The 143,831-nt window shown below is 43.8% G+C and overlaps 1 protein-coding gene across 3 annotated transcripts; it reads left to right on the forward strand.

Annotated features, from left to right (window-relative positions):
* Positions 1-15,724: 15,724 nt before the first annotated feature.
* JAG2 (jagged canonical Notch ligand 2) lies at positions 15,725-83,905 on the forward strand. Of its 3 annotated transcripts, none has more exons than XM_064714725.1 (26): positions 15,725-15,781; positions 16,413-16,736; positions 41,594-41,648; positions 48,237-48,491; positions 49,451-49,511; positions 59,847-59,977; positions 60,353-60,472; positions 62,400-62,513; positions 63,357-63,470; positions 64,030-64,143; positions 64,668-64,714; positions 64,990-65,163; positions 67,522-67,672; positions 67,934-68,098; positions 68,677-68,790; positions 69,804-69,917; positions 70,293-70,406; positions 71,277-71,393; positions 72,052-72,079; positions 72,931-73,016; positions 75,186-75,299; positions 75,495-75,610; positions 76,811-77,056; positions 77,491-77,622; positions 78,641-78,797; positions 81,638-83,905. In XM_064714725.1, the coding sequence occupies exons 2-26, from the start codon at positions 16,503-16,505 to the stop codon at positions 82,108-82,110; spliced, it is 3,546 nt and encodes a 1,181-aa protein (XP_064570795.1). In that variant the 5' UTR covers positions 15,725-15,781; positions 16,413-16,502; the 3' UTR covers positions 82,111-83,905. The 3 variants fall into 3 exon arrangements, with proteins under 3 accessions (XP_064570795.1, XP_064570793.1, XP_064570794.1); XM_064714723.1 differs by having other exon boundaries at positions 15,778-16,125; XM_064714724.1 differs by lacking the exons at positions 15,725-15,781; positions 64,030-64,143 and adding an exon at positions 15,941-16,125.
* The last annotated feature ends 59,926 nt before the right edge of the window (positions 83,906-143,831 follow it).

Here is a 143,831-nt window from a genome sequence, read left to right on the forward strand (position 1 = left end):
CTATGTCTGGCAGCCCAGCACAGGGGCAGGGAGGAAGGGTCTAGCAGGATTAATGTGCCCCAGGTTGGGTCGTTCCCTCCCCGTGGAGGAACCCAAAGCAGTCTCTGCTGTGAACAGGGCCCCAGGAAAGCCACTGGTGTTATTCTAATACAATAACCAGAAACAACTGCTGGTGTTTGGGGATGATTTGAGCTCAGCAAGGACTCAGGTTGAGAGACCTCTGTGGATTGAGAAAAACAGTCTTCTGGTTTCCTTCCAGTGTTCAGCTCCACAATGTCCTCAATTGCTCCCCTCAATGTTTGGAAGTGCAGTTGAAGAATTGCTGCTCATCAGAAATCATAGACATTGGAAAGCAGAAATAAATACTCCAGTGGAAAAATATCTTTCCTCTTAGCTAAGTAATGTACAAAATCTAATTGTCCTGGGTTAAATCATGACACATAATTTTTTTTAAGTTTAATTTAATAATTTTGCATATTGCTTATTTGTTGAGCAAAGATATAACTTCCAAGTCTCCTTTGCCCATGGGATGAATTTCTAAGGGACTGCAATTTTCCCCTGTATTGAGGAAGCTCCACACAAGGATGACTAAAAGGTCTCCTGGGAAACTGGGAAATTACCATTTCATCAGAACCTGACACATGCCATCACCCCTCTCCTTGCAGATCTGAATGGCAGGGAACCATCTTTTAACACCTCTGCATCTTCAAGCCCCACCAAATGTCTGACACTGAAGAAATTTTAGCTGTTGAAGGTCTTCCTATGATCACCCTGAAATATTCATGACCACATTTTTGTCGTACTCTTGCTTATATCACAGTCACTAGAAAAATACTTTGAAATGTGCAACGTGCCTGCTCATAATAAGTGGTAGGGCTGGAACAAGAGCAGCACAGAGCAGCCTGCCGTGAGCAGCCTGGACACAGCAGCACCTCTGTGAGGTGAAGAGCCCCATGGCCAGCAGCTGCCCTACAATTCTGCCTGTCCCCACATGCAAGGGCCTGCAGCTCTCCCTCTGATCTGATCACCCATTCACCTGCTCCCCATTAGCATTTGCTTAATCCTCATGCCTTCCCTGCACTCCATCCTTGTCCCTTCAAAGCAGAGCCATAACCTCTCCCCTCTGGGCATGCTGCTGCTGCTCTCCCCATTCGCTGTCCAAACTGGTGATTTTAGTTTGGTGCTTCTGCTGTGGTCTCATTGCAGAGGGAGTGAGGAGAGTCTGGCACCCTGGAAAATGAGATCTATGCCAGCTAAAGTCGAGCATCCAGGGAATACTGAAGCTGTGAGGGGCTGTGATGCCCAAGTGACTCACAGTGGTACCCTCTACATCAAAGTCTGGGTCTGGATGAGATCAGCAGGGCTCAGAGCTGTGTCCTGGGTGGTGGCAGCAAGGCTGTGGTGGTTCAGCCTGCACAATCCTTCCCAATGCCCTGGTAGCTGAACCCATTGCTGCAGTGTCATTTATTCCCCACTGCCTTCTGGGCTCTCTCCTTGCTGCTTTGGACAGGGAGGAGGCAGCTGTGGGAGTCAGACTCTCTGGCTGCCACCCTGGCACACTCAGATGTGGAGCCAAACTCACTGAGGGTCCCCAGGAGACCATCCACAGATGGGGAACACAGTGGTGTTCCCCATCCCTTCTCCCACTGATGCCAAAACAAAAATAACTGTGCCAGGAGGTGGGAAGAGGAAACAACTCCCCAGCCCCATGCTCCAGGCACCCCTAAGGAAAACCCTCTGCATTTGGAATTGAACAGATGTGGAAAGATTTGGGGGAACAGGAACAAAAGCACAGGGCTTTCTTCTGCCTGCCATTAAGGAAGGCCAGGGATGTATGGAAGTATAGTGACCCTCATTAGACAAACTCACATGGTTAGAGGAAACAGGCAAGTTTAGAGCTCTAAAATCCCTTCTTTGGGTTTGGAAAGAAGGAGCAGTGCCAGTCTAGGTATATCTGAGCAAAACTTATGGAGTTTAATTTTGTTAATTACTCAGGGTAAGTGAAAAGAAGGGTTAGCACCTGCAGAGAAGGGAGGACTGTTTACAAGGTGATAAGGTTAGGGGGAAAAAAAGGCAAAAATTACCGCCTAAGGAAGGGAGAAAGGTTAGTTCAAGGTATGACCTGAGGAAAACTGTTAATAACAGCATGCAGAGTCCTCAGCCTTTTGCAGGCAGCAGAGCTGTGGGGGCTGGCTCCCAGGCTCACCTTTGTCTCAAAGGTATTTCTCCCCTTTGCCCTCCCTTCCTACAAGCCCCTGCCTGCACAAAGTTCTGAGCGTGCCAGCTGTGACCGGACACCTCTTGTGCTCCCTAAGGGGCAGAGGGGATGGTGTTGGGACCTGTCCCTCTTCTGACATGCTCTAATTAGGTGACTGCAGAAAGGGACTTCAGTCCACCTCCTGCCCCCTCCCCGCCTGGGGCAGAGACCCAAGCAGCAGTCCTGGCCCCTTTTAGAGGGAATGCCAAATGAGGAATGGCCACTAGGACTTCTCTCTCCTCTCCCAGCATCTTACAGCCATGCACTGCAGCTGCTGCCTGGAGTGGGGTCCTCACTGCCAGTCACATCCCAGACCTCAGTGGTGCTCTGGCAGCAGGCAGGGGCAAGCAGCAATTCTATCCAGACTGGAGCCATGCAGGGGGTGTGGAAGAGTGGCCAATGCATTCATGTTCTGGACAGAAACTTCAGCTGTGTGCCATGGGATGCTGGATGCTTAGTGTGCAATGCTCCCAGTCCATGCTCTGGCCATGCCTGCATGTGCTCCTTTTCTCTGGATTTGGCTGTGCTGAGAACTCATTAGTTGATTTTGCAAGAGTGCCTAGAGGTTTTGTGACAGGGAGACACCACAGTTTGGAGATCTTGTGCTGAGGCTGAGCATCAGCCTGCTCCTGCCTGAGCAGTGGTGGGTGCCCAGCAGCACTCCTGTGAAGGTGCTGAAAGCCATCACCCCAACAGAGACTGCCATGGAGGCTGGGCAGCTTTGTGTTGGGAGAAGAGGTTCAGCTGTGGTGCTTCCTTTTATTTGTATCACCAGTATTCCTTGCTGAAGAGCTGACAGCAGCTCTGCAGCAGGTGATGCCCCACTGGAAGCACAGGGTTGCCCAGAGGCTGGCAGATGCCACACTGCTGGAATTGAAATGGCTGCACAGACAATGGGATTTGTTTTCTGAAAGTCACTTTTGCACTCTTAGGTGGTTCTACATTTTGGGCATTGACAACCAGCTTAAAAACCACTCCCACACATTTGATCCCTGAGAGGCTGGGCACTGAGCCTCTATCTGCAAGCTCCAGGATTTTCTGCTGGTGTACCAATAATTTATCCCCCTGTGCATTTGCTGCTTGGTAACTCCATGTACTGACCCCTGTGAATGATTATTTAGCTCATCTGTCAAGGGGATGTGACTCAGGGCTCACTTTTTGCTGGATCCATGGAGAGCACGTAGCAGTGTCTGACAAGCACGCTTGCTGATCTTCTGATAATAATACCGTGTCACCCTGCATCTTCAACACTCCCATCCCACACAGGCTTGCCATATCTGTTTCACTCACAGAACACAGTAATTATGTGTGCCACACGTGAAGTTACAGCATTGTTCAGCTGGCAGTGTTTCAGCTCTGGTTGTAGTCGACTCTCGCTGCCCAAGAGGTAAACAAACAGCCTATTTAATGAGTACCAAATTCTGTCAATGCTGGTAGTTGCTATGGTGAGAATTCCCAGTGCGACGCTGCAGCCCTTGGTCACTCCAGGCAGAACAACGTGGGCGTTTCGGATCACAACACTCTGTTTACCAAGGTAGGTCTGAAATGCACAGAAGGGCAGGGGCGGAGGCTGCTGGAGCAGGGAGCCTGCTAAGGAAACTGCCAGAAACAAACACTCATGGATGCGAAGATTTAGGAATTATCAGAAAACCAGCTTAGGTCAGCAGCACCGGATTCAGTGCTGGCTCAGAGCTGCTCAGTTGCCGTTGCATTGGTATTTTTCAGGGCAACCCGGAGCATGCAGGGATCCAGAACACAAAATCCCTGGCCACAGCAGTCAGCAAAGGCACCAGCCAGCAGCTGCAGATGGAGAAATATCTGTGCTTTCAGCCCTCAGGGAAGGCTGTGCAGAAGAGATGAGAAGGCTGATAGCACTTTGCTTGATCTGCCTGCTGCATCCTCGCTGCTCCAGGAAGATTGCAGGCTCTGGGGCTGTCAAGCCGTCAACTTTCACTTGGTTTGACAACAAACTCACTTCACATACATGGTTACACTTAAAGAAAATAAGAGGAAGAAAAAAAGAAAGCTGTTGGAGCAAGCAATGCCCACAGATGCTTCCTAGAAGTAGAACGTTATTTTGTGATCTGGCACCAACATTTTAGCAGCCTATAAAAGGTAAAGTTGGTACTACAGCCAGCCATTTGTACTGTACAAATAAGAGCTGTGAATATATTCTGGAAGTAATGTCAAAGAGGACCAGATGGGAAATGAGCAGCATTCATTCTAATTTAACAAAGACAGCTAACCCAGAATATGCATTACCATGTAGCATTTTTCATCTGCCTCCATTCAGAACAGATTCTCAGTAACATTTCCAAGGAATGGAAATTGAAGGAATACTGACTCCTTGGTGAATTACTGCTCTCTCATATTCGGAGAAGTTTGGCATCCAAAGTTAGGTGTAATATGTTTTCCCTGGAAATGTATACAAAGACACAATACACCCACAACCCCCTGCATTCAGGCGTGCAGCCAGCCCTCTGTTTTGGTCCATGCCGGATGGATCCAGGGTTTCAGAGGCCTTGGGCACACTGGTGGCCTGCAGAGAGAGGTGTCACAGGGCAGGGCAGTGAGGGGAGGCTGTGCCAGGTGTGCAGAGGGTCTGGTGCCACAGCTGAAGGGTCTCTCTCCAGCCCCAGGTCATTTTGTACATTTCAGTGACAGCAGGTCTGACTCCTTGTTTCTTTGCATAAGGCCAACATGGTTTGTGGGTGACATATGCTTTAGACACATGCTTTGAGGGTTGAACCCAAATTCGAAGGCTAACGAATCCTAGATGTAGACTTAAAAAGTGCAAGCTCATTTTTGACTCTTCCAGGATGCATTGAGTAGGGTGAGCCTGTTTGAGGGGAGGGATCCCAGGGTACAATATGCTGAAGCATTCCTTCATGTGTTTAGGAGAAACTCTGATCCTATTTTTAAACAAAGCACTATTTCCATTCCCTCTTTTTTTCTTCCTTAAATATTTAGAAGGGATTAACCACAGAAAACAAGCCACATCCTGAACTTCTTTTTTCCAGCATAAATTCAATCTTTTTATTCAAAATTGTTCATTACTGGAACCTCTCTCAAATTCCAAGTTCATTTGTGTAACATTTCTCTTTTTGAAGTCCAGAACTGCCACAGTTTCCTCAAGCCCCCCATCCTGACACATCACAAAGCCAAAGTTTTATGCCCTTCCACTCAGTGGAGCTCTGCATTTAAAACATGCCATTAATTTAGAATGAACAAACAGGTATCAGCTCTGTTCCACAGCACTCTTCCCTTGCCAGGGAGAAATGCATAGACACAACCCATGCTGGCTCCTGGAGCTTTCTGCTGCTCAGCAGTGTTTTCTCAATGTTTCTGGCATCCCTTGGGTCACATTCTGCCCTGTGAGCAGCCTGTTCTGATCTAATCCTGGGGAGCCCTGCTGCAGAGCCTTTCTTTTAATAAAAGCAAACAGAATGAAAGCCTGAAAACCAGTTGAGGTCAGACCAGATCCTGACCACCAAGTTCCTGTCTGACCTTGAAAACCTGATAAAAATGCACAGCTCTGGCTGCAAGTTGACACTGTACACAAAATGCTTTTTGTATGGCTGCAGTGCCTGGTTTAATGCATCCCTTCAGTCCCTCAGCTTTCTTTATGCACAATCCCATTTTCGAGAGCCTACATGTAACTCCTTGCCTGTGATCTGTATCTGCACAAATCCTCTTCCTAGCTCTCTCAGTAATACTCACAGTTTGCCCATTTGGTTTGCAAAGAAGCCCCTTTCAGAAGCAGAATAGGATCTCCAGCTTCCCAGGCCAAGGTTTGGCCCTCAATCCCAGGGACAGTTGTGCTGCTTTGCTTGCTAGCAGACCCTGTGCACCACAGACAGCCCAAAAAACCCAGCAGCAGCAGTGCCTGGCTAAGGTGTGCAGCCAGCACCACATCATCCCCACAGAATCACCCCAATCTCTGCTCCTGCAGCTCTGGGGTGCTGTCCATGCAGCCCCTGGTATGGGGTCACTGCACTGCCACGTGCGTGCTGTGCATTTTGCTGGGAACAACACAGCAGAGGCTGCTGGAAGTGGTGGCAGCCTGTTTCTCTCCCTGCTTCATCACTGTTTGTGTGCTGAGCAGCTGCAAACCTGGTTATGGGTGAGGGAAGCGCGGCACAGGCTTTGAGACTCACTTGTTCATGGCTCTGAGAGTTTTATACAGCAGCTCTGAACAATATGAGACTGCTGCTGTGTGAGTATTCCAGGGATTGTCACCACCAGGAGCAAATATTACTGGAAACAAAATCTTAACCTGTAATTACGTGTAGTTCAGTGCACCAAATCCTCTACAACTCACAACCTTTCTTTCCAATGCTTCCAGCCTCTGCAAAGCTAAGGTGCAGGTTGTCCCCTGTTCATTAGGGCTGGAGTAATGACTTACAAGGGCTCCTGAAATCCCTGGTTAGGCCAAGGGAAGCGGAATGAATTTTACAGGCAAGAAAGACTAATAATCTTTCTCCCTTCCTCTAAAATCCTCCCTCCTCTCCTCCTCTCCCGGAACAAACACACTTTTTAAAAGGCTTTTAAATAATCTCGTGTTCCTTAACAAAATTACAGCAGCAGTTTCCTCCTTTAATAGCACTCTTCTTCTTAGTAATCTTGTTTTAGCTGCAGTTTTTGATGGAGAGTGCTAGTAGATGAATCATCTCTCACCCCTCTTGGTTATTTTGCCTGGCTTCAGGAGGAAGGAATTCTGTTTTGGAGCAAAGTTTCCTGTTCAGAAGAGGAAGCTCCATTTATGTGTGCTTTTAACTAGGAGTGATAAAAAATTTTATTTGAATGGTTAATTGGGGCATAAATAGATGGATTGTGAATGGCAATCTGATCCATCCCAGTGGATGAATTGAGCTGTCTTCTGCAAGCTTGAGGTCTGCTCCTGCACATCACCTTCTTATGGAAAGTGCTGGAAGGCATTGGCTGAAGGGAACAGAGACTGACTGAGATCCCAGTGTGAATGCAGACAGGGGTACAAATATTTTAGTTTAAGAGCTGTGATAAGGACAATTTCTTCTCTGACAAACTCAGCCATAAAGAAGACCTAAAAAGAAAACTTTTATAAAGTTTATTTTGCAAAACATAAATGGCTGGAGGTGTCAGTGAGAGAAACAGAGGATTGCATGAACATGTAATCAAATTAAATTGCGCATTGAAGAGCAATTCAAATAAATTCATGAATAACTGGAAAAATTGATAAGAGTGTTGTTGATAAGAAAGTTATTGTCCTTTTTTTTTTTCTTCTTCTTTAAATCAGTGTCACTGTGTAAGTGCACTAACAGATCTTTGCCCTGGAAGAGCTTTTCTGGTGCCTCTCTGCTGCTGAGGCTGGGCTGGCAGGATGCTCACACTGGGACATCCCCAGGTCATGCTCAGCAGTGCAAATCAGGTACAGATCTGCATTTCCTTAGGTCTGACTGCTCTAGCACAAATTGTCTTACAGCTGTCCCTGCATGACAGAGGATGCTAGCAAAAAGTAATTCCTCCTCCTCCAGTGCTGGGTAGGTTTTCCAGGTCATCAGAAATAATGAACATTATCAGCTGCTGGGAAAGAGCCTAATACCAGTGAGGAGTGCAGGAACCCTGCTCTGCTGACAGTGAGTAGGATGCTCTCAAAGAAGATGGAATCATAATTTCAAATAACTCATACTTTTAATTCCCTCATCTACCATACTCTCCATCTTGCACACACTGAGGTTTAACAAGGTGTGAGCTGGTCAAACCCAGCCACATGGCTAATGTGGAGAAAGGACTACCTCTGTATGAAGAGAAAATTACCATTTTATCTATGCAAATACACCACAATATATTGCACCATAGGAATTTATTGCATAGACAGATGTCTGCTTTTTTCCCTACTCGCTGAATATGTTGTTTCCACAGACACAAACATTTTTTTACATTTTCCTGAATTCTGCCACCTCTTAGCAGAAAAACAGCACCTTCTGGTCAGTGAGAGCTTCTGCTCTGACAAGTGGTCCAGACACAGGAGAGGGATATGAGACCTCCCTGGTCCCACCACAGGTCAAAGATGCCAGTGGCTTAGTCTAAATCTAGATTAGGTTTCAATTAGATAAACTGCTAGCTGCATCTTGGGTAATTTCCTATGATTTTTCCACAGGGATCAGAGATCTGATATGTTGGCTGCTGTCTAGACTCAGCATATCCAGAGTGGTTTTCTTAGCACTGGTCAGGCTAATTCATGGATTAAAGGAGGAAGGGAAAATTCCTTCCATGCATAAAGCACTAGCTATTTTGGTCACGAGTGGCACCAACTACTTATAACGCTATTCCTGGAAATGAATGCATGGCTGTGCAGGTGGTGTTGGCTTGCTTGAACCTGGATGGATGTTCCAAGGAAAAGAGCTGGTGATCAGAGCTAGCATGGAATGCAAGACAGGAAGAGCATCTCTGTGCCCTGACCTGCTGGATTAATGAAACCAGGATCCAAAAGGACTGATTTCAGAAGTGAGCAGGTAAATACAAGCATTGGGCAGAGCCATCATTAGTGAGGGGAAATACCATTACTCATTAGAATATCATTGGAGGGCTGCTGAAGAGGATAAGGGATTATCTGATAGAATCATACAAACAGCATAAGGAATTAATAAAAAGAGATTAAAATCTTGATACATAATCAAAATGAGAAGTAAATTTGACCAAAGAGAGGAACCACTTATATCATGCAAGAGGAATGCAGCTTGGGTGAAAATGACCATGAAATAACATAGTTCACAAGCCATAGGAAAGGAAAAAAGGAAAACAGCAAAATAAATACAATGGACTTCCAGAAACCATATTTCAAAAACCTTACAGTACTGATAATAAGTCTCAGAGAAAAGAGAATTCAGGAAAGTTTGCAGAACCTTAAAGAAACAATGGTAAGGGCATAAATTCAAACAATCCCAGCAGAGCAGGGAAAATAGCTTTTGTAAGGAGCAAACTATTTTCTTAAAACATGACCACTTCATTGACCTGTAAAGAAAGAAATGGTTTATTCAGAAAATGGAAAAGAGATACTGGCATGGGAATGTAAATGTATAGGCTGAAAATGTAGGGACCAAACAAGAAAAATCAAGATGAAAAAAGAAATACAAGCCAACAGGTTTGAGAGCACATCAAGAAAACCTAAAATACATTATCAGGGACGTTAAGGCCTTCTATCATAAGAAATATCCAACAGGAAAGAAAAACACCTGCCTTCCTTCACCACAGCTTTCAGTAAAAAGATCACTTTTACCCAGATTGCACAGATGGTGCCATGGATGACAGCAGAACATTTCAGTCTAGAAGAAAGAAAGAATAAGCAAAGAATCCTTGCCTTGATTACATCTAAAGTGCTTAGACTGCTTGTTAAAGCAATCTCACGGCTGTTAACAGCTCTCTGGGATCCCACAGAGAACCAACAAGGTGTCAGAATACTGCAGAAGTGAGACATAACTCCTTTTTGGAAAAGGGAGGAGCTTAAGAATATGGCCCAAGCCAACACCATGGGAATTTCCAGAGAAAATTGGATTAAAGCAATGTTGTTGAAACATCTGGAAAATAACAAGGAATTGAGTAATGGCTAACACAAATTCGTTAGATCACCTAGATATTTTTCCTAAAGCTCCAAGGCTAAAAGATGCTCAATAGATGGCAAAACCAAACTGAAATCAACAACACTGTGTGTTGCAAGAAAAAATAAAAAAAAGAAGGAAAAAATTACTTAAGCAAGCATTTACAGCCAGGAGTGATTTCTGCCTGGCCTGTGATGTGTTCCTCTCATCTCATCCAGTGCTGCAAAGATCTCACTGGAATTCTGTGTCTGATCTGGGCACTGGATTTTAAGTTAATTGAGGAACTGGGACAGAGAGACTACAATAGGACCACACAAATGATGAAAGTTCTAAAAAATATGCTCAACAATCATGCAAGACCCAAAAATTAATTTTTATTTCAATTGTAGAAAAGAGACATCAGAGAGAGGATACCAATAGTCTTCAAATACATAAAGGGTAGCAGCAGAGAGGAAAGGAATTTGCTGAGCTCCATATCCATTGCAAAAAGGTCAAGAAGTGGGATCAAAAGGTAGTAATGCAGCAGCATGCATTTTCTAATGGTTAACCATTAGAACAGGCTATTACAGCTAAGAAATTTCTATCTGAGGATGTCTTTTAATCACTTATTATGCAAGAAGCAGGCACTGGTTTTCCTTCCTTGTGGAATGAGATAAACTAGACAGTCTCTGGATATCCCTTCTGACCTTGCTCTCTGTGATTCATGCACCAGGAAAGCCATGGGCAGGTGTTTCTTTGAGGATGGCTGCAGTGAACCTGAGGAGCAGAGGCTGGCTGTGGGCAGCAGACACACCATGGTTCAGCCAGTTTGGAAAAGGCTTCTCTGATGGGCTGTTTTCTGAAAACCCACAATGAACCACTAGGATAGCAAGAACTTCACTTTTAATAGAATGAATTATTTCTCAGAAGTGAGCTGAGCTGGTTTTCTATTTTTTTTTTCCCAAGTGACCAGTTAACACCACCACCCTCACCCCAGGTGTTCCCACTTTAAGCAGGGCTCACACACAGGTGGTGATGAGCTGGGAGTAACTCTCAAAGGCTGTGCTCAGTGGTTCTCCACTTTATCAATGTTGGTGGCCTTTAGTACCCAGAGCTGCACAAACTGTGTCCAACTGTCTTCTTGGGCCAGACTCAGCATATGCTTCTCTGGCAGAAGACCAGCCCCAAAAGCAGAAAGTGTACCAGGCTGCAAAGTGAAAACGATAGGAAACCACCTCTTTTCTGCTCTAAAGCCCACAGAGACCAGTGCCAGATCAGAGCTGGGCAACCACTGAAATAGCAAAGGGTCCTGCCAAGATCTCAGCTCCTTTCCTGGCACAACTTCCATCAGGCATAACTTTACTTTCATAGTAGTAGTCATGAAGGAGGACAAATATAAGCACTATCTTATCCCTTCTCCACCTGGTCTGGTCTTGGGCTATACACGCAGCTCAATCCCAACTAAGAGAAACCACTCCCAGGGCTTATACTGGAAAATATTTTAAATCAACATCTTTGCAGTTTAGATCTGGTTTGCTTCCATGAAGAGCAAGCACATGCATGTACACCCTTATTAATGACATTACACAAGACATACAAACCCAACAGGAGTCTTCAAAGTCAAGGGACAAGACATGTCCTTGTCTGCCAAGCCCAGAGCAAAACTCAAAATACCTTGCTCCGGTCAAGTTACACAAAGAAGAGAAAAAGAAAATTCTTCTCTGCTGGTTACCCTCTACCTCAGCAGTTCCTCAGCAGTATTCTCCATCCATATCCTTAACCCTGACACAAGGCTTCACATGGAAAAGGAAGGAGAGAAATTAATTCTTCACAGCTGGTTCTGTCCTGCAATGCCTTGCTCTCAAGGACAGGCAGCTGTAGCCTTTCTGGCCACAAAGAGAAGGTTAACTCCTACCCTGCCAAATTTCAGATGGATAGCATCCAAAGTGATCTTCTTGCCTTAAACTTTCCCAAGTGGAGACATTCTGGCCTGGGTAAGTGAGATCTATGTCCATGTCCCTATGCATACAGATAAATGGCATTCCTGTACCTCTAAGGCATATGGATATACCCCACCACTTCCTAGCTGCTGAGATCCTCCAGGGATATTTTATGCAAATTATTTAATGAGCATACTTCCAAAGGATTTGCATGCAGGCATAACCTTAGCACAAGTGCCGGTCTAGAGCACAAAAGCTAAAATCCTGGCCCAGAGGGCTGGGAAGGAGGAGGTGTGGGTTGCTGGGACTCCACCCTGCCTGGGGCTGGCAGTGAGTGCATCCCTCCCCTGCCAGAGGGACCAATGTTCTCCAGTCCTCTCCCCTGTGCAGGGTGAGTAACTGCTGGCTGCACGCTCAAACTCCTGTTAAAGTCAACCATGAGTTTTCTCAGCCTTACTTCCACCCCTCTGTCATGCACAGCCCCTGTTTCCCCCTTGCTACCACCATCAGGAGTTGCCAGAGAAAGGAACAGGAGCAGCAGCAGGAAGAAGCAAGAGCAATGGGAGGATATTTATGTTGTTTTTTTTTTTTTAATCTGGATCTTGGCAGCCTTTGTTTTGGTGAGGAGGGGGCAAAAGAACAGCATCTCAAAGCTTATGCTCAGCATAGGGAAATTCATATCAACTCCCCCTGAGCAGTAGGCAGGTGCCTGCAGGCATGGGACTGCATGGACAGCCCTGTGACCCAACACAAAGGCACAGGGACCTTCTCTGGGGAAGGTGAGGGGACAATGACCCCGCAGAGGGGAAGGAGAGGCCTTGGCCTCCCCCACTGGAGAAAGGATGGCTGCTGGCACAGGGCAGATGCAGGATGGCCGAGGGAGGCGGCGGGTTGGGTGACAGCAGCCTGGGCTGCAGGTGTGTGTGTAAGAGGAGACACTGGCTTACACTTGGCAGCCCCGGGAGCGTGCAGCTGATTGGGAATGAGTTATGGAGGCAGCCGCCTCCTGCGGGAAAAGCCCGGCGCTGGGAGCTGTCCTGCAGCAGGAGGAGCAGGGCAGCCCAGAGCCCGGGAAATGCTGGGGGAAAAGGGGCAAATCCTGCCACTGCACTCCTGAATGCAGCAGTTTGGTGGCCTGCTGGAAGTGAGCAAGGCACCGAACTTCATTTCTCTCCAAAAGCTGGAAGGAGGCAGCCCCGATGGGAAGGGACAGTTCCAGAGGCTGGACTGCCCTCCGCCAGGGCTTGTCACACACTCACATCTGATGCACATTCTCCAAGCTGCAAGGGATTGCTCAGCATTCACCTCCAGATCTGGCCACTAGGCTTTTCTAAAAGCTCATAGTTCATTTCCTAAGAAATATTCTTGCTGCATTACCTGAAAACATCACTACCTTTACATAACTGCAATAAAACAGCTTTCCATACCCAAAGGAGAATAGAGTAAAATTCCACAGCACTCAAAAAATAATAACCACAGCAAGAGAACTAAGGAGTTCAGGTTGAAAACGGGGCTGCAGCACCAAGAAGAATAAAATGAAAATTTCCCCAAGCAGACAGAATGGCCGGAAATAGTTGCACCTTCCCTCTCTGCTCCTGTGAAGTCAGGTTACAGTGAGAAAAGGCATTTTAAAATGGCACCAGAGTTTCTGAGTAGTGAGGAATATTTACAAAGGCAAAACCAAAGCAAAAAAAAGAGCACACAGTGTGCTCAAAGTAACAAAGAAATTCTGTGATACCGCAGGTAACTGAGCTTGGCTCTGTAGAGACTGAGCATATGCTGTAACTACTGGATCATCTTTCTTCTATATTACATTTGCTTAGCTTGGTGATAAAAGTATATGTCTTCCTCCACAGGCATATTGACCACATAGTGCTGAAGGTAGATTGTGAGGTTTTATGTTTGTTTATCATGATACATGCAAACAAAATACCTGTCTTGCAAAATACTTTGGCTGCCATCCACCAAAAAACAATCTTTAGGCAGAAAGCTCATCTAAGAAACTCCTTCTTTTCAGCCACCAGAAAGAGTAATTAAAAAACTAAAAAGCATTTGCCTGTCCTTTTGGAAGCCAGCAAGCAGCTCAGCTGGACAAAGAACATGGCTTGGTGGAGTTTCTGATTAACAAAATGCAGCAACTTTAATAGGAGACTTCAACCCAGCATAACAACCCTCCCTCAGCTCTTCCCACTTTCCCCCTGCCACCTTCTAAAGATGGTTATCCCAGAGGTTATCTTAACCAAAAAAATGCTTGAATGCAGTTATCTGGGGAGGCACAGTTTCAAAGAGAGGACACATAAAAATAATTAAAAGCAATATTCACCTCTCCACTTCAGAGAGCTCCTGTTTGAGCTCCAGAGGGATGAGAGGGAAAGTAAGGGATGCTTCCTAGAGAGCAAGTAAGGTGAACCAGGACAGCAGAGGGGTAGGCTCAGGACAGTGGGGAAGGCAGGAAACTGGAGCAGATTGTGGCAAGTGGGAGACGTGGTGGGGAAGGAGAAGCAGGTCTGTAGGTGGGGAAGCAGGAAAGCAAGGGGAGCGGGGCGGACAAGAGGGTTTTGGAGAGCGGCTAGCCAGCTGGCACACACATAGCAGCTGCTGCTGTGTCAGCCTAGGAGAGTAGCTGCAGCTGCACGCTGGCCATGAATAGCAGAGGAGCAGCGTGCCGGCTGGCTGCTGGAGGGACGGGGGCAGCGGGGCGCTGAAAAGGCAGGGGGAGGCTCTCTGAAAGCTTTTCTGCACGGGGAAACTTGACAGCCCTTTGATTTCTGAGCTGTTTGTTCTCCAATTGTCCACTCCAGTGGACGATCAGTACGAAAAGAGTTAAACGGGGGGAGGGAGAGAAACAGTAGGAAAACTTGGGTCCTAAATGCAGATCTGGGCTTTGATACTGTATCCATAGCATGCAGTTGTCTGCATGTATAGCTTTCATAGTTGTCAGAGGGGATCAAAATCACAGGGTGCTTAAACTAAAGGAGAAATTTCCACGCAGTTACCCTCATGTTTGCTTGAGCCACCACTGGAGGAGGACATGATCCAGCACTCGGCCATCTGTTCTGTGTGCAGCACATGTCACTCCGCAAGCCCTCCCGTGTGAGCTCCTGCGGGGCTGTGGGTTCACACACGCTTTGTGCCTCCCCACGAGGGTGGGAGCTCACACCCCGTGCCCTGTGCCACAGCCGTGTGTGGTTCTGCACAGCTGTGGGTGCGTGCACCCACTGGGGCCGTGGGTGTCACCAGCCCCAGTGTTCCTCTGGATCCACGGGTGGGAGTGTCCACCCCACACACTCCACAGCTGTGGCTACACACACCGTGCGTGCTCTTTTACTGGCATAGATGATCCCATGCTCTGTTCTCCTCCATGGCTACATCTGCACACACCGTGCACATACATCCCTGGAGGCACAGCCAACCATTGCCATCGTCCGTGACTGAGTGCACAGTACTCCTCCACAGCTGTAGGTGATCCCCCTGAGCACTCCTCACAGCTGTAGGTGATCTCTGCTTGAGCACTTCACACAGCTGAAAGTGATCTCCCCTGAGCACTCCTCACAGCTGAAGGTGATCTCCCCTGAGCACTCCTCACAGCTGAAGGTGATCTCCCCTGAGCACTCTTGCACAGGAGTGCCAATTCCTGCATTATTGGGGTACTCCCACCCCAAGCATTCCCTGGCTGCATGTGCCCTTCCATCCCTGTCTGCACACTCCCTGGGCAGTTCCACACGAGCGTGGGCGCACACATCGCCTGCTCCCTTACACGCAGAGGTGCACCCACCCTACGCCTCCTCTATGCATCCCGTGGCTATTCCTCCAACACGGTGGGCTGGGTGTCCACCCCGCGGGTGTCCCGCATCTCTCATTCCCCTCCAGCACCTGGCGGGCCCCGCTGCGGTCAGCGCAGGGCGGAGCGAGAGCCGCCCGCCGCCCTTTAAGAGCCGCGGCGGGAGCGGCGCTGGCCCCACCCGCCGGCCGCGGGGCCGGGCCGTCCCCCTCATTAATATGAAGGCAGCGGCCGCGGCGGCGAATGGGTAATGAAGCTGTCACTCCGGCACCTACTTGTTGGGTGTCCGCGGAGCCGAGGCGCACAGAGGGCGAGCGGAGCCCGCGGGAGGGGAGCGGCGGCGGAGCGCTCCGGGCGGCCCCGCCGGCAGCCCATGCCCTGCGCCCCCCGGCGCGCTGCGGGCGGCTCCCCCGCCGCCCATGCCGCGAGCGGCCGCCGGTCCGTGGCCGGTGGGCTCGGCGGGCTCCTCTGAGGCGGCGGCGGCGCGGAGCAGCAGCGGGAGCAGGAGGCATGCGGGGCGCCGGCTGGCCGAGCCGGGTCCCCCGCGCCGCCGCGCTCGGCCTGGCGCTGCTCCTCGCCTCCTGCGTGCAGGTAGGGACGGGGCGCGGGGGGCTGCGCTCCGGCCGCGGGGCGCCGCGGCTGCCTTCTGCCTGCTCCCTTTGCACCTTGCTCGATTTTTATTTGTATTTCTGTCTATAGCGCTGTGTGCATGTATGTATGTATATATATGTACGCATATGTACATTGCCCCGGCGGGGTTCAACCCGCAGCCGGCGAAAGTTGTCGTGGGGAGCCGGGGACCCGCAGCACCGCGCTGCTGGTGCTGCCCCCGGCCGCGGTAGTAACGAGGCTGTCTCCCCTTCGGTTTTTATTTTTAGGTGTCCCGGTCCACGGGCTATTTCGAGCTGCAGCTTAACTCGGTGCGGAATGTAAACGGCGAGTTGTTCAATGGGGAATGCTGCGATGGCATGAAAAGCCCCGAGAACCTGGACTGCTCTCGGGACGAGTGCGACACTTACGTGAAAGTCTGCCTCAAGGAATATCAGGCCAAGATCACCCCGGTCGGACCCTGCAACTACGGATTCGGATCTACCCCCGTTCTCGGTGGAAATATTTTCTATTTGAACAGCAACAAATACTCGCACCAAGGCAGAACTCCCGAGACGGGCAGGATTGTTATTCCCTTCCAGTTCGCGTGGCCGGTAGGTCTTTTATCGCGTTCTCGTTATCAGTCTTTTTTTTTGTGTGCCGTTCCCCCGTGTCCGCTCCCGTCGGCGCCGCTCCCGCTCCCCCGTTATTGAGCGGGGCCAGCTGCCGGGGCGCTGCCTTGGGCGCGGCCGCCGCTTCCCGGGGCTGCGGGGCACGGCCGGCGGCGCGGGGAGTGGGGGCTGCTGCGTGGTAGGAGCCACGGTGGGTGCTGCGGGAGCTCCGGGCTGGCTGCGGGAAGAGCCGCGTGCGGTGGTGGCCGGGCCCCAGAGGCTGAAGGCAGGCAAATCACAATACCGGGGAGAGCGTCCCCGCCCGCAGCGGAGCCCGACGGCGCGGCCGCGGCGCGCTGGGCTCGCTGCGGGGCTGCGCCGGCAGGGGGCGCTGGCGGCGGGCTCAGCGCGCTGGCCGGGGCGCGTGCCGGGGCGGGGGCGGGGCGGGGCGCTCGCCGGGGGGTCCCAGCACCTGCGCGGGGCGGGGCCCCCGCACCTGGGCCGGGCCCGCGGCCCCGGCACCGCCCGGGCCGAGCCCGCCTCGAACCCCGACACCGCCGCTGTGCCTGAGGGGCTCGGTGTGCCCTCCCGCCTGTGCGGGACCCCGCGGCCGCCCCCGCGCCGCCCTGCCTTCCGCTCCGCCGCTCGGGGCTTTCAGCGTGTCGCTCCCGCAGCAGCGCGCTGTCCCCTTAGGCCGCGCTGCCTTGTGCGCCGCATGCAGAGCGGTGCGGATCGGAAGGGACCTGAGGGACCGAAGGGTGCGGGTCAGAAGCGACCTTAGGGACCGAACAGTGTAGGCTGGAAGGGACCTTAGGTACTGACCGGTGTGGGTCGGAAGGGACCTCAGGGACCATCCCGTTCCAGACCCGCTGCCGTGCGTAGGGACAGCTTCCGCTAGCCCGCGTTGCTCAAAGCCCCTTCCAGCCTGGCTCTGAACGCGCCTTTAGGGATGGGGGACTGCAGGCAGTGCTGCTCCTTGTCCTTGCAGCCTGCATGCATCCTCCTGCTTTTGGGGAGCTGGGTGCGGACAGCGCCCAGCGCTGGGAGCGGCCGCAGGCAGGCAGGGAGGGAAGGCTGGGCTCCCTGCCCGTTGCAGGCAGGTAGGATCCTGCAGGGAGTTTCACAGCTGTTGCCCTTAGCCCGTCCAAGTGGGCCACGGGGTGGAAGCTGGCAAGTTGCGAGGTGCTGAGGAATGGGGATGGTGCAGTGCCCCGGCGCGGTGCGCAGATGCGTATCGGAAGCCTCGGTACCTGCGGGCTGCGTTTGGCACCTGGTGACTAAGAGATGAAATGGCCCTTGCTGACCTCTCAGACTGTAGCTGGCAGGATCTCGGTTACTTGGAGAATGCCTGCGAGGAATGGTTAGGGACAAAAACGCTTCTTTTGAATTTCAAGCTAAAGGAAGCTAGTCTGCATTAATCCTGTTACTTTCTGTGCTACCAGGGACCCTCCAACCTCTGATGCTCGTGCCTCGCAAAGTTAGGACTGAGTTTGCTGCAGTTAAGCGTTTAAAAATAAAGTATAGATGATACATTTTTCTGTGCAGAGGCACTTAAGTTCTGGTTGCCAGGTTGGGGTGTTTTGATGGCCTTTGTTGGTCCTGTGCCCTCTTGAACTTGGAAATGTTCCTGTTAATGGGTATAGTTGATACCACAAACCCAGGGTATTTAGAACTGTGTTCTTAAGTTATAAGATCAAAGAGAAAATTAAGATTCTTTCTTCTCTTTATTGGCCGTTTAATACAGACTTGATGAAATCGTAAACTCTTCAGCAGGAGATTTCAGTAACGTTAGCACCTCAAACTTTGTATGTTATCTGCATGAGGAAGTAAAGGTAATTTAACTCGTGCTTTTATTTTGCCAGTTTCTAGTATTGCTACTTGAAACACAAGGAGAGTTTGATAATCCTTGCACTGCAGGTCCCTAAGCCCAGCCTTCTTTGAATTTTTCTCTGTTGGAATAAGCACATTCTTACCTTGCAGCTGCCGGATATTGTTCTGTGCTCGCCCAGTCCCAAGTAAGGCTTGTTTGACCTGCCTCTTGCAGGTGAATTAACTCAGTGTCCCCAGCCCACACTGCCCTGTCTGCTCCTGTTTCTTGTACCGTTGGCTCCAGCATTTTGAGGGAATTGAAATACTCAAGGTATTTCTTTTTTCCACCATTTTTTTCCCCTGCAGCTGTTGCAGAGTGGGCTGTAATTTATTTAAACAGTGCCACTGCAGTCTAGTGGGTGGTTAGCTGATTTTTGGACGGTTTACTGAATACTCTCCCAGCCCACCCTGGGTTCTAAAAATAAGATGTGGAGTAGTTTTACTTACAACAGCCTGTGGATACACCTATGGAAAGAGGTCCCTCCTGTATGTTGTAGTTAGATCTTGAGCTCTGAGTTCAGTCTGTTGATGGAGAGCACAGCATCTTTGTCAGAGCTGTGCATAAGCTGTGTAGGCTTTGCAAGGAGAGGCTTAATTGTAGTGCTGGTTTATCATGAGGGGGTTTTGAAGTAGATTGAGTTCCTGGGTTAGGTTTCAACTCCCTGGGGTAATTTCTAAATTACTCTTAAATAATATTCTTTCTTTATTCAAGTTTGCAACTGAGAAACAATAATATGGGCATAGTCTTTTCCTATGACTTTTATTTTTGCTGTACAACTGTAATGCTGTTTCTTTAATATCATGGGAAGGAGCAAGAGTAAAGAGCATTGGAAATTGTGTCCTTCACTTATGAAACAAATTTGCTTTGGTGTTGGCATTGAGACGAGGATTTATTTCAGTAGCTCTAGCTGGAATTTTTAAGCTTCATGGTAAGGAAAACCAACATGAGTATATGCAGAGTTTTTGGTGAACCTCACCTGAGTCGTAACTCCCTCACTTAGACACTAATGCAGTAATGTATAAATTGCTCAGGGTGGGAGGGAGTTTCTTGAAGTCTGTGTGATACCACAGTGTCCCAAGCTAGCAGTAGCTGTAAAGCAAGTAATTTCTTGAAATATGATTTGTTTTACTGTTTTTTTCCTTTTTAATTTTATGAAGTAAATCTTTCAGTTTGGACAACTGTCTCTTCTGTAAAGCTGCAGTACCAGAGTTCAGTGACTTCCAGTGTTTGAAACAGTGTCAGTTATCCAGCTTATTCCTATTTCCTGTCCTTCTTTTTTTTAATATCATTAGTCTGATCTCTGATTTGCAAGAGGGAGCTTGGGATACTGCCAGAAAGTTCTTAAAATTGCTACCTTGGGATACATCATCCACAGAAATCTGGCAGTGGGAGAGGCTGAGGAACAGCTAGAACAATACAGCTGTCTTCTTCACCCACCTACCTCACATTTTTTTCTTTGCCTCCTGCTGTAAAACTTGAAGCTTAATGCTTGTTTGAGATTGTTAACAAACAAATGATGCAATTAAAATTTATGTGCAACTTTAAAACAAAGAAGACAGAAGAATTCAAGTAGCTTTGAAGTTGATTCTGATCAGTTACAGCTTAGGCTTGTTAAGTCTTGAGCTTTTTTTTTCCCCTGGCACGAAGTTGTTTGTTCAGACACTGCAGCTTCACAAATACCTGGCACATTAATATTTATCAGTAGCCATTGGCAGAATTTTAGAACTGGGGTTAATTGAAGGTTGCTTCTGAAGATGGTGTTTTAAAGTTGGTTGTTCTGTGGGATAGGCTATGTGGAACCATTTCTTGTACTCCTATGCAAGATGGCATGAAATGGAGTTGTGTGTGGTTTTTCCCTCCACCCTGTTCTTTCCCTCAGGGAATTCAGAGTTTTTCCTGTACCGTAAATGCTGGTATGGCATCCATGACTTCAGTTAATTAGTCATATAGAGGAATTGTTCTGACTAGTTGAGGATGCTGAAATCATGTATTGCAGTATGCACCATTGGCTCCTCTCAGCCCCTGTGTTTTTGAGATCCTGCTGTGACTGACAGCACACCCATGGGCACTGCATACTCTGAACTTCCCAGGTGAACTTCAGCGTTCAGGGTCCTGGAGATAAGCAGAAACAAGCATTTTCACCTCTCCTTTTCCTTGGTGCTTAGCTAGGACTCTGTAACCAATGTGGAGGAGAGGTAGTAGAGGTTCAGGCAGCCCTTGCAAATTGCTTGGATAAAGGGTGCCTTCCCTGCTACGATTTGGAAACTAATTGATTTTTTATTTTTTTTGGCACTTAGTGTTTTTTCCTATTTAGAGTGTGACTGTAGCACCACTCTGTAGCCTTCTGAAGTAATGTCAACTCTCAGGTAAGTAAAATATGTCAATAATTTTAAAGTCCAGGCTGTGAGTTTCATCTGTGTGCAGTCCATGTGTGGTTCTCATCCAAATACTGGAGGGGTTGAGTCTTGATCTAAAACATACACAGGAGTGTGAACCATCAAATATGTAAAGCTGTTGAGAGGATAGCTTGGCTGCAGCAGTAAATGTTAAATTTCTTAGAAAGCAACCTGCCCCTTCCCCTGCCAAAACCTGAGCAGGAATACTTGACCTTGGAGCTTTTATTGCTTAATGGGTACAGCATTCTGCCTGGCACTTTTCTCATGTTGTCTGGTTAACTGTAGGACTCTGCACCAAGCTCTCCCAGTGCTTTTAATTTGAGAGATGAAGGTGGTTAGGGCCCTGGAAGACATCTAGCCTTCAAGCTCATTATCTGGGATCCTTGGTGCCTCTAGGGAACCAGATAGCCTGGCTGTAGGAAATGCTATTGTCTATTTTTGTTTGGCTGGTAGACCTACAGTTGGTCTACCTCCTGTCTCAACACAGCCATCAGTGCTCTCTGATCAGGATCTTGAGGCTTTGTAATGAAAATATCCTGGATTAGATTACTCTCTGCTCCCTGATAGAGTAAACATGCATCCTGTCATCTTGGATGACAACCCAGCAGGACAGATATGCTTAAATTAGGCAGGTTAAATTAGGCCATTTAGCACTGGAAAAACTTGTGCATGGCTGTACCAGAGGAACAGGAGGTATGTTTTTCTTATGAAAAAGATTACAATCAGGGAGACACACAGCAAGCTTTACCTGTAATTAGTTGTTCTTTGCGCCATTGAAACTCCTCCTTAAGGAAACTGCTTGCAAAAGCACAGTTCCAAGCAAGACCTGAGGGCAGGGAATAAGAAGTGAGAGCAAGACCTTATGCCAAAATGTAAAATTCATCTGGTTGTGATGGGCTGTGATGTACATGCATCACACCTGGTTAGCTCAGGAAATCAGGATGGAAAAAATAATCTAGTTGATAGCTGTATATTGATGATCTACATAAATGTTTAATTTCTTATTTACCAGTAGCCTTTTTTTCCCCAGGTGGAAGGATTTGCTTTGACTTTCCCTCCCCAAACTTGGTGCATGCTTACTACCTCTGTCTGGTGGGCTTGTCAGCAGACTCCTGTGGAACTGCCATGCCAAAATATTTCATATTTTGCCAAAACACCTGAATTCCTTGTGCTCATAAAGCCTTCCCCTGCTTGTTGCAAATCATGAACAAGTACACTGAATCAGAAAACATGGATCCATGTTTCCTCATTTTTGGGGAGGTAGATCATGGAATTTATATGCTTTCACCTGCTCAGTACTGCATTTGCCTTGAAGCCTTTTTGATCAGAAACAAAAGGTTGAGGAAATGGTTTATTATAAAAATGATATCCCTTTGGTATCAAGTGACATAAATGCAAAAGGTAGTTTTCAGGTTTTGTTTTGCTCTTTCTTAAAACGAGATAATGGGATGATGTTTTAGAGAGTGACTTCAGCAATGCTGGGAAGTGACAACTCCAGTTGATTTCAATAGCAGCTGCAGGTGTCACCTCTAAAAAAGAACCAAGGCCTTAATGGTGACCACTTCAGAACCACTCTTTGAAAAAGGGATTTATTATTGGCATGCTGTGTGTGCCAGCAACTATTTGCAGCTTGCCCAGAATAGAAAGTCTAAAGACTTAAGTTTCATGTAACTATAGGAAATCTGTCTTCTAATTTTAAGCAGAAGTGCTCTTTGCACTCTTAATCTTTCATGCATTCATGTCACTAAATCTAGAATTTCTTATGTCTTTGAAATAAATATGCCTCAAAGGACGGTATTCTGCTAACTATTTAAACTTTATACCTTGAAGTTCTGGGGGTTTTTTGAATGTCACAGAGATGGTCAGATAGTAAAGAACACTTCTATTTATACTCCTTGAAAGTTTCCTTAAATAAACATGTGCTTATTTATTGGAAACACTGAGGCTGAAGTCAAAACTTGCAGACGGAGTCCCTCACCTCCCAGCACTGACAGTGCTTGTGCACCTCTTGTCAGCTTTCTAATCTTTATTCCAGAAGGTGCTCCAGGCAGCCTATCTGTGAAATGCTACACTCCCAGCCACACAGCTGGTGTGGGCATTAAATCTTTGACTGAAAATGGAATAGGTATTAAAGCAGTCAGGATTACTCTTACATGAGAGGATGTGAGGTAGAAGCAGAGCATGTTTGATTCACTGCAGTGCAGTACAGGCTTTGTGTCTGGGCTGTTTAAAGATGTTACAAATGCTGTTTTCTCAATTAAAAAAATCTGCTGGAGACATAACCACTTGTGGCTTTAATCTTTGAACAGTCAGGTTTATCTTGAATGTAGTTGGGGTGAAATTGTAATTGGTTTGTGTTATATCAGACTTATGATATTTGGCCTAATTAGACTGTGTTCCCGCTGTATTTTAGGTGGCTTGAGTGATCCTGTGAAGCTCAAATGCGAGTGTAGATGTTGAGAGGCTCTGTGTTTGAGGCTACTGCTTGTATTTCTTTTGCAAATGCAGCTTGCTTTGGGAACTATTGCAGGTTCACTGTTTTTCAGTACAAGAGCTGCAAAAAATTAAGCTTTTGTCAAACAATTAATAATGTAGAACAACTACCTTTGCTGGATTTAGAAAATGCCAGAAATGGTCTCATGAATTTTTAGTATATTTGTTAATATGTATTTTTGTCACAAAGCTTTTCTTGTATGAAAGGAGATTTAAGACAGATGTGTAAGGTAATTCATGATTTTGTTTTTTAACTTTGAAAATTACTTTTGCCCCCTGTGGCCAGCTCTGTTGAGTAATGCCTTTGAGTCACTTCATGTAGGTGAGATGAGTGGCATTAATCTTTTTTTGTGCAGTCTGACTCCTTTGCTTGTTTTTCCTCTAGGTGTTGCTTTGTGTTGGCTCTGAAATACATGCTATGGGTGTACTTTAAAAACTACCCTAAGTGCATAAAGCAGCTATGATCACACTGTATACTTAGTCATCTGCAGGAGCTTTAGGTTACTGCGTGCCAGAAAGCTTCCCTCCCTGCTCTTCTGAAAACAGGCCCAGTGTTTTGTCAACTCTCTGTGGGTCCTGCTTGTTGCCTGCTCTGTTTCAGAGCTGCTCAACCTGAAGAGGAGACATCATCAGAAAGTGACCCTGCCTTTTCTGCCAGCACACCCATTTCCTTTCCCTTGTTCCTCTGCAGTTCTAACTCAGTAATTCTCTAATCTGGAAGGAGTTTGAGAGCATCAGTTGGGAAGGAGAGAGGCTGCTTCAAGAAGTGAGGAGTGAGGGTATACTGGCAGTGCTTCTCTCTCCTTGATGCTTATCCATTTGCTTACCTGAAGGAGAGTTGCTGCTGTTCCTTGGCAGTAATTCCACCATTCCCTCCCTCTCCTGCACTGTGCTAAACCTCTGATGGGCTTTTTGCTAGAAATCTGCTCTGGCTTTGGTCAGTGGGTGTCTAAAACAGGTCAGTCTCCGGTCAGAGGTGACTGCTGGAGGCATGTGCTGTGTCCATTCAGTGCTTTGGAGCTGCTCACAGGAGCAGGAGATGCAGCCTGACCACCTCACCCTGCTCTCAGGGCTGGGGAATGAACCAGTGTGGGTAGGTGAGAGCATCTCTGCCTGTTCATGTTAGACACCACTCACCTCCTGCCTCCCGTGGGGTGGGCAGTCCCCCTGGGAGCTGCTCCTTCCCCTGTGTGCCCCTGAGCAGACCTGTTGGGAGGGACAGAGCTGGGGAGAAGGGTGTGATGGCTCTGGTGTAGATCATCAGTCAGGGAGGGGTGGCCATCCCTGATGTAGCCACTCTTTGGTGCCTTTGCTTACTGTACAGGAAAAAAATACTCTGTATAAATGAGTGCTGTCTTCAGCAGTCTGTCATGTGCCCATTGATACTGCAGACAAGCAGCAGTGCTAGACTAGGACTGAACAGATGAGTTTATTTTTTGATTACTCCAATGCTTTCGCTTTTTTTTATTTTTTTCTGGTCTGATGGCCAGACTCTGCTTGAAGATAGTTGTTTTTAGAAGTCCAGTGTGTGCAACATAGTAGATGCATTTCAGCATCACCAAAGACTTAAATACTATTGGGCTCTGAGAGAAATGCTTGCTGTTTACCTGAAATGTCACTACCACTGCTTTTGCTATTAACCATTTTTCCTGTTATTATATTTGGGGAATGATTTACAGTTATAAAATGTTGTTTAAGAGTTGAGCTATACGTTATGCTCATTTGTTAAACCATTCCCACGGGTTTTCTTCATAGTTGTAGCTAGCTCTTGATTTCTATATAAAGGAGAAAAATGAAATATTTATTTTATTATTACTGTTTCAGATGCTAAGCAAAGTGTAAAAAGCATATTTAACATGAGGATCTTCTGATAACAAGAGCTCTGAATCATGTAGTAAGCCCGGATTTTATCTCTGGTTGCAATGACTGTTTGCTCCTCAGTAGGAAGCTAAATTAGATGGAAGGGACAAGGCATTTCAAGGCTAAATGACAATCTTAGTCTTACTTGATTAGAGCTTGCAGAGGTTGCTAAGAAACAGCCTAATAGTCCTTGAGTAACCAATTATATGCCCCTAGGACAGATGCACAGGTGCTCATTCTCTGAAGTTGGTTGGGTTTTTTTTTTTTCGGTTGGGTTTAAATTTTTAAATCTGAGATAAGGCTGGAGTATTAGTACACAAACTGCAATCTGTTTACATCCTGCTTTGGGCTTGAAATTCCTGATTATATATATCTTGCTCCTAGCAGGATGTGTTCTGGTGGGCTTTGTTTAGTATGTTACAATTTGATTATAATAACATGTAAATTATTGTTACAGTGCTTCTTCTAGTTCCACATAGTCCACTGTGTCTCTAGTCTCTCCAGTACTTTCTAGTACTGTGAACATACCATCTTAAATAACTTTAGGCATATAACGTTCAAACTGGATAAATTTTACATTTTCAGACTCTTAGTTAATCTTAATACTGATGCAGTATCCTATGGTGGGTGGAAAAATATCCTTACCCCTTCATGCAAATTGGAGAGAATTATTGTATGAGCTAACACTTAACTAAAGCATCAAACAGGGTTCTTACTTTTTTTCTTGCTTTTTTTCCCTTTTCCTGAATATGTATGATGCTGTTTATAGCATTGCAAAGTTCAACAGTCTACTTTGCAGAGACAGAATCTACACTTTTAATGTAATAGGTCCTGGATTCCAGCTGGAGAACTTAAGATCTAATTAGGGAACTTGTTCATACTTGGAAGACTTGATTGACATATGCTTTAAGCAGTAAGTTGAGAAATATTTAAATAGCTTAATTATTGATCTTCAGTTAATTTACTGAAGTAGAAGCTTTTTAGAGTGTGCAATTTTTTATACTATTTAGTGTTCTTCCTACTGACTGAGGACAATTTTAACAGCACTTGTCTGGTAACCTGTGCTACTGCTTAATAGTTTGAGCTGCTGTTCCTTTCTTTTTTTTTAATAGTGGTGATTTTGATAGTGACTCTTATGGTGCAATGACATGATTTTCCTTGTATCACAGCATGGGATTTTTACTGTAACTGGGCACATGTAATCAGCAAAGTCTACAAGTCAGACCATGCTTACTTAGACTGTTGAGGGCAGGTATATCCATGTGCTGCCCCTCAGTGTGACTGGTTTTGCACACCACAATGACCTGAGAACATCCCTGTGTTGGCTATAAACTGTTGTTTAAATCATATGTTTATATATAGGCCCAGAATATTTTAGTGTTGTGTTTGGCTGTTGGGCACCTTTGTAGAACAGTATTTTTCCATGATTCATCCACACATATTGGTGCTTTCTCCTATCAGAAAGTGAGGAAGGGAAGGAAGTAGGGAAAATAGTGTTTGGACTTGCACAGACGTGTAAGGTGTTGGCTGTCAGATATTTAGTGCTCCTGCAGTGCCTTCTGATGTTTGCTGTTGAGCTGTGATAACTTCAGGGTTGTGGGGAAACTACCCACCTATAAACCACAAATCTCTTGTTCTAGAAGAGTGAAGGTCAAGTGGTTGCCCATACCCAGCTGGTGGCAATTCTTCAGAGGTTAATTTGCAGAATTCAGATTCCCTTTATCTAACACTGTGTGTCCTGGACTTGGTCTGAGGGCTGTCAGAATGTCAATTGTCACAGGCTCAGGCAGAAGTACAAATGTTGTGTATCACCAGAGCTTCTCAAGCTGCTCATATCTACTCCCAGATCACTGCAGATGTAAGGTAAACAAAATAAGCTTTGGCTGACAGGAAAGATAGTCTTGGCTTGTGGCAGCTTGCTACCAGTGATAATTTGTTTGTCCCTAAGCCATTAGGATGGATTTTAAAGAATTGGGTGCTCTGTGACTCTTCAGCTTGCCAAGGAATGTGGAGAAAGTTGGAACAGCAGGGAGTCAGTGGCAAATGAAGTGCTGAAATTGTAAAGTAGTCATTGGGACATATTTTTGATTTATGGCTCCAGCTTTGGACTTACAAAATTACTCTGGCTTTTTTTAATGTTGGCCTACTTTCCATGGCTTTGTTGTGTTCTCTGTTGATACTCATGCTTATGAGGAAAGCTATAACATTGTTACCCACCAGAGGAGCAACTGGCGGTCAGCAATGAAATAAATTTGAAGACTTGCTGACATAATCTGCCTTTCATAGCTTTTAGATCCATGATAGGGGGAGAAGGGGAAAAAATAGACAAGTGTTCTGGATTTACATGCTTAGAGTAAGTTTGCAGGGCATGTGCTTACTTTCGAAGGCTTTCAAAGTCCAGGGCATGTGTTTGCTTTCATGTACTTTTCTACCATTGTTACAAAATTTTCCTTCCCAAGGTATGCCCATTTGTGGTTTTCGTCTGATTTGTAGTAACGTAAAGCCATATCAGATCCCCTCCAGTTTACAGGAATCTGAAAGAGATGATTAAAGTTCTGATGCTGCTTTGTTGGGATTGATCATGTCTTGGTTGTTGTATATTCAAATAGCTTGGAATTATGAGCTACATAGGCTATTTTATGCTGTGTTTCTTTGCTGCTGTAAGCAATTAATTTTTAATAGTAAGTAAATCCAGTGTAGTGGTTGGTGCTGCAAATGTGATAAAGATTTACTATAGCCATAAAGCATTGCTCAGAAGATTCTGTCCTGCTGCTGGGATATGATAGAAGCATTTGTCTTAGGAATGTGTTTATGAACTTAGTTTTTTCACAGCTAAACTCTGGCTCTACCTTGTGTATTTAACTGTGTGCATAATCCCTGTTTAATCCTTTATTCAAGTTCCTTGTATGTGTTGATCTACATGAAAGAACTTGCATCCACTCTTAGAGTGGTGACTCTTATTTTTCTGCTCAACTTATTCCTGTAAATGTACAGAGAACTAAAATAAGGTGTTTTATTTATGATTGCTTCCCTACCAGCCTCTTTAGCATGTGCAGAAGTTGAAAACTGAGCTGGTGTTTTGCTGGGGGCTGAAATGAAGGACAGCTTAGGTGTGTTGTCCCTTTTTTTGCATTAATGACACTTCTGTTCCTAGCCGTGAGCAGTTCTATGCTGTTTGATAAGTCTCTTGCTGGAAATGTGAAGTTCAAATTAACTGAAGCTGTTGTATGACTCAATGTAGCAATAAAACAGAGACAAACAAACAGAATTTGTGGTTTTATTGTTGAGAGGGCCTGTGGTGATACCTGTGCTGAGAACCAAAGTCATGGGAGGAAAAGAATGGATTTTGTTTAGAGTTGCATGAGGGTTTGAGCCACCAGCTGGTGCCACCACTGTGGCCAGTGGAGTCTTTGTTTGGTGTCCCCTTTCAGCTGTGGCTGCTGCTGCCCAAGGAGCTCTGGAGGTGACTCAGTTGGGTAGGACTGATGAGGGAATTGAGGAGGACTTACAAACAGTGCCACAATCTCTGCTCCCTTGGGAACAGTGGTTGAGCGTGGGCCTCTCCTCTTCCAAAGGCAAGACATCTAGAGCTCATTAGCTGGAATTGGTTTTGTGGGCTTTTTTTTTTTTTTTTTCAAAAATGAAGGCAAAGATTGCAGTGCTATTAGCAGCTAACATTATTTAAAAGGGTTAAGGTTAAAACACTACTGTCTTCCTGGGGTCTTTGCATACATAGAACTTGGAGGCATATCTGGGTTTTTTATATATTTGCTTACCTTCTTAATATGCATATTTCCAATACAAAAGAGAGTGCATGCAGGTGTTCTGTGTTTAGAACAATAATTAAAGTATGTTATTACATAGTTAGTTTAATTCCCTCTTGACTTCAAGTTGAAATTATAATGATGCATGGCTTCAAGTGCCCAGAGGACACTAATATCCATGCCACATGGAGTGCAGAGGGGAGGGGAAGAGCAGTATTAATTACTAGTTCATGTTTGAATTCTAAATATTAGCATAAAACAAGTCTTGCACTAACCGTTAATGGGTCTTCATGGTTGTTACATCCACTTCAAAAGAGACAATCTAGCAATGCTTTCATTAATGCAACAAGAAAGTGTGTGTATAATGGGCTTAATTTATCTTGGACTTCTTCCAAAACTTTAGGAAAAGAGTAGGACGTGGATACTTGGTTAATATCAAGTTTGTCTGAAACAGTTCAAAGGTGGTAGCAAGGCTGAAAGCTTCCTCTTAAATCTAATAGAGTGATGTTCAGATGGTCCCCAAGTGTCTGCCTGGTACTGTTCTTGTACATGTCTCTTCATCTAAAAGTCTTTTTTCTTTGTTCCCTAATTTCATCAATACTTTGTTCTGTTCTTTGCTATTGGATTAACTGGGTGGATTTCTGGAAACTCCCAGTGCCAGCTCCAGCTGTGGTGGAAAGGACTGGAGCTCATGAGCTGTGAAGTCATGAAAGTATCTTAAGATGTAGCTGGATTATTTTCTGTAACATAATGATTGGGCAAAATGTGTGTTGATACTTAATCCTGTGATCCTCTATCTAAACTATCTAAACCAGTGGATTCTGATTTTTTTTTTTTTTTTTGTCCACTAAAACTGGATACTAGCAAACATCTACTGGAATTGCTACTCTGTTCTTGTATATATTTTCTGATTTCATTTCATTTCTAATCTCAAAAATCAACAACTTGTGTTCCCAGTGAATAGGATGGAAGGATGTTATTTAAGGTTCAAATGTGTTTTCAGGATTGATGCATGTGGGGTTAATTTCATTTTCCTTTCTGCTGCTTTTGCTTTTGAACTCTCAAAAAGAGAAATGCAACTGGGGGATGTTAACTTGGCTCTCCTGTTTGAGAGAGGCAGAATACAAACTATGATATTGTTTGACAGTTATCAAGTAGGCTACTAGGATGTTGTCTCTTCTTTTATATGATTATAGTGTTCCATACCAAATCCTATTGCTCTGATTGGTATCTGTTATACTTAAAATAGTGTTGGTAATTAGCTTCTCTACCTAATTTCTTCTAAGGTGTAGAAGAATATCTGGCTAATGCTGTTTTATATTCCAATATACTTTTGAGAAACCACACTGGATCAGGCACAGTAACACCCATATCAAAGGATACCCAAATATTTGTTAACTTTTAATCAGACTACACAAAGGTTTAGTATATATGGATATCTTGGGTAAATTAGCAGAGGGGAGCTGTGCCTTTAGGAAGAATGACTAGTGATTCTTCTATAGCTGTTTTGTATTCTGTGCTCATCATTAGCTCTTATCAACTACTTGAAACAAAACAAAGTGATGAGCAGGGTGGTTTAAGACTGTTTTCAGGTGGATTTTACCTTGAGTACATGTAATTCTTCTCTATGGTGTTGATTTTTCTTTCACAGTGGCCATAAATATACAGGGCATTGCTGTGCTCAGGCTGCTGGGACAAGCTCTCCTTTTTTGAAGCTGTTTTCCACATGCCTAAAGCTTTTTATGGGATGCTAGGCTTCTGCCCAGCAGATCTGAGAAGGTTGGAATAGAATTGGTGAGTTGGGCTTCCTTGATGTGGGAGAAAAGCAGTTTCACAAAGCTTTCAAAGGTTATTGAGTTTCTGCAAGTCTTTTCTCAGGACTTGTTGGAGACCTGCAGGAGAAGGTCTTATGTGCTTACTGACAAAAACTTTAGAGGCGTTTTTTTTCCTTACTGGAGAGTGTGAAAACCATAACCAGTTCAAATGAAAAATATTACCAGAAGTTGGTTTACCTGTATATAGGTTTGACTCCAGAAGACCTGTGATGTCTTAATTCCTGCTTCTCTACTCCTGTTTATTTTGGTCTAAAATGCAGTTCCTGAGGTCACTAAGGATTCTGATCTCTGCTCAAATTCCAAATTTGTGTTGTCTGAGGCCTGGGCTGAGCCTGTAGCAACTGCCAGGCACGCAGACATTGAGGCCCACCCAAATGGCTAAAAGGATGGATCTACTGTGTCCATTTATCAGGAGTGCTACAGGGGTCCATGCAGAGTATCTAGAAGCATCTTTTGGAAATCTAGCTAATTAACCTGGTTTGCTCTGAAGAGATTGGTTTGTCTGGGGTCTTGTGCAATGACAAGGATTCCATGTGTGATTTTAAGTTGTGTTTTATGGAGAGTAGTGTTGTATTTGGGGTGGTTCAATGAAGTAAGGGAAGTCCTGCAGCAAGTCTGTGAGTGTTTTTTACTTTTTATTCTCTTCCATCTTTTAACTCCTAACAATTTTTAGCTCTAATTTCCAGACTGTCTAAGATGCTCTTGCCTTCATAGCTTCTGTGCCAGTCATGCTAAACTAATCTTTGCCTTTCCTATTCTATTCTTCCCCTAATTCTCCCTTTAGAATAAAGATGCTGTTTTGTTCCTTAGGCTGATTCCCGAGTGGCTGAGAGGCCCAGCTTTTAATGGGGGAAGTATTTCTTGCTTACTCTTCAGCTGGTATGGAATAACATGTGTGGCTGGTGTGACACTTGGCTCAGTGACACACGTAGACAGTGCAGAATCACTTTCTCAGTGGAGGAAGGTTAATTAGGAATAGCACTACCCTTCATCTGTGCCATGTGGAAGCCAGTAGGGATTGGTTTTGGCTAGTGTAAATAGAATAGCTAAAGTTTGGAGTGGAACTGTAAATTATTTCAGTTATTTTTCTGTGTAAATCTTGATATACCAGTCTTCTCCAAAGCAAGTAGTGTTTTTTCCTTGCAGTTAAACCAGGATTTTTGTCACAAATGCGTTGATGAATTTTTGTGTGAAAATTGCTATGAAATCATTAAGCTTTATTTTCACTTGACACTTGTCAATCTTCTTCCAGTGCAGTAAGTGCTTGCTGTATTTGAGCATTTCTGTTGTCTTGCCTTGAATGACAGTATGTTCTGCTTTGTGTCACCTGACTTAATCACTATTAAAAGGCTGTCTGGATTACCATTTCCTCAGGGGAAGTTTCAGAAGCCTACAGTCTTCTAAACCTTTATTCTAAATAATAAGATCTCCCAGTTAGTAGATTTAGCTCAGCTTGTCTCTTTTATCTGAATAGCATTTGTTGCATTCACTGCAACAGGTACCTGACTGAATAGCATGCATGGGTTGGTGATTTCTGCATTTATTTCATGTGACATTTCAGTGTTGCAGAAAGGAAAATCATGATTAGATTTTTCCATTATGTCTTCTTCCATCATGGTTTTCAAATAGAAGTTCCAAGATAAAATTATAAATTTGATTTAGAATTGTGCTTTGTTTCTCCTGGCTTCCTTTTCTCCCTCAAACACTGCTTGGTCGCAATTCTGATTATCCTGGGATGGATGGTAATGGCTCAGGCAAGTGTGCAAGGTTCCACAGTGTAATTGTTTTATTAATTTTAACACTGTCTTGTTTTAATGTCAGCCATCAGAAAAAGTGAAATGCTTGCTTCTGAACCACACCTGTACTGGAACTGGAGCTCAGGGAATGTAAAAAAAATGTTCCTAGGATGTCAAGGGCGAGAATATAGAAAACTGCTTGTCATTGTCCCTAGCTTTGTTTTCAACATGAGAGCCTGCAGAAGTAGTTGTGGTTTCTCTGTTCAAAGTATTTGTGCCAGTTTGCCCTTGGACCCACAAAACTCTTAAAACCACTTTTCCCTTGGGCCACCTGTGTGTAGATTTTGCCAAGTTCTGCCTAAAAGTCTTCTCTGAATTCATTGCTTCTGGCCATGACTCTGGTAGCTTCCTTTCTTACCTTTTAGTTCTTGCCAGGACCATGGAAATAGATTATCTACTCCTGACCCATCCCCAGGGCCTATTGAAGCATTTAGGCTTTGGTCACATACTCCTGTTGTGTCTTTTCCAGGCTGAGAAGTTTTGACCAATTCTTTTGTTTCTCTCATGGAAATAACTTGATTCTTTGTTACTTCTTCGTGCATTTCTCTGGACCTTTGATTTCTACAGTCCCCCTCCTGGAAGATTTTTGTTTTTCTCTAACTTCTTTTCCTATCCAGGGTGCTCTTTTCAACAGACCTCTAAGTAGTCAAGACATGGATAAGAGTGGGAGGCAGATCACTTAACTGTGATCAAAGAACTTGTGTTGAGTTTGTGAAGGGAACTCGCTTAGCTGGGAGAAGCTGCATGGCTTTGGTGGATTGAAGGACTAGCTGGTTATGGTTATCAAAAGATCTATTTAGTGAAACCTTGCTTATCAGTACACATTTGCACAGAAGAACAAGGTCACAGGTGTCATTAACCCAGGGTTGTGATGGGCTCTATGAAAATTAGTTTACATTCAACAAGGTTGGAAGTTAAAATGAGATTTGCAATGCTGTACTCCTACTAAAGCAGAATTCAACAAAGAATTGTGCAAGACACCATGGAAAGAGATGAGAATAAGTTTTTGAAAGACCACCTAGAATTTTATTGTTCTAGTAGCTAGAATGAAGTTACTGATCATTCATCTAAGATGAAATTAATTATTTTTTCATAAGCACTAAACTTGCTTATTCATTTGGGGAACAATCATCTTTCCCCCTTGATGTATTGATTAGTTTTATGAGCCAATACTTTTGTTGAGACTTGTGTCACAGAGGAGGTGCCTAGAAATGGCATAGGCAGAAGGCATTTCCAGTAAAATAGAAGTGTTTCAAGAAAACTGACAACTTATAGCATGGATTGGTGTCAAACATTGATATTCTTGTTTCTTGCTGGAAAATATCAAGAAAGGGAAGTTATCATAGGAGTCCTGTGTAGCTGAATGTTTACTGATAGTTTTTTTTTTTTTTTGTTCTGAAAGTACATGGAGAACAGATGATTTCTAAGTCAATCCTATGGTGTTTGCTGAAATTTAAGTGACCACAGTTGGCAGCTCAGACTTCATAGTTGGAACTTAATCTCCCTGAACACAGCAGAGATGTGTACATGCTGGAATCAGGGGAAGGGGGATGGATAGGGTGGGGATGAACAGCAGACAGCTATAAAAAGCAGAGGCAAGCATTACTGCTGTTCCCTGGACTAGCATTACTGCTATGTGTGTAATGGTGAAAGGCACTGCTTTAAAACAGGGAGGGGCTCTTCCAGGAGCTGAGAGCAGTCAGCAGATGAGCTCCTCTTCAGATGAAATCCTCCCATGACTGCGGCCTGGTCACATCTCCTGCAGGTTTTTTCAAATGAGAAGCTGATTTCTTGTTTCTGGTGCTGTGAGAACTGCTCCTGGGGTGCCTGTTTCCTATTTCCTCAGGGATGCTGCTGCCCTGGCTGCAGCAGCTGTCTGACAGGTGCTATCAGAGGTCAGGGCCAGTGCTGAACCAAATGTGCCATCTCTGACTTGCCATTTGTCACAAGGTTGACTTGGCTGAGATGTGCTTTGAGTTTCTGTCTAGGGTGCTAAGTTACAGGAAAGCTGTGCAGTCTTTATTCCCATGGTTTAGTTTCCCATATGCAGATGGATCTCCTGAGGGCGCTCACTTTGCTTTTATGTGGTCTGAGGTGACTGTATTAATGTCCTGCCTTGAGGAGCTCCAGTCTGTCATGGCATTTTGGGCTTTTGTGAAAATGGTTCTGTTTCCTACAGGCAATAGCCAAAGCTAATATTTAACTTGTGATGATTTTAAGAGCTCCACAGCCAAAATGTTTGATGTTCCTTGGTATATAAAGACCCCCTTCACACTGGGAAACTCCTGCTGCATTCTGCCACTGCAGGAAGATCAGAGTATATTCAGACTTCTAAAGATCTTACTACAAATATGTTCTCTGGTAAGATATGTCAGGATCCTGGTGGTTTGATCACCCTGGAGAAGCACAGTGCTCCTGTTTTGTAAAACACTAGGCACTGCCAAATAGGTGTTGTAATACCCCTTTGAGTTCCTCCTTCAAGTTGTTTTATCTTTCAGATGCATGCAGCTGGTTGTTGATAGGATTACCTCCACCTAGTTGCTGGGTAATTTTCTTTACCTGAAGTGAGTCTCTACCTGGGTGTTAAATTTGATATTTTAACTCCAGGACTGACTCTTATTCACCTGTTGTTTTTATTTGTGCTCTTTTTGCAATGAAATTATCTTAATAGTCTAGATTTCCCTCTGCCACCCCCACATGCACACACACATATACACTCCTCCAGCTTAGGTTTTGCTTAGTTTGGTGGAGGAGTGGAATGAGTGTTCAGACTCATGTAGGAGGAGATATCAGCCTGTTGTCTGTTAACCATGGCAAAAAATAGCCCCTCTCAGCCCTCCCTGGTTTTGCAGACTTCCTAAAGATTGTCAGGTGGGGCTAATTCACAAAGAGTTCCTCTCACACAACAGTAGGGCTCCAGAGTTTGTAAACATCATCTTGCTTTTGTGACTGGGCCAAGAGGAGTATAACTGCACTAATTACTCTCAAATAGAAAACTTGAACTTGCTCAACTGCTTTCTGCTATCTGCTGCTGATGTTTGCAGGACTCTAACCCAGCTTTCCACTCCTAATAAAGTGGGGTTGTTTGGCCCTGATTTCCAATGAGAAGGTTTAGGACTCACTATGCTCACTCCTTAAAAGAAAAATGAAGATGTAGAGAATGGTCATCTTTCTGATTTTGGATGGTGGATGGTCTCTGAATTCAGCAAACAAGCTTCTTGCATACAAGTGGCTGAAATTTCTTTCAAGTTTCAGAAAAAGCCCTCTACCCTGTCCCTGCCCCCCAACCCCCATGTTCACCCCAAATGGGGATGACCTTCAGTAAAGGTCCCTATTATGGCTTTATAATGTCTATTTCTAAAAGATAGACCTGCAGCCCTTAGACTTGGATTGACTGTGAGTCCTAGATCATCTCAGAATCTTTCTTCATTTTTTCCTTATTCATTTTCCACCTCTGGGTTATTCATGAGGAAGTTGTATGAACTTGCTGCAGAGTTCCTGGGGAAGGAAATGGAATATGCTTGCCTTGAAGTCAGCTTTTTCCATGGCAAGCGGGCTGCCTGGGGGAGGGGAGAGGTGCTGAAACAAAAAAAAAAAAGAGGGGGCAAGCCCTTAGACCTGTGCTTGTCTCACTTGGCTCAAAGTTTCTTGTGAAAGCAAGTGAGAGAATTGACTGTCCTGATCAAGACTTAATGGACTTGTCTGTGAGAAATATTGATGGTGGCTTGTTCCAGAAGTCACAGAAATTAATGTGCAGTAAGACTATGCTATCCAGTGTTTGGGCAGTTGAAATGTTTGAGTACAAATGTTTCCTGTGCTTGGTTGAGGTTTGAAAAGAAAACCTTTTTTTCTGGAGATTAGATCCTGCATTTACTGTGTGACTGCAGATCAGGAAGATAAGGTGGGCTTGGGATTTGTTTAGGAGCAACACTTTTTTCTGCTTCATAGCTGATTCTTAAAATATTTTTCTGTGTAGACAATTCAATCAGTCCTTTTATTCACGTGAAGTTAATAACTTTTTGTCTGTTAGCATAAAAGTCACAATAGAATGTTATTGATGTGGAGAACTTCATGTATTGATTTCAGCTCATGCTTCACCTTTTGCATTTTTCAGACTCTGGGTTGGAGACTCTAAGTTCTATACCTGACTGAAAATGCTGCCATCAGATTGATCATCTCTCTTGGGATGGAAATTCTGACATGACTGGTTTGCCAGAAAAAAAAACCAGTCAACCTTTTGAATGTTGATTTGCAGATACCAAGGTGATAGTAACAGTTCATGAAAAGACAGTGCCAAACCAATATTACAGGTCTTGTTTCCCCCTCCTCAGAAAGGAGGTCTCTGGGATAGTATGGGGAGTGTTTTGTTTAGTGTAAACAGAGGAATAATGCTTTGAAGTTGCTTGTGTCAACACCAATCCTGAGGAAAAAAAAAACACAACTGAGGCAGCATCACCAGGATCAACAGACTTAATTTGTATCTTTCCAAGCTACTTGGCATATCTGTTTGGTTAACTCCTACGGAGTGGCTCTTGCATAAGCTCTGCTCCTCTGCAGAAGTGCACTGATGCTCTTCTGACTCGTAGCCTTTAACATCTTCTGAGTTTTAATGTGATGAGCACAAATGATGATGTTGTGTGTTTAATTCTTTCAAAAAATAAACTTAATCACCAGAGTCAGTAGAATCAAGTCGGTTTCCAGTGCTGTATGTTCCATATCCCCTCCCCCTCAAATCTGTGCCATGGTCACTTTAACAATATTTTCCAAATATTTTGCTAGTACTGGTTGAAATGAACAACAGATAATGTTTCATGAAGCTTTTTGTAGAGATCAGAGCAGACTGGAATATACATGTCCTGCTGTTCTATTAGCCTACAGCAAGAGTTGTGTGCAAGTTAAAGCAGAAGGTGTGGTGGTGTGTGTGTGTGTATTATGTGTCAGGCTCATGATTTTGGGACATTTTTAGGATACTTGTGTAGTGGTTTTTGTTAGATTTATGCATGAACTTGAGTACACTTACATCTCTGTGGAAAACATGTTCTTAAATAACTTTCAAGCAAGTCTGTTCATATTAAAGATACATCAAAAAGCCAAGACACTGCTGGAGGATGTGAGGGGTTTAATATTTGCTGATAGGTACTCGTTAGGTTCTGGACAAGAGCTAAATTAATGCACGTTCAGTTGGTGATTTCTGTAAGCACAATTTAAGAAAGATGTCAGGTGTCAATGTCTCTGCTATAGAGGAGTTACTTGCAGCTGGTGTCAGTGGCTGTGTTGGTTAGTCTGTGTTAAGACTTGCTGTAGAAGAGTGCAGATGTGACTAATGTCAGCTGATGGTAGAGTTTTCATAAAATGAGTATGGCCAGTGCAAAGCTGAAAATATCCTTTAAAACTTATATCCATTAGTGTTATTAAACTTCAGTGCTTACTCTGGTTAATAGGGTGAGTGTATGGATGTTGAAATTTCCACTAATAAATCATTTTGGTAGTAAAATGTGTTTCTGATAATTGAGCCATAACTGGGAAGCTCTCAGTGCTGCATTTTATGAACATATTTAGTAACACAGATGCTTTTTTTTGTAAGTTTTCAGCTGTTGTTTTACAGTCAAGTGCAAAATTCAAAGACATGTGAGCAGATCTAGTGCAAGACTTGGTACATGTGGTAGTGGGAAGACTGAGTTTTTTGAACAAGTGGGTTAAGGACCAATTTTCTCTTTTGAGGTGCAGTAGTTATGTGATGTTCCATTGCACTACCACAGGGAGGAATTCCTCTTTCAAGCTATTAGCCAGCTGGAGATGAGGAAGGGTGACAGGTTGGGTTGGTAACCTTAACTATCTTCTCTAGAGGTATAATAAAAATCAGTTTTACAGTTGCATTCTTGCTGTGTCTGTTTGGGGCTTTTGAAGGGTGGCTGTGTAACTCAGCAGAGAGCAGAAGTTGCTCAACTGAAAACTGTCCCAGCTGAAGCTGACAGTCCAGTAAATGCAGATTTGTCTATCAATACTGTGTAATGTCATTTGATTAACATCTCTAATCTCCTGCAACTGTGACTGCAAGTCTTCCTGAAAGCTTACACTCCAAATGCTTGCTCATGTGTGAACAGCCAAGTGCCAGCCTGGTCACCCATAAAAGTAGGCACGGGGAAGTGAAAGGATTTAAAAGGCTTTGTCTTCTCTTTGCTGTGTAGGTTCTTTAAACTTATCACACATGGGCTGTGGTTCTTTACCAGAGGGAGGATGGTCAAAGGAAATTCTGGGGACTAGGCCTGTGGGACCTGGGGCTTGCAAAGCCACGAGGAGGCAGCATGAGCTGTGTGGGCTCCTCCACATTTTGGGGGAGCAGCTCTGCACCAGAGCCATAGCTGCTTATAATGTGCTATTAAGTTTTTATTAGATTGTAAAGTAGTATTTTCTGCTCCAGAGACTATGCCAACTTAGACCACGAGGTTTGCCAGCAGAGCTGTGGGATTTCTTGTCTTAAGCATCTTAAAATGCTTATTTATCCTCATTCACACTGTCCAGCACAATCGTGTTGGAACAGTGCATTGCATGAAATTCTTTACCCATCAAAATTCCTTAGCATCCTGAGCACAGGTACAACTCTGCTTTCAAATGTTATGATGGGAAAGCATAGATCACTGGTCTGTTTCCTAAGACACCAAGTCCATCTTAAATTTTTTGCTGCCTTTTGTGGGTAGTCAGATGTAACAGCCAATTTGCAGTAGGAAACACCAGCCCTTATATTAGTAAATGGACATCTGGATGCGCTTGAGTCTGGTCTATACTTCTAATACAAATCAATGGAATGCAGGAAAACGAAGGGATATGTTAGAAGGTAAGTAGTTTAAAGTGGAAGATGTGGATAACTTTGGACTTGGCATTGATTTGCAGAATTCTGGATTAGTAAATTTTTATACAAAATAAGGAGACATGCTGTTGCCAGAAGATGATGTTATAGCATCTTCTTATATAGAACTCATTTTTTCAACTATTCAATGTGTGGGTGTTTTTTTCAGGTAGCAGTTAGGAAGAGGAGTTGCAGGTCATGTTTTCAGAGTACAGTAGAATCCTATCTGCTTCCCTAAGTGCTGAGACTGGGGAGTGCAGGGATTTGGAGGGTGAAACTACTAAAATGTTCTGCTAATGTTTATCTTTAGAAGTTGGATGGAGTTGAGCTGTGCTGTCTTTTGCTTTCTTTTGCCCTTTGCTTTCTCAGCTGATCTCTCTCAGTTGTCCATTTCCAAGGGCAGTACAAGCTCAAGTATGTCTCTGTCCAGTATGGTCACTGCTGAGCTCTCTTTCTCCTTCCTTTCTTTAGTCTAATCTAAATAATCACCACTAAACCTGTTTCTGTTTCAGTGATGTAAAATTATCTTCCCTAGTATATGTCTGAAGCTTAAAACACAGTAGAAAGACTTATTTTCTAAGGCTGAGTGGTGGTTTATATGTTAATGCAACTGAGCAATGGAAAATAAGTGCATTAGTTCTGAGTAGAATGATTCTGCTGTAGTCATGGAGGACCTCAAACAGAGCCCTTCTGCTTGGGGTGCTGCACTGATCCTATTGTTGCTGCTGCTCTAAAATGGGGAGGTTTCAGTGTTATGATCAACCCTCCTTGGTGTGGAGTTGAGGGGTGTGTAAAGCATATAAAGAGCTATCTCAGAATTAAAACACGCATCTCTTGATGTAGCACTAAAATAGTCCTAATGCCCCTGTGAAAGATGGCTGAATTCTTACATAATCCTCTTCCAAAGAGGGTCCTTGCAGTTTCTTGGCTGAATGTCCCCATACCCGTGTGGATTTATAGATCATTAGGCTGTGAACTGTGCACACATCAGGGCTTGGCTCTGCATGAAGATGTGTATAGGAGGATTTTAGGATAGTGCTGCAATGACTCTTTTCTGTTCTTGGTGGTTTTTCCTTGATTTTGAATGTATGTGAGGCTCTCAATGTTACTTGTAGCACTTGGAAACTATCAAAGCTGAACGGTTGGACACCTATTCTTGTTCAACTCAAAGCAGTTAAAATTTACCTGTATGCATAACTTTTTTCTAAATAAGTTTAGTATTTGAATATTAACATCTGTCCTACATTTTTGATCATAAACCAAGGAAAATGCCTGAAGCCTTGGTTTAGTGAAGTAAAGGCTTCTTGTTTTTTCTAAATTATTTAAGAACTGTCTGAAATCATGGGTTTTTTCTTTCCTCAGGGAAAAGTACAGTGCCAGGTGTGCTTACTGTAATAATTGTTTCTGCTGTGTCTTTTGTAGTTCTGTTTTTTATACTACCCTTTCATGAGAAGTCTAAATTTTTGATGGATGCAGGGTGAATTGTGTATTTTTCTTTAGATATGTTTCTCTGTAAAACAGATCTGGTACAGACTTATCCTTCATGTGCTTTCTAAAGGATGGCTCTCATTCCATTTTAGGGGAGGTGGTTCAGTTGTTTAAGTCTTAAATATCCCAGCTGTTTCCCAAGGTTCAGAACCTCATTTCATTTAAACCTTTTAGGGCTCCTTCTGAAGACCATTTCTGTGGCTAAGCAAAGCTGAGAATTAGATGCAGTGGGAGGAGAGTAATAATAATTCTGTCCTCAATGTGTGTGTGTGTGCATGGAATTTTTTTTTTTTTGCTGGTAGCATGGCTTGTCCCACAATGTTTAATGCTGTTATATTTCATGCTTTTGAGAAGATGCTTTCAAGGGCTTTCACATGACAACAGAGAAGTGAAATTTGCAACTGTTTTCAGTTGGCTTTCTTGTAGCAGTAATATCTGTTTATTTCAAATCAGTTTGTCTGGTTATAATAGTTTTTTATTACTGTCTAATTGGTGTCTTGTTTTTTTTCAGAGGTCGTTCACATTAATATTAGAAGCGTGGGATTGGGATAATGATACAAAAGCTGGTGAGTATTTATGTAAAGCTTGGAGTTTGTACTTATTCTGTGCTGTATGTGTGCAGACTGGGAGGGGGGAAATTGTATCCTGCTGCAATCAGCCATCCCTCCAGATCAGCTCTAGGCAAAGCTGATGTCAGAATAAAAGGCATGTACAAATCCGAACAGTGAGTATTGGGTTAGGAACTGTGAAAAATTATTGCTGTATAGGAAAAAGAATGGACAGTTGTAACAAAAGGATGTAATTACAATGACTCTTGATAATTAACGCTAAAAATGTTTACAGATCATGCTAGACCCTTTATTTTTTTAGAAAAAGGAAGATAATCTGTAGAGTTGTACTTCAGATTGTCCTCAGTCTGCTTGTGATCAGGCTATGCAATAATTTCCATGATCATGTGAGCAATTAAACATTCTTGCTCCCCGTAAGAAAAGTACTTCATGTTTTTGTTGAAATTGTTCTAAATAATGGTATGATCCCTTCTCTGTTTCTTCTCAAGTACTGGAGCTTAGCATTTGCAGACTGAAAATGCAAGGTAATACTCATTGTCAAGGCAGGATTATTGATCTGAAGTGAAAGCAAGATTATTTTATAAATATTTCAAAATCATATCAAGATGCTGATTGCCATAATGCTGCTAAAGCAGGACTCCACCTTGAACCTACTCTTTGTAAATGGTTTACAAATATGTCCTAAAATAACCAATGCTTCTGGCTACAAGATAAAGATGAACCTCAGGCTTGCATTGTGGTTATTGATGGACTGTTTCATTTCAGTTGGGATCAATATAGGGGAAGGTAAGTGTTTGAGCATTAAGATAGTGAAGAGGTTATAGATGTCCCAAATCATCATCAGATTCTGTATCAGTAATGATGGATTTTTAGTTTACCTGCTACCTGGACCCTTCTTCTGTTGGAGTTAAACTTGTCTTGTTTAGCAGCTCCTTTAGCCTTTTTCTATTGGCTGTGTTTTCTTTACATCTCTGATTAATGTTGCTGCAGCCCTTCAGTTGAGTTTGTCCACAGCCTTCTTGAATGGCACTTCCTAAAGCTGGGTGTGGTATTCAAAATGAGATCTTGTGTGCTGAGCAGAGTAAGTCCAAATCTTGAATAAATTTAGACATCCTACATAGTAACAGATTGGAGGAATCCTCTTGAATGCTTTGTTTAAAATATACTATGTGGTGTTAATTAATTTAAATGATTTCCAGCTTGGGAATAATTAATCTAGGTACAGCTAGTACAGCAAATATTAGAATATTCATGTCTTGTTACAGAGGGCAAATCAACTCATGAGATGTTGTAGAAAGGACTGAGCATAGAGACACCCTATCCTGTAAATCTGTATGCATTCAAGTGCTGGATTTCATTTTTTATTTAGGTTTGTAATAAATAATAGTATTGTAACTATTCTGTTAATTTCTTAGAATTTGTGGAATCCTCTTGCAAATCTGTAGCTTTAAACCCCAGATTGCTTTTGAATACACTTGATAAGAAGAGAGTCATCTCAGGCTTGTGTTAGGTCTTTGTTATGCTTTTTAGTTTAACAAGCTCTAACAAATCTCTTTACTTGCATTCTTTTTTTTTTTTTCCCCTGAACTTGAGGCCAACAGGATATAGAGTGTTTTCTGGAGGCCCAGTGTGCCATCTCCTTAAATTAACAGTTTCTATGAACTGTGGGAGAGTATATAAGTGTCAGATTACAGTTTAGCTCTATGAGAAACTGCTGATGGAAAGTGAACTTCCCTTTAATTTAGGCTGCCAGAGAGAGGTACTGCAAAGTTGCATTGCAGCTGAAAGCTTGAAGGCTTGTCAGGTGAATTTAGAAAGACTTTCTTGGCCTGTAATTTGGCAGAAGACTAGCGAAGTGCTTGTCTTGGTTTAATGTTTCTGTAGTCAATTTTCTGATTTTGTGATAGAGATGTTTCTTAGCTGTGCTTCAATTTATATTTGCATATAGGATTCCTTGGAAGAATTTCTTAATGCTGAAGGTTTTCTCTTTTTTGAGGGATCTTGGCAGTTGGTTTTGCCTTGTGAATCTGTCGAGACGCAAAGATGCTTCAATTCAAAGAAGTATTTTTGCAAGCACCACTCAACTGCCAAACAGGCACAGATCAGTAAAAATTCACGTGTTAGAGAAGAGGAAAGGGAATACAGCAGCTCCTCCAGAGAAAAGACCATATCTGGTCCTGGGGGGGTGAAGTGAATGTCTGTGGAAAGCTTAACTCCCTGTCAATCCTGAGTGCTGTGCTGATCTGGAGATCAGGTTACATGGATCTTCTGTTGCTACTGTAAGATAGATTAATCAAAGTAATTGCCAGAGTCTGTTTATAAGCTGATTAATTAGTTCTAGAGTCAGGTTTTGCTTTCCTTTAATGGGGATGAGTAAGGCTGAAAGTTAAAAGTAGGGTCTGTGTTCCAGCTTGGATTCTAAAGTGGGTATTAAAAACCAAAGCAACAGCAAAAATAAACAAAACCCAAACAAGAAAACAAGCAAACAAAAAACCGCCCCTAAAACCTAGAGAGGCTTTCACTGAACAACTTGAGGGTTCTAGAGCATTTGTCATTGTTCCCTCTCTGTGTCCAAGCATCCTGCATTCTTCTTGCACTCAGTGAGGGGAGGGGGACTTAGAGCTGACCTGTGAGGTACCATCTCAAGAGCAAGTCTGCCACAGCAAATGTTTCCCCTGTACAAATTCCTAGAGGGTCTTTCACCCCCAATTCCTGAACTGCTGGTGTGTTTTTCTCCTCCTGTGTGCAGCAGGGTTGGCTCGGGGGTAAGCTTGTGTCAGTGTAGTGTTACCACTTGTTTGCTTTGGGAGGGTGGAAGAGGGGGAGAGGAAACTGGCTTAGATACAAAGTCACTGCAAAGGGCCTGCTCACTGTCATCTGTCACAGCAGCTCCACTTTCCAGGTAAGTCACTTGACCTGGCAGACTTCAGCAGAGCTCTGGGCAATGCCCAACCCAGCCCTGCCTTGACAAGGCAAGCTGGCATCTTCACATGGGAAGTAACTTTCCATTTGACTCTGTGTCTGCTGCAGGCATGCAGTGGTTGCTTTGGTCCTTCCCATTGACCTGTAGGAGACTCATCTGTCCATAGTGCTCAAAAGATATTGCTGAAGAGAATGTGCTTCCTGAGAGGGGCACCTCCTGCTCCTTTGGCTGTGAAGTTCATGTGATGTCACTGTGTTCCCTTACAAACAACTGCCAGCATCCCCTTTTGTACAGCCCTGTTGGGAATGTCTGACCTCTGCAAAGGGTTGGTGTGCTGATGGGCAGTGTTCTTATTTGTGTACTGCACAGTTAAATACTCTTCAGAAAAGGCTTTCTGTTCCAAAAATCAGGTTCTCTGGGAGTATTAATTAAAGAAATAGCTTTTAGGCATTATCTCCTTTTATGCAAACATCTGTACCAGTATCTGCTTTTCTAGAGAGGCTTGTAGAAAACCTGTTAATCAAGGAAATTGCTTGTGGGCTGTTTGTGTGTATGTAAATTTGAGTAATGAATGATGCTTTTTTGACCAATAACCAGAGAAATTCAGTTGTGCCTTTACTGAGAGCTAAAATAAGAAGTGTGAACCTCTTAGGTGAACTTCTATGGCAGAGTGAGATGCAGGGAGCAAACTTGTCTCATCAAAACAGTTAGGTGTGAGAGGCTGGATCTCTTCAGACATGCTCTGGTATTGTGGGGGAGGAAGGAGAAACCTTGACAAACACGTTCCTCCCTGTGTTTACAGATCTCTCTGGAAGATGCACCTTCTACTAGGATCAGTGTTAAATTTGAAGTTAAACAGAACTCTCATACTTACTCTGGTACTTAAGAATTTAGTATTAGATATGAAATTACTTGGAGCTGCTTCCCTCATGCCTTTTGTGGCTCAGGATAAATTATCTGGCTTGCTTATTTAGGCTGTTAAACCCTACTTACACTGATAAAAGTTTGAGGAAAAACCCTTAAGGCTCTGAATACATTCCTTTTCAGAGGAGCTTGTGAAGATAAAGTTTGAGTGTTCAAAAAGATAAAAAGAGCACTCTTGGGTTATTTCCCCTGTTCTTGAACCCTGGTATCAAGAGGTCTGTTCTGCATAGGTATATTTGCAGTAGCTGTAATGCTTGTTCCAGTTAACTGGGTCTGATGAATCTCCATTAGCCTGAAGATGCCTGATAAGAATTTTATTATATGAGCCACTCCTTTAATCTCAGGACCTGTTCTTCAGTCCATCTGATGCACTTAGAGGAAACACTTTCACAGCAGTGGCTGCTGCAGCTGTTTATAAGGAGCCTATGTTGCTTTTATAGCAGGAAAGCAGCTCTGCAATGTCTATTTGCTGTTTGTTCAATTTTCCTTTACCATCCAGTTGTTCAGCATGTTTTGCTTTATAGTTTCTCCATAGTCAATGGAAGAAAACAAGATTATTAAAGGATGCTGAGATCTGCCCAGGGAGGTGGTGGGTATTTGAAACACGTGTAGATGTGGCACCTGGGGACATGGTTTAGTGGTGACCTTAGCAGTGCTGGGTTAATGGTTGGGCTTTATTGGCTTTAAAGGTCTTTTCCAACCTAAAAAATTCTGTGATTCTATCTGATAATTCAACTTTTAGTGGTGACTGGTGTGGTAAATATTCTGTTGATCAAAAATAAAATGCAGGCAGCCTTTTCTATCTTGCACATGCTGCTGGATGACAGAGCAGCTTCTGCACAGGTATGAGAGTTAAAGAAGAGGGATAGGCTTCAGTGTGTCTTGGCCAGCCATAAAATGTTTCATGCAGTCTAGTCCAAGCAAGCATGACTTACAACTTATGCATGGCAATACCACTTCTAATAATAAAGCAGAGAGGTACTGTGAGGTCTTAAAAACTGGAGTACCTTTCAATGCTTAGTTAAAAGGGATTCTTTTTAAGTTCAGTGTTTTTTAATTTCAAGAGGAAACATTTTTATAGAAGCAAGCTTGGAAAAGATGCCAAGAGGGGAAGATACTTTGGAGAGCCTGATACTTCTGTAATTATTTTTTTTCTCTTAATATTGGAGCAGCTGAAAACACTTTACTAAGAAATGCACAGGATTCCTCTAAACTGTCAATAATGTTCTGGTTGAGAAACAGTCACTCCTTGGGTTTTGTTTTCTAAACATATGAGGTTAATGAGTTCTAGAAAGCAACTGAGTAGGTAAAATGCCTTTGTTAAAGGTGATAGCTTAGAATTGCTTGCTACCAGCTTGGCTTGTTCTGTATTGTTAATAATTTGAACTTCAGGCTTTATCTCACTATCATCTCAGCCTCTTGCTGTGTGCAGGTTTTTGATTATTCATTTCTTTTAACATGTACTTTACAGAGTCTTTATTTAAAGAAAATGAGTGCTGAAGCTCTAAGCTGGCAATATTACAGCTATTTCATAAATGTGTATGAAATTAATATGTTCAAGTGAAGCTTGTGTACCTTTTTCTCATCCTTGAATAGCGTTTGTAGTTCCAGATGCAATTTGCAGTCACCCAGAAAAGCTGTACGGCATGGTGGTACCAGATTTGAATGGTGAACCCATTAGAAAACTCCTGCCACTGGGGTTGCTCACTGTCTGCCTTTACCTCAATCCCCAAGCTTTGCTTATTCTTAATATTTGCTGAAGCAATTTTGTCATTTCATTGTACTGGCTATAATTGTCTCACCTCCTGGTATTGAAGCTTCTATACAAAGAATTACATGGATAAAGATACAAAATGGATATTTATGTGAATGGCAATACTTAGTGTTGGCAGTTTCTGTAGTGTTACAGCCTAGAATCCTCTTTTCCCCTGGGATGTGTAATTCTTTGTGCAGGTTTGGCCTCAGTGAGTGGAGCCTGGCAGTAGCAGAGCTGCTGCTTTCCATGGGGACAAGGCAGGAGCTCACAGAGTGTTCTGCAACAGGGATCACAGTTATCAGGAGTTCCCCTGGGGGTGAGGATAAGGAGGATGCAGAGCTGAGAATGGCCCTTGACAATCCTGGGTTCACTTGTTTATTTCTTCTCAAAATGTCAGACACTAGCTGTCTAGCTTTCTATGCCATGGTTGTTAAAGACATTTTGCCTTTATTTTAAAGTGAATAATAAAATGGGAACAAGCTAGTTTATGTATATAATGCAAGCCTAAAGGAGTGTTCACTAATGCTCAGTAATTTTGCAGCAAATTTAATATATTGTGTTTTGCTTTATTTTTTAAATTAAACACACAGCAGAGAACTTTATCTCAGCTATGAAATTATGCAGATCTTGCAATTTTATAAGAACAAAAAGGAGGCAAGAAGAGCCTCAGATCAAGATAAAGCTGCTAGTTGTCAGCATGTGGGTGTGGTGTGTTTGGCTGCCTTGAAAAATAAGCTATTTCCTATGGATTATGTTCCAGGGTTTTTTAATATTTCCTTTGGGACACTTTTTTAAATTGGCCTTCCTGTAATGAACTTTGCAAGGCAAAGGAAAATTCAGTTATACAGTAGATCTTTATCATCTTAACATTTTCTTTGCTTGGTTTTCCCTTAACCAGTTGAGTACTTCTGATTGGATTCCATATGTCCTTGTGTGCTGTCAAGCTTAACCCTCTGTTGAATTTACCTTTCTTTCCAAAAAGGTGAAAACTTGTTGATAGAGCGAGTGGCACATGCTGGAATGATCAACCCAGAAGATCGATGGAAGACCCTGCAGATCAATGGTCCTGTTGCTCACTTTGAAGTGCAAATAAGGGTGAAATGTGATGAAAATTACTACAGTGCTCTGTGCAACAAGTTCTGTGGCCCTCGAGATGACTTTGTTGGTCACTACACTTGTGATCAAAATGGAAACAAAGCCTGCATGGAAGGTTGGATGGGAGAAGAATGCAAACAAGGTAAATATGTTTGTTTTGTCTTGGATTAGCCCTGGTGTATGTAGAATAGGTGTAAACTGCAGTAGGTATTTCTGTGGTGTCAGTGCTGTAGCATATTAATTTTAGGACTTACAGGCTTTGTCCTTTCAATACAAATCTTTAATTTAAACATCCTCAGTGAAAAGTGGAGCGCAGGATACAGTGCTTCTGATGTATGCTGTGAATATACCTGAACAAATCTAGTATTCAGGGAAACATCCTTTTACTAATTGACTTTATTCAGTGGTGGTGTTCTTTCAAAGCAAAATGATGCATTACATCTGTTAATGTAAGATTTTATTGAAGTGATATCATCACTTACACAGTAGACTTCAATGCTGTAACAATGCACCCATAACACTGTTTCTGCAAATGAAACCGTTTTAAGTGTAAAGTGTGCAAAGCTGAAAGTTTTTTGATAGCTCTTAATGGGAGCAGAAATTCAAGTGTAGTTGTCTTTTAATGTACCACTCAATCAAATATCTCTGCATTTTACCTTCAGTAATTAGTGCTAAAATTATTTGACATTCTCTTCTTTCTGCTGAGGGCTTTTTGGTTTTGTTTTCTGTTCCTTTTCAGTAAAATGCTTGTTAATGATGGGAAGGACTGTTTTTATGGCTAACTCAAGGTCATGTATCACTTAAAGTTTGAGATTTCCAGCATAATACCAGTCTTACACCAGGTTTTAAAAACAACTGCATTTCAGAAAAGTTTGAGTGCTGACACTCCTGCTGCAAAGCTTTTTGGCTGTAATGCTGCTGTGTTCTGTGAAATAACAGTCTGGGAGGAACAACTATTGGAACATGGCAAAAGCAATCTGCTTTGCACACATAACAGACAGGCTAAATGACAGGAGCCCTGCCTGAGGAGCTTCAGATTGCTGCTGCACTAATGGATACCTGGCTGCCCAGACTGATGCCCAAATCTTTTTGTATCTACAGCTGTGTGTAAACAAGGATGTAATTTGCTCCATGGGGGCTGCAGTGTACCTGGGGAATGCAAGTAAGTCTACATGCTTGAGTATCTTTTTTTTTTTTGGGGGGGGGCACTGATCTCTCAAGTATCCTCATTGTATATTGCTACTTCTCAATAAGTTTACTTTAAAATGCAAAAATTCTGTACAAGAACATGGATAGAAATGGATTTGAAGTAGATGTCTTGTGTCTAAGAACTGCATATACTCTGAACTGTTTTGTGATGCTATGCTATTTTTTGCCTATATAGGACTAAACAGATTTGCTTCATGTAGTTCAAAACTGTGCCTTTACTGAATGAGAAAATCAATATTTGTATTATTATTTTCAAAATCTTTAGGAGTTTTAATCTCTGTGTATTTGTTGCTCTCAAATGGAAAGGGAAAGCTTGCTCTTTGGACTGTTAGAGGAGCAAATGCTCACAGCCTAGAGCACTCAATTACATTTTGATCACCAAAATATAAATGTTGCTGTTCCAAGAACAAAAGGGTTTTGGTAATAATAGAGACACAGTACCAACCCCAGCCTAAACTTTCTCCCCTAGGTAAATTTTTTTGGTCCCTAAATGTGGGAGAACAGAGTGAAATGTTCCCTTAACTTTGTGATGCAGCTGAAGCAGACTGTGATAGCAAGGGCAGTTGATTGTTTTCCTGTAAAGGTTCAGGCATTCAATGTAGTAGGTCAAGGGGAAGTGGGTGTTATTTTTACTCTGGCTGTTGAAGAAATGGGACAGGTCCACTTGCAAGTTTGGGATCCTGTGTAAGTTGTTGAGTTTATTTGTGGTCAGAGTGGTATGCACCATTGTAAGGGTGGATTCACATGGTGATTCCTGATTGAGCTGTGTTGAACCTGCTTGATTGGAACAATGTGAAACTGAGCTGTGGCTGCCAGAACCCCTGAGAGCTGACAAATTCCACTTTGTGACAAGCTGTGACAGTTTAAGGCAATTTGGCTTCATCCCTCTGACTACTGCAGCCTCCACAGAAGTGGCAGAAATGGGATGCAGATAGTCCAGCTTAGCTGGGCTTAGAGTTGAGCTGGGCTTGAGCTGCCAGTTCATGAACTGTGGTAGGTGACATGCAGACAAGTCTCATCCTGCTGCAGAAAACCTCATGTTTTTAACACTGGGGGATGGCAGATAACAAAGCAAACCTTAAATCCTTGCGGCACAGAGTGGTTTCTTACTGCCCTGAAACTTGCATCAGATGCTGCTGACTTCTTGGAAGGTTTGTTGTGTTTGTAGCCCTCTGGTCTGAGTGAGAAGTGCAAATTTCAAGTGCAGGGCTTCAGTTTGTGTGTGGTTTCACTTCTCAAGCTATAAAAATGGCTTAAGTTTTTTTTTTCAAGGAAGATGTTTAAATGATGGCTTCCCTTTTGTGTAGGAATATTTTTTTATAAAGTTAATTGTCATTTTTCCATATCACTAAGTATCTTCCTTGTGATTTCAAGTATTGGGTGCTCCTACTGCTATTGGGCATTTTTTGTTACAAATAGAGATTGTTGTTGAGAGCTGGACCAGTATCATTTCTGCCTGAAGAAGAAACAGTCCTTCCCTCGAGCCTTCTAAGAATGCATTTGTTCCCCTTGAGCCTATTTTAATGAATTTTGATTCATGTAAGGGTTTCTGGTGTCCTGTAGGTGTCAAAGTAGCATCCTAGGAGCCTGTGAATATTTGCTTTTTGAATGCAAGAAGTCTTTGAGTAAATATGTAAAAGAAACAGATTTAAACAAATACAAAGCAGTACCTTTGGTTGAGGTTTGGTTTTTTTTTTTTTGAATGGGGGTTGGTGTTCCTTTTCTCTGTGATACCAGCTGTATGTGAGAAGGCAGAAGCTGGAGAGGAGGAGGGAGGTTTCAAGAAGGGAATATAAAACCTATGTGCTGTTACCTTTTCAAGGGGGCTGTCAATAGGTGATCCCACATGGCAAAGCCTTTTCTTGCAGCCTGGAGCTGATGGGAAGAAGCATCTGGGGTTATAAATCCGGGTGTTCCCTTGCAACCCACCCAGCTAAACTGAGCCACAAAAATAACCTTGACTCTACTGAATAACTCTGTCCAGTTATCTTGCTATTGTGATGGGTGATTCTCTCACCTGAAAGAAAGTACTGAGGGAAGGAATAGTGGATTGTTGTGTGCAGTTTACCTCGTTTCTTGATGCCTGTCTGCTCAAGTCAGACCTGTGATCAGCAAACTGAAGGAAAGCAATGGCATTTCTCTGTGTGGCCACACTTTGTAATATTGCAGAAAGTTCTTAGCTATATCTTTAATGGTGATTTGGTAGCTTGAGTGTGTTCACACACAGGCTTTAAATTGTGTTTTTAAATTGCACTGTCATAGTTATTAGACTATATTGGAAATGTTGCTTTTAACCAAAATGGATAATATTTTCTGTAGAAAAATGATGCTGGCCTAAAAATAAACAAGGCTTACAGACATGACCTTTATCTTCAGCTGTACAAAGGAAGCTGTTATTTAAAAGAAACTGCTATGTTTGGTGCTATTGAATTTTAATCTAGATTCCTTCATCCTGGTTTCTGGACAGCTGCCACTGTAATTTAACAGGTGAAAACAATGTCCTTTTTTAATTCAGAAAGAAAATGAAAATGTGAGAAAAAATATGGGTGTGAGGTAGTTGGGAACCAGCTGGTGCCAAAAGCTACTTCATTGCCAAAACTTGCAGTGCTGTTAGTAAATAGAAAAGCTGGAAAATGGCTTCCATCTTCAACTTGCATAAATGTGGAGTTAACTTAGAGGTTCCAAGGCTTCAACCAAGGTCTCAAGAAAAGATCTGTCCTCTATCTTTTATGTTCCAGTGTAATTTAGAGTAATTCTTGGATTAAAAGTTACACTACAATCAGAAGTAGCTGAATGACCTGAGACTGTTAATAGAGGCTGTGTCACTGGTTCTGGGTGTGCATTATCTGTTGGTCAAATTCATGCACCCATATGCTTTGACAGTTACAGTGTTGAAATGTTTTTCCATTTCTTCTTTGTTTCCGTCAAATGGAAAATAACTAGAGGTGACCAGAAATCTCAAAATGACCTGATGTAGGAAATGATTTTGTGGTGTGGCTGGGTCTAGGTGTTGTATTTTTGTCATTGTAGAGGCAATTCAGCAAAAATAAAAGTTTCCTGAATAAAGATGAAAAAATACATCCTTGAGGAAATCAAAAGCAACTTAGCTGATGTTGCAAGGATGGAAGAATGCCACTATCCTAAAGAGAAAACAAACCATCTTTACCACAGTGCATAAAGAAAGACAATAAACTTTGGTCTGTAGTGGCAGGATAAATAGTCTTTTTTGTTTTTTATTGACTTCACCAGGCCAAAGAAGTAGGAGGGATTATCAAAGACACAACATTGCAGAGCCTTGATGCTGGTACTCTTTGTATGTTTTTGAATCATTTAAAGTACTTTGTTAAATCCCATTAAGCTGTCTAGAGGAGAATGAAGTTTGATCTAATGGCTCATACCTGGCTTGGGTTCAATGACCTCATGAAATTAGCAGAGTTGAATGTAAAGAAACCACCAGTGACAGTCTCTTTCCTTGATTAAAACTGCTGACCTGGGTATGTTTGGTACCACTCATAAGCTGTCACTAGGCTTAACAGCTCAATCTTTCACTTCCTTGTTATCCAGAGTGGTATGGCTTTGGTTGAGGTCCAGATAGGCCTCATATCTGGCTTACATTGTCATAGCCCTGCCAGGATGTGGTATTTTCAGAAGTCTTTCTACTTTTCTTATTGCCTTTGAATGTTGGTTTCTCATCTGAAAACAAAACAAGAGGAGTTGAATCCCTAACACTGCTCAGCCGTGTTTTGTCCTGGGAAATGCCAGTCTTACTTTCCACAACTGATGGAAAAATTTATTTAGAGTGTGCAGACTAACTGAAATCAATTAGAAATGGGATCATTAATAGTACTCTAATGTGAATTCTTGCAAGGTGGACAAAGCAATTGTACTATTTTTAAGAGAACTTTTAATATAAATTAAGGTTTGTGGAGTTTGAGCTGACTTGTTCTAGAACTATCTGTGACAATTTTAGTTGCACAGTTTTGGTGCTTTTATGTTTGTTTGGTTTTGTTTAAACAGGTACTTTATCTTTGCCCCATTGAAAAAGTTTTCTCAAGCTTTCTGTCCAGTGCCATGCCTTTTGTAGTCCTTGTGTTCCCCTTCAGCAGTCCTGCAGTGCCTGTAAGGGCTGTGGGCATCTCCCAAGTGGTTTTGCTCCCTTCATCTGTCACTTTACACACCCTGCTCAGCTGTTATTGAGTACTTTCTTTAGAGATGCAGAAAAGCTGGAGCTGCAAAATGAGTTACAACTACCTGGAGTATTGGTGGTGTAAAAAGTGTTCTAGTTAGTCTTTGTTAAATCTTAGACTTCTCAGAGGCTATCCAATATCACTGATGTCTCACTTGTGGTTTGTGATGGTTGGGTGGATAACATGTTTAACATTGATGCTGGGGAACTCTGTCTAAACTTTTTATTTAAAAAAAACCCAACATCTGGATTCTTGTAAATTCCTTCTTGGGTAAAAAATTATCTGGTGAGGCTTTTCAAAACAGATTGTTATTGAAAGACTGTAGAGGACTAGCAAAAGGTCCTATCGAGCTGAAAGAAAGAAGGAAATAAAATTCCAGCTTCTAAAAATTGGGAGAAAGTAAGAGGTAGGGATATTCCACAGATGTTCCAGAATGGAATTATTAGAAATCTCACAGGCTGCTCTGAGCAGTAAACTAGAAAAAAACTTGGTTGGAGCAGTGTGCTTAGCTGCTTTGGCATCTGACCAGCTCAATTCCAGCAATGCTGCACTGCCCATGATCCCTAAAAAGTGTGAGGCTGCTATTTGGCCCTGCAGGAAAGCACTTGGTACCATGACTGGGACATCTCCTGTCTCCTCTTTAGTCTAAGATACCCTATCACAGCTTCAGGTTTCCAAGATCTTGTAAAAGTCTTACCATTGCTGTGTCTTTCCTCATGCTGAGTTCTCCTGCCTGCTGTTACAACCAGTGTGCTTTTATTATTTTATTTTTTTTATGTCCTGCTGGTGAGCCCTTAGGGAATGTTGGCAAGCCTTTCACAAGAAGACACCTTAAGTTACACAAAGAATCTCATGTTTTGCTTCTTTTTTGGTCAAGGGAACTGAGGCATGCTCTGCATGAGTGGGTTGGAGGGTATAGAACATATCCTAAAGGTGGATCTGCATCCAGGAGAGGTGAGTGGGTGTGCAGGAAGTAAAAACATGTAGTGCTTGAACTTGTGTCTGCAGCAGTGTGGGGAGTGCAGCTGAACTAGAACAGTAGATCAAAGCAGTGCAGAGAACTCAGTATCACACTCCAAACACTTCAGGACTTTAAATTTTAGACTCTCTAGTCTGTTCTTGTGGCCTGAATGCCTGTTTGCAGCTGGAGCACATTGGGTGTGATCCTGGCATACATTGTCTGATGTTACCTTAGTTTAACCTAAGAGGAATCCAATTCCTTTGTTCCAGAACAGCTCTGTGATGTGAACTAACACACCAGCAACAGGAATGATCAGGCAGTTCACGTAAAAAGCATGTTCCCGGTGTGAACTAATGCAAATACAGGCACACCCTTAGAGCCTTAACTAAGCCTTAACTGTAACTTAACTGAGCAATGTTTTGGCTAAAAACTTTTGAACCATCCTCTCTTTTAACTTGTTCTCAAAACTCTACATACTACTGGAGTGAGACTGTTAGCTTTCAATAACTTCCTTTATTAGAGGAGAAAAATGTTTGTAGGGAAAGGTTTGTATCTTTTGGTGTGATAAGAAGGCTGGGGGTGAGAGGAAAAGATAACAAGCTTTCAGGTAATTAAATTATTTGAGCTCATTAATGAGTATGTTTTCCTTTGCTGTTCACAAAATTATCTTGCCTATTTCAAAGGTATGAAAGTGGGCAAAATGTTTCTGTGACAAGTTTTAGTGAATGAGTACTGTACTGCTTATTAACACTGAATCCAGATGCTCAGAATTGTAGGATCTAACAGCTGGGCAATATTGCTGCCTGCTGTGCAACAAGTAATCTCCTAAAAGTTTAAACAGACTTTCTTATGGTTATTTTAAGTAAATAACTAATATAAAGCTATTGTTCTGGCCTATGCAACACCATCCTGTTCACGTCACTAGAAAATTTAGTGGTTTTCTATTTAAGAGGGCTATTTCTCCCCCACCCCTGAATGATGCATTTTGCTTCTGCTCTTAATGTCACTGTTTTTGCTTTGTTTTCCTGTATTGAGTGTTTTGGCCCCAGCTTCCACTTGAAACATGATTGGGAAGAGACTTCTTCCAAAAAGTCTGCTTATCAAAAGGTGTAAGAATACCTCACAATGATGTTGTCTTCACTCTTTGTATGATGAGCAATATATCAGTGAGGTGTATCCTGTGATATTTAATGGTTTGAACCACATTGCCTACATCCTCCCTAAGATTTTTTAAAATTTATTTTTAGGCCCCATATTCTTGCAATGACTTCAGGAATAGACTTCAGTTTGGTGGTTCAGGTGTATTTATGCATGAAGTGCTGACAAAGCTCTGTAAGTAGGTGTAGAACAGAATTTCCAGAAGTTTTTTTTTAAGGTTCACCAGCATAGATTAGTCATTGGATGAGGTGTGCAATACAAAGTTTCTCAGTTGATCTTTCTGCACAGAAGGATCAGGACTCTCAAATAACCAGGAGAATAAACCACGTATGAAGATAATACAGAAGAGGTGAGTTTAAGCTGACCAGTGAGGGCACCCTGACTTTCTGCTGTGGTGGCAGAGGCATCCTCCTTTTGGATAAGGAGCAGTTAATCGTTCAAGGTGCTGAGGGGCCATGGTTCACAGACCATCAGGATCTGAGTACATCTCTTCACCTTTCCATATCACTTCTATAATTGCCACTGTAGGATTTGACATAAATTTATGGAGCCTGGACAACATTTCCAGGGTCATGTAGTCCCCTCTTTCCCCCAAGGAGGTCTAGTTATTCCTGTCTAGTTAGTTCCATCTGATTCGGAAATGTTCAGTTTCAACCTAGCTCTTACTAAATAAGAGTTGTTGTTATAACAGACTTCCTCAAAGCAAAGGCCACTGTCAGCTTTTTCCTTAATTATATCTCTTTCAGAAGAACATAAGGAAAGCATGTTTCTATAGAAAAATTCTCTGTTAGACTTGGTAAGTTTTGGTTTTGAATGACCCCAGGAAAAATAAAAACACCAAATGTTCTGTTTCATGCTTTTTTCCCCGCTTTCCCCTCTCTCTGAGCACACATGTGCCTGTGAACTGTGTTTTCAAAATTCTGACTTTGAACTGTGTGTAGTGATGAGTGCTTTTGTAGTATTCCCTGATGTTAAATTTACTACTTTAAATGCACTGAGATTTACTGTAAAAAGTCCTCTATGCTGAAATGGTAGAACTACCAGATCTGGTAGAACTACCAGATCTCTTCTCCAAATTGTTGGTTTCAAGATAACCAACAATTGTTCTCTCCCAATTACACTCTGTGTTAGTTGTGACCCAAGGAGATGCTTTAGTCTGGGAGCAGATGCCTGTGCTTCAGCCTTCCATCAGGAAGTTACTAAACTGTAACAATCTATTTATGGTAGCTTCTTTGTACTGCTAATAACCCAGCAAGGGCCAAGATTAAGCCAGGTCTGATTTTTGTTTTGCATGTGCTGGACTGTGAAGACAACTTTGAGCTGATGAAGTCAGCAGAGGGGAAGGACAAAGGAAGTAGAATCTTGATTCCAATAAGAATTTTCTTTGTCTGTTGAACAATGAGAATCCTTATAGATTCTCTATATTTGGCTTTCTTATTTTGTCAGATGTGAAAAATTTAGAATTGCTATTTAGTTGATTCTTGACTGGGATGGGAGGGCAGGGAAGAAGTAACTTTAGCCCACTATTAGCTGCACTGACTGTTTCCTTTTGGCTTTTGCACAAGTAGTTGGTACTTGAAAAGGAATTCGGGTTTGAATTTTTTGGTTTTTTTTCCTAAATGATGTTGAATTTGTGTTTGTGCCATTTGGGCTTCTCATAGTAAATCATTAATAATTTTCATCTTTGTTTTTTTTCTTGATATTTTTGTCATAAATGACACAGAACATACCCATTTCTAGGTAGGTTTACCTTCATTGATCCCATCTTGCTCTCGGGGTGGGCTGAGATCCATATCAGCATAATCTTTTCAGAAGGAAGTGGAATTAACGCTGCTCTAGCACCTGTTAATGTAGGATGCGACCAGACTTCCTGTTCAGGAGGAAATCTTAATTTACTCTTCCTTGTAAACTGAAGGCTGATCAGCTTACCACATAGTAACCTTTTGACTTGTAAACACTGTGTTCTTTTGGACTGCTTTTAGCCTCTAGAAATCATTTCCCTCAGGCATGGTGGTAACTCTAACAGTAAACTTTGACTATGTTGAATATCATGAAAAAGCAGCAACTTTTTTTCTGCTGAAGTAATTTTAATGTCACCAAGCATAGCTACAAACTCAAGTAGGTGCTTAAGATGCCTTCAAGTTCTAGAAGGTGGCTGTATTTTTCTTTGCACTCTTAAGCACCACTGCAGTGTCAAACAAAGAAACTTGTTATCCATGGGCTACAGAGAATAAATTGAGTTACTGTGATTATTTGCTTTGTGATGCAGACTTTCAGCTCTTGAAAATGCTTGTTGTATGTGGGTGGGGAGTTGGCTCTGGCTGGGATAGTCATGGTGAATCACTGGCGGTAGTGCCAGGTTTGGCATGGATGAAGATTTGGGTTGGGGCCAGTAAAGTAAGTTGCAATGCTTTTTTTATTATTACCATCCTCTGAAAAGATTTTTCTGTCCTTGAGGAGGAAGGAAGAGATCAAATTTAGCAAGAGCAGTATTTGTTTCCTCTTGCTGCTGCTGCAGCCAAAGAAAGAGGCTTCTATAATGTGAGTGTTCTCCAGGCTTCTGCCAGCCCTGCTCAGAGGAGCATCAAGGCCTCTGGGCTGGGTTCTCAGCTGAGGCTCTCCTTGGAGATCTTGGAGCTTTTCAGGGCAGGAGCAGGTACTGGGACAGGAGCTCAAAGTAGCTCTAGAACTTGTATGAAAAGAATGGTCTTGCAGAGATTCTGCATCTAGAGTCCTTACTTCCAATGTAAACAGTAAGGGTTTAAATACTGTGCTGCCATCACAGCTTGTTCTGATCCTCTGGGGATTGATCCAGAATACTGAAACAGTAGAAGGGGATTGATTCACAAGGAACCAAGGCTCCTCATTTATACTTCTCTTCCTTGTCTTCTCTCACTGTCCCCCCAAAGACTTGATTTAAATAGTATAAAAGAGCATAAAATAAATTATGTGGATTATAAAATAGTGGTGTGAAATCTAAAAAATGTAGTTTCATTTCTAATGCTTTTTTTTCCTCTAGGCAATAGGGCTGCACTCTTGTGCATGTGCCCAAATCTCGCTCAGTCTGAGCTGTTTATTGGTAGTATGTTTTTTGAATTCTGTATAAGAAATACACTCTTAACAGACAGAACATTTCTTTTGTTGGCCCAAAAGAGCAAGCTTACTATTTCTTGGTAATTCAAATATATGTGAAGTATAAATATGTTTTTAAAAATCATTAGCCTATGCCCTTCCCCCCCGTAGCATAAACAGTTGCTTCTTTTAATGGAGTTCTGATACAGATTAACATAAAGATACTGGTCTCAGAAGAAATCTTGTGGGGAAATTTCAACTCTAAACCAAATGAATTATTAATGGCTTCTGTTTCTGTTCTCACTTCTCCTTTCTCCAAAAAGTACTTTTCCCATAGTGCCACTAGAGACCACTGAGTATATAATGGAATAAATCTGTGAAAAAAGGTTTTCTTGAGAAACCGGCATTGAGAAAATTGTCAAGACTGCTGCCTTTCTGGCTGCCCTGCCCTTTTAAGGCTGTAGCACTCTTGAGCAAATTGGCTATTATCTTAAAATCTCTCTTCACAGAAAAACACTCTGGTGCTCAATGCAGTAAGCCAGCAGTCTTCTAAAAATCAATTTCAGCTTTCTTGTATCAATCACAAGTTTTGTCCTAGTGTGAGATGATTATGTGAATATGGGACTTCTTGTGAAAGACCAACTAATTCATGTCCAGTTCTCATAACATGTAGTGCTTGGTGGTGTTTGTTGCCATTGTGTGTAACACATCTGAGCAGGATGAGTTCCCATAAAGGATGTTCAACAGGACTAGTTGTGTCCCTTCTAAACAGGATAAAGTGTTGTTATCTGTTGCACATTGAACAGTTGGCCTTGTTCTTGAGAATGGTAAGTGTAGTGTTGTAAATTCATGTAATGCTGATGATGAAGCATCATGTTGCTAACTTTTAACATGTGAACTTACATCTTAGGTGTCATTATGGCTGGCAAGGACAGTTCTGTGATGAGTGTGTCCGCTACCCAGGCTGTGCTCATGGGAGCTGTAATGAACCATGGCAGTGTAATTGTGAAACCAACTGGGGTGGTCTGCTCTGTAACAAAGGTACTTAACATTAATGTACAGGAAAAATAAGTTAAGTTGCATGATTAACTGATAACTCATTAACCCCATTTCTTTTCTGCTAGTGTGCAACTACCCGAGTGTTTCTGTGCCTTAATTCTTGTGTGGCAGATGGTGCCTAGGCATCAGAAGTATAGGAAGTTCAAGACAAAAGGCTTGAAATTGTCCTGACTCTTCTAACTCCTGCAGTTGTCTCTTGTTCATTCTTCCCTGTTCTGTGGATAGTTACCAGATCACAGGCTAGCCACTGGAATATGGGGATGATGTGGGTGAAGGATGTTCGAGCCAGAAAGGCATCTGTGTGTCTGGAATGGTGTGATGTGTGTTCCCTGCTGACTGAGCCTTTTCTCTGTGCAGATCTGAATTACTGTGGGAATCACCACCCATGCCTGAATGGCGGCACCTGCATGAACACGGAGCCGGACGAATATCGCTGCGCCTGCCCCGACGGCTACTCGGGCAAGAACTGCGAGATCGGTACGTGGGACACCTCTGCGGGACCCCTGCACTGCCCCAGCACTGCTGCATTGCACTGGGATGTGCTCAGCCTCTCCTTTCTGGGACCTGAGCCTGGCTCTTCAGAATATCACCAAACACAACAGAAATGCTGCACCAGTTTGCCTTTAGATAAGACTGAGATTATTTATTCCCTTTGACTTCTCTTCCTTAATCCAAATATGCAGTTGGGCTGCGTCTTATGAAATCGGTCAGACATGTGGCTTACCCTGTTGCCTTACTCTCTGCTGCCCATTTTCTTGTCTTCTGGCTTGCTGACAAGCATGCATCTGTTCCAAACTGGGGACTAAGAAAGGTGGAAGTGATGGACACCTCAATTTCTACTCTAATGTGGGGCTTTGGCCCCATTTTTAGTTGGCTGAATGTGTTGGCTACCCTTTTTAATCAACTGAAACTTAATCTTTTAATGTGAGACTTCTAATATATTTGGATTAATAATGAAATGTTAACTCCTATGGAAATGGGCTGAAACTCTCTTACAGAGTCACCTTGAGCAGTCTGAACAAAAAGTGTCTTCCTTGTGCCTATTGGCAAAACGGAGGAGAGCATTTAAACCACATTTGTGATGAAGTATGGCTTGGCCTTTAACAGATCTGTGTCTTGAAAAACTTGGTTCCTATCTCAACCAGATACAAAGATAGCATGTTGCTTTTTTCTATCTGTGTATGTGTTACTGTGTTACACAAAGACCAAAATGTTCATGTTCTAGGGACAGTTTTGGTCTCTGGAGACTTTTCTTGGTTATTCTCACTTCGGAGGTAAATGGGCAGTGTGCAGTTTCTAGTTCTTTCATATTTTTCTTCATATAGTGGTCAGTTGGGTGCTCTTTTTTGTCATGATGCTTTGTTGAATCCTTTCTTGATATGTGATATTTATACCTTCTCACTATGAATTTTACTGTTCCTTAATAGTTAAAATTTTAGGTGGAAAGAATCGTTTTTTTTTTTTTTTCAACTTCACTGCTTGGCCTTAAGTTCACTAAGCTATTATCAGCAGAAGGTATTTGGAGTTAATCAGGATGCAGATCTTTGTACTTCCTAAAGCTCTATGTGGTATTAAAGATACCATCAAAACTTAAATTTTGCTTCAGCTGGTAGATGATGTAAAGTTTAGGCTAAAATGGAGGAAATCTTGCCATAGCTTGCCCTGAAAGCTGTGGGGGAGTAGCTTGTCTTTTTAGTGAGGAGACAGTGAAAAGGGAGCCATATACTTGTTGAGACAGTGAAAAGGGAGCCGTATACTTGTTGAGATCTACAGTGATTTTTAACAGTAGATTGGTGTCTGAGTTGCTTTAGGTACTGGTACTAAAAGGCTTCTTTAGCTTCTGAGAGGGGAAGTTACAAAAAGCTTGTCCCTCCTCAACCTGATGGTTTTGTGCAGCCTCTGTACTGTTACAGCCCTACATGGAGTGACAAGCAGCATCACTGCCTGTGCGCACCTCTGTTCCCTGCTGTTTGCAAGAGCAGTGCTAGAATGAAGCTAAACAGACCTTAAACTACTACAACTCAGACCTCTGCATACAGCATATCTGGTTTTTCTCACTGAATTTAAAAGAAGTGCTGGAGTGCTCTGGAGGTGGAAGTGCATGGCTGGAAACAAAGTGTCAGTGGGGAGCTTTGCTGGAATTGAAATAGAGAGCTGTCTGTGCTTAGGCTTTCGAGCCATTAGGTGGGAAGGATGATACGTCTTCAGTCAAATCCTGCTTCATTTTCCTGCTGGGAATCTTAACTCTCTGTAGCTAGAAGAAGGCTCCAAACTTCTGTACTGGTATCTCTCCACTGTTATTTCTCTTGGTTACTTTTACCCAATGCAACTTTTAACTGCAAGTTCTCTTTAATTGATACTGGAAGAGTATTTAGCAAGAATTTCTTTCCTTCTTTCTCCCCAGCTGAGCATGCTTGTGTATCTAATCCCTGTGCTAATGGTGGAATTTGTCACGAAATTTCGTCAGGCTTCAAGTGTCACTGCCCATCGGGGTGGAGTGGACCAACATGTGCTATTGGTGGGTATGGCTTTGCTGGTGCCTGACCTGTTGGGTTGGAAGGGTTGATGCTTGGTGATAACACGCTCTGTGGGTGTGGAATTTGGTGGTAGTCTTTCACTTTCCCTGTCTTTTAAGAGCTGAACATTGGCAGAGTGAAAAGAGGAGGGTTCTGTGCAGCCCACAGTATTGACTCAATGCAGTTGAGATCGGTTATCAAAAAGTTACCAGAAGCATAGCTGGACTGTATCCAAAGAAATGCCCTGTTGCCAAAGTTTGTTTGTCAATTCCTGACTCAGCCACTCTGAAGCAAAATACAGAATGGTTTCATTTTGAGAAATATAAATGTGGAGGTTAAAGGTTCTCCCCTTCTTTAATGGAAGAAAAGTAGATTTGCACACTTAAATACTTAAGTGTCTGGTTCAGAGGACAGAGAAGTGGTTGAAATGTATTGTAGGACTGTAATAGGTTTGCATGTTGCCTGTGATTTGGAACACAGGTGGCTTACCTGTTTTCAAACAGCAACTGTTCTCAAAAATAAATAACAAACCCCAAGAGCCAAACCAAAAAACCCTGAAAATTACCAACCACTGAACCAAAACTGGCTAAATATGTGTCAATATAAAGACATGACTTTCAATGATTATGCAATTATAGGTAGGTTATTAGGTTATCTGATTCTTGTTTGCTGATCATCTCTGTCACAAAAATGTGAGAAATCGTAAGTAAAAGTTTGTTTAGCAATGTTAGTCTGCGCCTGGGCTTGTTTGCACATTCTCCCCCTTCATCTCAAGCTAACTTTGAAGCAGAACCTGTGAAGCCAAGCTTTAGGCTGTGTGATGGAGTCCCCCTTTGCCTTTGCAGATATTGATGAGTGTGCCTCGAACCCCTGTGCTCAGGGAGGGACCTGCATTGATGGTGTCAATGCCTTCGAGTGTATTTGTCCACAGCAGTGGATTGGAGCAACTTGCCAGCTTGGTAAGTAATTCTACAGCTTTGGAGACCACTGGAGATTATTCCTAAACAATGAATAACTCTGTGTCTCTTTGGCATGGTTTTTATTGAAGAAAATGTAGAAAATGTGTGTTATTGGTGTCTTAGCTCCTCTTTAGCAGATCTCAAAGCCAGAAGTTTCAAGTGGATCTGTAACTATTTAAGCCCCAACTCAACCTTACTTGTAATAAGTCTTTTGGAATGCCCCATAACTTTTCTGTTGCAAAATGCAGCATTGGTGACGGTAACTCCTTTTCCATGGTGGCAGAACAGTGACTGAGCTTGTGGAGGCCAGAGAGGGATTTTCCCTGACTAACAAATTGTCTTTTTGAGTTTTGGCCAAGGGAAGAGTAAGATAACATGCATGTGCTACTATGGGCAAGTGTGCATTAAAATCCTGTGGTATGTAAATGGTTTTAGTGCCCTACCAATGTTTAATGTGAGCTTCTGATGCTGGGATTGCATGGACACTTTGCTTGGTGCTGTGGTAATCTGTTTCTGGGTTTGTTCTTTATTCTATTCTTTATTTTCTCTTCTTTCACAGATGCTAATGAGTGTGAGGGGAAACCCTGTGTTAATGCTTACTCTTGCAAAAATCTCATTGGTGGATATTACTGTGACTGCATTCCAGGATGGACAGGAGTAAATTGTCATATCAGTTAGTATTTCTTTAGTATGTATGTTGACAGTAGGATGCTTTATTCTTCAGAAAAAAATATTATAAGTGATAGTTTACATACTTTAACAAGAAAAAATACCTGTTGTCAGGATTTTTCTAACTTATAGCAATGTAAATTGAAAATAGTGTTTGAAAATGTATTTTGAAAGGTAATTAGTATTAAAGTGATCTTAGAGATACACTTTAATAAATATTTTGACTCTTACATGTTTCTGAATAATATATACTGATTCAATTTAAAATACTTTAAAGCTGAAATGTTTGATATTATATTGATATCTCATGTTTAGTACAATGCAGTAGAAGTATAGAATGTCATTTTCTATTGGTTATTCTCAAAAAATAAGGATCTTTTTAAGACATCAAGAATCTTTCCTTTCCATTGAAACATCTAGAAAAAAGCCTTTTTGAAAATCACTTGTTCTCCATTTTTATGCTAAACCTATACTTTACAGCTTAGTCTTGCAGTCTAAATTCTAATGCTTTGCATATTTTATCCATAGATATAAATGACTGTCATGGACAGTGCCAGCATGGAGGGACTTGCAAGGTAACTCTTGTTCACTACATTCCCTGTTGAAAATTAATCTTTGTTTGACTGGTTTTGAGTTTTATAATTTGCAATTACAGTTTGGTTAAATGAGTTAAAATGTTAAAAATCTGACACTGTACTTGCAGAGTCTTGCACCCATTTCACAAAATAAAATTCTGTGGTGATACTGCTGTCTGCAAATCCAGAATACAGAAATAACTTGAAGTTTTGTGTGCCAATTTTGTCAATAAACAAAACCTTCTTCATTTGCTTCTTTTCCCTGCTCTGTGAAGGATGAAGTGAACGGATACCACTGCTTGTGCCCTCGTGGTTTCACAGGAAAAAACTGTGAGATAGAAACCAACGAGTGTGAGAGCAATCCCTGCCAGAACGGGGGCCGCTGCAAAGACCTGGTGAATGGATTCACTTGCCTGTGTTCCCAGGGGTTCTCAGGAGTCTTCTGCGAGGTGAGGGCAGTGCAGACATTACTGCAATGCTTGTCATGGACTGAATTCCTGAAAGAAATATATCTCTGGGTTTAAATGGGAGTAACCCAGGGCTGGAGCGTCACTGCCTGCCGTAGCTGTTACCTGATACTCTGAATAAGCAAATTTGTTGTGCAGCGCTGTCATAGCAGCTTGAACACTTGAATTTGCAGCCTGATAAACTGCAAGTTGTTGTATGTAGGTGTTGGCCTTCCTAAGGGTTTTAAGGCTGCAGGTATTCCTTAAGCTTTAAATGTTTTCTTTTGCAATTTGCAGGACCTTTGTCCTTTTGTTTCACTGGAGTGCTTTATGTTCTCATCCTAATAATGCTGAGGCACATAATTGAATTACTCTTCAACTAATCCTACTGCTATTGGTAGGAGTAGAATAATTATATATCAATTATTTGTATTATGTATAATGGTGATGATTAACATAATTACTAAAGGCAGGCAGATGGACAAGTATTAGCTCTTAAAACTCTGAGATCATTATAGGAACATGGAGTTCTAGTGCTTAAGGACTCAGATCTGAAATATTGAAGTCTTAGTGGTAATTCCTGAAGTAATTCATGGTGAAGATATTCCTCTTTTCTAGGGAGGACATTAGGCTTTTCAGGGTAAAATTATTTTGCATTAAGTATTCACTTTCTGGCTTTTGCTGATAGTCAAATTCATCTGAATGTTATGCTTGGTATCAAGCGGAGGCACTAGGCTAGAATTTTTTTGGATTTGCTCCAGAATTTTTTTGTAGAGGATATTGGAGTGATCTCTCTTAAACACTGAACTAATTTTATTCTATGTTATTTGCATTATTAAAGAAGTAGTGCCCTCATTTTATTCAAACTTTGAAAGGACTGTAGATACCAAACAGTTTATTCAAACTGGTGCAGCACCTAATAGCTCATGAGCTGTTTCTGCATAAGGATCATAACTTCAGTGCTCTACTCTGGGCTGATTCATACAATACTGTGTAATTAAAGTTTTAGCAAATGTGCTTGAATAATGGGGGGAGTTGGCTGCTTGCCTTGTGTGCTGCAGGAAATATCTACCATTGATTCCAGATGCTAAAGTACCAGCTACTGAACTTGCATTGGGAAGGGGAAATTTACACTAATGGAAGGAAACAAATGGAGACATCTGATAGAGGAGATCTGAGAATCTTTCTCAGACCATAGCTATTTTTTTATAGCTTGCTTTGAATGTTCTGTGTGAGAGCACGAAATGGTTTGCTAAGAATTTTCTGTTATGACTGGAATTGTATGTGCTTCTCTGAATTAAATACTTAACACCATTTGTGTTCCTTCTCCTGTGGCTAGTTTGGCATTTTTCTCCTATTTAGCTACTGAACTGCTAAAAATAGGGATTGAAACCTCAATTGGACTTAGCTTTTCAACTTTATAGACATGAAGTTATCTTTCTCCCAAGAGAGATGTGAAGAAGGAAAAACTAACTGGAGGGGGAGAAAAGCAGTCCTTAAGAAAAATAATTTGGAGGAAACATATGTGATGTAAAAATGTCCCTTTTGAGGCTGCTTTGTGGATTTTGAGACCAATTTAGGGCATCACAAATCAGTGATCTTTTGTGTCAGTCTAAAGCAGAAAGCAGCAGAATTGTTTTGCCACAGCAATGTTCATGTTGAATATTGTATTATGAAGGCAAAGTTTAAATTTTACTCTCTGGATCAGATGGTCAGATTTCAAAGTGCATTTCATGTAACTATGTGTAAAGTGGTGTAGTGATGGTATTTTTTAAAATAAGGCCTTGAGAAGCTGAGTCTAACTAGACCTACTTAGAGCAGGAGGTGGGGAGTAGCTGACCTCTAGAGGTCCCTTCCAAGCTGTGTGGTTTTATAATAAATTCTGTGTTAATTGAGATGGGAAGAGAATTTGCTCTAGGGGATGGGATTTTATTCAGGTTCTGTGCATTTTAAGTCTCTTGCAGACAGAAAGCTGACAAGTGCACTTGTGTTTAACTTGCCTTGTGGCACTTGGTACGTGGGTGTGAAGGACAGACAAGTGACTTATAATGATCCAGAGGAGTTGCAGTAAGGTGTCTCCTAATGGCTTAAGTAATTATTCACTGAGTTATTGCAAATGTGCTTATTCAGCCTCCTCCAAAGGAGTACTTTTTTAGCAGTGTCAGACATGCTTTGTATTAGGGTAGACTAAAGTAAGCTGAAGTTTCTCTGTCTTGCAGGGTGGAATGCAATATTTATGATTCATAAGCCTTAAAACTTGAGGTTCCTTGTACATTCATCTGTGTCTCTGGCAAAGCAGATAATGCTGCTTACTCCTGGGAAATGAAGCAGCTGCTGCTAACTGTGGTCTCTCTCTTACAGATGGATATTGATCTCTGTGAGCCTAACCCTTGCCAGAATGGGGCTAAATGTTATGATCTGGGAGGAGATTATTACTGTGCCTGCCCTGATGACTATGATGGAAAAAATTGTTCTCATCTCAAGGACCACTGCAAGAACAATTCTTGTAAAGGTAGCTGCTGTTGTCCATAAATCTGTCTTGGTGGTGGTACATTTAAGAAAAAAGGCATTTTGGGGAATAGTAAAGTGCAGAAATGTTTTTATTTCACTCACTTAGACATCATAAAATAGTGAGGAAGTGCTCTTCATTTATGAAGAGCTTGATGGTGACTTATAAAATCATTATTAGTTTTATTCTTGTAAAACTTCTTTTAAAACTAAAATCTGGTTGGTGATAGAGATCATTAGTCTAAAGACCTCACTTCTTTTTCAGTAATAGACAGCTGTACAATAGAAGTCTTCACTAATGCTACCCAAGAAGGAATCCGTTTCATTTCATCCAATGTTTGTGGGCCTCATGGACGGTGCATTAGTCAGCCAGGAGGGAATTTCACTTGTGCCTGTGACAGAGGCTTTACTGGAACATACTGTCATGAAAGTAAGTAGGAGCTCGTAAAAGATTATTCTTTTTGCTATAAATTTATTTGAAAGTTAGTGTTATGAAGCTTTACAACATAAAATAAAACATTTAGATGTCAGTGAAGTTGCAGAAGGTGCTGTTTCAGATGTACTGCTTGAAATTGTTTCTTCTGGTAGCAGTCTTTGTAGAGTAGTGGTTTGCATTTCCTCTGTGATAGAAAACTGGTTTTAGTCCAGCTTCACTGTAAATGTGTTTGTAGCCACTACCTTTATGCACAATCTCACAAGCTACAGATTTCTCCAAAATGAGAACACAAAGAGAGGATCAGAACTTGTATTGCTGGTCTGGGTGTTTTTAAACCCCTGAATATTCTTGCCAGGTAAGTGTAATGCTCTGGTTGGACTTGACTTGTTATATGTGAGACAATACAGCCAGAAACCCTATCAGGCTTGAAAACAGATGTTTGAGCTTTTTTTTTTGGCATGTACAAATGCAGCAATAACTCTGTGCTGCTTTTCCTAGAAACACAAATGTAGATCAAACCTCTGAGTAGGTGAAAACAGCTTTGAGCAATAATTGTTGACTTTTTGTTGCAGATATCAATGACTGTCTTGGGAAACCTTGCAAAAATGGTGGGACATGTATTGATGAAGTTGATTCATTTAGATGTTTCTGCTCAAGTGGCTGGGAAGGAGAGCTGTGTGACACAAGTGAGTACTGCTCAGTGTTGCAGGGCCAAATGATGCAGCCTTGTTGTAACAGAGATGGTTGGCATGTGCTTAATAATGGGGTAGTTTCTCTGTTCCATAATTGTTTTACTTGCAGAAGCATTTTCAGAAATACCTTTAGGTAGCTGCTCTGAAAGCCTCAGCTCCTTTACTAGGAGCAGAATCTGATTCTTTGGTATAGTTCAGCATTTATTTCAGGAGGAGAAAACTTTTTGTCTTGGGGACAGGCAAGAGTGCTGGCCAGGAAGTGAACTGGGCCAGTTCGTGGTTAAGACACCTCAGAGGAAACTGCAGTTGTTTCTTTTTCTGCTCTGAACGAAGCCTGTTCTAAAACATGATGGCAAGGACTTGCTGAGACTTACTACAGGACATGCATCAATTAAGATGTGAAATACATTCTGAGCAGCTTTTGGCAGCTATTGCTGTCAGAAGAGCCTTTTGTGTGGTCTGGATGAAGTTTGTTCTGGAATAGTTATGTTCCCCCTATTAAAATGTTTGTTTCAAGTGAAAGGAGCTTTCTCTAAAATCCATAATTGTGTAAGTATGTCTAATGTGTGCACATATGTATGTATGTGGTTAAGCCACCTCTAATGGCTGTAAATCTGTATTTTAAAACAGAACAAAGGAGCCTTAGCTGGCTCTCTCATCTCCCAGCATGTCCTGTGCTGGGGCTCCTTTTCAGGACTTTGTGGTCCCTACTAGAAAGCGCTTTCTGAAGTTGAGAATACAGCTGTTTGTAAAAACCAAGCTACTTTTGGTGCTTTACTGGGAAGCCATACTGAATGCTCCTAAGCTGTCAGAAAGTCATAATTCATGTTGTTCTGTATTAAATCAAAGTCTTTTCCTTGCTTGTATAAAGATAACCTCATAATAATGAGGATTGCTGTCTCCCTTGGTAGTTCAAAATGTATTTTCTTTATAAAGAAGTGTTTTTTTCTGTTTTCTCATGGCCTTGGCTGAGCTAGATCATCTAATTTGAATAACTTTTTTTTTAGATTTCAATGACTGTTCTCCTAACCCATGTCACAACGGTGGCCGATGCATTGATTTGGTAAATGACTTCTATTGTGAGTGCAAGAATGACTGGAAAGGCAAAACTTGTCACTCACGTAAGTGTTCCTTGCTTTGATCTTTAGAGTACCCAAAGATTTATTTTCTTCTCGTGGGACTGGAGTTCCTGAAATTTAAAATGAAACAATCACAGTGGAAAAAATAGATGCACTTTCCTTACCCCTTCCAGTTTCCCAGTCACAAAATGGAACATTTAAAAAATTTATTCCTTCATGTAGTGAAACAGTTTCGTGAGAGATGTCTTTAGCTTCCATTCTTTGGGTTGTTTATTGTAATACAGCAAGCAGAACAATGTGTTTCTGATACTGGTGCACTTAAATATGAAGTCTCTTTAATTTTGTTATTAAGAAGTACCTGTTTCTAACATTCAGCAAGACCAATGGAAGTTAAAACTGCTTTGTTGTGCTGTGTAGGTGAATACCAGTGTGATGCCAACACTTGCAGTAATGGTGGGACATGCTATGATGATGGGGACACATTCCGCTGCTCGTGTCCTCCAGAGTGGATAGGAAGTACTTGCAACACTGGTAAGCTTTTAAAATTGTCTACAGATGAAGCAGAGAAATGTTTAAATAAACAACTCTTTAGTAAATACACACACTGTTCTGGCTGGCCAGTTCAAAGCTGTTCCAGTTGGGTGGTGACTGAAATTTAAATAATTTCTTCCACTCACCTGACATGATACTGATTTTTAGGAAGCTGTTCTCCTGTGGCTGCTTATATTGTCTTTTCCATAGCTTCTCTCCTCAGCAGTTTTGCAAAACTTGGACTTGTCTTGACTTTTCTATTGATCTTTAGAGGCCCTCTATAAAGATTTTCCTGGGAATTTATTGCAGAGTCCCAAGGTTTGTGACCATTAGGTGTAATCCCTGCTGTAGGCAACTACTTGATTTTTTTATTTTTTTTTTCCTTTGGAGACTGAATGTAGTATCTGTGGTGCATCTTTCTGAGAATGAAACTTCCATTGTGATCAGGAAGTTGAATGAAGATAATTTAATAGAGTTTTTCTACTTTTTTAGATACAATTGCAGCTTTTAACCAAAACTTGAGCTTTAGATACTTGTATTTTATTGCAAAGAAAATCTCACGGCCTGGTTAAAGAAAAACTCACTGCCAAAGTAATAATTTAGCAGTACTTGAAGAATGCTTGCACAAATGGGGCAGAAAGGAGGTAATTCCTCTTTATTAAAATTTCATGGTTCAGTTAAACAATTGAATTGGGACCATGGTGAAAATGGATGAGAGACTGTCATGTGATTGAGTATTTCTGGATTTTATTTTTTTTGTAAGTTTTTAACTGTTGACTTAAATGCTGTTTAGGATTGTGACACTAACATACCCAGATGATAGGTACTCTTTGTTTTCTGGGCTAACAGACACTTTTTCTGTTTTCAAAGCTAAAAACAGCAGCTGTATTCTGAACCCCTGCATGAACGGTGGAACGTGCGTTGGCAGCGGGGATTCCTTCTCGTGCATCTGCAAGGAAGGATGGGAAGGACGCACATGCACACAGAGTAAGGCTTTTCTCCTCCTTCCCCTGCATCCCCCTGGGATATTGGGAGTGTCTGGCAGAGAGCTGTTAACTGAAACAAAGCAAGTTTATGGGGTTCATGTGCCAAAATATCTGAATCATTCAGAGTGGGAGGTAGGTAAAGAAGACGATGCTCGAGTAGTGAATGGAGAGTTTGTCGTGCTGCTTTTTGCATCCAGTCTCTGCCAAAATAACACTCTCGACGTTCTATAAAAATATAATTTTGGAAATGTGTGCAGAGCAGAAAAAATACTCACAGAAATAATAATTTTAATAATGAAGAGTATCTGGAAGGCAGGCAGTAGTGTATAAGCTGTTTTCTCTGAGGATAGCAGTTAAGTACTTTGACATACCAAAACAATGAATTGGCTAGGTGGAGTAAAGCCTGCAACCTTGATTTTTATTTTTTCCCCCAAGGTGTGACTTTGGGAGTGGGAGGGAAACTCTAAATTTGAGTTCTGTTTTTATGCTGCCTACTGTTGATGTATATGATAATTGAACTTTTTTTTCAAGTGTGGAAGAAAACACTCATTTCTGTATATTTCTTTACTTATCAAATGTAGTGGTTTCTGAACTATAGTGTTATATTTTAGAAAATAAGTTGTTTCACTATTTACACTAGACAATATTCTTTTTTCTAGATACCAATGACTGCAACCCTCATCCATGGTAAGTACATGAACTCCAGTCCTGTACCTATTGTGAAAATACAAATGAGCACAATAACATGGATTTACATTACAGATTGGAACTAATTTTACTATAAAATAATTGAAACCAGCCTCTGTAAAATATCTTATAACCATTTTTTTTGCTGTGCCATATTCCTTGACAGCACCAAAGACCACAAAACAAGCTGAGTTGATTCATGTATGAACAAATAAAGTATTTCAGTGTAGTCTCCATGGTGGAACTGACCAGTAAATTACAATGATAGGAAGTGAATCACATACAATAAAATTTGAAGTATTTGTAATTGGGTAGAGTAAAAAATGAGAAATCAAAACCTGTTAGTTTACCATAAATAATTTTAAATAATATAAAAATGTCCTGTTGGACCAATTACTATGTATAAACATTTTTAAAAACAAAACTGAATTTTTGGGAGAGAAAATGGGAATGTTTTAAATACAGAGGCTGCTATTTATGATTGAAGAGGGGAAAAAACTGATGTGGATAAAACAATCTGCCTTATCTTTCTCAGTTATCTGCTCTGATGCCATCTTCTGTGCTTCATGTATTAAAAAAGCAATTAAATTTAGAAAATCTTGGACTTTGAATTCCCTTGAAAGTGCTGTTTTACCTCCCTGAGTTCTGTGGATGTGCTTCCTCATGCATCTGTAGGATGCTGCTGTTTAGCTGCAGACTTGCTAAGCAATATTGTTTACCCAGCTTTATGCTTTTGCTCTTGATAGATATAAATTGTCCCCCTAAAGAGCAGCAGAAGCTTTAATTAACAGAGCTTTAATTGACCAATGAAGCAATGTAGATGGCTTGTTAAGCACCTTTTTTATTCACAGTTACAACGGAGGGATCTGTGTCGATGGAGTGAACTGGTTCCGATGTGAATGCGCCCCTGGCTTTGCTGGTCCTGACTGCAGAATCAGTAAGTACCTGGCTGGTTGTACCACTCTGCACAAATTGGAAAGAACACCTGGTGAGCCTTTTTACATTAGCTCAGCTGAATTCCAAATTATGAAGCAGAAGCCACCTGTTAGCCAGGTATTGATACCTTGTAAATAATAGCAGGTTATGGTCTGTTACTCATTTCATTAAATGGCACTGAAATGAGTTGGCTTAAATCATGCTTAAAGACTTGATTGCTGGATTTTCTTGGATAATTCTGAGGTTTCTGGGGTGCTGGTTCATAGAAGCCTAAATTTTCAATATTTCTCTGTTGATAAATATCTTGTTGGTAAAGATGACATATATCTGAATGTGTTCCACCTAATGTAAGAAACCAGAATGCACTGAGACATTCCAAATGGAAACAAAAACATTGAGTGTAGTGCTGGCACATGAATAACAAAAGTATGATAAAGGTCTTTCAAAGCTAGAAAACAAACCTGTTACACTGCAATTATTCTGAAGGGTGGAGGCCAAAAAGAAGGAGAAAAAAACAGACCCTAAAAGTATTTTGAAGTGTTGTGGAACAGGCTGGTGAGAGGGGGTTTGTTGTTTGGTTGGTTTTGTCTTTTTGAAGGAATTTTACCATTTTAATTTTAATGGATATATACCTTTTTTTTTTTTACTTTCTGCTTTGGAAGCTCAGACTTTGTATATTCTGTAGCCTTAAGGCTTCTGGGCTTGGTCCTTCCACTCCATCAGTATGGTGATGTGCTTTCAAGTTGAGACTTCATCCTCATTCTGGCATAGAGCAAACAAGCCAGCACTTCTGGGTGGAGGGCAGCACTTGTGGAAGCATCAGCTCAGTGGTGTCTCAGTTCAGAACCAGGCATGGCAATCTTTGTATGTCTAGATCCAGATACCCAGAAAGGGATATTGAATTCTCCTTGCCTGCTCCTTTTTCTCTTAAGGCTGGGATGTCACAAATACAAATACTGTGCATTTGTAATGGAACTGCAGGCATTTTTTTACTTGTTTAGACTGGTATAGATGGAAGGAGTAGCTCTGAAAAAAATGTCTTTTGTGGCTGATTCAGAAACAGAGTTAAACCACCTTTTTTCTCCAGCATACAGAGGCTGGAGAATCTTAAACCTATGTAGTGTGAAGACAGGAAAGAGTTGAAGTTTAGATCTTAGTGCACTTTTGAAGGAAGCTAAAATTGAACCCAAACCTCTCCCATATCTGTTGGATTGTTGTACATTGCCTACAAGTGTAGCAATCTCACTATTGCCATTTTTCATGTTCATTTTCAAAGTCCTGTACTTTAAAATAAGGTGGTACTGTGTATTGGACCAGAAGTGGTGTTTAAACAGGTTCTCTCTGGGGTTGGAAAGGGCATTCATACTCAATGGAAGAAAACTTTGAAAAGATGCTTTGGAAGAGAGATGCTTCTGGTTGAAAATTAAGCAGTTGGTGCCTGTAGCTCACAACTTGATGAGCTGGTTTCTGTTGCATAAATCAGTATTGGTCACTTCCCCAGGATAACAAATGACACATTGCTGTCCCTCTGAATGGACCATGCTTCCCTGCCTTTTCCCATTGGTTTCTGTGGCTAAGCCTCTGAATCTTTGAAGGGTTTTCTAAAGAGGCTTTTATGCTAAGTATCTACGTATTAAATTAATATACTCACTATTTCAAGGTTATTAATGTTCATCAAACGTGTGTTACAAACTAAACTGTTACTCTTCTGCCTTTTGGTCAGTTGTATTGCAGCAAGTCACTTCTTTGAGCATTGTTGAGCAAGATCATTGTTCAGCTCTTGCCCTCTGATAACTTCATGAAAACACATGCTTTTTTTGTGTGAAGCCTAAATGTCTGAGATTAGTGCCAGAACAGGATGTGGGACTTGTTCTGTAGCTGAATGTGGACAAGGCATTAACACCTTCAGCTGTCCAACACCTCTGCTCTGTGAGATGAGTCAGCATATGACTGCTGTTTTGATTACCAGAACTTCAATTAGGCTGCAATTATGAGAAATCTGGTGCAGGGTATTGCTGAAATGGCAGAACTATTTAATTACAAGATTAATTCTGTAGCCACGCTGTCCTTTGCTTTTACAGAAAGAAGGTACTGTTAGATTACACCTCAGTAAATTATTAATTACAATGTCCTGTGTCCTTACCACTGAGTTTTACTATTTTCTGTCCAGATATTGATGAATGCCAGTCTTCTCCTTGTGGGTATGGTGCCACCTGTATAGATGAAATAAATGGATACCGATGCACTTGTCCTCCTGGAAGAATTGGTCCTAGATGCCAAGAAGGTATTCTGATAGCTGCTATCAACCTTTACCCAGAACACAACAGGGTACAATGTAGCCAGTATAAAGTTTATACAGTAGTCTGATATCTAAGGAATAGTAGCTAATATTTTTAATTTAAATTTGTATAGTATTTATTATATAACTTGAAGAGGTGAAGTATCTGAATGTGCTTTTTGGGTTGTTTTTTCTCTTTAGTGATTGGAATTGGAAAGCCTTGCTGGCTGAAAGGAATGACCTTTCCCCATGGCAGCCGGTGGGAGCAGGAGTGCAACAGCTGCCACTGTTTGGATGGACGTATTGACTGCACCAAGGTAGGCATTTTGGCCTATTTTCTTAAATTTCTGTGGCTGAGATAAACTCATTGTTCTTCATGCACCAGTTAGTCTTTGTCTCCTCTAAATTTCCTTTGTTTTGTTTTTTTTTGTTTTAAGTGACTTCCTGTAAAAGTAGTTATGGATTGTCTTTAATATCATAAGTTACTGTCCTGCTGTCAACCTGCTAGAACAGACTCTCTAGACTACTTGTTGCAGAAAATAGATATGAGCTGGAATAAAGGATAAATCACATTGCTGAAACTTCGTAAACACAGTTTTAGAACTCCTAATTTACTGAAATATGAGTTCCAAGATAGAGGACATGTAGGAAGAAATTTTTCACTGAGTATTAACTGCCTTTTTGTATTGTTCTTCAGTAGCTTTATGAATTGAGAGCTTTCAACCTTTGTATGTTTAGTGTGAACTAGATCCTAGTGGTTTTGTGACTGAGGAAAAGACCTAAATGCAGTTTGAACATGTGCCTTAAATTCAACTTATCCATGTGTGGTATTTGATTTCTTCCATGTGTAATGGAACACTTGCAGACAACTGTGCTTTAAGAAATCCCTAAGTTCCTAAATAGCTGTGCAGTACTATGTGGGCTCTTAAAGGCTTTGTGGAATTGTAGAATATCTTGAGTTGGAAGGGATCCCCATGGATCATCCAAGTCCAGTTCCTGGAATGGAGCTGTGTTTGGAAATTGCTGCACCCGAGTAATTTGTGGGTACCAGCAAACTGTTACCTTTTGGAAGCATGGTTGGAGTGGTTGTGCTTATCACCAGTGTGCATCAGCTCTTAATATATTCTGCATTCTCTGGCAGGGTCTCAGTTATGAATATTGAAGAAATTATTCTTTATGTTGATATTGCTCTTTCTATATTGTAGAAGCTCAGAGGACTAAATTAAAATAAATGCCTTAATTTCTGTATTACTCAGTTAAGTGGGACAAATCTATAAACTTCAAGGAGATATGCCCATTCAGTGGTTTCTCAGATTATCTTTGCACAGATTTTTACTCTTGTCTGTACTAAATGTCCTCATTTTGTGGAAGAGCAGATCCATCTGCTAATAGGACTACAGCATTATCAAAGACAGATATTTTTCTGTGTGAATTGGATTGGATTTATTTGGAATTATGTGGATTTGATGCATGAGAGCAACTACCTGTAACAGTGCTTCATTCTTTTTATTTCCTAGGTGTGGTGTGGAAAAAAGCCTTGTCTGTTACACAAATACTGGGATAATTCCAATAACCAGTGTCCCATGGGTCAAGAATGCCAGGAGAAATATATGAAATGCTTTCAGCCACCATGCACAGACTGGGGAGAATGCAGTTCCTCTGAACCTCTGCCTATCAATATCAAGTGTCTGCCTAATTCTGGGTACTTGGACAATGACTGTGCTAGAATTACTTTAATTTTTAATGGAGACAAAGTCCCCCAGGTGAGAATGGAATTCTTAATGAAATGTGGCAATATATGTAGGGATCTATTCTATGTCAGAGCATGCAAGATTAAGGTTTCTAGTATGACTCCTTGCTATTATAAGCATGGAAATTTTATTACTGGACTCCTGCTGCTTTTAATTGAGCTTTGTCTAAAGGGTGAGGCAAAATTTGGGTTTGTACTGAATATTCCATCTTCTTGAGTCTTGAAGAACTACTTACATTTCAAGCTCAGACTGTACTAACATAATCATGCAAGCTCAGTTTTTTGCCCTTCAGTCAAAACCCTGTTCTTCACTTTTCTGCCCTCTCTTGCTCCCCTCTTTGCTGTCTTCATCAGTTCTTAGCAACTGCAAGAACTCTGAAGATCTTTGTTTTTACATGCTATTTTATACTTGAACTAAAATCACACAATCTCCCTTGCTTCTAACAGGGCACTACAACAGAAAATATCTGTTCTGAAATCCGCTATTTACCAGCTACTAGGACTGTTTCTAGGGACAGAACTCTGATAATATTGTGTGATCCATCTTACTCCACAGAGAATGCAGTGGAAGTTGCTATTGTAAGTATGAGACCTGTGTATATATATATACACAAATGTTTTCTTATTAGTTTTTACTGGGGAAGAAGTTGTTCAAACTTGTTTCACTTGAATGCAGGTGGACCAATCTGTGGCCTGGTCTTGACTGCAAAGCAATTTTGTGATCTCACAATTTCCTACCCTGCCAGAGAGCTGAAACTGCAAATTTTGTTAATGACAGATGGCTACTACAAGCTGATAATAAATTACTTCAAAGACCAGTTCGGCCCAAATTAGTGAACAGGTGCCTACTTGTTCTGTCAGAAATCTTGGGCTCTTGACCTTCTCAGTAAGGAGATATGGTTACAGGTGGCTGGATTGTTCTTGTGAAGAGGTTTCTGCTGTGCATTTAGTGTATGGCTGCTTCATAAAGCATACTTCGTAATGGCTGCTACCTTTAAACATAAGGTACTAAGTGGAAGAAGGTGCAAGTCAAGTAGATGAAAGTAACTTTTGCCCTAATTAACTAAAGACTTATTTTAGATGCATTTACAGCTCAATCCCTTCCATAGCTTAGTTTTCAAGCAAGAGTTAATCTTCATGGTAAATGTTTATCCAGGCAGAAGCTGGACTGTATGTCTCTGCTAGTACTGTAAAGAACATGCTGAGCCATGATGCAGGGACCAGAGTGTATGGTATAAATAGAGCAGACTGTTATTAGCCCAAGCTTCTATCTAGATAATCCACATGTCTTGAACTGCTCCAAACTATGACTAAGTTTAGCTCATCGGTTTAAGTAACATGGAAGTCACTGCCTATGCTTTGAGGTATGTTAAATTAACAAGTAGGTGTGCTACCCACCAAGTCTGACACTGCATCTGCAGTTTGGGTAGAGCCAGCCATGCTGTTGCTGTGGTAAACTTTTACAGAACTGTTTGTAGCTACTGTCAGGCAAATTCAACTGAGTGAACTCAATTAAAATGTTGCTAGATTTAAAAAGTACACTTCCATGGTTAGGTGACTGCAATAACTTCTTGCTTTCCCCCTTCACTCCCTTTAGTCCTTTGTCCCACACCGAGATGAACAAGATAACAGCCTCATTCAGAATGCTGCTAACACAATAGTCAATGCCATCACCAAGCGACAGAACAGCACGGTCATGCTGGCAGTAACTGAAGTCAAAGTGGAGACCATCGTTGTTGGGAATTCATCATCAGGTAAGGTTGCAGTGCATACCTCCCCTGTGGTGTGTTTTTTGTTCCCCTGCTCTCAGACTTTTCTTATCTTTCTTTACATATTGGAGAAAATTATCCACTGGGTTGTGTTTTTAGTTGCTGTTACTAACTGAAGAGAAAGCACCTTTGAGATCAAGATTCTGTGCCTGTGTGCTCATTTAAACTTAACCTCATCCCTAAGTGACATGCTCAGATACTCTTGCCATGGTTTTGGCTTTGACTTCCAGCCCAAGCACACCTTTCATAAGATCAGCAGTTGTTGTGTGCAATTCCAAGCCTGTCCAATTCTCCTACATTAACCTTGAACCAGCCTCAGCCCTTGATGCTGCTGCACTGAGGCTGTGAGGAAATGAAAATTCGGGGAGAGAGAAGGTGTGGTGTGATACAATCTCTTCTGAAGTGTTCATGTGCTATTTATTTACCTTAACAAGAGTTAAAGATGTCTAGTTTCTTCCAATACTTGGCCATGATGTAAAACTTCGCTCTCTTTTTCGACATGTGTTTCTCACTAGTGCACAGCTGGCTTGAAATGTAGCATTCATTCCTCTTTAAGAGGATATGGTGTGATTGGAGAGCTTTATCTCCAAGAACTGTGCCAAACTGAGTTGTTGGAGGTTTTGCATACTTGTGTTCCTGCCTGGGGGAGGCAGGAGATGGGCTTGTGGAAGACCACTGGTAGGCTCAAGTTCAACCAAGCCCCAGAGTGAAAATCTTACAATGGTAGGAGGCTCTCCCAGCTTTTTCCTAGACCTCCCCAACATAATCTTCTGGAAGATCTTCCATCCATAGCCTAAACAATTGCCTGGTTCCACTTCCCTTGTATTTTCCTTCTAGGAAATGCCTTTCATCTGTTAAAGTCTTGGCAAATGCACTGTTTCCTCAGCTCTCCTGAAGGAGTGTGCTTGCCTTAAACAGCAGTTGGGTAGGAGATAAGAATTTGAGCTGGGATTTTGGCATGCCTCAGCCCTCTGGCTTTTCTGATTGCTTATTAAATTCTAGGGCTAAAGGGCTGCAGATTACTTTGCCTCCCACCTCAATGACATTTAAAGAGTCTCCCAAAATAGTGAATTAATTTGGGTTCTCTTGCAAAATGGTTTCCAGACTCCTCATTTTAACATGGGTGCTCAGTATTGACCACTAGCCCTTAGTTCTTAAGTGGAGTTGTTATGAAGCAAACTGTAACCTGTTTTGGGATTTTATTTATTTACTGCTGCCCCTTAATTGGTTGAGGTGGGTGAAAAGCTATCAGAAAATGTGCTTGAGAGCCCTATGTGTTGAGAATCTCATTTCTGTGGGGTGCTCAAGTGTCTAGGTGGAGCTGATAATTTAGATGCTTCATTGGCTTCTCTAGCTTTAAGAAAAAGTAGTCTGAATTTAGAATCTCTATGCCAAAAATTCTGTATAAAGAACCTGTTATTAAGTGAACTTGGATCCATGGTCATATGATGAAATAATAGATGTGATAGCAGTGAGAATGCAAGCTTTGTGTTCTAATCTTGGAGAAACGGTAATAAAGAGCTTCTTTTTCTTTGAAGTATTTCCCCCATTCATGATTTAATGTTAGGTTGCTTATGAAAAATCAGGAGAGAATAGCAGTTACTCATGTGAGTGCAACCCTTCCCATAACTGTTAAAATACAATTTTGAGATCCCTTGAGGCCAGCCATGTTGGCAGTGTATTCACCTTCCTGTACCAAAAGGAAATGTTTGAGAATGTGTCACATTCCACTAAGAATGTGCTCAGAAGGCACTTGAACATTGGAGGGAAGGACTGTGGTGTTGAAACATTGGTTGTTTTTGTATAGTCATTTCCAGGTTATTCTGCAAGCAGATATTGTAAAACTGCTGAGGGAATTTGTTTGGATCAGGCATTGGAGTGGTGGGTTGACAGCATTTGTCTGCAGAGCTGTTGAACAGCCCTGTTGCTCTCTAGAAAAACAAAGCACCTCATCTGTTGTTGCCCCTTACCATGTGTGAGCTTTTGCTTATCAAGAACAGAAAAGAGCTGTTATTCTCTCCTAGCTGTACAGCTCTTGAGGAAGGGGGGCAGAAGAAATCCAAATATACATAAAATTTTCAGAAATATTTTCCTAGAGAAATAATCTGTGTCTGTGTGGCTGGGAGATCACTATAGTGAGATATGGATTGAGCAATTGCTTTTCTCCACTCTCTCAACAAACAACTTTTGTTTGTTCATTGAGCAGTGAAGACTCTTCTCCCTAGGGCAAATATTCTGGTATTTCATCCTGAGGTAGAACAGGAACTTGCTAAAGAATCCATGATCAATTTGGTTATGTAGCCCTAACCTGGATGTTTTTGGAGATCATTGATACATAAATGTCTGTAGACACTGATGGTAAAGGACTGTTCTTTCTGATGATAAATGCAGGTGCAAGTGCCAGTACTTCCAGAGCAACTTAGGTGCACAGTACTCCATTGTCTGCCTCCTGCTAGGATAGGATTTTTCTTAGAACAAATTAGCAGGATGACTCAGGTTTTCTCGACCAACTTTGCATATGTGCTAGAGAAGGATGCTACTTAACAAAACCAGTTTGTCTGTTGGAGAGGACAAAAGATCTCAAATGGAACTTTCCTCCCTCATCATTAGTCATGTAAAACTAAACTAGTAAAGAGCACTTTCAAATGGACCTGGTGCATTCAGGTAGTTGTTATTGTGCTATAAAAACATCTTAATTCCTTTATCTTAAAAATGGTTCAGGGGATCACCTGTAGTCAAGTATGGATCCTTTTCTTGCAAATGTCCAGTGCTATATATCTTGTTCTGTTAACACAAGACTTTATTTCTTTCCATTTGCCCTCCAGATTATTTGGTTCCAATTCTTTGTGCGGTGTTTAGCATTGTGTGGCTGACTTGTATCATCATCTGCGTGTGGTGGACTCGGAAGAGGAGAAAAGAGAGAGAGAGAAGCCGTCCTCCCAGAGAAGAGGGTGCCAATAACCAGTGGGCACCTTTAAATCCCATAAGAAATCCTATAGACAGATCTTACAGTAACAAAGACATTCGTTATGAATGCAAAAACTTCATATCTCCTCAAAAGAGAACTTGTGATGTGGTGGAGGAGTATGTAGAGTATGAGGAAGAGGAGGATGAAGAGGAGGAAAGAGATGAGGAAATGGACAAATTCCTCTCTCACAAACTCGCAAAGCCTTTGCCGACAAAGGTGTCTGACACATCAGAGAGCAGTCCAGTAAAGAAATCCCACCAAATAGGCAAAATGGACAACAGATCTGTAAAAAATGTGAATGCATCAAACTTTGAAGGCAGTAGAGACTAACCTGTATTTGGGATGTGGGCAGACTGCGCCTGCGCTTGCTGGGGAGGGGAAAAATTGACATCTCCACTTTGCATCAAGGACTAAAAATATCTGGAGTCAAATGTTCATAGTTTCTTTATTTTGCGTAAAAAAAATAAATAAAAATAATAAATAAAATTTATTTTGTTTCTTTAGCCTTGTATAAATTATTCAATGACTGTCAGATGAAAAAAAATGAGTAATCTTTGATAGTTGCTATTTTTGTAAAGTTTACTTATAATACACTCGCTGTGTGGCAGAGGAGAGGTTGTATTTTCAATATGTGTAAAGTTTATTACAAAAGACTGTACACTGTTTACAGAATGTATTTCTTTTTATTACTTGCTCTAATTTAATGGTGGCTTTAAAACCTCCTGGTTGAGGAAATTGTGTGAACTTTAAACTGCTTTCTTGACTTTGAATCTCTATTAATGGCAGCTCACTGCACTTGTTACGTTAGTAGCTTCTGTAAGATTTTTTCCAAATTTGCCTTACACACTTTGTAATAGGAACAAAAAAATTATAGAGATCTTTCAACTGTGGTTTAAAAGTGGCCTTTTTATTTCTGTTGAATTACTTTAGAATTGCAGTATTGAAGCATGTGACAAGTGCCTTGAGATTAAACTTTTTCTATAGCAACTGTCAAAGACTGCCATATCAATATAGTAAAATTGTGAGAACTCTAGGTTCCCCAACTGACACAGTTTATTTTCTAATAGTGAAAGTGCTTTTTTGTAAATATGTACATATTAAATGAATCACTCTGTATATTTGATTTAATAAGTTAAATATTTTGGTCTTTTTTTTTTTTTTACATGTCATTCCTTTTAATTTATGTTGCAGAAAAGGAGGTTCTATGGCAGTTTATAAGACTTTTTTTTGGTATTATGTCCAGATTAGAAAATGATGTTAATACAATCAATGTTAGGAATCTGTTGGTCATTTGTATTTACATAGGAGCATAACCACTTACGTGTAAATAGATCCAGAAATGTTTGTTTATCCCCATGTTCAGCCCATCTCAAGAACACTAACGGGTGCATCTACTGTACAGTACCAACATAGAGAGGCATTGTTTTTTCTTTTGTGAATATGTTAATTACATGTGGTATTACTTTTTTGCGTTTAAATACAGGCCTAATGAAGGGAACAATATTTTCCTCAGTCTTGTTTCTGTTGTGCTTTATTCATCTTTCGCTCTAAAGGAAAAAGGCTGGCAAGCTCAGAGGATGGGAGTACCTCAGTAGAAATGGTTAAATGTTTTGGAAGGCTTATGCTTTTTTTGTTTTTTAAGGCTTTTATTATTTCTGTTAACTGGGCAGACTATAAGTTTATTTTAATTACTGAAGAAGCATAACACTACATACACCTAGTTACCCTACCACTGAGAGGAACGGATGTCTGAGAGTGTAAACTCTGGCCCACGAACAATGTAAACATGAATGTTTTGAAACCAGTTATTTTATACAGGAATGCAGGATTTGCTTTGCAGGATCATCTGTTTTAGTACATTTTTTTTGACATGTTCTTAAAAAAAAAACCTTTCAGAAAAGAAACTATTTATTAAAGCATTTTATAATGATGTTTGTTGTAACTTTTTTACTTGTGCTAAATATTCAAAACTTATTTTGATAACCTGGTTAGGAGTTAGTTTAGAAAAGGGTACTATCCTTCTCATGTTCCCCAGTATAATCCTGAGTATTTAAACCAAAAACACTTTTTTTCTGCTACTCTTGTAACTTTTTGTACTGTAATGCTGCTGTCTTCCATAATCTAATAAAATGATTCCCTCATTGTGTGTAAGATACTTCAGATTGTTGTTTGCTTTCTAAGCTCTTGGAGCTCAGATGTGGCCAGGCTAAAGAGAGTAGGAGTGAAAGTCCAGGTTTAATTCCCGGTACTTCCCATAACCCGAGTGCAGCACTGAACTCCAACACTTGCTGAGCCATGGGCAGCTGTGGAGGAGGTGCTGTCCCCTGGGCCTCGGGGACACCTCCAGCTCTCCCTGCAGAGCACAGGGCTGTGTTTGGCTGCCAGCAGTTGGACTGGATGGTCCCTGTGGGCACCATCCAGCTCGGGATGTTCTGTGTGTTCCATGTGCCTGTTCTGCAGTGATTCTCCTCCTGGCTGCTCAGTGAAGCCTTCTCTGAGCAGGGCTTGGCCTCCTGGGTGAGCAGAGGGCTGGCTGAGCATGCAGGGGCCTGAGGAGGTGTCCTTTCCCAATCGAGTTGGATTTTGAAGTAATTCCTTTCTCTATACTGTGCAGCCATTCTGAGTTTTTACATGTCATGCTCCAATCTCAGCTGAGGTCTATTCCTGTTTCTCTAACAATTCCTTTGTATATGATATTTTACATAGTAAAAGATGAAATCTTGTATGATAATATGGAATATAAAACTGATTTTTTCCTAGTAGCTATCAGCATTTGAGAGAGAATTCTAGATTCTAGCAAAGGTTTTATTTTAGTCGTCATACAGCTACTTTTTATTGCTTTTTCTTGGAGTATTTGCTTGTCTTCATTGTTACAGAAAAAACTCTCAGCTAACTCAGTCCTCAAAATCGAATTCTGTTATCTTTCTCAAAAGAAGAAATAGATTTATATATGTTTGGAATAAGGTCACTGCTATTCTGTCATCTGGTCATGAGCTGTTTGACTGCTCCCAAGGGTGCTAATTCTGCTTCTTCCCAGTGCTGAAGTAGCAAGGGGGCACACCAGTGGTCATCACCCACTGTTGAAACAAAGGGACTGATCCTATGTCCAGAAGTTGTTCCTCTGAGGATTCTCAAAAAAAACACAGGCAAATGTTAAATTTTGTAGTGCTCTTTCCCTGCCAAAACCAAGAATTATTTGATGCCTCCTTGATGTGATGAGTGAGTTATGTGCACTGAGATACGTGAAACGAGATTAATAAGTTTAGGAGGATAAACGAACAAAAAGTAAACTGACTTCCACAAATTAACCTTGATCAATTTTATGCAGATCTTATTTCTATGCTGCTCTTAAATTACTTGTATGTCTCCACATGCCTCATCTCACCTTATTCAGTAGTTTTGTTTCATCTTGATTTATTTTTACAGATGTTGCTCTTGCATCTCAGCTTCTTGCTGATGCACATGTGCTAAGCATTATGGTGCAGCCAGAATCCTCTCTGTTACAAGAACTACATAATGAGGCACACTAATAAATGCACTCTTGTGATTTTTCTAAGCCATGAGTAGTTCTGGGTTAATTTTTCTTCCCTGATACTCTTTCCAAGACCTGATGTTAACCTGAAACACCTGCTGAGCTCAATTTTTCTTTTGGCCATTTGCTGTTGTCTGGTTTGTTCTCCAGCAGGCCACGTAATTATTACCTTTCAGATCAGACTTTGCTTGCATGGCAAGTTAATTTATCCAGCAAAATAACTCACTCTGCCCATACCTTTTCAAGAACAAGCTAAGGGTGGGAAGGCATTTCAGTCACTGCCCTGAAAGCTGCAGAGGAGATCAGTTGTAGTTCTACATGTGGGGAAACTTAAAGGGATGGGGTTAGCGTGTAACAAATTTGCAGAGGAATTTGTGTTAGAGATATGTGTGAGTGAATTAAATTCTCTCATTGTTACTGAGTGCTGGTGGGCTGTCCTAGTGCTTTGGATGCACTGGAGAAAGGATGAACCTGAAGAACAGTCCAAGTAGCTTGTGAGCTGCCCTGGGCAGCCTAGGAGTGACCTTTAGGAGGTTTCTTGTGTCTGAGAGTAGAAGTTGTCTTTGCTCTTCCTCTGTTCTCAGCACCAAGGCTGGTGCTTGTATCAAGCTCAGATTATTGCTCTTGCTGTGAAAAATTTATGTGACTCTCTGACCTGCTCTGTTCAGTGCTGCAAAGCAGTCCCTGACTAGCCCTGTGTTCTCTTTACCTCACAGGTGGTGAGGTAAAGAAAGGGCTTATAAAACAGCAAAGGAACAAAGGTCCCCTTAAGAGATTGCTAAATCCTTCCCAAGTCCATCCTTGTTTTTCTATGAATATGTGGAACTCTTTGCTTTTGCACTGTATATATGATGCTCTGTATACTTTTTCAGTGTGACAGGGGCTTAATCTAAGTGCAAAAGTGTCTCTTCTTCAACCACTCGATTGTAAACACATGCTTGCAATCAAAAGTTTATAAATGAATGCCATAGGTAATATTCCAAAATCGGAAGTTTTGGGTTTTTTATGAGAATCATTAAGTTTCATGGTTCATTGGGTCACCTTTTCCCTTGGAAAAGCTAGATTGCATGCATCTAAGAAATCTGGATAGCTTATGCAAATCTCCTTTTTATATTGTATTTACTATTTCTAGAGCAAGAAGAAACAGACAATGTACGGGGCAGTGTACATTACAAATGAGCTGAACAGAGACCCACCTGTCCTGCTTCAAAGTTAAATATCTGGAGTTTCCTGCAGACATCCAGCATGATTTTGTAGAAATCCTTCTCAAAGGATACCTTGCACTGTCTTTATGAAAGGAGTACATAAATCAACTGCCTTGAGGGACCAATGAGCCAGTCTTTGGAAGCTCAGAAGAAAAGCTCTATTTATTTTTCCCTGGCAACAAAGCTGCTTCAGGTTTTGTTCTAGATGGAGAAAAAACCAGGGAAAACTTATCCAATATTGAGGAGATGTCATGTTTTTGCTCATATTAATGTACTTCATCCGTATTACTCTTTATAAGCACTGAGACACAAGGAATGAATGTGCTTTGCTGAAGTCAAACTAATACTTCTTGGTTTGCAGTGGTGGATAAGGCAGAAGGATCACTTTGGAGGTGTAAATGTGGCATTCTGTAAGGATGCAAGACCATGATTAGGGAGGCACCATGTTTTCTGACCTTTGGGTTCCCAAGACAGGCTGCTGCTTTCACATATTCTGTCAAAAAGAGGAACCAGCCAGCCAAAGGCAAATCCTTCAGCCCTGCTGGGTAGGGAGAGACTTGTTAACCTGTGGGTCTCTCTAAGCTGCTATCCTATCTCTTCTCCCACCCATCTGAAGGAGGCTTGGTTGGAGGGGATTCTCCCTGTGGCAGATGTGCTGTGCTGATAGGCTGTGAAAGGAGGCTGGGCAGGAGCAGTGGAGCAGGTTTGGAAAGTGCTGTGGCAGCGGTCTCAGAAGGCCTTTGAAGGCTTGGCCATCTGCCTGCAGGCATAACTCTGGGCATAACCCACCTGCTCATTAGTGAGCCCCACCTGTGGGTGGAAGGTGCTCAGCCAACAGCTGCACTGGTGCACATCAAAGGTCCATCTGCTGTAGCATCCTCTGTCCTGCAGTGGCCGGTGGACGATGCTTACAGAAAGTGCAAGGCAGCAGCAAATTGCAGCATGAGCCCTTCTCACACCCATCCAGCTCTTTCAGTCAGCAGTTTGGGGTCATACTTGATAGACATCTCTCCTCTGTAGCATCATGTCATCCTTTTTGTGCTTTTTTATCATGTGGCAATGAGTTCCACAACTGCACCGTGAACTGGGTGGAAATGCACTTCATTCTGTTTGTTGCGAACCTGCTCCTCAATAACGTGATGTAAAACCAGAAAGCAGATTTTCCCTCTCCATCTCCACAACATTTGGGGTTTACAGTGCAGACACCACTTTCTCCCTAAGTTTTGGGGTTCAAACTCACAGACTTTTCTCTTTCCAGTTCCAGGTCTCCAGTTGGTTTTCCTATATGACCTCTGTGCCCTTCTAAATTATTCTCTGTCCCTTTAGAGTCAGGCTGACCAAACTGACCATTATCTGATGTGTGGGCACCCCACAAAGGCCAGCACTGTTTTATACTCTGCTCAGATCCTTTCTTGACCATCTCTGGTACACTGGTTTCCTTTTGACCCATGTTGGCCTCAAGGCTGATGAGGAAGAAGAGGTGGTTGTCTCATGCCTTGGCTCTGCGTGCTCCTGGTTCTTGTTAGAGCAAAGCTGTCTGAACCCAGTGTTGTGAGTGCTGGGATCCCTCCAGGAGCTCTCTCTACCATATCTGTCTGCAAGGAGCAGCACTGGGGTGTGGGGGTCCACAGTGAGCCTGGGAATTGTGATCCTGTATATTTGGGGCAGGGCTGGAGTGGGTGGATATGCCAATGACAAGGATTTGTTCATACCAGGCAGTAGAGGAACAAGCCCTGCAGCCTCCCCAGCAGCCAGGAGGCTGAAAAGGATGTGGGCATCAGTGAGTGTGGAAGAAGGCTGTGTTTTGGGAAATGCTACATCAGTAAGATCTGGAGGTGAGAGTTACATGGGTACCACATTGCACTGGTTCATCCCTCTTCAATTTCCCTGCTCCTGAGGAGCTGTGCCACAAGTGACAGCTGGCACAGCCTGTCCCCAAATGGTGAACTCCCAACCCTGCACCCTTCAAGGTGAGGTTGGAAGGGCCACATTAATGCTGCACCACCATCACCATGTGTGGTTTGCTGCTGGGGAGGCAGCAGGGAGGAGGAGGAAGGGGTGGGTGGCTGGTGGCCACTGCCTTGTGCCCAGCCCTGGCAGACATGTGGCTGCCCAAGCTGGAGGAGCACAGCCCAGTAGGCTGCTCCCCACCATTATCTATCAGCTCTGGTTCATCACTGGGCTGCCTCTTGTGGAAAGCTCACCCATGTGTGACAGCTGCTTCAGACAGCTCATTGCTTTAGGAGCAGAAGAAATCCTCTGGCAGGGCTTTTCTAGATCCTGATACCTGCAAGTGCTGCAAAAAGCAGCTCAAAATTAGTTTTGTGTATCTCTTTTCAAATAAACATATAGGTGTAGCATCATTTCAAAATAGTGTATGATAGCTGTTGGGAAAAAGGCGATTGTCCCTCTTTTGTACCTTTTTTAGCTGTGGGCCCAGGGCTTGACCTCTCTGTGGGTTAGAAATTCTGGGACAGTTTGTATCTGTTTCTCCTTTTGCCATGTGGCTTATCTGAGTGCTTCCCTCTTTGGTGGTCCCCTCACTGGTGTGTCTGCATGACTGGGCTCCTCTCCAAGAACCCCCATGAGTTACTTACAAGGAGGTGCAAAGGGCTGGGAGAAAGGGCTGCTCAGTGCTGAGCCCCCAGCCAGCCTGGGCAGGCAATGTGCCAACAGCCCTTTTTCTGGCTGAGCTGGTGTCCCTGTCCTGCTCTGCCTTCTGTGGGGCTGAAACTCCCCCAGGCTGGGCACTGCAGCTCAATGGCTGCTGCATTTTCTCATCCCCACCTCCCAAAAGAAAACAGAAATGGTGAGTGCAGCAGCTTCTCAAAGGGAGGTAAAACTGCTGGAGTTGAACACTTGGGCAACTAAAAAGGTGAGTGTGGTGAGGTGTGCTGAGTCTCTGTCTATCTTCCTTTTTTTTTTTAATTAAATGATGTGGCACTTGGTGCCATGATCTAGTTGAAGTGTTGGAACATGGGTTGGACTCGATGATCTTAAAGGTCTTCTCCAACCTAAAAATTCTGTGATTCTGTGATAACCAAAAACAGAAAGAAGAGAAAAAATTGAACAGTGAAGAGCTCTGCTCTCTCAAGATATTCACTGGGAAGTGCAGGGGTGCTGCCTGGGCTCCCTGCCCACTGGGATGTGCCTGGATGCCACTCTCAGCCTGGTGAGGCTCCTGGCATGGTGACACAGGGACATCCCTCATGCATGACCCCGAGGCGACAGGGCAGGTCCCCAGGGAGGTTCTGACAGTCTGCTGACATCGCTTTCAGTGCAGATAAAGCAGTGAGGTAATCTCAAGTGCAGCAATATCCTCTGCAAAAGTGAGGAAGAGAACCCTCTTTGCACCGTGTCACCCTGGATAAAGCCTGCTAGTGGGCAGGGGTGGTGGGAGCAGGGAGGCAGCACCTTCTAGGGGCATCCTGAGGAGCAGCCTGGCTGTGTGGGACCCCCAGCACAGGGCAGTGCAGGCAGCACATGGCAGACATTTCCCAGCCTGGCTGTTTGGATTTTGCTCTATATTTAGTGCCCCAAAGCAGTGCTTTGATTCGCAGTGCTCCCAAGCACCTGCTGCTCCCAGGGACTCTGGTGGTCTATATGGGTCCCAGCGAGGCTCGGGGTTCAGCTGCTCCCTCTGCATGCCTAAATTTGGGTACTAAGGGTTGGAGCTGCGGGTGCTATATTCTGCTGGGGTTTGTGTTTCTCCTGCTGCGGGGCACGGTGCTAATCTGGGGTTTGTGGGCAATGTGTTTTCAAAACAAGGGTGGCTTTGATTTGCCAGTTTCTGGTTCAGCTCATCTGAGCGATTAATCATTTTTCAGAGCACAGAGAGATTAAAATTTATAGAAATAAAATCTGAATATGGCTAGCTGGTTCTTCCCAGCAGCAGATGCCTGGCACACACAGTGTGTCTGGTGCAGGTCATCCCTCTTGCAGTGGGAGCTCTTTCCAAGGCCTGCTCCCTGCACACCAGTGGAAAGGCTGAGCTCTGATGCTGAGTGTGACCACCCTGCTGTCAAAACCTCCAGCTGGCTGTGACAGCTCAGTGGGACACTGCTAAAAGTGGCCTTTTAAGGAGCCCTGGTCAGGGACTGGGCATAAACACTTTTCCCTTTCATGCTCATTTCCAGGGCAGGTAATTTATGTATCTTGGTAAGAACTGGCAACCATGTCCATGCTTCTGTCCCTTTGTAATATCCTGTTGTTGCTTTCCAGAGAAAAAATACCAGCAGACATTCAAGGTTACTTCCTTGGCATGCTCTGTGTGTTTTCAGCCTGATTGTATCTGCGCTGTGTGGATGTTTCCTGACGTGCTGCATCTCCCCCGCTCTTGCATCACAGGCTGAGCATTAACTGTGCATGCTTTGCTGCAGCACACCTTTCCCTTCTGACCACAGCTGCCTCTCACAGCCTTGCTCCAGGCACATCCCCTCCTTTGTCCAGCTCCCACATTGCTCCTCAGGCTCCTCATGGTGCTGGATGGACCCTGGAGCAGAGCAGGAATGATGAGTGACTGTGGCACAGATCAGATGCCCACACAGCTGCTGGAAAGGGCCCTCACTTCTCTCATTGCAAGACAAATGAGGTCGCTCAGAGGTGGCTTTAAAAGTGGCCCTCATGACAGGCTGACTGCTCCAGATGTTGTTCTGGGTGCCTGCAGCAGCTGGATGAGGAGCAGTGCCGGGATCCTGGTGCACGCCTGGTTCACTGAGCTGCTCCTTTTGCCCATCTAGACCCTGAGAAGTGTGAGCCCAGTTTGCTGCTCCTCATTGCTCCAGGACGCCTTGGCATTCCTTAAGGACATCAGAGCTCATTCCCCTCTCCACTGCCAGGCCTGGGCTGTGGCAGCAGGTCCAGCCCCAGCACAGGGCCTGTGTGTGATGCTGCAGATGAAAGCTGTTGTTTGTTTACAAGCTCTCCTCAATTAGAACTCATTTGCTGCTCACACACTATATTTAAAAGCTCATGTTTAAATCAGCGCTGGTGATTTAGGAGCGCCTGTTTTGTTTTCTTTCCTAGATACATATGATAATTCCTCCACCTGTTAAAAATCTGTTGCTAATATTTGCTGTCAGGTTTCTTTTATTTTTTTATTTTAGTCCCCTGCCAGGATAGCCAGAGGCCTGCAAGTGTTTATTTAACTCTAGCTGTTTACTTCTCATAAATTTCTCTGCCTGAAAATCCATTTGGGATCAGGCAGGAAAAAAGCTTTGCAATCATGCTGGATTAGATTAAAATAGGCAGAAAGTTTCAGTTTGAGCATTTTGGCAGCTCTGGATCTCTTCAGAGGAACTCTCAGTGAGGCTTTCCAACACACAGCCCCGTGTTTTGGAGGGCATGAGTTCGTGTCCTGGTGCCACTTTGTACCCCATTGTCCTGGCCAGTGCAGGTGTTCCAGGAGGTGGGACAGGGCAGGAGCTCTGCCCATGGGATGCTTCCCTGAGCATCTTCCATCCTCAGGGAACTGCTCCAGGCAGAGCCACCATCCCACTGGGGCTTATGTGACCTGTTAGCCTGAATATCTGCAGGTCAGCTAAGTAGGGAAAAATATTATTTTAATTTTTTTCCTCAAGGTTATTTTTTTTTAAACTTTCCTGTAATTTTTTTATTCTGTTCATTCTTCATTAATTTTGTTAATTCATTGCAAACTTATCATATAACTGATGTCTATGTATACCTTTTTTCAGAATATCAAATCAATCCGATCAGATTCACCCATGGGAGGACAACTTTAGTCTTTCAAGGAAAGTTTTGTCCAGATTGCAAAACCCTTGCTATAAAAATTGTACTGGGTGTGTGCACTTGTTTAACTGCACCTTTACATGAATGAAATGTGTGAGAGCTCCTGAGCCAAATTCTGGTGTAACCTTAGGAAACTCAGGGTAAGCCCAGGACGAGAAGACAAACCTTCCTCACCGTGCAGATGAGCTGTTCCAGCAACTTTCCAAGGAACAGGAGCATGCCCAAGGTTTGAAACCTATGGCTTTGGGTTTCATCAGTCAAAACTTTCAACAAAACCCTGTCCTGTCATGGTATTATTTGTACAATTATTCTTTTCTATAACTTTTTGTCCACCTACTGAATTTTTATGAAATGGAATGTTTGCAGGGACCAAGATGAATTTTCCAAAGCATTATGGACTGGGATGCTGAAACAAATGTTCCCATGTATGTATCTGATTGGGACACGCATTTCTTTCCTCCAGACTCCTGGGCCTTCCCTATATTTCATGCTTTAGCCAAGGGCCAAATGTCAACCCCAATTTCCCCAACTTCTACACTTTGGAAATGAGCAGAATTCTGGATTCTCTGCAATGTGCATGAAAAAATTTCTTTTGTTCCTTTCACAATTTTTAGAACAACTCAAATGTCTTCAGGGATTCAGTCAGGAAACATAATCTTGAATAAGATAGAAACAAGAAAGTCAAGTCCTTGTTGTATCTTCCATGCTATTTCCATCTCCAATGTATTTCCTCTCTCAAATTGCTTCTCTCCAGAGTCACACTCTGCCAGAGATAACTAGGTGGCAGTGAGTGAAGAAAGGAACAGCATTGTCTATAGCTTTGAACCATGAATAGCCCTTGGAAAAACAGCAGCAGAGAGAGATACAAGTTCAGGTTGATAAAGCAGGTTGCCAAGTGACTGAAGGCTTGATCCTGTTTGGCTGAAGCTGGCGGTGCACTCCCATGGATGTCATGTTTATCGCTGCTCCCAGCCCATCCTGGGTGCCATCCCCAGCAGCCTGGGCACAGTGGGGCTGTCAGCAGCTCTCTGGGGATGGGGATGGGGCTGGGTTTGCTGGTGGAGCCTCCTCCTGCTGCAGCTGCTGGTCCAGGGTGCCAAGCACACAAGTGAAGCAATGTGGGTCAGCTGAGGTTCAGCATCGTGCTGGTTCTGTGCAGAGCCCTCTGGCTTTGTGCTGTTGGCAGAGTGAGAACAGATGCACACACGTATTTACATCATATTTATGTGTATCAGGGCCTCAGAGTTGTAAGGAAAAGTTCCAGAAACAGCTGCCATTTAGCAGAACCCAGTGATGAAGATTGAGACCCTTGATAATCCTCATCCTCGGCTCTGGCTCCATCAGCCAAAGCCCCCTGGCTGTATGGATCCAAGCCCTGGTGCACTCCTCAGACAGCACCACAGGCTGATCCCATGCAGAGGGATCCCCTCCTCAGCCCTGTGCCAGACCCACAACTGTGCCTTCAGCAGGTGATGGAAGAAAATGCAGCAATTTAAGGCCATTTTGACAGCTGCCCTCTTCCCTGCCACCCTCTTCTGCCTGCTTGGTGCACATGACATGAAACACTGGGCAGCCCAGAGCACAGCCCCTCACTGCTGTCACTGAGACCAGCTCTCAAAACCCTGCCCCAAAGAAAAACCACTTTATTTCAGTGCCTCCGAGGGGGCTGGATGAATAGCTGAGCTGCAGCAGCCTAATGGCCTTTGGAGGGGGGTGGGAAGCAGGATGGGACACGCAGCAATTTGCAGGGAGGCGTGTGGGGAAATGTTGTTGCAGCGATGAGGAGCGGGAGATGGAGTAACAATGGCTCCAGTTTACATTGTGCTGCGCCGGCGCTGTGATCTGCTGCCAAGATCAACCCTGCAGAGAGGAACTTGAAAATAACACGAATAGTGTGGCAAGAGAGATACCCTACAGCATATCCTGCTCCCTCGGACTTTGCCTTTGAGTCAGGAGTGAAATATTGGAGCTATTGTGGTGAAGGGAGACTTAAAAATAGAAGGAAAAATTGCTGCTTTTTCTTTTTTTTTTTTTTTTTCCCTCCACGGGGACATTGTTTTAAAGTTGTGGTACTTCTAGGTTGAGTCAAGGAGGAAAACGCTTGAAGGCATTGAAAGGGTTAGAAATCATGTCACTCATCAGCTGTGGTGTGAGAGCTGCCCCTTATCTCCGTGGCCATAGTGATGCTGCTGCTCTGGTTACTCTCCCCAGTGGGTTTCACACTGCTCCTGCATTACTCTCCACACTCAAGATCCTTTCAGAGGAGGCCTGGTTAATACCAAGAGTCTCACAAAAAACTAGTGCTGAAACTCAGGTGAGTTAGCAGCATTTCTGTCTGCACATGTGTATTACCTGCAGGGAACAGAGAGAGAGCTGGTGCCTGGGATTCCTGCACAGGAGGTGAACCTGAATTCCAGACAAAACCTGGAAATTCTCCTCTGTCTTGCAAGAGCAACAGTCTGGAATCAAAGTGGGTTTAGGGAGTTACAAAGTTTATATTTCTTGCAGGGTTTCACCTCCTTTGGATTCTTTTGCTATTACAGGGATCAGTGGGCTGGTAAAACTTAGGTCTCTCTGGGTTTTCTAAGTACTGCATTTATATCAATGTGAGATGAAGCAGAGCAACATCAGATCTGGTCACAGCCATGTGAATGCTGTTTATCTACTGCCTTCAGAAACAGCACTGCCCTCTGTGTTGGGCTCCTGGCTGGGTGCTCCAGCATCCTCCCTCTCTGCCTCTGAGCTTCCTTGGGAGTGGAGAGGCCAGGCTGGGATGCCAGCACACCACTACAACCAAACAGCTGTGGACAGCTTCCAACCACGCTCCCAGGGATTGTCCCCCCATCTCAGACTTGCTGCTGGCCTTTGATGAGTGACTGCTGCCACATGGGGACAGGGCTGCTCCCCTACAAGGAGAGAGCTGCACTGTTTGTATAAATATAGCACGTGACATGGATGTCTGAGTTTACCAAATTCGGCCCTTTCCCACCGGTAAACTGTGAGAGCCAGCAGGGTGGTGGTGTTTATGGCCAGAAGGGATTGCTAAATCTGGATTTACACAGATCTCTGAGCTCAGTCACTCAAACCCAGCAGCTTGTTTCACTGAAGCTCATGTTGCTCTGAAGACAGTGGGAGATGGAGCACCTCTTTCTCTTTGTCCCACTAACTGGTCATCATCATTGTTCACTCACATGCTTTCTTTCTGGCTCAAAAATCCTTCTCCTTCTCTGCCTTGGCAATGTTGCAGACCCCAGAAGAGCTGAGAATATATTCGCCTCTTCAAAGCATATGTATCAGTGATTCTCTCAATCCTCTTTGCTAAAATTAAGGAGGCCTCTAAGGTCTGCCTTTCTCCCCTGCCTCTCACATCCATTATGGATAGCATATATCCCTGCCAACCAGCATCAGAAACCTCCCACAAATGATTTCCAAAACTCAGGATTGTTCATCCTTTCATCAGACCTGCCACCAAACTTTGGGATAAGACCCTCCTATGGGCAGCAGGTGCTGGGCAGGCATCTCCAGGGTCAGTGGCCACCCTGCACAAGGAGCTGATGGTTTCTGTGGGATGGAGCCTGAGTGCAGGGTTCCTCCAGGAGCTCAGAGGAGCCACCATGACACGGCTCATTTCTGCAGCAGATTAAATCAGCAAAAGGAAATGAATAAAGAACAAGCAATGGGTTTCAAAAGATGGAAAGAAAAGATAGTTTTTTTATCTATGTGGAGCCTGACAAAATACCCGTGTGCTGTTGGGAGATGGCATGAATTGATAAACGTGATGAAAATACAACATGAGGGCAGAGAAACAACTCAGGGCCCAGCACTGCTCTGGATATGGGTGTTGGCATCTCAGACGTTATCCCTGACCAGCCAGGACAGGTTTGAAGGCAGTGCTGTGGGGAGCAGCCTGTGGTGTTTTAAGTCCATGCTGGAAGGACGGGTATTGACTCAACACTGAAGGTGGAGCAGGCTCTAAGCATTACTGCAAGGGCTTTTCTAATGTCATCAAAAAGGAAAAGGATAAAAACACCAACAGCACCTGAATGCTGGTGGAACAATGTCTCTCCATCTAGAATCTGACTATTTGTGCACAGTTATAGCAGTGCTTTTAGGGCCTAAATCTCTGAGAGAAAACTGGGAGAAAGTTCAAGATGTAGGACTTGACAGCCAGCACTGCTTGCTGGAGATAGAGGTCTCCTCTCCATGTGTTTCTTAGCTCAACACCAAAAGGAACCCCCCATGCAGCCTTCTTTTTGTGTTCAATTTGGTGTGCAGAGTGGGCAGACACCTTCCAGCTCCCTTCCACCCTAAGCACAACCCGAGTGCTTCACTCACGTCACTGTGCCTTTGGCTTTGCCTGGGGTGGAGAAGCACCAAGAACGCTGGTGGTTTGCACCAGGGGTGGGGAGAAAAGCCCCCTTGCTCCCTGGCCAGGTACTGGTACCCACTAGGACAGAACAATTAGCACCTCAGTTCATCTCCCATTTCTATTCCCTGGACACAATTATTGACCCTCACTGAATTGTCCTTTCTGCTACAGAAAGTCCTCTGTCAGTGCAGGTCCTTTGTGAAGTTTTATTCAGTTCAAGCTTAGGCCACATGCTGCATTTCTCATCAGAATGCACCTGAAATTCTGACAATAAACAAAAAAACAAGCAAATAAAAAGGGGGAAAAAAATCTCCAGGCCGAAAACTCAAAAGCCCAAACAAATCTCTCCACCCACAACTTGCCAAGAAAAACCCAGAAGAAAAACCCAAGGCCATAGTCAATAACTCCAAGGAATTCTGAGAGACCTTGCTCACATTCACCAAACAAATTCCTTCCTGGGAATTATTAGCTTGGTTGGAAGTGTTTTGTTTCTCTCTGTGCAGTGTTGGGTCTCAATTTGTCAAGGTGACAATTTAAGAATCCTCTGCCCACAGCTGGCAGAGAAGAACATTTCACCATTTGTTCCAGTGAAGAACATTTCACCATTTCATCCACCAATCCACAAAATAATGTCACTGAAAGGAGGCATTGTATGGGGTCTGTTGGGTTATCAAATCATTCATCCTTTAAAATATAAAGCCTTTGCACAGAAATACTCACACTTACCTTACTGTGAATCCTTTGGTTTTCAGAAGAAGAAACATTTAATATTTGTTGCTTTCAATCTGGACAGGAGACCAAGAAACCTTCTCCTGCAAAGCTGTTTGGATGCCACAGAGCAGCCCATGGCTTACAAACATGACAAAATTGCCTTCCTTATGAGTAATAAATAATAAAAAAAATACCTCTCTTGGGTAGAGGATGGAGGTGATTCAGCAAGCACTTCAGCAATGGCCTGGGTGGCATTAATCAGCTCTCCTGTCAGAGATGTTGTGTGCAGTCATCTCACAAACCGTGGCAGCAGCTCCTGCACCTCTGAGTCAGACACAGTTTTGAAACCTCAGAGTGTGAAGTTTCCCAAGTGACCTCAGAGTGGTTTCCCAAATGGGGAGTTGAGTGCAGAGGGTTTGGAGCCCACACATCTGCAGTGGCACTGGGACACCATCAGTATGGTTTACTCATCTAGCTGGTGAGTAAGGGCTAAAGGGCTCTCTATGCAGGACAGACAGGCCCAGGAGAGGAACATGTGTTAAAAACTTACTGAATAAGGCCAGCTTTTAGTGCAGCTCCTTTCTCCACCTTCCCCATTCTGTCCAGAAGCTGAGCTCTTGATGGAGAGTTAATGAGAACTTCTGAGAGCACCTGCTTGGCATCTGCTCATGCACAGAAACATTGCCAGGCTTGCTCCCTGGGCCTGGGCTGGGTTTGGGTGTGGGACAGCTGTGAGGGAGGGATGGCCAGCCTGCCTTGACCTCAGAGCCTGCCCAGCACCCCAGCTCTGTGCTGCTGCTGTGGGCCAGCCCCCATGGGCATTGTGGTGTGCAGATGCTGTATTCATGGAAAGCTCTCAAATTCTGGAGGTGCAAATGAGAGAACCTGTCTGGCAAGTGTCCCATGGCCCAAGAATTTGGATCCCCTCTAATCAGATCTCCCCTGTGTGCCTGAACTGGTCCTTTAGCTGTTATCCTCTCTGCAGAGTCTCCTTCCTTCCAGTTTGTACTGGTCAGCCTGCAGTGAGGCCTCCCAGTACCAGTCTGACATTTCTGGGAGTGCAGCCACTCCAGGAGCAGCTAAGAAAAGTCCCTCTGAATATCCTGCTTTTCAGGCGTTCTTTCCTCCCTATTGTGTTGTGCCATGAAAATTGATATCCCCTGGCTCACTCTCCAGCCATCCTCTGCTTCCATTTCTGCCTGCACTCCCCAGGGATGGCAACCAGGTTGTCTCCTGTCAGAGGTCACCAACAGCAGGGCTAATACAGCCACAGATCTGTGGCACAGCCCTCCTGAGCCAGAGCCCAGACCCCAAACAGCCTGTCTGGGGCACTGTTTGGAGAGAACATGGAGAAGGCACCAAGAGATGCTCACAGGGTCTCTGCACCCTCCTGCCTCCCACTCTTCTCACACATGTTCCCCAATGAGTTCTCCCTGCAATCATATTGATGATAAGTCAAGTGGATGCACATATTTGCAGCCCTGTGTCCTCAGTTTGGATACCTGTGGCCTTTTAGTTTAAGAATGCCCATGAAGGGGGTGGGTGGTGCTTGTTTTCTTCTCTCAGGCTTTCCCATTCCTCCCAGCCCACAAGTGGCTTCTCTCAGCTCTGCCACTCCTTGTCCCTCTGCCTGGCAGCTGAAGTGATGACACATTTCACAGGTCTGTGGGAGAAGTGAGTAAAATTATACAGGATGAGAATTTCCTTTGCTGACAATGTAGAGGGACACAAATTTACTTGGTTTTCAAACCTGAGTTTTAAATAATGTTTCCAAACAAAGCATAATTAAAAAAAAAAAGTTTGAAATCTCCTTGGAAAGGTACAAGTGGGACTTGAGATGTCAGAAGAACATTTTCCATCAATACAATCAATGCTCCTTATTCCAGGCTTAGTGTTTTCTGAAGTACACTGCTGTTTGTAATAGAATCTGCATTAAAAATTAATGAAAAGTTGTTTCAAAAGAAAAAAAAAAAAAGAAGTCTCTTCTTGATAATCAAGATAATATCTTGACCTTGGCAAGAAAATGCCAGTGCAACTTCCTGCAAAGTCACTTTTGTTTGAAAGCTACATGTTCCCACAGAAAGTTTGAATTTATTTAAGGAATGGCATTTTCTTTTCCTTTCTTTTTTTTTTTTTTTTTATGTTACTGACAGATTAGGACTGAACCTGATTATTTGCAGGCAGCTGTCTAAATAAGCTATGACAAAAATGTCTTCTTGTGACACTGAAGAATGAGCAAAAGTATTTTTAGTCACTGAAGTGGATGTACTTAATATCACACATTTTCCCTCTACACTTTTTCCAGTGTATTTCCCAAAGCTGCTGGGCAGCACATGTCTCTGCTCAGGAATTTCATCACAGGGATTTTTCTTTCCCACCTGAGCATCCTGCTGCCATATTGTCCTATTCTCATTCTCTCTTTTCTGCCCCTATGTGAGTTGATTGCTTCTTCCCCCTCTTTTGTCAGCCTGATAACCTTTTCAGGATCCCAGCCATTTGTTCACTAAGTATGTATTTGTGCCCACAGGCAAATTTTAAGTCCCTAAATCCCCTCTTAGATGCCTCAGTGGTGCATTGAATCTGGTTCAATAGCCTCTTAAGAAACAGACCCTCCATAAAGAGCCAGGGTACAGGCACATCCCTTTCTTTGCGCTGCAGTTTGCCCTCCAGGATGAATGGGAGCATCCCAGCTTGCAGCTGATTATTTTTTTAACACTTGCAGACATCTGCCTGGGAAAGTGACTGCCTCCCTGGGCTCTGCACGTGTTTGTGCATCAGATGTAAGTCAATGGAGGGCAATTCTCCAGAAAAGATCCTGGGCATGTGTGTGAGAGAAAGAAATTGCAGGGAGGCCCTGATGAAGCGAGGAGAGAGGCCCATGAATGACCTTTGCCAGAGAAGGAGGAGGGGAGGGCAGTGGAGAAGAGGAGTGGAAGCCAGTTCAACCACAGTGCCCTTTCTCCTCCTGCAGAAAGGAAAGGCAAACATGTGAGTGGGGGAAAACTCTTCTTTCATTCCCAAAGACAGGGCAGACCCAGAGCCTGAGCAACCCAAGCCCTGCAATTCTCTCCCCACCTTTGTGCAAACAGCTTGTCCCCAGCTCACCATGTCCCCCTGTGGCTCAACCACCATGGCAGGGCTTGGCAGTGGCTCTCCCTGCCCACATGGCTTGTGCTCACACCCAATGCCTCAAAGGAACCTTATAAAAGCTGGAGCAGGGATGGTGTTTGGCCCTGCAACCCCTGACCCTCCAACAACTTGGTTAATGATTGTGGTTATCAGATACACTGGCTCAGCAGTGCATCCATCACTGGGCTGACAGGGATTCAATCCCACAAGGGGAGGCACTGAGCAAACACATTCAATCTCAGCCCGGCCAGCCCCCAGCGTGCCTCTGCCCCTAAATCCAAGAACAAACAGAGAGTTTCCAGGGGAAGAGCTGCTGTCATTTATTGTCAAATAATAGACAAGATGGACCTGTGGATGCTGGCAATGCCTCAGAGGCAGGACCAGCCCTTGAGATGCAGCTTAGCTGTTGATGCTCCTTGCAGAACACTGAGAGGGGAGCAAACAAGCAGTGGTGCTTCTCTTTCGCTTTTGCTTTACTGGTTTCAATCCTGTAGCCCAAACCTGAAGCCAGCAGCTTGCTTTGCAGAACCTAAGGCTTATTCTTTGCATCTGTACTGTTCCAATGTCTCAGCTCTGCACTAAAACCTCCTGCCCCATTTGTTTTCAGTCCCTGTCCAGGACACTGTGGCCCCCTCTCCCCATCCTGACACTTCTTCCACCCATTTTCAATAGATTATTCTGCAATAAATCACAGCAGTCCTCACTGATGATGGAAAACTGTTTGTTCTTGCATTTGGGGGAGGTCCATAAAGATGCTGTCAGCCACAGCAGCCCCAGGGGTACCAAAGGGAGGAAGATGAAATTGGTGCTGTGACAGCAACAGTCCCGGGTCAGTTCATCCATACTTGGACCCAGCACAAAGCTTGCAACTGCTGGCTTGTCCCTGTGTTTTTGAATATCACAGTATTTGCCTGGTGAGAAAGGTCTGAGGCAAAACACTGAAATACATTTGCTGAGCTCAACAGCTTTTTTTCTGAGAGACTTGGAAAAATCTGGAAGCATTTCCTCTGAAGAGGCAGTACAGAAACAAGCCTGAACCCAGAGTTTCTAAAGACCAACCTCTCCTTCTGCTCAAATACCACCAGAAATTCCCACTCCTGTTTCATTCTCTTGCTTCATCATGTCACACATGCATGGAGCTGACAGCAGGGAAGCACTGGGCATATCTCAGAGTGGGAGTTTCCACCTTCACAACCCCTCCAGATGGAAAAGGAGACGTCCAGATGAAGCACCACCAAACCCTGGCTGCCCAGAAGAACCAGGAGACAACTGACAAAGTGGGGTATGCATTAACCAGCTTGGTGTGCCTCTGCTTTGAATAGCAATTATTTCAAATATGGCCAAGGTTAATTAGCTGCTCCTGGTTCCCACTGCCTGGAACACGCCACCCCCTGTGACAAGGGCTGAGTACAGAGCAGACCTGGCACTTGCCCTCACTCCTGATCAGAAACTGGGCAGGCAGCACCAGGCAGGATTTGGAGGGGTAGAAAACACTGTGATGAAGTTTTTATCTTATCTTGGCTCCTTCAAGCAGTCCAAAACTTTGGCTCAGCTTTCTCCAAGCTCACTCCTCAGCAGATGACATGAGCACAGGAAGGCTGGCTGTAGGATAAGGCAGCACAGGCAGATCCTGGCTGATGGGTGCTCTATAAAGTGCCTCATGCCAAGGTGTGTTGATGCTCCCTGGGCAGGCCTATGGGTAGCCAAAACCCCCTTCCCTGGGGTTTACAACATGACCAAGTCCAGTTTTTGTATGCTGTGCTGCTTGAAGGGAGCAGCTGGCCTCAGATTTGGAGCTGCAATGAATGCACAGGATTTTCCCTGCACTTCTCCATTCTCTCCATGCTTTTGTGGGATCCTCAGGGAAGCAGAACATGGCTGTCAGCACAGGGAGGAGAGCCTGATCCATTTCTGGGTAGTGATGCTGGAGTCCCTGGTCCCACGCTGGCAGGGTCCCCGAGGATCCGCTGTGCTGGGGAAGCTGCGCGGCAGTGCTGCTTGATAAGAGCAGATAAGAGAGTTCCTGCTCTGATTACAGCATGACCAAACAAGTTTCCTGATCCCATACCTACAGCAGCCACTCCTTCAGACAATACTGTTATCCCAGCAGGGAATGTGCAGGCAAGCAGGAGCAAACCAGAGCTGCAAGCCCTGATGCCCCGTGGCAAACAAACGTCACAGTGTGCCCTCATCCCGGGCAGGGTGCAGGCTCAGGGACTCAGGCAGGGAGATTTCCAGGGGAAACAGCCTGGCAGGGCATCAGGCTTGGAAGAGACAGGGAGAGGAGAGCTGCAGTGAAAAGAGAACAGGATGTGAACCAATGTGGAAAGTACGACAAAAAGCAGCTAAGATTACACAGCAGCAGTTTGCAGTTGGGTGCCACAGGGGAGCTGAGGCTCACAGCCATGCAAATGTTCTTCACTCCATCAGCTCTTCCCTTTTCCTCCAGGGATGCCATGACTCGGCCATTAGGGTGGTCCAGCACACCCCAAATAGCTCCAAACCACTATGGCCTGACCACCTAGTCCAGGAAAGTTCTCTGCAGCTTTGCATGTGTGCTTTGTTGGCTTGGCTGCCAGGAGGAAAAAAATGGCAAAATGTACCAAGCTCTGTCATTGCAGTCCTGCTTTCTCAGGACAAGCAGGGTTGGGGAATTCTCAGATATGGACTGTCCATTTGCATGGGCACTGAGCTGGAAAATGCTCTTACTCAACATTAGACACATCACAATCAGGCTAATATTCATATTTTAGGGTAGACCATATCCTGACCTGTGGAGAAAGACTTTGAGGAATTAGGACCTCACTCACAGGGTTTTGCCTGATTTCCCTTGAGTCATTGAGGGAAATCATCACTCTCCTTTTAAGTGATCACAGGGGTTTTTGATACTTCATAGCGTGCTTAGCTGCTGTCCCAGCATCAGGCTGAAGCAGAGAGCCCCAGACCTGCTCAGGACTGTGCCTCTGTTTTTTTCTATACAGTTACTTGAAGTAAACAGGTTTGATTTTAGGGGCAGACCTCTTGTGCCTCTGTTTTATATTCAAGTAATCACACAGACACCACGGGATCCTTATCATGTTTATATGACAGTGAAGCCATCAGGGCTAAGCCAGTTGGGAACATGGAGCACAAGTCTGATGAGGAGCAGCTGTGGAATATGGGGTTGTTCCACCTGAAGGAAAGAAGGCTAAAGGGGGAGATTATTGACCCCTACAACTACCTGAAATGTTGTAGATGGGGGAAGAGTCTCCTCTCCCATTTAACAAGTGCTAGGGTGAGAGGACATGGCCTCAAAATTGCACAGGGGTGGTTAGATTGGATATTAGGGAAAATTGATTCACTGAAAGGGCAGTCAGGCATTGGAACAGGCTGCCCAGGGAAGTGGTGGAGCCACCATCCCAGAAGGAATTTAGAATACATATAGATGTGACAGCTGGGGACATTTTGGTCGTGGCCTTAGCAGTGCTGGATTAATGATTGGACTTGATGATCTTAAAAGTTTTGCCCAACTTTAATGATTTTACGACTTAATGAAACCAAAGCAAACACAGCCCCAAAAAGACCCATACCTGTGTGACTCGGTGTACAGCTGAAGGTGGTTTATGAACCTCTTGTTCTCACAGGCCCAGTGAGTCTGTGCTGATTTAATTTGGGTGCCCAAGCTGCATCCTGGACAAACAGCACCACATCAGGCCAGGGTGTGCATCCAGCACGTGCAGCCAGGACTAAGGAGCACACAGGGGCCCGCTAGACCATGGAATTTAGCAAAGCCCACAAGAAAGAGCTTTCCAGCTATCTCAGAGGGCTCATTTGTATGGGGAGAGCTGGTTTCCTCCTCTGAACTCTTCCTGGCCTGCCTGAACAGTGCCACCCCAACAGCTCCCCAGGAATGTTTTAATAGGGACCACTGGGTAACACTTGGCAAGTCAGAAAGGTGACCAGAAAAAACACCCTGAAGTTGTTTTTTCTCCCATTAAGAGCTGATTTGCATAGAGAGGGATCACCAGGGGTTTCTGCTGTTCCTCAAGCCAAATTCTGCAAGGGACTCATGAGGCAGAGGCAATCTCTTCCCCTCAGCAGCAGTAAAAGTTCTCTGGTAAATAACTCTGCAACTGTCCTGAGGTGAAATGGTTGAACACAGGCTTTGTCATGAATTCCCATGGGTTGCTTAGTCCTGTGAACACCTGCTGGGTGAGGTACCTCTTTCATCCTGAGAGACGGGTCAGCAATTGTGGTAGACCTTCTCCTGGTGTTGTGTCTCTTGGGAATTGCACCTTGACAAGGGCTTGGGAGGTCAGAAGAGAAGAAAATCATGTGTGTCATTTGGCCAGCTCAGACCCAGGAGATGAGGAGGTGTGTGGAAGTAAAACACATTAAGGAAAGACTCAGATGGTGGCAATGATTTCTATTTTACTGAGGAGCCACCAACTGAGTTTCCTGATCCCTACCACTGCTCAGCAGATAAGCAACTCCAGTGTCAGAAGCTTAGCAATGGTAATTTATCATGTTTGAAGGTGCAATAGGTCTCTCTAGATGTAATTAAGTGCTCCCTCAAAGGAAGGGACTATTGCTAAGCCTTGCAGGCATGTTTACTTGACCACAGAAGGCCCTCATCAGAACATCCAGTACTAATATATTATCACTAATGATGACAACCAACAATTTATTCTCCACATGAATTACAATTACACATTCTTACTTGGCTGGAGAGTCCAATTATCCACAAGGAAAATTTTTCTCTCGTACAGGACAAGAATTATTAGCAATACCTACAGGTTTCTCTTTCCTATCTTCTTTTTTTTTTTTTTTTTTTAATTTGACTCTTTGTTTTCCACCTCTAATTTGTTTCAAATTATTTCCATCATTATTATTTTGGTATGAATGATCATCTCTCACTTTTCTCTTTTGCCAGCCCCATGTGCCTTTAGATTCTCCACATTTTTACAGTTAGCCTGAGGCAATACTTGATTTCTCAAACCAGCCACCACAACAGAGTTTACCAATCTTTATTTCATCACCAAACACTTCTTCAGCACAACATTTGACATCTAAGCTATGTGCTCCTCTCATCTCAAGTTCACCTTCTCAAAGTGTTCCTCTTCCAACAAGCACATTTTAAGGACCACTGCCCTGGTGTCCCATGCTACATCCTACACTTGACATAACAAATTGCTCCATAAAGATCATAGGAGGCTGGAGCATTTTGGAGGAAGGCTGCCTATCTCAAAGCAGCCCAGTGAGCTGGAGGAGGATATTCCCCATGTGTAGCAGTGATATTGAGACAGAACCTCCAAAAGCAGTGCCTTAGGAGGCCTGTGACCCAAAGGAACAGCAGCAGCTCTTACCTCTGTTGGAGGTGAAGTGTGTTAAGTGGTACTAGTGTGAAGGAGTTGTGATTAGATGGCAAAATGGGTGAGCTGACACAAGAAGGAGGCACTAGGAAGGCCTGAAACTTCAGGAGAAAGTCATGGCAATCTCAGCAGCCTCTGACAGGCAGCACTGATTCCCTGAGCTGATGTGGGGTAAATGGGGAAGTGTTGTGTTATCTGGGCACAAACCACTTCCCCAAATCCTCTGTGAATCATTTTCAGATGGACACAGCCCAGAGCTCAGTAGTGCCTGCTGCCACATCCCTCTGGACTGTTCCTGAGGGAGGACAGAGGGCTGGAACCACCCAGGGAAAGCACATCCACACCCAGCATGGCAGCCCAGCACCTGGTCCAACCTCGCTGTCCCTGGTAATGAAACTCCTTCTGAACAAGATTTGCCTTCCTGAATTGTCAAGACAATCTCCAGGCAAGTCAGGCTTGCTCTGGTACTCTGCTCCATCACTCATCTGCTTCCATCTGAGGGATGGAAACACAAGTGTGTCTCCCTGTGACCAAGCTGCCTTCTGCTGTGATGCTGAGCCCACACCTCAGGTGTGCTCTGAGATGTAAGCCCGCTCTTAGGTTGTGTGGATGCTCATTCTAGGCCTCTCCAAGTAAAACTCCTCTTTTATTTCTATCTTCCCCACCACCCCCAAATTGTTACATGACCAAAAATGTGCTTAATCAAGGAAACTGGAGCAGTACTGGGCCCATTGCTTGTTTTACTGTTTTAGGTAGTGAGGAGAGCTCATCTCTGAGGGCAAACTGAGGTTTATGAACCCCCAGCACCCCCCAGGCACAACCAGTATTCCAGCCAGTGTTACACACTCTACTCTGATGATTTTGCTGCATCCTGTTAATCAAACCCGCCTATCTAACACTTCCTTGATTAACAAAACTCTGCAGCCTCTTCCTGCCATCATTCCCACTTCAGTGCACTGAAACCTGCTGGTAACCCATCCTGATTTCAGCCAGGCAGATGGCTCTGACCCTCAGAAAGGGGGACATTGCAATCAGGAGGGGTTGTTGCCTACAAAACAGACCTGGATGTCACCCACATTCCTCTGGGAGCCTTCCCGTGGCCCACAGGCCCTGCTCCAGGCTGGCCCGGGGCCTGTCCTGCCCAGCAGTGTTATGAGTAGAAAAGTTGCCCATTTTTTTTAAAGGTTGCAGAGTTCGCATGTTGGGCCAGTTGCTGCCATGGTGGAGTTCTAACTGGTTGTTGTTGTAATCAGCTGTTGTTAATAGTTTTTCTTTAACTACCTGCTGTTGATGGTTGGGGATTTCCCTTTTTTGTCAAGTGGCACCATGCTGCTTCCTGGAGGATGGCACCCGGACGGTGAAGAGGAGGGGACATCGAGGTTGGCATGCAAATGAAGAAACCCCTCACCAAACCTAGCAAAACCCACTAAAAACAACGAGCCAACACAGAATTGAGGGATCAAAGTGATATCTAGACATGAGGAACAGAATCCAGCATCTGCTAAAACCCTTTTTCCCCCTCACCTTAACCGAGGAAAGAGGGCCTCAAATGTCAAACTGAAAAACTGGGAATCTCCTGATGCTCTCATGAGGATGGAAGACCCAGCACTGCCCACAGACTGGTGGACAAAGCTGCACTCTTCCTCCTCTTCCGTGCCACTCCTAGGAGCAGCGGCGGAGTGAGCGCAACCCATCCATTCTTCCCACCCAAGCTGATTTTTGATAAAGTCATTAAAAGGAGAAAGATCTCCTGCCTTGTTCATTTCAAGCAGTGCCCTCCTTCCCGCCAGGCCGGGGCTGGGAGCGCTGGAATCTCATTCATGCATCTGCTGTGGCACCACTGCTGCCAATCCAGCTTTAGGAGAGAAGAACATGATCACTTCATGGGAGCTGCTGGAGTCACTGCACAAGCAGAGGAGACTATCTAATCCTTGCATTCCTGCAGGAAAGAAAGCCCCTAGTGAGCTAAACATAAATGGCCAACGGTGTGTGTGTTATTTTTAAGTCCAGAAGCCTGAAGGCAAGGTTTAAAGGAGAGTCTCATGGCATATTTTTCATGAGCTGTCTTAAGTCCCCTTGTCTCTTGCCTGGATTGCGTCAGCCAGCAGTGACATATTTTGGTGCAGGACCTGTCTCTGTCCCTGCTCTCAAGGCACTTTAAGCCTGGCTGGAGCAGGCAAACTGAGACACGGAGCAAATGCTGGCTTCCACCTACATATCTTGTCATCCAGGATTGACAGAGACCGCAAAGTGGCCTCATAAAGGGATAAAGTCAAATGATATGGCTGCCTGATGTTCCCTGTTACACCCTGCCTTGCATCCCCAGAGCTGAGGGGAGGCTCACTGTGCCCGTGGTGATATCCCTGCCAGCAGCCGGCTGTCCCTCTCCAGCCAGAGGCACTGAAGCAGGTCTGCTGTGCCACACCACATCCTCCCTGCCACCCTGAGCACTGACTGGGACCTGAGGATTCAAAAATTCAGCACATATCCTCCTTCCCCTGCCAGCTTTGCTGGCCATGGAGCACCAGAGCTATGCCAGTGTCCACAGCATCACTGCTCCTGCCTGCTCAGCTCCCACAGCTGCCAGAGCATCGTGCGTGTCCTGGCCAAGACAAAAATGAATGAATTCACACTATGGATGTGTCTAAGTCCCATGTTCAGCAGCTTTGTTGCTGTGTGGGACAGAATTAGGTGGTAAAACGTGAGCTGCAGCTGCAGAAGGCCGAGGGAGTGCACCCAGCCTAGGCAGTAGCCTGCTGTCCTTGTGCTCTCTCAGCCGTAACTGGGCATCCCAGGTAGGCACTGGCATTGCATGGCATTGAGTAATGGGTTCCTGTTCAACCTTTTCTCCACTGAAAGCAGCTGCAGAAGCAGTAGAATTGTCCCCAAAACTCTGACCCACTGGTGTTTCTATATCCCAGCAATAATTTCTGACAGCAACATTATTTTGGTGAGATGGCTTCAGCCAGCTGACATAACCATAAAGTATAATCAGCTTTGGCTTTTGCAATGTTTCCTGCTCTAAAATGAAGATGAACATTTTTGTTACTGTGCAGACAATTCTTGCTGAAACAAGCAGCTATTCAATCTGGGATGAAATCTGGAAGACAGCTAGGATTTTGGTTTTTTGGAAGGAAAGATGACTTCTGGGGACAAAGAAGCCCAGGTCTCTCCACATATAGAAAGGATTGGGGCTGAAGTCAGAAACTATCATGTCCCAATGCCAATGAATGTGAGAGGTGATGGGAGGCAGGCTCAGGGCTGAAGGATGAGTGTGGTTTCAACCTATGTTTCAGGATGGTCTCCCCTGTGCATACTCAAGCATGTGCTGACACTTTGTCCTTAAATCCCAATATCCCTGCTCTGTGCTTGCTACTGCTCCCACCCATACTTCTCAGAGTAAAGAAACAAAGACATATGACACAGAAAATTATCATTAGTGCTTTGTTTTTTGTATGACAAACCTGTTCAAATGAGCTGTCTTTTTCATCTTTTTTAGCTTTGGCTGTGACATCCTCCCAGTTGCTCCTCTTTTCAGTGACCTCATGTTCATTTCTGCTTTTCCTAATCCACCTTTTTCTGTTCTGTCTTTGATCATCTGAAGACCCCAGCTCTCACAGTCAACACAGATTATAGGTTGGGAAATAAGGTACACACTGCTCTAGCATCAGACCAGCTTCTGCAATTCCCTTTCCTCCTCTACTGCATCAGGCTGGCACCTGTAGGGCACAAAAAGGGCTGATGTGGAAGCAGCACCCCCTGCATAGACAGGGGAAGAATCTGATCATATGGACCAGTCCCTGCATCTCTAAAGTGGATATCTAAAAGCAGCAGTGGCTCAAGGGTGGCAGCACAGTGTTCTGCAGAAGAACTAAAGCTTCTAATATTGGCCTCATCCCTGCTGGCTGAGACATTGGACATCATCTTCACACTCCCTTGGAACAGAGCAATGCTTCTGATGTGATGAAGGAAAAACAAAGGAAAGGAAACACCAGCATCATTTTGGGAACGGAGGTGAGAGGGCCTTGTGTCTGAGTTTTCAAATTAGTTGAGTCATGAGAGTGAAAGAAAATCAGCTTAAGGAAGCCAAACTGATTTAATTAGCAATATGATTATGAGTGCACTGCCTTCCCAGGCATAGGAAAGGTTCTCATCTTCACCAGTTTTATTAAAATAATGACTCATACCCCCTCTTCCTCCCCACCACCCTCGCCACAGGTCCTCCCTCTCCCATGCCTGTGACTGTGCTGGGATATGCCCTCGATAATCTTCTGCTATCCTGGGGGCCTGGGAGGCAGGAGGGCCATGGAAAGAATCCCAGCGTTTCCATCTGTCGAATTCCCGAGCGGCAGAAACCCGACCCCGCACGGAGGGGGGACGCGCTGCATTATTGCTGCTGCGGCAGAGAGAGCCCTTGTCATGCATTATTAAGTGAGCTCAGAGAGGGAGAGACACCGACCAAGAGAGGGTGAGTGAACCTGAAAAGTGGAAAAGTCAAAACTATCCCCGTAATAAAAAATAAATTTAAAAATAAACCCAGCCTCTCAGCAGCCGATGCGGCATCTGCTCCCACCGGCAGGGCAGAGCAGGCACAGGGACATGACAGCCATGCTGATGGTTTGCTGCAGTAGCCTGGGGTTTTTCCATGGTTTTAGCCAATTTGTAGACAGGGAAGGAGCCTGTGTGAAAAATGAGGCAGTAAATGTTAAATTTGCTTTCCCCAGTACACTTGTTTCTGTCCTAATTCGCTCAGTGCTGAGGGGAGTGGGAATACTTTGCCATTGGATGAGCTGCTCCAAATCCAAGCCCCACAGACATGGGGTGGCACTGCTGTCACCCAAGGCAGCAGGACACTGTGGATGGTCAGCACATCCCCTCGGTCCCAAAGCACATGTGGGAATGGTGGCAGGGCCCCTGTCCCTGGCAGAGCCCTACCATGGCCACAGCACTCCTAAACCCTCTGCTGAAACTGCCTGGGACACACATTTAGCTGTGCAGCCCTGCTCCCAGCCAAGCTGCTGCCCTGTGAAACTGCACAGTGTGAAGTACAGGGGAAGGGTGTGGATGCAGGGTTTGCCCTCTGGGACTCCATCACCCACAGAGGGGGATGGGATGTGATGTGGGGTGAAAAGGAGACCCCAAAATTCACCTGCTTCTGCAGCACTGATCAGTGTCACAGCACTGGGGGCTTCAGGAGGGCTTCAAGCAGCAGCCACCACTGAGCCCACCTGAGAGGAAAGGCCTGGACCAGCCATGTACTGTTGGGCAGGTATGCAATCTCATCCCAGTCTTTCCCTGAGCCTGTTTAGTGATGTTTTTACGGTCACTTTTGCCAATTTTCCAGCCCACTGGCAACTATTCCTTATATGGAAAAACAAGAGCATAGACAAACTTAATGTATTTCTAGCTGCTTTTAATGAAATTTAATAACTTCAGCAAGGAAGCAGAATCAGCCCAACTAATTTTTTGTGAACCCAGAGCCTGTAACTGGAAGGCCTGTCTGAAGCAGATCAAAAATGGCCTCTCTTGTTATTTGCAGAAGAGGCAAAATTGCAGCGGGCCAAGTATTGCAAAACCCCAGGTTCTGCAGAAGGTGATTTATAGTTACCTGCAAAGATGTGACTAAGGAGGACAGGAATCCCAAGCTGAACAACAGCCCATTGATAAGCCCCAAGACACTGCAGGCCAAACTCTTGGCTACCCCCCAGCTGACCCCTGGCAGTGTCCTGCACTTGCCTGAAAGGCAAATGTGTGCAGGGGAGAGACTGGGGAGCACAGGGCACTGCTGCAGGCCAAGGGCTCCACATGCCAGGCACTCCACATGACAGGGCTGGTTTGTTTTCGTCAGCAGAGGATGGACAAAACCCATTGCTGGAGGCAACATCTCTGTCAAGTGGCTGAGGGTCAGACCTTGCTAATAGTGTTGTGAGTATTTTTCAGGGATGTTTTCTTTCCACTTGTGCTCCTGGAACTGCAGAGGCACATAAATAGAAAAGGACAAATCAATAAGCCTTTATGAGCCATGAAAAAGCTTTCTTCTTGCTCAGGTAAAATCTTAGTTGTGCTCTTTATGTGGCTGGGATGATTCATTGAGCTTCCCTCTCCCCCACAGGCAAGCAGAAATAAACAGGAATGCTTTCCAAATTCAGGAAGGGCATCCTCCCTCCTTCTCTTCCTCCTTCCCTCCCTCCCTCATTTCCCCAGTATAAGTAGATTTTTTTCTGCAGACAACTCAAATAGTTCTCTCTGAAAACTTCTAAACTCCTGCTTGCTTCATGACAGGACAGCCTGGAATACAGCTGAATGGTCATCCATGGATATATCCCTTCATCAGACATTTCTCTGCATGCCAAAACACCTCTCCAGTCCAGTCCAGTCCAGCCCAATCCCCTGAGCTCCACTTTTGCTGTTGCTGTGGTCAGAGACAAAACTTCCCCTGGCTGCAGCGGGAGCAGGAGCAGGTTTCACCCAGCACACCCACCCCTATCACCATATGTTGCTTTCTCTGCTGCTGTGTTTTCCTTTCAGCCCTATCTGCTCCATCAGACGGAGCTGGTGGCGGTGGCGAGCACTGTTTGCACAAAGGCGGTAATTCAAGCCCTGGCGGGAGCTGTTTTGGCAGCTTAGCCAAGGCACTGCTCCTTGCTCCAGCCGACCTCTCCTCTGCAGCCCTGCCTGCCCTCCTGGCTGGGTGCAGGTGGCTCTCACCCCAGCCTTTGCCCCTGCTGTGCTTCCTAAAACCATTTTCCCATGACTCACTTGCGGATGGAGCAGCTCCTGCCCTGCTTAGCAGGACACCTGAAGGCGCTGTCATGGGACAGTTCACACCCTCAATTATTTTTAAGACCCTGTGGGGCGAATTGTGCAAAGGCAGCAAACTGAGCCATTAACATAACACACTTATAACAGCACTGAGAGCAGGTGCTGACAGGGATTTGACTGGTGTAGGTCTTGGCTTGGGCAGGAGAGTCAAATGTTGCTCTCCGCACATCGTGACCTGCTATCAGTGCCTCCACCACCTCATGCTGCCAACAGGTATTGCAATTCAAAGGAAATCATGGCTTTTTTGTCATGTGACTGCCCCATTTGTTGGTAAATCCTCACATGGATGGTATCCAAGCCCTTTTGCTCATCCTTTGCGAAGGCCTGGAGCAGTGTTCCCTGGCCTTCCCTTTGCAGAGACTTTATTTTGAACCTCTTGCCACCCTCCAAGGTCTCTGCAGTGGATTTGCTGCTCCTTACAAGCTTGGAAAAAGTACAGAGTGAAATTCCCTTTAGCTGCACAGCTCGGTTCAGTTTATCCCTGCTGCAAGAATTTCCAGGATGGAGAACAGTCAGATCAAAGAGAGACAATCCCAGCTGAAACATGCACGATTTGCATATTCCATTAAAAAAAAAATCAAAGGGGAGGGTGTGTAAAATATTTGCGCCCTGGAGCATATACATTGTATGCCCCAACAAGATGCTCCATGTAGGACTTATACTTATTTACTCTGATGCATAATAACAAAAAAAAAAAAAAAAAAAAAAAAAAAAAAAAAAAAAAAAAGCTGTTGTAATTTGCACATCCCAAAAAATTCTGGCTCATCTGATAGGCAGACCATCTCCTTGAAAGCACAGATACCCCTAAAAAACTCAGGCAGGCTTTTGACAAAATGCTTACTTTTGAAGGTCAAACTAAATACATTCCTTGTGCAGTGGGAGGTCCCCATTGATAGAAATCTTTATTGCTCTGGTTTTGCTGTTTCATTTAGCATTTTATAGGCTCCAAACACAGGGGAGGTGAGTGGAGGATACATGTATCTTTCTCTGCCAAATTTTAGAATGGCACTGTGAAAAGTCAAATTGGCAAAGCTGAGTTGGTTTTAGGCTGAGGAAAGTGTGGGCTAAGAAATTAATTCTGCTTCTGGCTCTCTGGCAGCCAGCTGGATGACAGTGACAAGGTCACTGCTCTGTGCCACTGTTTCTCCATCTTTTAAAACAAAGTTATTGATCCCTTTTTATAGTATTTTGAGACCAACTGCTGGAAGATCTGTGTGAATCAGACACCATTACTGTTAGCATTAGTATTGTTGCTGCCTTTTATTGCCCCAGTGGTGGCTTCTAAGGCTGTGAGCCCATGTTGCTCTACCCAGGAGTCTGAGCTCAAGGTGGGTGATATTCCTGAGTCCAGTGACTGTGTCCTTCTTTCCACCTATCAGTTCCAGCTTCTCAGTGTGCACTGAGTGGCACTGCCTTCCAGCAGGAGACAACAAGTAAAAGAGCAGGTTAATTGGAGAGGTGGGTCACAGGTCTGCTCTGCTGACCTCTCTCCAAAGCCTTTCTTCCAGCAGTGGTTTGCCCACCAGCAGGCCCTGGGGGATGCAGGAAGGCTGCAGGGTAGCACACAGAGAGGAGAGGCAGGGGAAGATGATGAGTGCACACCCAGGTGGAAGACACCAATATGTACAGAGCATCTCCTCCCCCCTGGGACTGCCCCAGCCCATCCTCAGGCAGGAGCACAGCCCTTGGTGTCCCGTGCAGAGCTTTGGGCTGAAGGAGACACAGTTCCCCTTTTCCCTGTGGGGGTTTTCTCTGGGCAAAGCCCTCCTGTACCAACGCCCCACACTGAAACACCCACCCTGCCGTGCACTCATCCTGCAGTCCCATGGCCCTCCTCCTTCCCCTTGAAGAGACCAGGCACTGCAGCCATGCATGGACATGCCCTGGGGAAGATGCTGGCTGCCTCCCATGAGTGTTCCTTCTGTTGACACTCCACAGCAGCCCTGCATTGATTTGCTTGAAGGCGACGGTCGAGTCCCTCATAATTTATTGAGAAGCAGCCGGGTGCTTTTTGCTGACTCCCACTCCTTATGTGGCTGACATCAACCCAGTGCCAGCAACAAGTCATTGTTGGGAATACAATTCCTCTCACAGAGCATCTTCCAAGAAAAAAATAATACTCAGGAAGAATGTACCTTGAGACATCAAGCATTTTAGCGCTGGTTTGTTTGCCTTTTCCCAACAGCCTGCCTTTAAGGTACATCATTTCTGGCATCAGGTTTCCTCACGTAGAGACCATTTAAGTACTTAAGGTGCTCTCTATGTACTCAGCCAAATGTTTTGCCAAGAAACCTAGAATTTCTTTGCTTTAGAGGCATAAAGTCTTCCATCTGAGTCTTAATTACAGGGTTGAATACACAATGAAACGGCAGCTAAGCCCCTACATGTATGGAATGTAACACCACTTCACTGCGCCTCACCTGAAAGACAGCTTGTAAAAAAGCCACAGATGAGTAATAAACTGGAAGGACACTAATAAGAAAAGAGAAAATATTTAAACAAAAAATCTCCCTCCAGTAAATAATTAGCTTTTTTTCTGATTTCACTACTCCTGATAAAAGACAAAGTGCCCTGTCAGGAAGTGACTCCATCTGAGAATCTACTTCCAGAAAATGTGGTTTTAGTGGTCTAGACCATCTTGTCATGGGCAGGGGAAGTGAGTCTGAAGCCATCTGCATTTGAAGCACTCTGATGTGGCGGATGACGAAGCTCTCTTGAATCATGCTCCTGGAGTGGGTATCCCAGGGGAGGCAGAAGCAGCAATGGAGTCCTAGACCTCCCTGAGGAGAAGGAAGCCCAAAAGCCACTGCTGCTGGGATATGTCCTTGGTGCTATTAATGATCTGTGGTGCTGGAAGTCAACAGGAAATTTTCCTGGGTTTCTGTGGGCAGGAGGTCAAACCAATCTGCAAGACTCATTCTGCACCTGGGCAGGGGCTGAGATATCCTTGAGGATGTGGCAAACACAGATGCTGCTCCAAGGCTGTCCTGTGGCTCTCCAGGGCACAGCAAAGCTGTGGGCAGTGGTGTCATGGCCAAGCTTGGGCCAGCCCTGACCATGGTGGCTCTGTGCCCACCTGCCTCTAATTCCCCACCACACCATTTCTGTCTCAGGAACTGTGCCACAGCGTTTTGGGGTGATAAAACACTGTGGGTAAAAGGGATTGCCCAGCTCCAGGGAAAAGGAAGGGGAGTAGAGAGTCCCCATCCCCTGGGAAGGCGAGGGGACAGGCTGAGCTGAGGCAGTGCATGGGTGGGGGGCTCTGGAGAGGCAGCTGGGCTCCTCCTGCCACGGCAGCCAGCTTTGCCTTTCCCCTCCTTGTGGGTGCTGTGCCACATGCCACAAAGAGCCCAGAGCCAGAGTGAAGCCCCCTGGATAAACACCTGGCATGGCTGGCCCATCTGCTCAGAGTGAGGCAGGAAGACAACAAACAGCAAGATAAAGTTATTGCTCCACAGAAATGTGTGCTGCGTTTCTTAGCTGGAGAAGCCTCATCAAAGCATACCTTCAAGCATGGAGGATGCTTCACCCAGAGAACACGGTCTTCATATTTAACCTGTAATTTAGTTGTTTTTTGTTTTTTTTTTTCCATAGAGAGATCAAATTAGCTGCTTTAGCTCCATCCCTAATTAAATGTCTTTCCTTTTTCCTTTTTCCAAATGGCAAATTCCTGCGAATTCAAACAAGTTATATCACCTGGCAGAATTAATTTTTAGTCAGGACATGCCTGTCATTCCAAACAAATTAGATATCTGAAGGGGGAGGGTTTAGCTGCATTTCTGTGCACTAACCAAACCAAGTAGTTATGATCCACATGGGGCCAAAAACTATATTCTTCAGGTGACAGTAACCCCTATGCATACCAGCACATCGCTCAGTCAGAGAGTAAACACCCATTGTGCCCAGCATATACTGCTGTGGGTCTCTGAACCCATGTTTAATGACCTTGTCAGGGAATGTGTGTGCTGTACTCTTACATTTTTAAGACAGCATAATGGTGCTTTTGTCTTCTGTTTTTTCCTGTGTGGCAAGTTGCAGCTAGTCTTCAAACTTAGCTTAAAAACTTCACTTATTACTTCTGGACAGTTCTCTAGCCACTTCTGTGCTTACTTTTCTCTTTTCTTTTCTTTTCTTTTCTTTTCTTTTCTTTTCTTTTCTTTTCTTTTCTTTTCTTTTCTTTTCTTTTCTTTTCTTTTCTTTTCTTTTCTTTTCTTTTCTTTTCTTTTTCCTTTCCTTTCCTTTTCCTTTCCTTTCCTTTCCTTTCCTTTCCTTTCCTTTCCTTTCCTTTCCTTTCCTTTCCTTTCCTTTCCTTTCCTTCCCTTTCCTTTCCTTTCCTTTCCTTTCCTTTCCTTTCCTTTCCTTTCCTTTCCTTTCCTTTCCTTTCCTTTCCTTTCCTTTCCTTTCCTTTCCTTTCCTTTCCTTTCCTTTCCTTTCCTTTCCTTTCCTCCTTTTTTTCCATTTTCTTTTACTTTTTTCTTCTTCAGCTGAGCGTCTTAGCAGATATCAAACTTTCTTTTTGATGCTGTAATTGATAGTTTGGGGTCCAGCTGTGTGTCTGTGCACATGTGCATCTGCAGGCTCACAGTCTCCAGTCCATTGGACATCCGTATAGCAAGAGCATAACCTGAAGACCTAAAATAAACGTACGGCCCATCAGCTTGCCCTGAATTCATGGCTACAGGCCTCAACAGCTGCTGTTTCAGGCAGGCAAACCTGCAGTTCTGCTGGAGAAAAGGACACTTCATTACAGATAAGATAACAATCTGTGTGCATAGCCCCAGAAAATGGATACAGAAACTCCATAAATTTCTTGGGGCTGCCAGTGGAACTGGGAGGTTCAAGAGGATGTTTGGAATTAGGAGGAAATAGGAACTCTTCAATCAGAGCAATGAGAAAGAAGACAGATCCTTTGATGACTTTTCCTAATGCAGCTGGGGATTTTCCATAATTCCTTATATTCTTTTTAAGCAGTTTTAATTACCTGAGAACAGGAGAGTGTTTGTGATTGTGACATGAGAATAGGATTCACCTCACAGCATTTCAGATGTTCACACCACTGCTGTCCTATCAGAGCTCCCTCCACAGTCCTGTAACACAGACTAAAGGATGGCTGGAATTATTTTGGGCACCTATTTCAGCATGAGATAGATCCTTCTTGAAGCCATTGATTCTAAAAGGACAACAGCAGGTTAGATGGTAACCAGATAGATGGAGGCACCTGGAGCTAGAGAGATGAATTTCACCCTAGGTACAATTAAAGTGTTGAACAGGTCTACCAGCCAACTGCTTTGGCTGCAAAATTTGTAGGGAAATTAGTCAGGGAGCTGGAGGAATCTGGCTCTAGGCAAGGAACATTTCCATCTCCTGGCAGGAAGAGAAGGCACTGGGAAGAAAACAATTAGGGGAGTGGATTAATATTAAAATCCTAATGGCTCCTGAGGTGCCTGTTAACTTTGCTAAAACCTGAAAGCAAGGGAAGACACAAAATGGGCTTCATAAAGAGGATGAGTATGAAGATAAAGGGAGCTTTTTTGTCTGCTGATTTTGCTTCATGCCCTCTGATGCCTTTTGGGAGCCAGCATCCCACTGGACGGGAGCTGAAGCAGAGGGACCCAAAGCTGAGTCTCAGCCATGGAGGGCTGCTCCCCAAAACCACCTGGGAGCATCCTCAAGCATGCTGAAATGAGGGAGGAGGAATCCTGGGAAATCTTCTTCTAGGATATGAGATTTGCAGTGATGAAGTCCCAGATCAGCTGGTTTGCCTGGAGACTTTTGCTCCCATTGTCTGCAGGACAGCTGTGCAGGAGGCAGGGAGGAACCAGAAGGGTGGGCAGAGAAACCCAATTCTGTGGTCACTGCTCCACCATAGAGTCTCCTGAGTTGAAAGGGACCTGCAAGGATCCAGTCCAACTCCCCCACATGCCCTAAACAGGGGTGTGAAACACAAACAGCTCTGCAGGACACAGACTGGCAGGAGATGTGGTGGAGGATGGCAGGACAAACATGAGTGTGGGAGCAAGGCCCTGAGAGGGTGATTTACCCTATGGAATGCTGGGAAGAGGACAGAATTCCATCACTCACACTTCAGCTGAGTTCTTCACTCCCAAAAACCCCACTCTCCCCTGTGGATCAGGAGCCGCTGCCTCCATAAGCAGCCACCACATCCAGCTCCCTGCCTGCTGGTCACACCCCAAGGCTTCCCATCTTCCAGGGGTCACAAAATGCCACAGTAGGCAGTCTGCACCTGTGTGTGAGCACAGGGCTTCCTACATACCTACAGACAGAGCTTTTCAGGTGTATCAACCCAGAAAGCTCTTCCCATAGTGCTATAGGAGACCATTACATATCAGGTCAGTGCTTTGAGACCCTACACAAGTGCCCCACATGAAGATAACCCTTCCCATCCCAAAGCACTTACAATGGAAACATAAGAGCAGAGGCAACAGGTGGGCACAGACAGCCAGGCTGGAGGGAAGCACTCAGCAAAAAAGGAAATCCAAAAGTTCAGGAGGTTCTTATGAAGTTGCACATCCCTGTATTGAGATTGCTTCTGCCCATTTCATTGCATCAAAAAATTCACATCCTGCATTCTGGGTTGTACAGATAATGCTGGAGACAAAAATGGATCAGCCATCACCATATGCTCAAATATGGTCAAACACTGGCAACTCATAAGGATGCTGTACAGGAGATCCCAAATTAGCTATTTTTGTTTAAATGACACTTCTGCCCTTCCAGCTTTTCTCAGCAGCTGTCCTTTGCAGGACTGTGTTCTATATCCGTTTGTTTACCTACTCTGCTGTAGGAACCGTTCCTATGACAGCTCCTGTTAGAGAGAACACCTGCAAGTCTCAAACCCTGTGCCCCTTGGCTTGCAAATTAATTGTTCATCTCTATGGGCTGAAGCCTGAATCATTTAAAAAAGGGAGAAATGAGAATTTCCAAAGAGTGGACAGAACTGAATATGGGGAGCTGCATCTAAAAGATGGAGCTTCAGATAATGATTTCCAAAATTACCCTCTGCCAGTATATTAGGTGATGGATTTGAGATGAACTTCTGCAGTTCCCTTCCTTTGTTAACTCTCTGATGATAAAGTTTTCAGGATCCCTGAGCTTGCTCTAGCAGGCACTCTGCAAACATATAGAAAGGACATAGCCCAGGCTTTACATTTTCATTCTATTTTCTTTTTCTTTCTTTCTTTCTTTCTTTCTTTCTTTCTTTCTTTCTTTTCTTTCTTTCTTTCTTTCTTTCTTTCTTTCTTTCTTTCTTTCTTTCTTTCTTTCTTTCTTTCTTTCTTTCTTTCTTTCTTTCTTTCTTTCTTTCTTTCTTTCTTTCTTTCTTTCTTTCTTTCTTTCTTTCTTTCTTTCTCTGCTCAATAAGAGCTGTGAAAAGGTGACTTGCAGCTTCACACAGCTCCAATTCTGTAAACAAATCTCCCACTGCGATATTCCTTCTGCATTGCTGAAATTAAACTGAGGCCAAAGATATTTCCATCATTTCCTAGAGTTCAAAACCAGGAAAACACTTTTAGATTTTTTTTTTCGCTTGTTTGTGGCATTTTCCACATGTTAGAACACTGCCAGCACATCTCTAGAAGGATGTCATGACATGAGCTTTATCAAGTGCAGGTAACAGGAGAACAACCCTGCTGGGGACCTGAGTAAGTCAGGTGGAAGCAGGGTCAGGATGCTTTCAGTGCCCCATTGCTGCTGTGAGGTAGATGAAGGCAGATTGGGCATTTTGCAGTGACCACTTTGCTCTGCAGCCTCCCCCAGTGTTTCACCTCTTGGCTAGAACCTCCTCCTCACTGGGGCTTTCTGTGCTCCCAGACTCCCAGGTGGAATGCTCTCCTCCACCACCTTTCTCATCACTCCTGAGTCCCATGGAGGGAGTAATCAGCAAAGAAAAATACAACTCATTTAAAATTCTGGTTTCTGCTCTCACCTGGTAGGGTTCATGGCACAGCTCCTTAGGGCTGCGTCTGCAGCTGAGCAGCTCAGGGCTGACTCTTCTTGCTGGGGGATGACAGCAGGCTGAGAGCAAATGAAGCTTCTGCAGACAAACTCTTCTGTCTTAGAAGCACAAACTTAAATGTTATTTAACATTTTGGCTGTTAAAGTGATATTTCTGAGTCTCAGAAGCATGAAACACCTTGACCAGGGCTTATCCCAGAGCCCAGATTTCATGAATGACCCAAGAGGTCCCTTCAACTCTATTCCCTCCTACAAAAGCCAGCTTGGGAAAATGAGACCTAGATATCAGAGTCAGAACCATGTGTTTGGATGCACCTGGTGGCCCAGCAAGCTGCTAAAGCAAACACAGGTAGCAAGCACTACCCCTTGGCTTGTCCGGTAACACAATACAGAGAGCTCCCAGCACTGATGCTTGGCAGTCACCCGAGGAACCACTGGACTCTGCTGGAAAAGTAATCCTTGTGGTGGGGCCAGGGGGCAAAGGGGAGAGGGGCTCACTGAGGAGGATAATCCCCACCTCCTTTAAAAATTAAACACTGTGTTTCACCACTGGATAGCACTTTGCTCTGTGAGAACACTCACAAGAGCCAGGAAACTTTAGGTGTGCAAGCTGTGTGGGTGCTACATGTAGAGCCTTGCCTGGGTCCTATGCAGGCACCATGGAGGATCCCATGGCCCCAAGGAGGAAAATACCCTCCCAGAGAGACCAAAACATGGAGAGACATCCTAAATCATCCCTCCCACCCATGGACAGCAAGAGCCTGCTTTGCTCAGAGAGCTCTGTATTTGTAATTTCCAGTATCTTACTGGCACCAGTGCCTTGAGTGACACTTCCCCATCAGATCTGTAGCTTCAAAGCCTTTTCCACAAGCAGTGCTAGAGATCTTCAGTGTAGGGATGGCAGCCAGGCTCAGATGGGACCAGAGCTGTGCCATGTCCTGGGTAGCTGCCCCTCTCCAGCCTTTCACAGGCTGCCACATCACCCAGGTTATATTTAGCGAGGCATCTGCAATGACAGTCATTTTTCCAGTATTTAGGAAATGCTAGTGCTGTCTTCTGGTTGGCTGCCAGGTGCTGGGAAACATGTGTTGGGATTATTTTCAGTGCTCTCACCAGCACAGTGCCCATCAATCACTCCCGTGGGGCTGCTCCGAGTCTGGCTGGACCAGGGCAGCCTCACAAAGTCCTCCTGCCTCCCCAGGGCGGGGGGAGCACAAGCATGAGGAGGCTCAAGGGGAGCATGCAGATCATTTTTTAAGGAATTCCTGTCATGCCAGGCTTGGCTGAGCCTACCCAAGCCTGCTGCAAAGCCTGGGGTGACGTTTAAAAAGAGTGGACCAGAGCTGGGGGCATGCTCTGGCTTCATGGTGAAGGCTTCCTCCAAAATGTTTCCCAGGAGGAAAAGCTGAGTGAAATGCTCTTTTTCCTTGATGTGCTGGCTTGCAGCAGGGGTTTCAACAACTGGGATGTTGTTTTGCTTCACAGAAGCTTCTCCCAAGAAGCAGCTCTGAGTTTGCTTTCTGTAGGGAACTTCTTGCTCCTTAGAAAGTAAAATGCACCAGGCAATTGCTCATGACTAAGTGAAGATTCAGAGCCCAGCAGATGGTTTTATAAGCATTGTCATTATATAATTGATACGCTCTGTTAAGCTCTTTATTTTCTTTTAAACAGGGTTTTTCTTTTCAATGTACTTTGGCCACAGCAGCATCAAAGAAGTACAGCTTGAACAAACACTTCTGCCAGGTCTTGATTGCTCTTTCTCCTGGATTGCAAAAGCTTTCCCCCAGCATTTGGAGGATTCAGTCCTGCCCCAGTAGCCACTGCTTACCCCTGCAGCTTTTCCTTCCTCCATCATCATGGATATTCCATCCCAGCCTCTCCCCTTCCTCACAGCTATGCTTCCCTTCCCTGCCTGCTCTCCCACACACAATTCCTTGCTATGGGCCAACTTCATGCTGAGATCAGCCCAGGAATGAACTTCAGGGAGGGCTTTTGCTGCCCTCAGCCCTTGGCAAGGTCTGGTTTTCCTGTGGGTTCAGCACTGCTGGAAGCCCCTGCAGGCTGGGATGGGGGTAAGTGCTCCGTCCCAGACCAGGGCACCCCATCAGCTGGGGAAGGGCTGCAGCAACAGCAGCTGCCTCCCCTGCACTGCTCCATGGGCTTCTGCCTTCTGTGCAAAACCCTGGGAAAACACATTGCAGTCACAATGTTTAAGGAATACCTGCACCCAGGGAAAAGGAGAAGTTTTCCCAGCTGGAAGAAAACAGCAGAAATCACAGTCATGGCTCAGGTCTTTGCTCCAAAATGTCAACTGAGATTTCTCTCTTTCTTCCACCAAAATTTTCTTCCATTCCTGTTGTGCCTCAATAGTCCTAAAACAACATTTTAATCTTAGTGCTTTGCTTGGCTGCTCAACTATTTTTTTCACTGGAATATATACTTATATCAAGCTGCTGGTAGCTGTAAAAATATCTTGTGAATAGTGTCATTAACAGTCACAAAGTGATGGCTGTGAATCAAAAATTATTTACAAAGGAAATCTGGACACTGTTTAGAACAACTGATAAGATACAGAGTTTTGCAATAGGTGAGACAGAAAAAGACCAAAAAAATTCCCAAATACATTGCTGGCAATGGATGGGTGGAACATCACTGTGTTGTCTCTCTTGTTCCAGATTCTGCTTTATGTGGGCACAGAGAAACACCTCTTTATGAAAGTGCTTATAAAAGTGTTCAGGTTTCCCTGATGGGAATGCTGATCTGCATTACATGTTAAGGCAAAAGCTGATAGGGGATGGATTATTTGGATGCTGGGGGTGGGGAGGTCCTGTTTGTGCCAAGAAAGACATTAGATGCAAATCCCCTGCAGCTGATGTTTTTATGATTCAAGTGGGTATGCAGAGGTCCCTTTAGCTATGTGTGGTGTGTGCCAGTGTCACAAACCAAACACACTGTGCTACTCCCAGCAGACATCACTGAAACACAGAGTTTGCTCTATTTAAAGCATCCATGCAAGCACTGAAGCAGTTTCCACATCACCTTTCCACATCTAACACTGATTCCCACATCTCCCTCCTGCTTTGTTCTTGACAACAAATCCCACCAGTTACCAGCTCTACATGAAAGACTCCTTCTCTGACCAGGCAGGCAGAGGCACTACCAGGGACAGAAAGATCTTTAAAAGGGTGAAATTTGTACCTGTTTCCCACATCAGAGCAGCATGAATGATCATCCTTTAGCTTGTGGGTCAGAGCAGTTGTTCAAAGCAGAAGATACCACCCAAAGCAGGGTGGGAAGACCTTTGGGGCCATCCAGTCCAGTCCCACCAATCCTGCGAGCATCACACAGCTCTCCAGTGATGTCTCTGCATGTCACCACCATGCAGTGCAGGATCAGGACTGTGCCCAAAACCTTAAAAATTTTCAGAGAAAAGTCAGAAAACCCAGTGTGCCAGAGGCAGAAAGCAAGAGGAAACAAGTTGTCACCTCTGTCCTAGCCCCACACAGTAGGAGGGCTTTATAGGTTGAAAGTCAAACCAATGGGTTTTGGGTTTGACTCAAAAGTCATTGCCAAACCTCAGACAGAACAAACCCCTCCCTGGTTATCATTCCCCCTGGGATTTTTGCTGAACTCTCAAGAAAAGAGTTTCTTATCAGCCTCTTGCCACCCCTCCCTGAAATGCAGAATTTTGGCAATAGCCAAGTTTCTTCACAGCTTGGCTGTGAAGGAGCACATGGGAATGTCTCTGCAGTTCACATGCACTCTCTCACAGGAGCCTGCCGAGTGCTGACAGCACCCCAAAACCCACAGGCCAGCCTTGGTCACCTTCAGGCTGTAAGTGCAGCAAGTGGTGAATGCACTGAATGCAACCTGCATGCCTCAGACCTGCTGTGCACAAGAGGTGGAGGAGGTTTGCGTGTGGTCAGGAAGCTCCGTGTGTTCTGAACCCATCAGATTTCCTGTACAGAGCCTTTTCCAGGTGCTGACTGCCTCCAGCCCCACTGCTGGACCTCCCTGTACTGTGCAATTTCTCAGCCCATACCCACTGCACCTTCCCCAGACAACTCTCGGCTGGGACAAACACACTGCCCTGCCTGAGCTGCAGATCACCAGCTGTAGGCACTTTGAAGTCAGTCTTTAAAAACCCAAGAGATTTATCCTGTTCTTGCAATAGGAGCTTTTACTAACCCAGTCTCAATTCTGCTGCATCTATGCCTGCCCTCAGCACCAGTTGCAGCAGACATCCAGGGAAAATCAGCTTCAGGCAAAATAAGCTTCATCCTGAGGGATTTTAAAGGCTGGCAGCCTATTCTCCTGGGGCAGGAGCTCCCAAGGTTGCCTAGCTGACCTAGAGAGGGCTGTGAGCAGTCAGGGTGCATTGCTGGTGTGTTGCCTGTTCACCAGCAAATTCAGTTCCTGGAAAGACTAGTGGTGGTTTGAATCTAAGAATAGTGATGTTCCTGGCCAGAATGGGAAGTATTTTATTTTATTTTATTTTATTTTACTTTCAGGTTTTGGATGCTTCTGAGAAAAACATTTAAAACTGATATATCACCTAGAAAATGAGCATGAATGACTTTTTACGGGACTAATAGAAACTGAAACATGAACATTCAACAAAATATTTTGTCCACAGGAACTGCAAAGCTGCATTTAAAGCAAAGTGGTCAGTGTGTCTTCAGGTGTCCTTTCTCAGCCACGCACTCAGCTTGCTCGTGCTGTCCTGGGGGAGGAAGGAGGGACAGAGGGACATGGCAGCCTCCAAACCCCCTTTGCCATGGGGAAAACATCAATTCATCATCCTTGTACAATATGTACATAGGGCTTGTTTGATCTCATCTTGCAGCTGAGAAACTGCACCACAAATTTTCCCCTGAGCGGGTTTTCACATGTCATTAACAAATCCCACAACATAAAATCAATCATAGAAAATATTCAGCAAAAAATAATGGGGAGGAATTTCTCTGCTTCCCTGTTTGTGATATCTTTTGAATCATGGCTACCCACTGCTGGCAAAACTTGTGGAGTTGCATAAGTTTCCCTGCTCAGGGAAATCTCCCCACAGACTTCAGAGGGATTTTTGCATGGGTAATAGTCCAGAATACATCCATCATGGTGAAAGAAGGGATCCTTCTGTTTACTTGTCCAGGTTTCACATGAAAAAGGGGAAACCAAAACCTGCTTTTTTCACATTAAATGGTTATTATGTGACATCCAATGAGCTAATTTCAGGGCAAACTCTGTGTGTGTGTGTGTTGTGTGTAACCCTGGTGAGTGACTGCCCTGGAGCCCTTACATGTGAAGACTTCAATCAAGATTAGTTAAAATGTAATAAATCTAAGTAGGCAGAGTGGTCTGCCCGGACTATTAATAGCAGGAGTGGGGAACTCAACAACTGCTGGTTGCTCAAAGGGCTTAAATGGATAAAATGAAACAGAAGGTATATGTTTTATTATAGGGTGTCACAGTGTTATCAGATGCGTGGAAATCATCCTTGCAATGCTACTGCACCACTAAATCTTGCATGCAGGCTGAATGAAGAGGATTACTTCCAATATCCTTTTGCTCATGCTGCTGTCATAGCTTTTCCATATTTGACTTTGGGAAAAGAAGAAAAGAGTTTGCAAGAGGAAGAGTCATGGCAACGCTGCGTGTTAGCACCAAATCAGATTGGTCATGGCTGATCTCAGCAGGACATCAGAAGTTACAAAGCCAGCAGAAATGGCCAAAGAGCCTTTGCAGGGATCCACTGGTATTTGGGTTTATATCCATTTCAAAGGGAAGAAGATATGGGTAAAGCTCTTTATGGCTGACTGACGTAAAGCATTTATGAATGTAAGAGAGTAGGCAACTTGGCCCAGTGTGCCAGAGGAGAAGTGCATTTAGAACTGGATTTTATCTTCAACTCTAAGGAGTCTGACTCCAGTGTGGGCACTGCTTCTTAATCCTTGCCCACCTTTACTCTCTCCTGAGCACTGGCTCTGCCAGTGGTGTGGCACAAACACCATTTCTCAGCATATGTTTGTTCAAGGACTACCCCAATGTGCCCAATCTTAGCATCTGTAGGAGGTATCATAATGCTAATATAACCTGTGGGCTGGCTGGAAATATTTTAAGACATGCTTCTAATATGAGTTTCCCTGTGGGTGTGTAGCTGGGATTAGCAGGTTTTCTGCAGATATTACTAGAACTGCTAGAAATGAATAATGGAAAATGAAACCTAATTTCCATTATATTCTCTCTCCTCTTCCAGAAAAATGACAAAATACATTAGAATGTTGGAAGTGGGACACATTTATTTGAATAGAGCTATACCACTTCCCGTAATAGCTACTAGAGAACTTCCAAAGTTCCCTATTTTTCTTTCAGCTTCCAAATTCATAGTACTATGAAGGATGGCAAGTCATAACGCTGACAGGGATTGGATTTTTTGTTGCAGCCTGAAATCATGTACATCCTGCTCACATTTCCCTTACAGGTCTAGGGGTCTGCTTTGCACTCAGTCTTCCAGATTTGAATATGCATCTACAAGTAGAACCTTTCATCCAGTGACCCTTTCAAATGATGCAATTTCTTGAAAATCTACTACAGCCTTAGGAAAAGCAAGAATGGGAACCAGTGAAGCAGTGGTTACGACAGCAGCCTTACAGTGCCTGAAGGGAGCTACAAGAAGGCTGGAGGGGGACTTTTTACAGGGTGTGTTGTCATAGAACAAGGGATAATAGCTTGAAACTGACAGAGGGCAGGTTTAGAATAGATATTGGGAAGAAATTCTTGGCTCTCAGTGTGATGAGACATGGGCACCAAATGACAAAAATTGACTGTGTCCACGCTCCATAGTATTTGGGAGCAGGTCTTCATTTGGCCCCATGAGATGGCCCTCCAACGTGAATATTTTTTACCTATTATTGCAGATGAAAACAACACTGAGGCCATCCTGTCACCAGCCAGAATGGTTGAAATGGAGGGCTTGCACTGTTGTGTCCTGGAAAGAAGCTCTGGGAAGATGGAAACACTCAGAATCACACTCCATGCTGCAGGAATCAGCAGCTGGACAGGTTTATCCATATAATCACTTATATAAGGGCCAGTCTACCTGCATAGTCAGGAAACATAAAATAGGATAATCCCAGAAAGGGAAAAATGGATTGTCTCTTCTCCAGGCTGCTGGGGCTGCTCCATGGTGCCTGCACTGTGATATCTGTCTGTCTTCCTCTGGCCATCTGGAACCAGGGGGAGCAGCACAAAGCGTGTGTGAAGGCAGATGACAACAGCTGAAGCTGGAAAGGAGAAGCAGAGAAAGACAGAGGAAGCTGTTAGTAATGCCAGAATCTATTTTGGTAGATGCAGGGGTTTCATTTATTTTGCAACATAGAAATTGGGAAAAACTAGAAACAAATCCTATAATGACAAAGGTAGACTTGTGAGAAATCATGAATTTTTTACCAAAAAACATCAATAATTTAAGCTATTGATATTGACCTATTAAAGCACTCGAAATTGCAATTCTCTTCCTTATCTTTCCCCTTTTTACTCTTCATTCCAATTCCCTTTGTTCCTCACTTGTCACTCAACATCACATAGATTTTGTGATAATCTGCATTTTCTTTTCAGCTTTCTTGAAATCATCTGGTTGCCCGTGTCTCGTTTCTCTTAAGTCACTCTGGGTGCAAATCATCTGACACAATTTCAGCCATTTGAGAGTCAGGTACTCACCCATGCTGCTCCTCTGGGCTCCATTTACAGAGGGCAGAGGGAGACCCAGCTGGCAGTTTATCCCACGCTCTCTAGGAAGGGGCCAAAGGCTGAGCTTAGCTTTCACTGGACATCTAAATCTGAGAGAGAGAAAGAGGGTGACAAGCCCTGTCATCTGTGACCTTCCAATAACTGCATGTTACTGGGCTTACAAGGACAAAAGGAGGAATAAAACAAAGACATGACATAATTTGAAAGGAAAAAAAAGTAGAAAACCAAAATTCTTCACTTGTCACAAAAGCAGATTTTTTTTTAAGAAATGTTATGCTTAAGAAAATCCAAAACTTTTCACATCTATTCCAAATTTAGGGCAAAAAGGACATTTTAAGCAGAAAAGTATAAACCACATTTAGTAAAATTATAGACACTATTTCTCTAAACCTCCCCAGCATGTCGTTGAATACTTCATGAAAGGTGAGAGAATGTTTTAAGCAAGAACATTCTTCTAGCAGCTATGAGCAGATTTGTCATTGACCACGGAGCAGATGTGTTCTGTGATCTGACAGATGTTCCAATGAAAACAGGGGAACCCAACACATGGATCAGAAACATATTTTATCTGGAGCTCTAGTGCATTGTCTGCAAAAAAACATAAAGCCAAACCAGGTATTCAATTTATCATAAAATTACTTAAAACTTAAGGAAAGTTCTAGAATTTTCTTCTTTTTCAAAGTAAAACAAATCTGTAGAACTTCATGTGACATTTAAGTGCCTCTAACTCCACTTCCCTGTCAGCCCCATATCATCCCTTGACATCTCTTCATTTCTCCCTATTTGTCTCAATTAAAAGATCAAATGTAATTTTCCAACTGATTTTCCTTCCTGAAATTTTTAATTCCATTTTTCCAACATCCTATTAAGTGTCAATCTCTCTGCACATGCATAAATTACTTTATAAACTTGGGAGATGGGGGGAAGGGAAGAAGAGGAGCATAGATAAAACCCCAAATAATTCACAAATTGAGGCTAAGGAATTAATGCCATGTGGAATTTAATGACATGGGGTGCTCTGCTGCCTAAAGCCTGTCCAGTCACACTGCTCCTTCCAAGGAGCTCTGTGCACAGCTCTTTCCATGTGCCATTGCAGGGAGGTGTGGACTGGAGGTGGTTTGATAGATGCTCAGTCTCGGGTTTCAGGCCATGCACCTTTCTGCTTTGTCCTGAGAGGAGCTGACCTGCAATAATGCTCAAAATCTGGAGAAGTCCCCTGTATAACTGGAGATCTGCTCTGTTTAACAGCATCTCACAGATTCTGGCTGGCCAGCTGAGCCCCACACTCCTCTGTGATTGCAATGAGTGGGAGAAACCTTCTTTCTCTTCACTTTAGTAGTAATTCATTAAACTGGAAATTACCCCAGCTGGAAAATCGATATGGCCCTGGCTTATAGGGGCATATGAATGCACAGCGCCTTCTGCAAACAGAGGTTTAATTTACCTCCCAATTGCCATGAGCTGAAGTGATATCAACTGCAGCAGTGTCCCATGTAATCGTGGCTGAGGTCAGGCTTTAATGTTTGCAATTCCTGTGCAACACACAGCTCTTTTGGCAGTGACTTTGTTGGTAGGGCTGTCAGAAAAAAAGCACTTTGTTCTTCTAAAAGCACTACCCCCGTGATGTAGATGTGTCACTATTATTGCAGGCTTGTTCTCCCTATGAGAATTCCCTGAGATGCTCAGACAGACCTGTGAAAAGAGGGATTCTGCACATGGGGACACAGAGGCGCGAGGTGGCAGTGTGGTCAGGGGGGTTTTCCCCTTCATTGTGTTGTCCTGACATCAGTGTTTGGCAGAACTGACAGCCAAGCAGTAATTCAGCTCTCAGGCCATGGCTCCGTGGTCCTTTCTTCCCTAAGGAATTTCCCCTGTGATGTTCGAGTTCAGGGTCATGTGCTGGTGACCAGCAGATCCAGGTGGCAGTTTTGTGAAGCATGTTGGATTCCCCTTGGCATTCTCAGCTGCCTCCAGCCACTTTCTGCTTCCCTGCTATTTGCCCCCAGGTCTTTTTCCTCACCTTTAAGCTGGTGAAACGTTGTCTGTGTCCAAGTCCCTCGGTGCTAAATTCATTTGTGTTCACAAACATGTGAAGGCAACTATAAAAGTGCAAAAAAATGAATATATGTTAATGTATTCTGCAATCATAAAACCAGAAAAGGGAGAAAAGAAAGCAGTGATTTTATCTCTGTAGAAAGAATAATTTAAGAAACATTACCAAACATAGCTATAGAACATGGCTAATGAGACCATTTCAGGTCTTAACCTCCACAGTGACCTGCCCATAAATGAGGTATTTTTTCAACCTCATGTACTTCCCAAGCTGCAAATAATCCATAGTATCAGTGATTCCAGTCTCATTTATTTGCACCAGTGTGACTTTCTTTTTCAAATAAAAAGCACAGTGCCACACATTCTGCCTACAGCTGGAATAACATGAGAGCTGCTAGCTGTTAGAATTCACCCGAGGGGAGCAGTTTAAGGTAAAGCAGCATTAGCCTGGAGCACATGTCACAGCACAAGAGAACCCCTTCAAAATGAAAATAAAAATGCAAATCTGCCCTCTGTGTTGCCTGTTACACCATCTCTCTAGGTTTTAAACATTAAGAGAACAGCTTTGTTTGACTTTTTTACTCCCAGGTTGGTTCTTTAGCTCAGTGCACAGATATTATTCTGCCAAATAACTCCTGTGTAACTTGAGCTATGCCACAAGATTAATCCCTTGGTTTTTTTAGAGGACAACCTGATGGAAAGAGCTGCAGTTAGCAGGTGGGCTTGTGACAAAGAAAAGAGAGCAAGGATCAATTATAGCCTTGAACGTGGCTGCTCAACTATGTATCAGATAACCACCAATTCCCTGAAAATCTGTCACTATCCAGCAGTTGCTACGCAAGGGTGAGCGTGGGGCTGCTGAGTTCATGTTCATAATCGGGCCAGGTGGGTGATGCCTTTTAAGGAGAAGTGGCAGGAGGAATGCACAGGGACCCAGAATGAATAGCCCTGCCATTTTTGCCTGAATGAAAGGCACTTGATGACCTGGGACTTGATGGCCAGTTTTGTTTCCAAAGGGTTTTTCTGGGGTGACAACATAGAAGCAGAGCCCTGTTGGTCAGGTTGTGATGCTGCTTTGGTGGCATGGATATGTGGAGGATAAGGAATGGGTCTGATTGCTTGCTTTCTCCTGGACACAGCCCCCTTCTGAATATCCCCAATTTTTTCACTGTAACATATGTTTCTGTGGATCTCCAATTTCTAATTTGTCCTCCTGCTGGCACCATTGCACAGACATTCTCATTTTGATACAGGACACAAAATCTGGAGGTTGCTTTAATCAGTCAGACAAGATTATCACATGAAAACACTTAAGATTGCTCCCTTATCTGTGGGGATACATGCAAAGCTCTTTGATGAGAGAAAGAACATGCTGGTTCCACATCTCATTTCTCCAAACAGTCCTCAGAACCTGGTGAAACATCTGGCTGACCCAGCTGCCACACTTACCAGATCTTCATGTTCACCAAGACAAACCCCCCTTATCCCACCTCAGGCTACCAGCCCTGTGTGATTGCAGTGAGTGGGAGAAACCTTCTTTCTTCTAACTTTAGTAGTAATTCATTAACTGGAAATTACCCCAGCTGGAAAATCGATATTCCCACCTGGCAGCAGTTGTACTTGCACTGCTGAAACAGCCACTGGAAGAGACCTGCCAGCATGAGCTTGAGACCCACCAACATTACCAGGTATGGAAATGGCCCTTCAGCAAAAAAATCTCATTTCCTGTGGTGTGCATTTGCCAGGATTACCCAAAATTTTTCACCAAGCTATCACAAAGTCTGAATGAAGTTGAACAACAGGTGAAGAAAGGAAGGGGCAGTGGGACACATCACTCATAAGGTGACCACAGATGAAACTGTCCCCACAGCTGGATGCTTCTCAAGTGCTCTGCAGACCCATTCACAGCTGTTCCTCAACAAACCTTTCTATATCATGAAACTATATCATACAGATGAGAAAATCCTGCTCAGAGGCCAGAAAAAATAACCAAGGCAAAACAAACACAAGAAAATAAACAGATATTTTAGTGCCAAAAGACCAGTAGATTTTAAGTGTCAAGAAATGAGGCTGTTTTCAGAAGGGACTAAAAAGATTGAGGTAATGGGAGCTCAGGGACTGTGGTTGCCACTACACAGTGGGACAGCTGAAGTCAGGGACTGGTCCCAGCTGTCCTCTTCATGTTCCCCATCCAGAGAGGCAGGACATCTGCCCGCCTCAGCCACTGCATTTTTAACTCCATGTGAGTCAAGACCCTTAGGTTCCTCCTTTTGAAGATAGAGTGTAAGCCCTTATGTCTCTTAGTTGTGTATAAAAATACTCACCAAAAACCAGACATGGAGTTACAGGGCAGTGACTCACAACTGCCTATTATTTACTAAATAATTTTATGGTACACTAAGCACTTATTATGTTCTTCTTTGCCCTCCCAGGGGAATTGTTGCAAATGAATTTTGGGAGATGGTGTCTGTCCCAAAGCACCTGTAGTTTGGACAGAAAAGATACACAAAGTGTGCAAGCATAAATGGTGGGGCAGATAAGAGATTTGCCTGAGGTCACAGCATTAAAACTGGGTTTTGTTTTTCCTCACGCCCCATTCCCTGTCAGGTATTTTGTCCATTCATTTCTGACGCTGCTATCCCTGGTGATGGAAAAAGTTTACTGAAAAATATGGCAGAACAGAATATTACCAATGAATGTAGGGGCTTTCACCTGGTACCTATTTGCAGGAGCAGTTATTACAGAGGAACTAATCCTCAGGATTCCATGGCCCATGAAAAAAAGGTTGGCTTTCTTTGACACCGTTTTTATTTTCTCTCTTCTTCCACTGAGAAATGATAGTTTAGGATAGGAGAAGATGGGATGGGACATCCATTGCAAGAGTGCTTGATACAGATCCCACTGCTGTCCTGTGTGTACAAGTGATGTATCCATGGTATTCCAACTCCTCTGTCCAGAGGGGGGGGTGGGTGAGACAGGGATGTGTCCAACAGCTGAGTGGGGAAGGAGAGCAAGTCCCCTGGCTGCTCCCCTCAGCCATCAGCTTTGCAACCCTACCCTTGGTTCATCTGGTGGTGGCTTTTGGGGTGACCACTTGTGCTCTCCTGTGAACTCAGGGTGCTCCACACACCTGTCATGCCTCCATCCCTGCTCTGCTATTGCACACAGAGGTGCCATTCAGATGTTTCCCATTTTACCAGGAGACGACAGTGGTGTGAACTCAGAGAACAGCGAGAGCTGTGGACAGAAAGGGAAGCAGAGGGGATTGCATCTGCTGCCTGGAAACCTCGAAAGAGGCACTGGAGAAGCTGGAGCTGAATGTTAACACCTGCCTCTGAGAGCTCTCTGCTTTGTCTATAATTGGAATATTTGTCCTTGAAGCAGCTCAGCTATGCCCCTGAGGAGGAAGAGCAGGGAGAATGTCTCAGGGAACTGTAACAGCCAGTGAGCTGCAGGAAACATAAATGTGTGTATCTTAGGCTTTTGTGATTCCTGTGACATCTTGCTGAATGTTGGAAAGGCAAAACATTTATAAGAACAGCAAAGTATCCCGATACAAAATGAGTAAAAATTCAGGCCCTTTGGAAATCATTTGCATTTTAATAGCATTTATTCCTACAGACAGGCAGCAAAGAGAGAAGTTGTTCAGGGATCACAGGAATATTCCAACCATATGAACATGCTCCCTCTGGCATTTACTCCTGAGTACCTAAACCCACAAATGGGTGTGGATGGCAAGAGGGGAGGGGAGCTCTTGTGGGAAAGATGGAAGAGGAGCACTGGTGGTAAGGTACAACCAGATCTGTGAAAGATTTCCTATTCTTGGCACTATGAGGAGATTTTGTGTAGATACAAGTTTGCACATGCAGCAACCTATCAGTTTAAGCTGGGGTGTAGGAAAACCATCAAATTTCCACAGCCAGAGGCTGTGGAAGCCAAGAGAAGGGAAAGGGTCTCTCCTGGTGGACCAGAGACACAGTGTGAAGGGTAGGACCTCTTCATGGGTCAAAATTGGGTTTGATTGAAGGCAAGAGGTGAATCTTAAAGCTTTCTTAAACCAAGGGAGGATGACCTGAATCCCTCCAATCAGAGCAGTGGTGGGTGTTAGAAAAAGGCAAATCCCTCAAATGCTTTGCCCTTCACAAAAACAGCCTGAACCTTCAACATCAAAAGTTGAAGAGAAAGGCAAGATGATGAGAAAAATGGCAATGGTGCCCCTTAGTGCAGACCACAGTGGATCTTCCAAATGGGTGTGTACAGAAACAGGGCCCAACCCACCACAGCTGTTCAGCCAAGCTCCAGGCAAGGGTGGGAGCTGAGCACCAGGTGAATCCCTCTCTGTCCTGGCAGATAACACCTTCCCAAGACACCAGGAGCAGCAGAGGAGAGGGCACGAGCAGCCCTTGGCTGGCTCAAACCCTCGGTGGCGAGAACCCAGCAGAGCTGATGGCTCCGCTGCTGCTGCCAGCCCCGTGCCAGTGAGCCTGCCCGGCCTTGCAGCCCTTTATCATTTTAATTTAGCTCTGCAAACCCTGAGCTGTTAGGGCAGGATTCATGCCTCTGGTATTTGCTCTTGGCTCTGGCAGGAACACACTCTCCATGGCTGCTGGGTGCTGGGAGAGGCCCTGCACACCATGGTGCTGGTGGTGCCGGCAGCTAGCCGCGGTGCCTGATTCCTTCAGGATTACTCAGCTGCCTGGAGAACATGAAGCAGGAGGAATGGGCACCCTCAGGGCACATATTTGGCTGCTCTGGGTGAAATCCAAGCAATGCTCATGGCAGGAACACACTCTACATGGCTGCTGGGTGCTGGGAGAGGCCCTGCACACCATGGCGTGGTGGTGCCGGCAGCTCGGCCGACACCGCGGTTCCTGATTCCTGTGGGGTTACTCAGAGAACATGGAGCAGGAGGAATGGGCTCCCTCAGGGAACAGATTTGGCTGCTCTGGGTGAAATCCAAGCAATGCTCACAGCAGGAACACACTCTCCATGGCTGCTGGGTGCTGGGAGAGGCCCTGCACACCACGGCATTGGTGGTGCCGACAACTTGGCCAATGTCATGGTGCCTGATTCCTGTGGGGTTACTCAGCTGGCTGGAGAACATGAAGCAGGAGGAATGGTCTCCCTCAGGGCACGGATTTGGCTGCTCTGGGTGAAATCCAAGCAATGCTCACCCACATGCTGCTGAGGCTGGCATGATGGCCAAAGGAGGGGGTCCTGCAGCAAGGCAGGGACGTGGCTTCCTCTCCTCACTTGTGATTGCTGTCCTACCCCAAATGAGCTGGGCAAAACTTTGGTAGGTGGGCACAGCACCAAGTGAAGCTGTTGGATGTCCCCCTCCAAGACGAGCTGGGGGCTAAATGTGAGGCTGCTTTGGTCCATCCTGATGTGATGTTGCAGTACTTGCCATGGATTTTCCCAGCCAGCCCCATGGCCCCAGTGAGCCCCAGCCCGGCAGAGTGCCCAGGCCTGGCATGCTGGGGCACCTTTCAGCCTCGTTCATGGTGATTGTGCCTTCCCTCCCGTGCCAGCCCACGCTGCCCACGCTGTCTCAAGTGCTTCCTGCAAGCCTTAACAATGGAGCCAAGCAGAGGCTGCCATCCCCTGGGAGCTCTGGAAAGCTCCATGGTATATCCCCAAGGTGGCTCAGAGGTACCCAAGGGCAGCCTTCCCAGGGGACATCTTGGCAGGCTGCAGCTCCAAACTGTCTGTCCTTCATCCCAGGAGTTGACATGGAGCCAGCCCAGAGTGGTGATTTCAGCACTGCCCCTGGGTTGGCATGGGAAAGGAACCTGGGAACCTGCTCTGTTTTACACCCTCCTGTAGCACCTCAGGAGCATATTTCTTGGCAAAGATGAAAGCATAAGGATTTTGCTTTGTTTCTGTTTTCAAAAGCAAAATATCTCAGTGAAAACATTTCAGATCTAATAGCTTGACTAAGCTTTGAATTCCTGTGGTCACAGAAAGTGATGTCTTATGAACATCCATAAAATCTTCAGGCATTAATCACAAGTGCAATTTTTCTCTTGCTCCTGCAGCAGCAGCAGGCAGTGTGCTGCAGGACCTGCTCCTGTAGGGAAGGGGAATGCACACTGCAGGTTGACCCTAGGGAAAACACACCAAACTCCCACCATCCTCAAGCATGACACAGTCTGGAGTAGCATTTTGACATGAAGTTAGTGGAGCTGCTCCAGACACTGTAGCTGAGACCACATTTTGGCTTAAAACTTTTCCAAACAGCCTCTGTAGCAACACCATGGTGTCCTTTGCCACTGGGAGAGGACCAGGCATGTGTGCCATCTTCCCTCTGGTGACACCTCCAGCCTCACAGCTAAGGGCGTCTTCAGCCTTGCAGGGTTTTCAAGACATTTTGGTAGATATTTTTACTACTCATGAAGGCTTCATATTGTACTTAAAGCAGTGATTTGGCTCTTAATTATTTTCTCTTCTAGGAAATTACTTCAATTTTTTTATTGTTGTTGTTTTTAAAGTTAAAATAGTTTATATTTCATTGTGTTTCCTCCCTACCTCAAAAGAAATGTCATTTATAGGACACCAATGGCTGCACCCAAAATTTAATTGCTTGTGGGAACTTGCCTGTCTATGAATGCATCAGCTGTTTTTATACCAGAATCAAAAATGTATTTAGAGAAAAAAAAAAGATAAAAGAAAATGGAGTGTAATAAAAAGTATAGCTGAAGGGGTTTGAGAGGCATCTCCATATCAAGAAAAGTTACATCACCTGTGAAAACATCAGATATACTGTTCCAGCTCTGCAGTCATTATCCTTATTAGCAGTGTTGTTATTACCACTGGAACAAGAGTGAGCTCAGGGCCATGGAAACAGGAGGGCTCTGGGCCACATCCTGCACATCCTGCAGCACACGCCATGGGAGGCCTGACCCAGACATGCAACAGCAAAAAAAAAAAAAAAAAAAAAAAAACAAAAAAAAAAACAACTTGTGCAGAAGAGATGAAGGAGAATTTTTGTAGCTGCATTTCTAGGAGAAGTGTTTTTTCTTGAGAAGGAGCATTTTAGAAATTCCTTTTATTGTTTCTCTCTCACTGCAAACACACTGGGGCAACTGACATAAGAAATTGGGCATGTTCCTAGAAAAGAGGGATTATTAATAAAGCTCTTGCCTAGACAGGAGCTGCCTGCAGCCCAGTGGAGATCTGCCTGCTAACCCATGTAAGAGGCACACACTGAGAGCTCCTTTACCTTCAGGCACCAGCAACCCTCAAAACCATCACACTGTCTTCCTGCCCTCCCAGGGATCACGAAAAACCTCAGTGCTTCATTCAGAGGAGCTGTTTTAGTCCCATGTGTGGCAGAGGAGAGAGGAGGACACCACCAGGAAGTTTTCTCACCCTAAGAGGATTATTGAGAGGAAGGGGCTGTGTCTTCTCACTGGCTTGTAGCTTCTCCTATCAATAACAAAGGCCTGTCTGAACCAACACACTCTTTAAATTGGGCTACTCCAGGCAGGTTGGCAGAATTAAATCTGGCCAAAGGTGGATATTTTGTAAACAAAATGCGTTAAATATAAAAAAAAAGCCAGCCCCCTTTCCTAGGAAGCCACCCACTTTTTGCATGCCAGATGCTCTGCTGCCTGGAAACTTTCCAGACAAAGTGCAAAAAAGTTTCTGGATGGGCTGCGAATTAATTCAGCAGCAGTTCATTTGTTTCCTTTAGCTGCATGTACCAATTGCAAATAAGCTTAACAGATGATATTTGCTACTTAGAATAGTTTATAAAACAGCACAGGAATTATTTATAGCTGGACTTCACTGCATACATTCAGTCTGAGGTTCAAGAAATCAAGCTCTCTAGCACCAGTTAAACTCCCTCTTGTTAAAGTTCCATAAATTACCATCAATGGAGAACAGTGCGCAGACTTACACCATGCCAGCTGGAATCCTGGAAGACGGGTTTGCCACTTCATCAGCAAGAGGAATCACACCAGTTTTCACAAGGAAACAGGAGGAACTGATGTTCCTGCTGCTCTGCATGGGTTGGGTCCTCTGCTGATCCGTGCTACTGCAGCTCCATCAGCAGCACCACCACAACTTTTCCCCACCCAGGCATCCAGACTGCAAGAAATTAGAAGTGCATTGTATTTAAATGTCAGCATTTTGCAAATACGTCCACAGAAAAAATCCTTGCATTTTTTACTGTGTGCTATGTCTCATTTTTAGATAATACCAACAGCTCATTTCAGGGCAATTAGGAGATAAATATACATACATATGCATAAATGTATGTATGGATGTAGGGGCAATTTTATAACTAGCATGTTAACAGGATTGTCACAGGCCCAGACTGCACTAGTGGCTCCATCAACTCACCATCTGAAATATCTCTTTTCTAGATTAATCTCTTAAAGCTCATTTAACTCCTCACACTTCATGGTTTGGGATACTGTTGTATGGTTTCACTCCAACATATCAGCTGGTTACTTGTTTAGCTGGAAAAGTCCTTCTGCATATACAGTTACCTATTTTGCATTTCAAAATTAGATGGACCACTTATCTGTAAAACTGGTCTTGAGGTATACCTGCAGCACCATGAGAGATTTAAAAAGTCAGCCTTTCTTTAGCCTCACAAAGAGGATGGCTGATGCCTCCAGACCTGCTGAACAAACTCTGTGCTCTGCACCTCCTTGGAAAGAAAACAAAGCAGATGCCTGTGCTAGCAAGAGGGATTTTTTTCCAAGGGGTCCAGCAGCACTTGTGATCCTGCTGCCAATTAGCTCTGCTCCTGTGAGGAGAACTTGCAGAGGTCTGGAGACAATGCAGGTAAACCTGGTTTGCCTTTCTCCTCCAGCATGCCAGGAAAAGCTTTCAGATGACACAGAGGTGCCCACAAGGCCTTTGGATGACAGGCTGGAGATGGCTGCAGTCACTTCCAATGGCATCAGCATCATCCAGCAGGGAGCTCTGTGCTCAGAACAGTCAGTACAAGGCATCCAGTAAGTGCCAGGAAATGCCTGACATTTGGATAATTTATGCGCTTATTGTTCACATGAACATCAAGTCCCAGGGAGCCTGGATACCCAGAAACAAGTCAGGCAGTGTGGGTGCCTGCAGACCAGCTTGTTGTCAGAGTCAAATACCACGTAATTTGAACTGAGGCTGTCTTCAAATTGCATACAGAGCCATAGCTTCTCTTTTCCTTGAGTCCTCTCTAGATTTGAACCAGGTTGCATAATTGGAAGGATCAAGTGGGAGTTAAATCCATGGCTCTTGACTTCTTTCAAAGGCAAAATAGTGCTTACTGCCTTGCATTCCTTCAGGGAGCTCCTGTCCGACAGGAGAGATCTAATGACCTAATCCACGTGAAGCCCTGGAGATACTGTTTTTGCTTCAAAGGCTAAATGCAAATTTTGTTCTTGTACCTTGTGTGGTTGAAGGGCTTGGCGTGAGTACAGAGGTGGGAGGTGCAGAGGGCACTGCTGCCTGCCTGTCTGAGGGATCAGCAGCAAGTAACGGCAGCACCTAGCCACAAAAAGGCTGGAAGATAAAAGTCCTGCTAGTTGCTCTTCAGGTTTTCTTGTGATGATGCAGGGACTGCCTCCAACACTGCAGGTTCCTCAGTGTGCCCCAGAAGTGAGATCCCAACTGATTTTGAAAAAGCAATTTTTCCCCACCTCAATCTCAAAGACCTTCAACTCCTCCCAAGGCTTCTTCTCACACCCCAAACCCTCTTCCTCTCCCAGTATTTTGCCATACAACCATCACCTTCTTGGCTGTCACCCTCACTCCTGGAGAGCATGTGGGTGAGACTCAGAGCCCTGTCCAGCTGTGCTCCATGGCCATCCAGGCATGGGCCTCTAAGGTTGCACCACTGAACACTGGTGGGGAGGCATGAGACCAAAGAAATTGCTTAGGCTGCATTTTTCCATTTAAAATACCATCTCCTCCCTTCCCTCTTTCTGCCCAAGGCCACTGACCTCTAAGATTTGTCAAAATCTTGGTGTCTGAGCATCCAGTCTGCATCAGCTTCCCCTCCTCAAGGCTGTTTTGCCTTTTCTGCTTATCCACCTTTGTTGAAATGCAGACTTCTCCCATCCTGCTCATGAATAGTCTGAAGCCACCACAGCTCTTGCAGGCTGTAAATTTTGTCCCAGTTCACAATGTTCAACCCTGAAACAAGAATCAAATCAAATGAGGGCTGTGACCACATGTGGCATCAGCTGGTGATAAACAGAAGAGCATTTCTGAAAGAAACCCTGCTTGGTGGAAATTGGTGCTAACAGGTCCCCTTGAACAGCTTCCACTTGGTCAGAGCCTTCTGAAGGCTGGATGCTATTTCCAGACCAAGCCTGCACAACACCCAAATATTGCAGACTGTTGATGGCTTCAAAAAGGGGTTGAAAACATCATCAGCACAGCATAATTATTCACAAAACAGGCCAATTTCAATGCTCAGCACAATAGTTTTAAACAATAGTTGATGAAAATCAATTTCCAAGTCAGTTGAGAGGCTGATAACATCCCTGGTTGCACGGCTCATTCCCAAGTAATCATATTAGAGGCAGATGTCACACAAGAATGTGACTCCACTAACCATTAAGAGACACTGAGCTCCTTTGTCTTCTGAAGCAAGTTTCCATGGGATTATACTAGAATAATCCCATGGGTAGAATAATTTAAAATTGAAAAACAATAACAATCCTGAAATAATTTAATGGGCTATTCCTTTAATCTTCCTTCTATGGAAGAATCCAAACTAATCAGGGGTAAGGGGACACCTCTCCCCAGGGCTAAATGGCCATGAAATGCTCACTCACATCCAATTTCTGTGGGACCAGGCCATTTAGTGGTTGTCAGTATCTTTGCAAATCTCCCTCCTAGGTGAAATTGCACTCTGCTGTTCTGCCAAAAAGCAGTAGTTACTTTTGGTTTTCAGGGGGGCTTTCTTTTTCTAGATGAGAATATACAGATATTCTCATAACTTTAGAGAGGCTTTCAAAACCCAGGTGCAGAGGTTTGGCATCAGCAACCTCCCCAGAGCACTTTATAGCACATAAATCTTGCTCCCAGTTAATCAAACAGTGCTGGAGTGAGCCAAGGAACCATGAGAATGTAAAATGCTCTTCTCCTCCCTTCCTACTTATCAGAGATTTTTGCTGCTGCTTCTTCAGAGGCAGAGTGAGGAGTTTTATTGCTTTAAATGTGACTTTAGCACTGGTAAGGATGCTGCCTTGGTTGAACATGATCATTTACTGTGCACAGGACTTTTCTGGGTTTGGGTTTTTTAACCCAAACCTGCCCTTGATGGCCCAGCTGCTCTCCTGCATTAACCCTTCTCTGGAACTGTTTTTTTCAGCCCTCATCTTTACTTTAACCCCACTCTGGGTTCCCAGCAAGGCTGGAATTGTCGTGCAGTTGTGTTAGGAACAACCACACCATTTCTCCCAGCCAAAGAATTTGGCTGCTTTCCTACTGATCCTCTATGCTCCCTGGGTTGTGTGCTGCAGGACAGCTCAGGGTGCTTTGCCTTTTGTTGATGAAGAGTTTTGTGAGGGTGAGAGATGAGATAACTCCATGGATATCATAATTTTCCCACCAAAACTGCAGCAGGACCCCCTTTTTGCTCAAAGTTATCCCTGCAGATGCCAGACTTGTTTTCAAACAGGGATGCTCAGACTCAAGCTGAGCCAAATAGAGCCAGAGGAAAAGATTGCACCTCCAAACTGTCATGAAATCAGGATTAGCACATGAAGCAGGAGCTGTGTTTAAAGGCTTGCTTAACCTCCTGCTTAACACAAGTCTTTGCTTTAATCTATAATGCCATCTAGTTTTGTTTTAATGAAGTTATGCAAAAAAGTTCTTCACTGAAAAGACCAACCCAGCATTTTCTTTCTTCCCTTCAAGTAGAGATGAAAAGCACTGCCTGCAGCTTGAAAGTTTGTTTCCTCAAGGAAACGGAAAGCAAAGAATTTACTTATATTAATGCTTTGTATCAAGTACTTTTGAATTTCAAGGGGTAAAAATCAGCCTTGACCTGGATGCTGAGTCCAGATTTTCATAATGTTTTTCCCACTCTGCTGGCGCCAAGGTCAGTGGGTTGCACTTCTGCTTCAGTCTGTTTTAATTCTGGTCTCTTAGCACTGACTTCTCTGTGCAAGACATGGAAGCCACACCCCAGTGTGTGCTACTCCCAGCCATTAACAATCCTGGGCTAAATAAACACACAAGGATCTTTCTGCATCTGGTTTTACTGGCAGAAGAAAGAGACATTATATGTCTCTGGAAATCTGATAAAACAATGACATATAAATTCTGGATTGCTAACATGGCCAGTTTAACTCCACTGGACAGAATTTGCTGCATGGCTTAAGGCTGAGAATAAAACCTCTCTCTTTTCCTAAGCACTGTAAACCAGAAAATACATTTAAATTAGCATTTGGCAATATCTACAACCTTCTAGCAGAAGATAATAGCCTCTCAAATTCAGTTTCTGCAGTCTGCCCCTCTACAGGGTAATGACTTGTCATTTGTTCTGTCTTATTTGTGGAGTATTGCACAAGCCTGTCTTTCTTCCATGAATATTTTAAAAAGCTGGATAGTTGCTTGGCAAAGGCCTGGGTTGGTGCCTGAGTATTGTGCAGTCTATACCACGCTCTGCCACAAGCTTCCTTGTGACCTTGATAAGTGCCTGTGCTTCTTCCATTTCTCAATTTCCCTTCACTGCAGTGTGCATTTTCCTCCTTCTGTACTTTGTAAATTCCTTAAACTGGTGAATATCTCTCTATATACTCATCTTCATACAGGGCTTACTGCAAGTGTAGATCAACTTTTCAGGTGCTAGAAGCACTGTGATTAAATGAAGAAAAAAATTCTGCTGTTGGTTTTGTTGCTGCAATACTTAAGATTATTTGTGCATGATATAAATATATGTCTGTTTGTTTAGCCCTTGTTTGCAAGAGCCATTTAATGAGGATCAGGTAAGGAGAAAATAGTCAATGCTATGAGCTGGTGAACATGGAGCAGGGATGGGCTTGAAGGATGAATTTACAGAAAAGTGACTGGCAGAGATGGGATCATGCAGTAAAACTTAAGGAAACACAGTCAGGAGAGCACTAACAACAGAGTAGATGGATATTTTGCCAAGTGTGGTGGAGGAAAATGGAAAAAGAGTGGATTGGGAGTGAAAACAGGGAGTTTAACTTTGGCCATTGTGATTCCTCATGAAGAAAAACATGAGCAACCAGGACATGAGAATTTCCCTCGGGCCGCAGGACATTCCTGGCCTGGAGAACCCAGAAGGATCTGGCTGCTTTTAACAGGGAAGCAACGTCTGCATCTGTTTAAAATTTAGTCCCCATCTCTGACCTTTCTAAGAATTACAAGTGTGAGTCTCCTGGCAAGAAACTTCCCTCCCTGCTACCAAAACAGAGCCACCA

This window comes from Zonotrichia leucophrys, chromosome 5 (genome assembly GCF_028769735.1).
Source record: "Zonotrichia leucophrys gambelii isolate GWCS_2022_RI chromosome 5, RI_Zleu_2.0, whole genome shotgun sequence".
NCBI lineage: Eukaryota > Metazoa > Chordata > Aves > Passeriformes > Passerellidae > Zonotrichia > Zonotrichia leucophrys.

Excerpts from the sequence above, each read along its gene's own strand:
- JAG2 (XM_064714723.1), top strand. The coding sequence starts at position 15,778 with ATGGGTAATGAAGCTGTCACTCCGGCACCTACTTGTTGGGTGTCCGCG. Across the intron at positions 64,715-64,989 it reads AGCATGGAGGGACTTGCAAG|GATGAAGTGAACGGATACCA; the intron begins GTAACTCTTGTT and ends TGCTCTGTGAAG. Across the intron at positions 67,673-67,933 it reads CAAGAACAATTCTTGTAAAG|TAATAGACAGCTGTACAATA; the intron begins GTAGCTGCTGTT and ends CTTCTTTTTCAG.